The 113350-nt window shown below is 48.9% G+C and overlaps 5 protein-coding genes across 12 annotated transcripts; 3 read left to right on the forward strand and 2 right to left on the reverse strand.

Annotated features, from left to right (window-relative positions):
• The first annotated feature begins 6274 nt into the window (after positions 1–6274).
• DOT1L (DOT1 like histone lysine methyltransferase) lies at positions 6275–81998 on the forward strand. Of its 5 annotated transcripts, none has more exons than XM_048077568.2 (29): positions 6275–6470; positions 22353–22396; positions 24898–24972; positions 27547–27610; positions 29147–29375; positions 32447–32541; positions 35108–35170; positions 43035–43090; positions 45733–45812; positions 47158–47226; positions 49986–50092; positions 50895–50936; positions 52305–52388; positions 53092–53326; positions 53754–53867; positions 55184–55275; positions 58193–58294; positions 58877–59014; positions 59673–59798; positions 60608–61089; positions 61340–61463; positions 62254–62400; positions 63485–63611; positions 65059–65672; positions 66392–66597; positions 67371–67435; positions 67920–68891; positions 70001–70625; positions 72768–81998. In XM_048077568.2, the coding sequence occupies exons 1-28, from the start codon at positions 6390–6392 to the stop codon at positions 70588–70590; spliced, it is 5223 nt and encodes a 1740-aa protein (XP_047933525.2). In that variant the 5' UTR covers positions 6275–6389; the 3' UTR covers positions 70591–70625; positions 72768–81998. The 5 variants fall into 5 exon arrangements, with proteins under 5 accessions (XP_047933525.2, XP_066840119.1, XP_066840121.1 ...); XM_066984018.1 differs by having other exon boundaries at positions 66476–66597; XM_066984020.1 differs by having other exon boundaries at positions 65443–65672.
• On the reverse strand, positions 81314–91011 carry PLEKHJ1 (pleckstrin homology domain containing J1). The gene is made up of 6 exons (XM_066984024.1): positions 90822–91011; positions 88996–89063; positions 87236–87302; positions 85373–85463; positions 85097–85160; positions 81314–84394 (listed from the first exon to the last, which is right to left on the reverse strand). Exons 1-6 carry the CDS (start codon positions 90913–90915, stop codon positions 84329–84331), a joined length of 450 nt encoding a protein of 149 aa, XP_066840125.1. The 5' UTR covers positions 90916–91011; the 3' UTR covers positions 81314–84328.
• Positions 90991–96718, forward strand: SF3A2 (splicing factor 3a subunit 2). Of its 3 annotated transcripts, none has more exons than XM_066984021.1 (9): positions 90991–91078; positions 92141–92311; positions 92805–92876; positions 93201–93247; positions 93704–93813; positions 94462–94511; positions 94861–95001; positions 95507–95575; positions 96236–96718. In XM_066984021.1, the coding sequence occupies exons 2-9, from the start codon at positions 92186–92188 to the stop codon at positions 96566–96568; spliced, it is 948 nt and encodes a 315-aa protein (XP_066840122.1). In that variant the 5' UTR covers positions 90991–91078; positions 92141–92185; the 3' UTR covers positions 96569–96718. The 3 variants fall into 3 exon arrangements, with proteins under 3 accessions (XP_066840122.1, XP_013051801.1, XP_013051802.1); XM_013196347.3 differs by lacking the exon at positions 90991–91078 and adding an exon at positions 91814–92044; XM_013196348.3 differs by lacking the exons at positions 90991–91078; positions 92141–92311 and adding an exon at positions 92385–92540.
• Positions 96719–98966: 2248 nt separating this feature from the next.
• On the forward strand, positions 98967–104346 carry AMH (anti-Mullerian hormone). 2 transcript variants are annotated; one of them, XM_048077745.2, is made up of 5 exons: positions 98967–99713; positions 100292–100470; positions 101427–101550; positions 101658–101841; positions 102036–104346. In XM_048077745.2, the coding sequence occupies exons 1-5, from the start codon at positions 99104–99106 to the stop codon at positions 102949–102951; spliced, it is 2013 nt and encodes a 670-aa protein (XP_047933702.1). In that variant the 5' UTR covers positions 98967–99103; the 3' UTR covers positions 102952–104346. The 2 variants fall into 2 exon arrangements, with proteins under 2 accessions (XP_047933702.1, XP_047933700.1); XM_048077743.2 differs by having other exon boundaries at positions 98968–99713; positions 102033–104346.
• JSRP1 (junctional sarcoplasmic reticulum protein 1) lies at positions 104124–109271 on the reverse strand. The gene is made up of 6 exons (XM_066984022.1): positions 109255–109271; positions 106486–106648; positions 105815–105967; positions 105644–105709; positions 105429–105565; positions 104124–105297 (listed from the first exon to the last, which is right to left on the reverse strand). Exons 2-6 carry the CDS (start codon positions 106580–106582, stop codon positions 104806–104808), a joined length of 945 nt encoding a protein of 314 aa, XP_066840123.1. The 5' UTR covers positions 106583–106648; positions 109255–109271; the 3' UTR covers positions 104124–104805.
• Positions 109272–113350: the final 4079 nt, after the last annotated feature.

The following is a 113350-nucleotide window of genomic DNA, read 5'->3' on the forward strand; positions in this document are numbered from 1 at the left end:
CAGCTCCACGGCCTGGTGCCACCACCGCCGCCCTGCCCTGGGTGGCAGCATGGTGTCACTAACACTCGTGGCTTCTTCTGCAGCCTCTGCTCCACGGGTGATCCGTGCCAGTGCGCTCAGAGGCACCCCAGGTGGCGAGAGCGCCCAGGGGGACGTGGTGCCCGGTGGGGCACCCGCCCGTGTGTGCCGGGGCACCCTTCCCACAGGCAGCCCAGGCCCAGCTTGCCCTGTGCCCGTGTGCCAGGCACCTGCCTGGTGGCTGTATGCGTGGCTGCCCAGACGGTGACATTTCTTGCCGAGGATGGGTCGTGCCGTGGGGATGGAGAGGGAAAAGAAAACGTGGAGCGCTTCCAGCCCACCAGCACCTCCAGAAGGGGTTCCAGCGTTCGTGGAAGGAGAGCGAATGGGAAGGAGACCTGCTCAGCCCTCCGAGTGGCATTATGCCTGGGGAAGGACAGGGGTTTCTGTTTGCTTTTCTCCTTTGTTGTCTGCCTCCAGGTTCTGACTTACAGCTGGCTTTTGTTGGCCCCAGCAGAACGGAGCCCATGGGTTTGGTTTTGTTTTATTCAGAAAGAGCTACAGACGTGAGCCCCTACCCTTGGGTCTCCCAACAAAGACCTCAAGGCACGGCCGGGGCACAGCTGGTAGGACGTGGGGATGGGGAAGGGGCTGTGCACTGGGTGTTCCCAGTGCTGAGAGGGGACCTTGGGGCCTGCTTTTAACACGCTTTTCAGAAATAAGCCAAAAGGACACAACCTCCTCTGCTTTCTCTTGCTTCAGCAGGAGGCTGGGGACAAGCTTGGTGGGAAAGCCCAGCTCAGAGAGACCTGGGCACAGAGCACCATCTCCTCACGCTGACGCCCCAAGGGGTTTTCTGCCTGCTCCAGATGCTGCCAAGAAGCTTAAGTCGGTTCACCCTTAAAAATTTGGGCCAATAATAAATTTTCCACACTCCAAACCACGAAGGGCTTGCAATTACAAGCAGCCTTAACGCGTGTCTCTAACCCTAAGCGTTGCTATCGGTAATATTTAAAGCCTTTAAAATTCCCAGCTCATCGCCACCCCTGGCATCTGCAGCTCTGGGCTCTCTCCTTTAACAAACACCGCCACCTCCCGGGTTTGGCTGTAATTTCGCAGCGGCTTTGCCGGTGAAGGAACCTCCCGGCTGCGGGCAGACGCCGCACCAAGGGGAAGAGCCCAGGCTGGTGTCGCACCGCTGAGGGGGGCACGGCCCTGAGGGCGGTCCCGACGCCCCCCAAGCAGCGCCCCCGGGCCAGGGGAGCCGCTCTGCCCGCCTTAGGGCCGCCGCCGGCCCCGCTCCCCTCAGCCCCGCGGCTCGCCCGGCGCCGCCTCCATTTTGGCCCCGCTCCCTCCCGCGCAGCCGCCCGCAAGATGGCGCCGGCGGCGCGGGAGAGCGACGGGGCTGAGGGGGGCGGCCGGGCTGGGAGCCCCGGGCCGGGCGAGGCGGGCGGCGGGGCCTGGCCGGGGCCACCGCCGCTCCCAGCCGGGGCAGGTCCCAGGCTGGCCAGCGAGAATCGTGCGGTCACCTCAGGGCTCGCAAGAAGCCCCGCGTGCAGGGGGGTCGGTGCGGCCGTGCTTCGTCCTCCCTGTCCACTTGCACGAGTCCCGGCGGTGCCGTGGAGGCCGCGGCGCCGGATTCAAACTCCAGCAGCGCCTAAAAAATGAGGAAATTGGAGCTGCTTTGCCCTGGCAGAGCTCGGCTGGAAAACCCCCGAGTGGGGCTGGGGATGTGGGGCCGTGCCGCTCAGTGTCCCCGCTGCGGGGGGCGTCGGGGCCGTGCGTGCCGGAGCGCCCCAAACCAGTGGCAGCCCCCAGCTTGTGCCTGCTCGCTGCCCTCCGTAGCACGGAAATCCCTTTGGGGCTTCAAACCGAGCCCAGCCACCTTTGGGCTTTCCCCAGCCGGCCCTTATCCGCCTTGCTCCTGGGTGCTGCCGCGCGGTGACTCACTGGCACGTGGGCAGCCGTCGCCCTTTGCCCCACGGCGCCCTCCCACGCGGAGGCGCAGTGCCCACGGGGGTTCGTGGGTGCCGGGGTGAGGTTTCCGTTCTCCCCCTCCTCCCGGCCCCCAGCCCAAGCTGGCAGCGAGCCCGCGATGGAGCAGGATTGCGGAGCTGCTGGGCAGCCGCCAAGGCCTTCCTCCCGGGAGCAGCAGAAAGGGAAAAGCTTGACGTGGTTGCTGCTGCTTGAGGGGACGGGGACGGGGGAGCCTTCGGGGGGGGGGAACACATTTGGAGATGGGGTCGCCGCAGGGAAGGGCAGCTGGGAGGGATGGGCTCTGCGCCGCTGCCCCAGTGCCCTCATGGGACTTGGTGTTTGCTGTGTGGAAAGCTGGAAAGGGATTGTGTCCCATTAGCCACAGTATCACCCCCCCCGTGCTGGGTCCGCCCGGACACCCATGTAAGCCCTGCACACATCGAGCACCTCCTTGGGCCAAGAAGGGCAGAGACAAACTGGATTTTGAGGGGAAGGGGATGGGAGTACCCACATTTCAGCTGGCCCACGGAACAGGGTGGTAGAATTGAAAGTCCTGGGGATGCTCATGACTGCAAAAGGCTTCATCCCACCCAGATGTGCCGCCAGCACCAGCCCAGCTGTGGCACCTTTTGCCTGCCCTGGTCCCCATTGTGCCCACGAGGCACTGATGCTGCTTGTGCATCCACCGAGGAAACTGTTGCCTCATTTTGTTGTTGTGGCAACTGCAGCCGGAGCATCCCCAGTGCGGCTTTGCCCAGGGAGCTGCTGGGACAGATGGGAAGGACAGATGCTGCTCCTTCATGTGGAAGGGAAGTCCTCAGAGCGATGCAGGGTTGACCCTCGGTGATTAAAACAGGGCTTGGAAAATTGCACGTGGCCCATTTTGCAAGGAGGGGAAGGGAAGCTTGGCGCAGCAGGGTTTGCGTTCACGTTGTCCAGCGTCCTGCCTGTTTCACAAGGCTGTTGAAAGGCCAACAGGGGACTGGGATGTGCAATTGCAGCTAGAGTTAAAGAGCTTGACTGCTCTGTGACGCACACTGTGCAACGGGAGCCATTTGCAGAGGCAGGGTTTTATTGGTCCTACTATGAAACGGTGAACAGAGCTCGGCCACGCTCCAGATTTCAGGGGAGAGAAGGAAAACCAGAAGCAGCGTAAGCAGCACCAGGGACTGCATCCAGGGGAGCTGGAGTTACAGACGTGGGTACCTGCAGTAAGGGGATGCTCTCGCAGGGTTGGCATCACAGCAAAAGAACCAAGGCCAGCCCCAGGGCTGAACCCACCGGCATCCTGCCTGTGGGTAAACCACACAGGAATATTTAATCCGATGGGAACAGACTTGCCTGCATTAGCCTGTTGTGTGATCTAACTTGTTATTGTCGACTAAATTGGGTCAATACTCTAGATGAGATGCTGCTGAAAAGCCAAGTTTCTGGATGAGCTGATGTGCGGCAATAGCGGTGAAAACCTCCAGCCTCCCTGAACCCTTGCACCCACCAGCTCCCACCCGCTGTGCACACAAGCACGGATCTGGGGAGGCTCTGGGACTTGATCCCGCAGTCCTGAACTGAGGAACAGTGAAAGCTTGGGAATTAAGTCAGGACATGAGGCTTTGCATGTGTCTCGTGCAGGGCGTGCTCGGTGCATTGCTTGTGCAAGACGTCCTTGGAGCATCGATGCCCTCCCTGTGCGCTCAGTGGCTGCATGGAAACCTCCCTTCCCCACGCCCCAGGGCACGTGCATGCAAGGAGCTGCAGTGTGCTTCCTGGTTCCTCCCCAAGTCCAACCTGTTCTACCTATTGACGAAAAACAAACAAACAAACAAACAAAAAAAACAAACAAACAGGCAGGTCTGGATTGCTCTAGCATGGAGCAAAGAGGTGCACCCACTGGGAGATGCAGCAGGGCCAGCAAAGGCAGGGAGGAGGGAAACAAACACCTCTTCCCTGGCGCATCTGCTTTTGCAGCAGCAAAATCCAGCAGCTTCCCATTTCAGGGCTGAGCCTGCAGGGCTGGAGCAGGCAATGCTGCAGGTCGGCACCTGATGCCTTTGAAGGTCCATAGCTAGCGCCAGTGTTGCAGAAGTTCCCCACTCCTCTCCACCTGCCAGAGGGATGGGCCCACGCTGGCCCCCCTACAGCACCCCTTACCTTGGAGCCTGCTTGGGCCACACAAGGACTTTGGCTGCAAACTGATTAAAGACCGACCTAACGAACTCAAAGAGAATTCTTTAAACGAAGCCTGCTGTGCCTTGGAGAACTCCTGCCATGTCTATTTATTTAAATTTAATGGAATTTTTGTGGTAAGCTAATTAAATATGAATTGATTATTTAAGAAGCAGTCAGAGCAGTTTAAGCACTGCTGACTTGATGATTTTAATGTTTTCTTTAGAAAAACGTCCCTAGTTATGTAGCTTTGTGCACGTACGGACATTTAAGGGGAAGAAGCGGGTGCAAAGAGCGAAGCTTGGAGCCATCCATGGTGGTTTCTGGCTGAGGCAGCTGCTGCAACATGGGGAGCAGAGCATGTCCCGTCCCCGCTGCGCACCGGGCTCCAGAAATGCCCGCGGGCTTCAGCAAAAAGGCAGCGACCTGCCGAGAAACACGGGCATCAAACGCCACACCACAGAGCCTGGCGGGCAATGCCCAGCTGAGGCACACACGGTGGCTCGGCCACCTGGCAGGCACATGGCAGCCCCTGCCTGCCCCACGCTGGACACACCAGGGCCGTGGTGATGCCGGTTGTCGGCCCAAATCGCCGATGTCCCTGTGTCCCGACAGGGGAGTGGGACCCTGGGTGCCTTTGCAGGTGCCCCAGCCGGCGGAGAGCTCTGCTCAGGGTATGGGAACGGCTCTGCCAGGAAACGAGCAGCCTCAGGAGCAGCTTCTCCTCGTTTCCTCTGGACCTTGTGCGTTTTTCTCCATTTATTCACCAATTTTGTGAATGAAGCTCACCTGGCGAGCACGAGCGGCCCTGCCCAGCGTGCTGCACCAAGCAGGGGTGCACAAAGCGGCTCCGCATCCAGCACCCCTGAGCCTCCCTGGCCGCCCGTTGGGATGCACTGGAGGTGAACCGGTGGGGGGACGCAGCCAGGAGATGGACAGCAAAAGCCTCCTGCCACCGGGAGTTTCCCACCCCTCTGGAAGCCTCGGGTGGCCCCAGCGAGGTCCTTTCTGCAGCATTTTGGCAGCTCAGCAGCTCCGTCGGAGCGGACATCGCCTGTCCCCTGCCCCAGCGGACATTGGCAGCCCTGGCACCCTCGCTCACGTGCATTGCGAAGCCTCGTGCAATGTCACCTGTGTGTGATGTGCACGCCTTGCACGGTGACTTCCCGGTGCCATGCAGAGCTCACGCTGTCACCTGCCTGCGGACTTTGCTCCAGCAGCCACACGGCACGCGGGCTGTGCCGTCACGCCCGGTGTGCCAGCCTCGCACGGCCACCTGAGTGCAGTGTGCCAGCCCTGCACGGCCACCCAGCCACGCACCTTCCCGTGAGTGTGCCACGCTGGCCTTGCAGCGTCACCTCTGTGCGACGAGCGGACCTTGCACCCACACAACTGTGCCTTGTACTGCCCCCCCCCCCCCCCGCAGTGCCACCACAGCCTGGCAGTATCACGCCGTGCCAGCCTTGCACTGTCCCCCCCCAGCGTGCCACCGCGTGACGGCGCCGGGCCAGCCTTGCACTGTCACCCTGTGTGCCACTGCAGCTCATCAGTGTCACCCTGTGCCAGCCTGGCACTGTCCCCCCCCCCCCGTACCTCTACAGCTTGGCAGTGTCACCCTGTGCCAGCCTGGCACCGTAACCCCCCCTCCCTCCCCGAGGGCCGCCGCATCCCGGCTGGGTCACCCCGTGCCAGCCCGGCACTGTCCCCCCCCGTCCCGCCGCCCCCCGCGCGTGTCCCCCGGTGCCCCCCTCTGCCCTGCCCCCCCCCCCCCTCCCCCCGCTCGTGCACGCCGCGCGCACCCGCGAAGCCGGGAGGGGAGGGGAGGGGGGGGGCGAGCGGCGCGGGGGCGCGCACGGCGGGGCGGAGCGGGCGGGGGCGCGCGGCGGGGAGGGCAGCTGAGGACAGGGGGAGGGAGCGCGGCCGCCCCCGCCCCCGAGCCTGGCGCGTCGGTGGGGCCCGGCCCGGCCCGGCCCCGGCGCCTCATTGTGCTCCGCTTCACGCCGGCCCAAGATGGCGGCGGCGCCGGAGAGCCCCGCGAGCCGCCGCCGACAATAGAGGGAGGCGAGGGGAGCGGCGCCCCCCCCGCCCTCCTGAGCCCCCCCCCCCCCCCCCCCCTTCCCCGGCCGCCGCCGCCGCCCCTCGCTCCCGCCCCCGGCCGGGCCCGGCCGCCACACCCCGGCCGGCCCCCCTAGCATGGTGCGGGGCCGCCGCCCGCTCCTCCGGCTGCCGACATGGGCGAGAGGCTGGAGCTGCGGCTCAAGTCGCCGGTGGGAGCCGAGCCCGCCGTCTACCCCTGGCCGCTGCCCGTCTACGTGAGTACGGCCCGGCCGCGCACCTGCCCGCGCCCTGTCAGCGCCCGCCGCCCCTCGCCCCTTTCCCCCCTTTCCCCCCTTTCCCCCCGGGTCCCCCCCGGCCCGCAGCGGCCCCGGCCCGGCCCCGGCCCCCGGCTCGGGCGCAGCGCCCCGGGCGACGGGCGAGGGGCGGCCCGGGGGCTGCCGCGGCTCCCCGGGCAGTCAAATTCCCCGTTTGTGCCTATAATTGGCTGCCCGAACTGCAGGGCGGGGAGGAGGAGGGCTGCTTAATGAAAAGTTTTCGCCTTTTGCCCCAGCTCGGCTCGTGGAAGCGGCTAACGGCGGCAGCCGCTCCGAGCGGGGCGAAACCGAGGGGTTTGGGGGGTTTTGGCCCGCGCCGTGAGCTGGGGGGGCCGGGGGGGGCCCGGAGGAGCCCGGCGAGGGGCTTCGCGCCCAGCTTCTCCGCCGCCAGCGCCTGTCCTTGCAGCCCGGCTCGTGCCGAGGCTCCCGGTCGGGTTTGTCAGTTGATGGCAGCTGCGACCCGAACGCTTTCAAATAAAAATGTCACTCGGCCCCGCGTGGCGACGTGAGCGGCGCGGTCTTTCCAACTTGCCCGGCTCTTTCCTGCCCCTTCCGAGGTGCGTGACCTTGATAACAACGTCTCCGTGCCCGGTTAGCGAGCACCTCACGAGAGGCGAAAGGCTGGAGACGGCGTTTTTCTTCTGTCTGTAGCGCTTGTGGCGATCCTTGAACGATTTTCCGCCTCAAGCGTTTGTCTGGGCGTTGAGGACAGTTTTGTAAGAGGAGAAACCCCCGTGCGTGTAGATAGCTCTTCTGCTTGGCCTGCGTGTTGATTATTCCTTGTGTTTCAGGGCTTGCTCTTGTACGTGTGCTGCTTCGCAGGGAGAACATGCTGGGACGCAGAGGCTGGGGCAGCTGATGCCGCCGATACCGCTCGCCTGGCAATCGCAACGTGCTTGTGTGTGAATGATTAGAAATACATGGCTTGTGGCAGGGGAGATGGCTGTGCCTTCCTATCTGCTGCTGCCTTTCGGTGCTGTCGCTGTATCTGTGGTTTCCAAAACATCCTCCATGTATGCTGGCGTGCTATTTTCATCGGCTGCTCCCGGAGCTGGAGCCTCCAGCACGCGCTGGTTAATGCAGCCTTTCCTGTTTGGGCAGCTCTGTCATTCGTGTGTGTGCGCGGGCGCGCGCTCTGCTTAAATTGTCAGAAACTGAAAGCATAATGCTGACCAGTTCGCTCGTCGTGCTGCCAAATATTAACTTGCGGCTCTGGGCTGTCTGATTGAAGTGTAGGTTAAAGATTACATAGGTTAGGGATTAATCTGGAAGGAAGGAACGGTTTTTGGTGTATTTGCAGAACTTGCTACCTTTTTTTAAATTTTTTTTTTAAACACAAATCCTTCAAACCTGCTCCCCCCACCGTGTGAATTTCAGTGCTGTTTTCCGCATGGGAAACAAGGGTTTAGTTAATTTAGGAAAACTTGAGCAGCAGGTTCTGAAGATGGCAGCGTGCATAGATTTTCTTTCCCAGTTAATCAGAAATGCGGGGGGCAGGGTGCTTATCCACATGTGCTATCTGCGTATGTTAAGAAATGCCGCAAAACCCGAACATCCTGCCGTTAAACCGGCCTCTTGGCACTGCAGATTTTTCCACGGTAATTCAGAAGTGGATGGTTCATCTGGAGCCAATCAATGTTCTGTCCTGCAGTTTTGTTGAAAAGATCGTGCTGCATATTACGGGAGTGTACGCTTGCGTGCGTGGGTACGCATGCATACACACACGCACGCTGCTCGCGGCTCTGGCCTTTGCGGCAGCAGATGAACTCTGGAGCTTTGGAAATAAATCCTGGTCTTTGTGCATGGCAGCGTTTGGCCTGCTAACATTGTACTCTGCTGAACTGCAGACTTTCTTTCCCTCGCTGGCTCAGCCTTCAGTTGGCAGCGGGGTATATGTACCGTTGTGGTTTTAGAGCTCGGCTCCATTTGACGTAAGCAGAACATTTCTTAGTTTCACCGCTCTTTCTGCTGCTGGCTTCCTAGGAAGCAAGGTGGGATACCTGGGTACGAGCAGAAGTACCTCCAGTTGTTTTGGTTAGCAGCTTTCTTGCTGCTTCCCGACATGAGGTGCGTTTCCCAAAGAGAGCTGGGGAAAAAGGGGAAGGGGAAGCTCGTGGCCCCCGCTGATTACTTGGGGCGAGGGCGCAGGGGTGGCAGGGATCGTCCTCCCCGACACCAGGGTCTGGGAGGTGGCTGAGACCTGCAGCCTGCCGAGCACCGCGGTGTGATGTAACCCCCCCCATTAAGTAACTTGGCTATTTCTGTGTTCTTACCACATCTGAAAGGAGCGGCATTAGTATTGCTCTGTGTGCAGGGCTAAGGGTCCAGTCCCTCGTATCAACGGGCGCCTGGATTGATAAATGCCTGTTTATTTAAGGACTGCTGCTTATTTCGTGCCTGTTAGGAAAAGTGGGATCTCTTCAGACTGCTGAGCTTGCACAATAGCTCAGCTGACAAACTGGGGCTTGTTGGGATGCTAAAAGAGCCGAGGAGGGTGATGTGAAACACGTATTTCCCTACAAGTCTAATTAGGGCCGTGGGAGGAGAGAGCACTGGCGTTGCAGATACAGCCTCCCACTGGCTTACATACAAAACTGAAAGTATGACTCTTTCCCCCGCCTTCTGCTTTTCTCAAAGGAAAGGCCATGGTTTCCTAATGAATACATGGTGAGCAGTTCTGTCCATAGCACACTGTGATGAGTAAGTTGAATAGTGCATGGTGAGTAATCTCTCCTCATGACTCACAAAATATTTTCTGATGTTGACCTCTGTTTTTTATGAGTGCCCTGCTTAATCAGAGCTGAAGTGAGTTTATTCTTTTGTATGCGGTTTAACTCCTTGACTCCCACATACCTGCCCCATTTGTTGCTTGCTTTAGGTTGTCAAAGACCAGTGATATTGTATTTAAAGAAAAAAAAAAACACAACAAAAAACCCAATAGTTTTGGTAGCATAAGAGATACAGGTCTGGGTAAAAGAAGTTCCTATTTGCCTGGCTGGGTGATTGAGCGGAATTAATGGATCTAGGTGGTCTTAAATAGGCTAATGCTGGCTGAGGGTGGCATTTGTAGGCAGCTTCGAGCATTGATATGCACAACTTGGTACTTACTGCCTAGAGGTAGATCTGATGGATACAAGGGGTGAAATCCCCTTGTCATTCAAAGACTTGCAGATGGTTAGGTTTATTCCAGAGAACTGTCCTTAAACTCATTCATTCTCCTGTATTTGTCTCTGACTTTTACTGTAGTTACAGCTGAGTATTCCTTAGGTTTGAACGGGGAGATTTCCCGTACCGTGGTGGGCTCTGCCTGATCTGTGAGGAGCCTGCAGTTGTCATCTCCTCTGCACAAGCGGCCCTGCTCTCGGACTCAGCCTGTTGTGCATAGGGGAGAAAAAAGGTGTGTTTTTAGAAAAAATCCGGCTTAGTGCCACAATCTGATCTGGCGCAGTCCCGCTCATACTATCCCTGGCACCAGCAAGAGGTTACTTGCTCATGGAGCTGAGCAACAGGAGGCTTGGGAGCTGCTGAAGCTGTTCTGTGTCACCCAAATTGTCGTTAAGCTGCACCCTAACACGGCATACAGGTTTGTGGGTACGAGCAAGCGCTCGCACCGGTAAGAGGGCAGTGTCTCATTGATCTCCTCTCCTCCACGCTGGCGCTGGGCTGGTTCGTGGCGTGGCGCAGGAAGCCCTGGTGCTCTGGTGGGGTGCAGCTGGGTGACGCGGGGGGAGTTGGTGCCCTGGTGGCACTGAGCCTTCGTCCTGATGGCTGCAGATGACTTGTGCCCTGTCCTGCTAAAAACCAGCCTGCAAATCCTTGTGACTCCCAAGTTAGGCATCTGCCTGTCTTGCCTGGCTCTTTTCATCTCCAGGCCTTCCCATTGTTCTCCTTGTGAATAACGTTCCCCAAAAGCTAACCGCTCACCTCCCCGTGCGCTCGCGGGGGACCGTGTTGTGGTGCCTGGGAGCCCCCCTGGTGGCCCAGGCCCCGTCTGCATGCTGGTGTTGCACCCAGGGTGTCTCTGACTGCTTTGGTTCTCAACTCCCAGCCTGGAAATCTTGGGGCCTCGGCTCTGTCCCAGGAGGGGACAGTCCCAGCTGTGCCACCGTCAAAGGCTTATGAGGGTGAGGTGCCTCCACCGTCAGCCCCTGAAGCTTGTGCCTCCACATCCGCAACTGTGAGGATAAGCCTGGCTTGAATAATTCATTGGTTTGTCTGCGTTCCTCCCCTTCGCTGCTGACTTTTGGCTGTAAAGGCACAAAAAATTACCGCCGGCTGCTTCGGTGTCGTCAGCCTCTGGCTGTGGGAGAGGCGTGCGTGTGCCCGATGCTGAGGAGTAACGGGATACAAGCGTGGCGGCGCTGGGTGGTGTTTGCACAGGTGGCGGGGCACATGGTGCTTTTCCTGTGTGGATTTTACCCCTGCTTTCCCACCCTCTCCGCAGCCCCCCGACCTGGCCGGGGAGACAGCTGCTGTCATCCCGTCACCGAAGGAATGTGCTGCGCGCTGAAAGCTCAAGGGCAGCCCAGGACAGTGGAAATCACTGCCCAGCGGGGAGCGCACCTTGAAAATTGCAGATCAACCGTAGAGACAAACAACAAACCTTATTTAAGAATTGAATGCCTGCCTTTTTTTTTTTTTTTTCCCCTCAGTGTGCCGCTCAGCTTGAGTGGCAGTCGTTTTTCTGACGGCTGGCTTTGACTTCTCGGGAGCTGAAGCAGGCGTGGGAGAGGCTGAAGCCGGGAGTGGCGATGGTGCTTGGGCTGGGGGGGCCACGGGAGGGTCCTGGGGGTCCCCTGTCCTCAGCCCCAGCCCCAGACGCTTGCTCTCGCTGCTTCCCTGCCCAGTCCTCCTGTACTCCATCGGGACAAGCCGATGGCGAGCAGTTTCCCCTCGCATCACTTTGTGCTGGAGGCAGGGGGGGGCACAACGGGGCCGTGTCTCGGCGCAGTGCCAGGCCTCGCTGTGAGCTGGAGGGCTGAAAATATCTGGGCTTGGAAAAAAAAAAAAAATTACACACAAAAAAAAATGTTCCAGCGTTTTCCTGGCCGCCCCCTCCGCCCTTGCTCCGTGCCGTGAGTCACGCTGCCTCCCGGCCGGGCCGGGGGCGGCCGTCGGGCTGCCTCTGCCCACGGAGCCTCCCTGCGCCCTGAGTAATCGCCCAGAAATTCGGTGGCGGCGGCAGCAGGGGTTAGGGGATTTTCTCTGATTTCACAGATGCTGTTGATGCAGCTTGTTGGGAAGTGTTTGTGGGGATGACTCATTAATTAAAGAAACTTCTCTAGTGAAGAAAAGGTTTGAAAACTTTAGCAGGCTTCCTATTTCTCAACACCCTCGCGCCCTCCCCAGTCCTCAAAGAATTTGGAGTGGCGGGAGCGAGCGGTAGAAAGCTGGCAAATAATTGACTCAGTCATTTCAAAAGCGCTTGGGTTTCTCAGCTACCCGGCGAATAAGCAGAAGCAAATGACAGAGCTGGCACAGCTGTTTCATTTTTCAGTACTTTGCTCTCGAGAGCCCAGCGGCGTGCCGCGAGGTGGCCTCGCCGGTGGGAGGACCGCAGGCACGCGGGTGTTGCCGAACAGCAGCCGCCTTCTGGGCTCTGCCCCGCCGAGCGCAAGTTGCCAGGAGTGACGCCCGGTACTCGCTTGGTTTTCACTCTGGCTTTTGTTCAAGGCTCTGACCCGTTGGATGCAATACAAAGTCACGAGTTGGGTTAACAAACGCTTTTCTCCTAATTTTGCTGTATGGAAAGTAAAAATCGTTCTCTTGTATCACATCTTGAAACCGCGGGACTCCTTATGTCTCATATAACTCAGTTATCTGAAAGGTAACTGTTGAAAGACCGAGTAGCTGTTAAGGGTGGCGCTTTTCTTCACGGCAGATGAGCGAGGATTCACATCCCTGTCCCGGCCAGGGCTCCAGCTCTGGCGATTCAAACTGATCTGCCTGAAACGCACCCGTCGGTTATGGTCAGACGTGGTACTGAAAGCTTTCAGTGTGCCAAGGGAAATCCATGCCACCACATGCAACTCCAACTCTTGTCCTTCATGGCAGCCTAAATATATATGGAGATGATTATCCTTTCAAGCCTCGGCTATGTGAGTGAATTGTGTTTCTCCTGGGAGTTTAGGCAAAATGTCTTACCTCTTGGTATGCAAGATTTATGGGAAATTTAATCACCCTTCTCCCCAGACATCCATATGTCTACTTCTGTACTCTTCTTTCTTTCTATTTTAGCTCTTTCATACTGCCTCTCTCTCTCCTTTATTTTTCTGGCTGCTTTGAGTTAACCTTTGACTGGCTGATTAAAGCTTTTCACTGTAACGATCAAGACAGGGACCCTCCCCCCCCCCAGTGTATTATCACGGATTGATAATCCTGAAGTACCTCAACATCTTTAAAATAGTGTTGCTTAATTTATTTTCTGCTTCTAACAGGATCCACAGAAGCAAGAGAAGTTCATATTAGGTGTCTGAACGCATTAGGAACGTGATATATTTACTCTTGTAGTGATTATTATAGATAAGACAAAACTTCCTCTGAAGAGGGGATCAAGTAATAAAATTGAATGTGCGATGCTTGCCACGCGCTTCTGTAGATACCACATTCAGTAGGTACTATTTTTAGAGCATAGGAAGAAGGTGAGTATGTTTTACAGCAGGAAATGATGGCTTCACAGATATGAACGGATCTATGAATGACGAAAAAGTTTCTGTGCTGAGTATTTTGGTTTGTTTATCTAACGAGTGAATGAGAGTTTCCGAAAAGTCTTCGCTGAAAGATTTGCTTGGTGCCCTGTGAGAAGTCGAAGGATTTTTATACTGAGGAGCTAAACGAAGCATTGGAAAGTTTATCAGGGGAAAAAAAAAATCAAGAAAACCTCCAGAAAATTCTGAATAAGTTTGTGTATAAAGATAAAAGGAAGGGGAGGGCTAATACTGTTACTTTAGTTGAAAACCTGTCAGATACTTTCGGTGTGAAGGGCAGCTTCCTGAGTTTTTGGCATTACTATGTCATTTACTTCTTAAACCTCAACAACGGTAGTAGCTACTTCTAGAATTCTGAAAGCTTCGGGCTTTAAAACCAGTTTTTTCATTCCTCCTTTGCCGCAGCTGGCATGCCGTGGTGGTGCAGGTGATCCCCTCCGGCTTGCGGGTCCGCGGGCAGCCCCTGGAGCTGGGGGCTGGAGCCACCGCTCGTCGCGCTTGGTCTTCCTGCTTACGTGAAGAAGCAGAAATTTGCAACATGAGATGAAAACACTGCAAAATTGTGGGGTTTAAACTATGTACAAGTCTTTAAAATTGAAGCTTTTGAGAATCGTTGGCACTTGGAAATTCATGTGTGCTGCTCCAAATCTGTACTGGGTGTAGCTTGTGTCATTGATCCACAAGTTGAAGCTTACTGGGGGGAAACCATAACTCTTTGTATTCTTCTTTTGTACCTCCCAATACATCTTTAGAAACTCAGTGGGCTTCAGAAGGAATGCAAGGTTTTATTGCTAACTTAGGTTGCAGTATTCATGCCTGGTAAGTAGGGGTAGAATTCCCGAGCTGTCCCAGATTGGAATACCTTTACGAGATGCGAGGTGGTTGTTCAAGGCGTCTTTGTCCTGCCAGTGGCCTGCAGGATGCTTCTTTTTGGCCTGTCACTTTTCCTCGCAGGAGATGGGGATCAGCTGTGCAAACAGCACGTTGCTGGCCCAGCAGCGAGGCTGTGCCCTGAGCTTCCTCCCAGCCTCCCCCGCCTCCACCGCGGAGGTGGGAGGTCGGCGGGATCGAGGAAGGTGGTAGCAACTTTCCTACTCTTCCTCTTGCTCATCCGAGGAGGGGGCTTGCCTTTGTCACCGGTTGGGGGTCTCCTTCGGTGCCTTGGCTGCCAGTCCCCCTGGGGGGGATGTCAGAAAGGGATGGTTGCTGGTGGGGCGAAGCAGGAGGGTCCCAAAGCCTTGATCCCTCTCCTGGGGCTTCTGTGCCATCTTAATTAAAGGTGACTAATGGGAAAAAATGGGTAGGGAAGCTGTAGTTTTTAAAGATAGTCTTCAAAACAGGGGAAGAGAGTTATTTTCAATCTGTCTTGGAGCTGGAAAAGTTCAGGCACTTAATGCAGCTCTGGGGCTGGGTATTAATTTCTACCAGCAATAACTCTGCTTAGGTTTTACGTGCAGGTTTAAGTTCCTGGCAGTGTGGATGCGTATGGCTGTTTTCTTTTCCGCTCCCCCCAGCTCTCCGGTTACTGCTGGATGGGATCGTTATTTCTTCGTTAACGAGGGCACTGGCCACAGGGAAGCTCAGAACTGGTGCTTCTGCGAGTTGCAGCAGCTCTTGCCGGCTCTGTCCACTTGCTGCTGTGACCAGGCTGCCCTCGCCCTTACAGCGGTGTGTTTGCACGCTGGTGCGGTGAAGTGGCCTGGTTGGAAGGGAGCTCAGTCAAAACACTGAAAAGGTTCATCTTCAGCTTCACCCTTCTCTGACTTTGAGGCGTTGTGTGCTGGCACTGCTGACCCAGAGCGGGAGCTGGCTTTCAAGCAGGTAGTGGCGAGCTGCGTGGGCTTAAGGTGTTTGTGAAATGTTGGCGGGGCCTTCTTTGTTGTTGACTTGAGTGGAAGCCCAGCAGCCTGCTCTGTCCCAGAATAAGCGAACAGATTCCTCGGCACGTACACGTGGTGCTGCTCTGCTGCTGGAAGAGCTGAGGCATCAGCATGCTCCCTCCAGCTGTCGTACTGTGGGAACAGCCTATGACTGCAGTTACCAAAAGGGCAGCAGTATGTGCCAGTGCAAGGTGCCGCTTTACCAAAATAGTTGCGTTCCCTTGTACGCTCCGATATAAATGTCTTGGAATTTTTAACTAATTTATCTTCTTTCATAATAGAGCTGCTCTTGGCAATGTCTGGCTCGTGACGCCTGAAGCCAGCGGGTCATCCTCGTGTAACTGTCCCACGTGGATGTTGCCACAGACGCTTCTGCAGAGCGATTGCATGTTAATATATTTATACAGCCCCTCCTACATGCTATCACGGGAAGGATTCCCTCTTGCATTTGTGCAGTGTCCGTAGCAACAGTTGTAATTGCTATGTCGAAAGGCAAAACGGTTTTATTGTGGTTTAGGTAGCTGCAGTGAAAGTCAAGTGTGAGTGCCTGGTAGCAGCCAGACCCACAGCTGTAAATACTGGATCACCGGTACTTGTGGTTTATAAGGATTACCCAAATGAGTTTGGATTTTCTTATCTAATCCCTTTTTCCTTCGTCAACTTGGTAGTTTCGGTATATACTGGAGCTTGGCCCTTAAGGAGGCCATAATGCACTCCATGGTTTCCGTGGTGTTTTCTGTTTATTATCTAACAAAACTAAACTTATTAACTGCAGCAAACTTGGCTGCTCTCTTGCTGTGTGGGAGATGGGTTTCAAAACGCAGTTGTGGTTGCTCTTGCTTCCCTTGCTGCTTCTCTGAGGCTGGGAGGAGGAGAACGGACACAACCTGTTAGCAGCAGGAGGTATCTTTCTGTACGTACTGATGTATGTGTATACTTGTGAATGTCCTTCAGTTTCCTTGATATAAGGGGACAACAGTAATTGGATGCTTCAGGAAAGACTTCTGATCCTCATATCCCTTGGCAAGAAGATTTGTACTTCAGTTTTTGCTGTGGAAACTGGATGACAGTATCATGCTTTGGGATAATATCTGATAATATAAAAAAACAGTCTACGTATACAATGTGAAATATTGCATTGACCATACTTTCCCTTTTCCTTACTCAAAGTTTAACTGGTGTTTTAGTGTGAAGCAAGACCTAAAAATGCGAAGTGGTTCAAGGCACTGACTGGATTGCAGAGCTTGCTGTTCATAGCAGCTGGAAGTGCTTTGGTTTTGGCTTTTCACAGACTCCTGTAGTCGCTGTCGGCTGTGGATGTGCTGCGGATGTTGAAGCTGTGCTGGTGAGCCTCCGTAGACAGGGCGTAAATAAAGGTAAGCCCTGGAGGAGAAGCACCTTCTGCTGAAGGCACGGCGCTTTTGAGAGTGCGTCTGGGTGCCACGTAGAGCAGGGACACCGCAGCAGCCTGGCCTTCCTCAGCCTTTGTCAGCACCTAAATCCATCCTCCACAGATGGAAGGGAACCAGGGGCCATTAGAGGCGCTTGTCCTGCTAGTCTTCTGCAAGATTGATTGGCTTTTCCTAATCTGTCTTTTTGATCTCTGCTAACCATCTTGTCTCCAGCTGTAACATCCTCTCCTTCAGATTTATGGACCGCTGCTGCTACAGGCACCCAAGCTGTGTTTTAAACCCTGAGGCTAGCAAGACTGACCTCCCGCGTTATGCAGGTTAAATAAGATCGTCTTTGGCTGTAGGTCAGAATTTGGTGATCCAAGTGACTTCTGCTGAGAACATGAGCGGAGTCAGCGTTCGGTAATTGGGAGCCACTGTGACGTGCTTGAAGTGTGGGAAGTAGGACAGGATCTAATCATTAAAAAGTACACGAGTCTTGCTCTCGATGCATTTTTAACCCCTTGTGTCAGGTTTTGGTGTTTGAGTTGTTTGGATTCATCCGGTGGGCAGTGAAAAGCTCATAGGAGATCTCTTCCCCCTGCTTTGCGAATGCTTGACCGCAGCTTGCTTGCACGCTTCTGAAGAGCTGCTTTGGCCACCCAGCCTGTTTTTGGGGAGGAAGTGTGGTCGAGTGAGTCAGACACCGAACCAGTTCTGCAAAGGTGAGAATTGCTTTTGCTGCAGGACAGTTCAGTCTTGGGCAGTCACCGTATGTTCCTATCTGTGAAATGCAGATGAGGAATCTTCAAGCCCTTTGTATGGTGCTTGGAGATCTACTGATAAAAAGGTACAGGCTCTTTTTTTTTTTTTTTTTTTTAATTTCCCTGACACCACACCCAGGATTTCAAACCATTTGTTCTCCTCCCAGATTTGGGCTGTTTGCTGCCTTTAGTGTGTGGCGCTGTGTAGGCTGATCAGATCTCACCAGGCTCCCGTTTCACATGTGGGGAAAATGAAGTGCAGAATAACAGTGCTTACCCCCCCAGGCCCCAGCAGGACAAGCATAGTTTCATATGCAGGACCTAAATATAGAAAAATGTGAAATTGGAAGGGCACTAGGATGTTGTTACTTGCTTCAGGCAATGCCAGCTGCCTGATGTAATTGAACACATTCTGTGTGTTTGGGAAAGAAATGCGTAGTCTTTAAATCTGTTGCTTTAGGTTAGGGATTCGGGTTAGAGCCAGAGTTGTTGCACTGTGAGATAACCAGTCCTCTACAAACACACCTGAGAGTCTGGGTTACTGTACTGGGTTACAGAATTACATCAAAATAACATCTGAGATCTGCTAAGGGATGATGTTCACTTGAAAAATAATGTGACCAAAACAGGCACACCTTGTGCAAGAGTGGGTAGTGCTTTGTGTTCCTTGTGACCTTAGAAGCCTTCATAGGAGTGAGCTTGTGTTCTGGCAAAAATAAATGGTTATTTTCACTCCTGCTTGCTCTTGTGGTGGTTAGCAAAAACTACTTTTTTATGAACAAGTTGGTGCTTCGTAGAACAAAGTTATCTAGAACTGAAATGGGTTTGGCACTGCTTGTGTGATGCATAGTGTGATTGTTCTCTTTGTAGATGTTACATTAATAGCTGTGATAATTACTCAAAACGTATAAGCTGTAGTCATAATGATGAGTTTTTTTAACTGGGGTTAAAAGTGTGTGACTATAGAAAATAGTGGTTACATGAAAATACATACTTGGCAAGAGCTTTTGGACGCTCTTATTTGGCCTTTAAAAACACGTGCAGTGCTTCTCATCTGCAAGATACAAAATGTCTAGTAGCAAGAGGGCTGGCTGACTTCAGCATTGAAGCCTGCAGAAACTTTCCTATGTCATTTTTTTCCTGTGATCAGAGAGCTGAGCCTAAGCTACAGGAAAGAGTCCTCACTAGGAAAAATCAGGATGGGTAACTCTTAGGGAAGAGGTAAACAGAAAGATCAAGCTCTTCAATAAGAATACTAGTAATGAATATATATAATTAAAAAATTGCTCCATGGCCTAATCTCTGGGTGCCAAAGGGCAGACCGGCTCGTGCAGGAGCAGGAATGTGTGCCGGCAGGGTGTCTGGACACCGATGCGTGCCAAGTCGCAGTAGTGGATGTGGTTCTGGCCTCGGCCCTCAGACTCCTGACGTTAAGAGTTGTAGGAATGTGGATGGGGAAATCTGGCCCAGTTGTGCTCCCCGAAACTTTCCTCCGCTGCTTTCTGTACAAAACTGGGTTCTTGCAAGTGATTTTTGAAAAAGCGTCTGCTTTCTTTCCATCATTTTTCCTGTGAAATGTCTTGGCAAAAACTTGAATTTTCTTTGGGAGATCATGTTTCAGTTTTAGATCGAACGTTTAGCTTGAAAATAAGAATGCTGTATTATAAATTTCAGTTAGAGAGAGTTGGCTGTAATAACTACCAGTGTGTGTTTGTTTTTGTTTTTCACTTGTTATGAGTAGCTTCGGGTATTCTCAGTTCCTGTAGTCTGCAACTTTTTTAATGTGCCCAGGCCACATTAAAGCGTGAAAGTCTCCTGTCATGAAACAGCTTCTGCTCGCGTGGCCCAGGAGGTTCTGGGGGCCTCTCGAGCTGCACGAGGAGGCCGGCGGAGGGCTTGGGGCCGAGGCGCAGGATGAACGGGCCTCCTCTTGGCCTCAGCGCCGAGGCGTCCTCCCGTGACCGCCCACAGAGCAGGTAGGCTTCTTGAGGCTCGCCCAGAAGGCTTCTGCACAGTGTTTTCTGTGATTGATGGCCGGTCTGTCTGTAGGAGGCTCTTTACCCAGCGTGTTTCACTGACAGAGCGTTGGGAGAGCAGATACGGTGCGAGGCTGTGCTCTCGCAGGCGACGTTGTGTGAGCGTGGCGCGTCACGCACTGGCAGCGTGCTGGAGGTGTAGCTGGTCGTGGGTCACTGTTGCCTGAAAAGGGAAGGAGGTTGAAAAAAACAAGTTCGTGTCCGAGTTGCACAGGCTTCTGGCTGCCTCCAAACGTGCGGCATTGGCCGCTGGCTGCCGCCTGTCCCTCCCGGTGCCTGCTTCGTTGTCCTCCCGATGGGCTTGTGGAAAGAGCAGCTTAAAACTGCAGCACCGAGCTCGGTTGTGTGTCTGGACTAAAGCAGCCCATTTGCTTGTAAGGGGCTAGGCAGCCACCGATGCTGAGCCCAGGGAGGCTGCAGCTTTGCTCTGGTGAGGTTTCCATTCAGGAGCCCCGCGAGCCGCTGAAGGCTCGGTCAGCGTCACGAACGCAGTCGGGATGAGTGGGGCTGGCTAATGTCTGTCCTTGTTAAATCTTATAACTGTAGCATTGAAACAGAGCTACAAGTGCTCCCTAAAGAAAGAGAAGCTGATTGGTATTTCCTTTAGATCTATTTTTTCCCTCCTTTGCTCCTCTTTTCCGTGGCCTTTTGTGCTTTGAAGAAACACTAGATCATCTTTGATTTCATCTGCAAGACTTGCAAAAGACCTTGGGAGCTTGTCTACCTGGACAAAGCATATTGGAGAGAATAGTAAACGTGGTGAGTGTTGCAACACAAGAAGTTTAGCTGCAGTAAACGTGGAGCTTTTTTGAACTCGGTTGCTGCTAGATAAAGAGACAAACCGAGCTCCGAAAGGCCCCTTCTGGCAGGAGTTTCCACATTGAGGCACGGGGTTGCATGAGTAAAACCACTTGCTTGAATTGGATGGTCTGTAGCTGTCGACACGCATTGTGGTATTTATATATTTTTCACTTTTTAACTCAAGACAAAGGAATCTGTTAAATAAGCAATTTTGGTCATTTGTAGGGGCATTGTCATGAAGACCTATAGGACAAGGGGTTTTTAACTGTGTTCTGCTAGTGCTGAAAGCGCGCAATGCCGTCAGTGAAGAATGTAACCTCTTCAGAGAAAAAGGTTATGCCCCTCGAAGTGTGAATTCACTTTTCCGGTATAATGTGCTTATGTTGATAAACCATATTCTTACTATTCAGGAACACGGCTTACTGGAAGAGCTAGGTCAGCCCAGGGCGTTTACAGCGTGATAATTCTGCGTGTAGTGAAAGGTGAAAATTTATAGGGAATGTTTATGGATGAGCTGGCTGTCTTGGGTTATTTTCGTACTTTGCAGATAACAAATAAAAAGACAGGAGAGCCCTCCTCCTGTGTATGCCTTTTCTTCTTTGTATGTGCACTGAGAATCGGGAGTGGATTCTTGTTCAACCACCTCCCTGTTTCCTAAGCCAAAGCTTACCAGTAGAATTATTTCCTGACGCTCCAAGCTGGTTCCTTGTTTATCGGTGCCGCTGGTTTGGGCTAAATGTCCTGACTGCTCTTGTGTTGGCAGCCTCTCCTTTCTGATAGCGCAACGGGAGCATTTCGTTTTTCTCATGTGACCCCTCGATGAATGGAGTTAATTTTTGCTGTTCTGAAAATCAAAGCTTTTCCTTGTAAAATATTACTTTATACCTTCACCATGACAGACTTAAGAAACGCTTGCCTTGATTTCTGCCCCTCTCGGTCATGAGATTCTTTTTATCTGGATATTTACAGGGATGTATGTGAGTTTCTGGAAAGAGAACTCGTACAGGTCTGGTTGGTCCTGAGCGTATGAACTGGTTACACAAGGGGGAATTCTGTTCCCTCCTGCATATGTGAAAGCTGCGATGCTGATGGGAAAAGCTTCTGTTGAACTTACAGCGTGTGACTTGAAGAAGTAGAAATAATCCCCAGCTTTTGGGTCATCTGTCCGTTAGTGTTTCTTTTCTTCCACTGCCTCCCTCCCCTGCCTCCAGTCCCTTGCTTTCTGTTGCCTGGCCCTGCACTTTGCTGTAGCATTTCCCATGGTAACTCTATAGAAATTACACTTCTGCAGCAGAAGATGAGGAACAAGGAATTTATTTGAGAGCACTAGCTTATGGCCTTTTAACTCTGAAATGCCCTTAGATACTGGGCTCCTAATTAAAAGGTCAAAGCCACTTTAAGAAACAAATGTCTAAATATAACCCAAACTGTGCAGATGGACTCTGTTAACCACATCTTCACTTGATGGATACGACAATATATATAGGAACACCTGTAACTTCCCCAAAATAGACTTTTTTTTTTTGTAGCATGGTGCATATACATGCAGCTACAAGGGCTTTATGGGCGTGTGCTGGGAATGGCTTGTTAAACACGCTTGTGCTCCTGAGTAAACTCCCAAATTAATGTCAACAAACATCTGTGCCTCACAGTCTAGTGTATACTTGTAGTGCGCAAGTTTTAATGTGTTGTGTGGGTGGGTTTTGTTTTTCAGTTGATAAAGAGGTCTGTGTATTCAGGTCTCTCTTCTTTGTGCTGGGAGATTTTTACACTGATACCGCTCCTACTGCTCATTTGATGCTTTATTTTAGAAAGCCATTCTCTTTGCGTTCATCTGACTGTCCATCTGGAGACGTGAGGGTGTACCAGCTACTAGGTCGATGAAATCAGCTGTTCGTTGTGCAGCTTGCAGTCACGTACCTTCTGCGTACCAATAAAATCCTCAGCGGTATCAGATACGCAGTTCCTGATTTCAGGAAATGACAAAGAAAGAAGTAGAATGATAGTTCCTTCATGTAAAGTGTATGCTAGTTCCTAGGGACTTAAAAAAATATTTCCTTAAGCCTTATTTTTTTTCTTAGAGGTCTCATTTTGATTAGTTTAATGGTGTGGGTGTCAGTCAAAGACTCCTTCCTTGGTACACTTGTCTCCTGTATACTGAAGAAGACTGATTCCTGTAATCTTCTGAAGAACAGCACATCTAATGTCTCTTTAAAAACATCTGTTTTTTCCTCTTATTTCAGGACAAACACCACGATGCTGCTCATGAAATTATTGAGACAATTCGGTAAGTGTTCAATGCAGACATTGCTGGAACTCTTTCTTGTGTGTTTCTGTGTGTCGGTGGATGGGCATCTTGGGATATGAAGGAGGGCAGCAGTCAGAACTACATCTTAGCTTTAAATTATTTTCTGAGCTGAATTGATATTTCTGCAACGAAAATCTCTAGCTTTTTCCTGTCAAACTTTAACTTTGTTTTAACTTGCTATGTTCCATTCTCTTGAACAGGATTAAAAATAAATAGCGATACTTAACGTTTGGTGCTGCTTATGGCAAAGACTGCAATGCTTTGAGGAAGCTCTGCTTCAGTAACCAGTGAAGGCAGTTTGTGTTCAACCTTTAGACAAAAGTTAAAACAAACAACAACAACAAAAATCTTTGGCTTGTGTTGAAAGTTGTGGTCCTGCTGAAGAATCAACAGCATAGCCTTTTCCCCACCCTCTCCCTTTTCTCCTTGTTGCTGGAATGGTGCAGCATCCCTTTGGCATTGATGTCCCTGTTAGCATTCCTCTTGACCGCTGGTAGAGTTGGACCAATATCTGGGAAGAATGGGAGGATAAAGGTGAAAGTCAAACACACAGAGTAAGAAGTCCGGGTGTTTCCAAACAGTATTAGGATCAATACAACCTGTGGCTATGATATGGCTTGCTGTTGTTTCAGCAGGATTAGGAAGTGACTTGCTGCAGAGCCACCTTTATTAAACACTGACACAAACACCCCAAACACCTGAGGTCAGTATTATCCACTTCAGATTGTTTAAAAACTGCTCGCGTTAACTGTTTGAGAGCTTTACTGTGCAGACTTTCTGGGTTTGAGGGCTGTTTTCTGCAGCAGGTTTTCACGGCTGGATAGTGCAGGTAGCGACAAAATGCAAAGAGCAGCGTCTCTGAGCCACCTGAGCTTGGAATCTGCCCAGTCCCAGATGGCCCAGGAAGCTGCTCCCAGCGTGAGTGGGAGAGCTAAGTAGCAGTGTTGATAATACCACTTACATAGATTAAATCAAAATATTTTACCACGGGCTGTGGTAGGAGGGAATGTGTAGTGGCTGTGTTGGAGGCTAGAGCTGAGACTTTGTTATTTTTAAAAGAAATCTTCTTCTGACTGCAAAACCTTGGTGCGAGACGCCCTGCCGCTGCTGCTCCCAGTTCACTTGTGCTGAGAAGCTGCTGCTGAAAATGGTTGCCAGTCATCTGAGCTGGTGTTTTCAGTGCTACGCTACCTGAAAGCAAGAGGAAGGTTGTGTTAGAAAGCAGTTTGGTCAAAGAAATGTTTCACAACTTTGTTTCAAACCTGATTGCAGTGAAAGCAGGCTTTCATACTGCCTTTGCCTGCCTTGTGCAAAGTAACCACAATGTGGTTATGTAAGTCTGATGTAGAAGAACGTAAAGAAGTATTTCTCTCTTCAAGATATGGAGGTAAGCAGCTGTTGACTGCCCATTTGCCTAATTTAAGAGGAAAAAACCACAAAGATCGAAGTTATAAAATGTTCAGGGGGATAATAGGTATTCACCAGAAGAGAGTCAGCCATGGTTGTGAAAGTTCTTTTTTACTTGTATATATCTATTTATATAGTAAGAGTGAATCAGCCAGAAGTAACCAGAACAGTTCGAGCTCTTGTCATTTTTCACCGTTTTAAAACTGAAGCATGCATCAAGGTACGTGCAGAAGAAACTCTGCCATTCCTGTTGGAATTCATCCTATGCCTTGCTTGGAGGTTTCTTGATGGTGATGATAGTGCTTTCCTGTTTTGACGTTTGTGGAAGAAAGTGTGCCCAAAGCCTATGCGGCTTTTAAGTTGTCTTTGAAAAGAATTAATCTTCCTGTTTTTCAAGAGTGAGGATCTCCTGTGAGATACCATTGTCAGACGCACTGCAAGAGGGTGCAAGCTTTCCATTAGCAATGGCAACAACATATGGGGCTTTGTTAATTCAGCATGAAAAAGGGGTCTTTTATTAAAATTACTGTTGAAAATCTGTTTCAGGTTGGGTCATCTAAAGTGTAAAAGCAGATTAGAGTGCTACACAGAGGAGAATATCCTTGCAATGAATGGCTGGCAGTGTTGTTCTGGGGTGCTGTAGGAAATGTCTTCTCCACATTCAGCTTTGTCAAGCTTGTTACAGTATCGGTTTTGTTAAAAATCCTTTCAAAATCCTGCACTTCTGCATTACATTTTATGTTAGATTAGCATCATGTATGGCTTTGAGTATTTTTAGATAAATGGAGTACGTTTATCACCTCGTTTTGAAGCTGTGCCACTTCAAGAGCTTCATACTACTGCCAACGTCTATGGGCACCTTACTGTTTATTCAACACAAAGATGAACTATTGCAGCTTTCCAATTAGCATTTTGTGATGTCTGCCTTACTCCTGACGATATCGTGAGCTTTCATGTCTGCTGCAGCATTCTCTTGTAGTACATAGCAATGCCTGTCTAGAATTGAGACAGAGACTGTCTTGCTATACGTAATTGGAAATGTTGTTTTTATTCTATTTCTTTTCTCCTTCCAGGTGGGTCTGTGAAGAAATCCCAGATCTCAAGCTTGCTATGGAAAACTATGTTTTAATTGACTATGACACAAAAAGGTGAGAGGAATACTTTTTCCCACCAGGAGGACAGGCCAGCACGGTTCATAGTGAATCGGTTTGTAACTAGTTATTCTTAGACACTACGAACCAAAGTTTTCTTTTAGAACTGGCTTCAGATTCTGCAGAGTTATTTTGGTAGGAAATGTGTAACAGAAATATTGGCAAAGGCTGTTGGATTAAGGACATAATTGGAAACTCCACACAGCAGAAAGTTGAGCTGTGGTGTGTACGTTGGAATTACTCACTCCAAAACAATGATCGGTATCTGTGCTGTTGGACTGCATCCAGCATTAGGAATCTGAATGGCACTGAGGTTTCTACTTTTGTAGTAACTAAGAATTCCTGTTTAGAAAGTTGCATGCCAGAACTGTCTGTCAGCACTGTGTCCTTCGCCTGCCATGCCTGTGGGAGGTTAACCTTCCCGATCCTCCTCTGCTTAGCATGCAGTGCAAGCAGGATGCTGTTTGGGTGGGGGGATAAATTAAAAGGCAAAGTATTCATACTGCTCTTTTGGGCAGTTAGAAGTAATTTTAGGATGGTTGTGGCTACATGTGAAGGCCTATTCCACAAACAGCTGAAAATGAATGTATAGTACGTGGCATTCACCTTGAGGCTGGGAGAGGCAGACCCTGGCCCTGCATTGTCTCTGGAGAAGACTGAAGTTCTGTGCAGTGACTTTTTTGTTCTGAGACTGGACAAAGAGATGACCCTCAAGCTGTAGCTTGCAAAAACAACCTTAATTACTTTCATGGGAAAGACTGAATTTGTTCAAGTCCACAGCATGGCTAAACTTTTAGAATGAGAATTACAGATGAAAATCTATCCCTTTCTAAGTTATCACTGGCTATTGTCCTGAGCCCCATGCAGGTACTTTTATCATGATCTGCCTAAGGTATGGTTTCCTCCTCTCTGCATTTCGTTTTAACTATTTCATTGCAAGATGTATGAGTTCCTCACTTCTTCCTGGTGAATTCAGAAGGAGAAATCAGGATCCAGCATCCCTCGTCATTAAATCCATTATTTATGCACAGAGACTGCAGTGCTGTAACTTAGAATCATAGAATCACGGAATCATTGAGGATGGAGAAGACCTCTAAGATCATTCAGTCCAACCTTTAACCTAATACTGCCAAGTCCACCACTAAACCACGCTGCTAGGTTCTACATCTCCACGTTTCTTGAAGACCTCCAGGGATGGTGGCTCAACCACTTCCCTGGGCAGCCTGTTCCAGTGCTGCACAACCCTTTCAGTAAAGACATTTCCCCTAATATCCAACCTAAGTCTTCCTTGGTGCGACTTGAGGCCATTTCTCCTTGTCTTACCATTTGGTGCTTGGGAGAAGAGCCCAATCCACACCTTGCCAACTTCTGTGGTTCTGGTGGCCTGGCTGGGCATGTCTAACTGGGTGGTGTCCGTGTTGCCAGCAGCGATACCGAATAAAAGAAACAACCCATCTGTTCCCACACGTCACACCTCGCTTACCTTTCTGCAACTTTTCAAGGAAGTCATAAACTTGTAATTTCAGTAATGGTTTTAATCGATTTCCTTCTCTTAAAAAATTGTCAGGAAAAATTACTTGTAGCAGATGGACTGACAAATGGATGTGAACAGAAAGTGGTGGATGATAGGAATGTGTGGACAGAAACTCATTTCATACTCCTGCTTTGCCTTAACACTGAATTAAAGGTGTGCAGCTGAAAGCTTGAAGTGGAAGTCAGCAGTGCTCCTCAGTGGGGTGCCTTAGCCAGCGCACCGATAACGTGGGGCTCATGAGAGGCTGAAGGGCCACCTCCTTCTCCTGTCCCCTGGTTCCCCCTCTTCTTGATTTGGGGATGGCCATGATTTAAATATCTTGCACTGTAACTCCTTGTATTTTTTCCCCTGTTGCTTTGTGGGCTCTGCTTATGTAATGGCTGATGTTCCTAGCAATAGCTTTTCTTCCCTGAAATGAATTTTTTTAATCCTCTCAGCTTCTGTCATTAATGCATCTGGCTGAACTGACCGTAATCCTGACCAACCCGTGAAGCAATCACTGTGCTTTTCTGATGGGTGTGCTGGTTCTGTCTGTGTTTTCAGCACAAAGTTAATTTCTGCTGGCCCCAGGACTGATTATCATGGAGGGTTGATGGAGCAAAGGAGAACAATTTACAAATGTCTTAAATTTCTGTGCATCTGAGGACATGAAAAGAAAGCAATGGACTATGAGATTAGAAAACTTCCTAATAAATCGTAGTTTAAGTTATTTTCCTGTTCACTAAAGGAACTAATATTATATTAATGTTCAGCTTCGAAAATGTAAGTGCCTTTTTTCTTCCACTACACAACTAGGTTGTATTGTATTGCAGAACTTGTTGCTTATTTATCATGTACTGCTGGTCAACTGGGATTTTTTTAAAGGAAACTATGCAGTGACCTAAAGCTGCGTAAGCAATTACGTGTACTGCAAGAAACAAATCTTAAATAGCCATCTACTTAGTTTCTATAAAGACAGAAAGGCTAAAGGTTGTACCTTCAAACCTGCCTTTTAAAGTTCCCTATTTAACTGACCCCACATTCTTTCTCCCCTGTAGCTTTGAAAGCATGCAGAGGCTTTGTGACAAGTACAACCGAGCCATTGATAGCATTCATCAGTTGGTATGTATTTACCTTTGTTATGCCACGATGTTTATCTAGCTGGTTTGAATTCACATATAGTAAATATCTGAAAGGTGTGACCGGTTTAGGGCTGGATCATGTCTCAGTCTATTTGCATCACTGGTACTTCATCACTTCCATTTTTTGGGGGGGAGTTAATACATCTTTTATTAAACCTTGCTTTCTTGATCACACTAGGGCAGTCAAAGAGCTAGTATTGGAGGGCATTTCTTATCGGAAGAAAAAACGTAGTAACATTTTTCCCCAAACTGTAGATTCATAAACTATCATGTTTTGTGCACACGTTTAGCTCCATTGTTTTGGCACTGTGCAATAGCTGAGTTACCTTTGGTGGTGGTGTGTGTGGGGGAAGGTTTCTGTGTATTTAGCTTGTAGATGTTTCGCAAGGATTTATCATACAGATTTACTTTTGCATGTGGAAATCTGTGGCTTATGGGTACTTAAGTAATCCATATGAACCCTCCTGTGTATTGTGGCAGTGATCCATGGCTTAGGAATTTCCTTGCTTGCCATTCAGTTCAGTTGCTCTGTTCTTCAGGATCACTCCGATGGGGAAAGCTAGAATGTAATCTCTGTTCAGACAAATTTAACAAGGTGTTTTTTTTCCTTACGCCTTTTAAAGGTTGAATTGGAGGAAGTAAAACATGAGTAATGAATTAATGTTAGCATTTTATTTAGTTTTGAAAATAAGGCTGGATTTTTTTCCCTCTCAAGTGTGTTTGTATGAATTACTTGAAACACACAAGGCAGTAAGACTTTTTCTGCCAGGTGTTCCTTCACTTTATGGGCATATAACTCCCTAAAAACTGCTCGTTTGGATTTAGGCTTCTTCATTCGTATGTTGTTTAATTGCTAAAAATTTATTCTTGCCATCTGAATTTCAAATACAGGAATATTTAGGCAGGGTTCTGGAGTTGTCCTTTTTGTTTGTTTTCCCTTATCAAAGTGAAAGGTAAACATTTTTTAAATTAAAAACTTTGTTTAGGAGGGGGGGGGGGTTCTTTATGAAGAAAAAAGAAAGCTTGATTGCCATCTCTTTCCTGCCACTCCCTGTTTGTGTACATATGATCCCTCCCATCCTACAATTCCTGATAGAAAACAAAACTGCTCTTACATTGACAGTACAGTTAACATCAGCGACTGTACTATTCAGTGGTGATCAGTAAGTAAAAAAGGGGTAAACAAACTTGCACTCCTACTCCAGATATGTGCAGAATTAAGCTTTCCATTGTCTGTTGATTTTTACATCCCTTTAATTTTCTCTTTACCACCTATTTCTATCAGGCATATTTTAAATTACCTGTTAGTTGAGGTGAGACAAATAACCAAGCAATCAGGATTGCGTATTTTTTGAGTGTCATTCACCGTTTTGTATTTACAGAGCATATCGGACCAAGTGAGAGACGGGATGGGAGGGAAATTCTCTCATTTCTGTGTTACGCAAATGCAGCCTTGTTCTGGTGATGTTCTGTTGTCCTCACGCTGGGTTCATGTCTTTTTGCTCTCTATGTGTAGTGGAAGGGAACCACCCAACCGATGAAGCTGAACACACGTCCCTCCAACGGGCTTCTCCGTCACATCCTGCAGCAAGTGTATAACCACTCGGTGACTGATCCTGAGAAACTCAACAACTATGAGCCCTTTTCCCCAGAGGTTTATGGAGAAACTTCCTTCGACTTAGTGGCCCAAATGATAGATGAAATTAAAATGACTGAGGATGATTTGTTTGTTGACTTGGGCAGTGGTGAGTGACCAATAACTTAAGGGTTTTTTTCTTCCTCTTTTTGCTCACTGTTGTTTCCTTTCTTAGGAGCAGAGAAAAAAAAAGGCAAAACCTCACATTTGGAAAGTAAACCAGGACTAAGGATTGCATTATAGAATAAGCACCTTTGCTAGTTAATCCCCAGTGATGCTTCTGCTTTTTATGACAGGATTAAGTAGACCAAGCAGACATCCCAGACGTTCTTCCCTGTGGTGAAATGTCAGCCTACAAATGCAATAAACCCTTATTACAGAAAACTCTTGGTGTCTGTTGCTGTTGGTGAATACACTTACAAAGAAGAAACAATATTAAAAACGATGCTTAAAAGATAATACCAGCAGTATCATTTTTAGGGATTCATCCATTTTCTGTGAATTCAGTGTATGCCATTCATATATGAAAACATGATTTCCTAACTTCTCCCATGACAGCATGAGACACTTGGCATGTAATTTGAAAATTAAGCAGTCTTTTTCCCTCTGGTTTACTTTTCAGTGTGTCAAAAAAGACTTTATGGTTAGCTTTAACTGCTGCATTGTGAGACCCCACAAAATCTGAGTAACGTGCAACTGCATCTTGTTGTTTAGGTTAGAGTTTTAAAGGGAGATAGATGTTTTTATCTGGTAAAGAAACCAGATACGACTCAAACACATGTGGAACAGATATACTGAGTAAGGAGATGATGTTCTTCTTATTGTTGCTAAAATCTGGTTTAGAGCAGGAAAGGAGTAATGAGAATTTTCCCTTTTACTGGATAAGTTGTAAAGTTTTAAATGAAATATGTTTTGGTTTTGTTTCTGGTATGATGGAGGGCTTCTGGGGAAAAATATTTTTTAAATGTATTTACTTTGTTAAAAAACAAATCTAATTTATATTTAAACACAAGCAAGCAGGACTACCATCCTCTTCCCCACAACTTAGTTATGTCTCCAGTCAGGGCTATCAGGGAAGGGTCCCCCCAACCCCTTCCTCCCTATGTGGAATTTATGTATTAGATTTCCTGGTTCGATGGCTTATGTTCAGATGAGACATTCAGAAAGGTGTCTGATCTGATAAACTATTTTCCATCTGGAAGAAGAAAAAAGTTGCCATTGTTTGTTCAGGAAGGTTAAAGATGATGATATCTGAAACCTTGCAGTTCTGCTGATCATGTAACAAGATGAAGTGTGTGATCAAGCTCAAATGCTGGATACTTGTACCTAGTACCATCAGAATTGAAGTCAGGTATTTATTGCTAACCTTCTCCCCACTTTAATCTTGGAGGCTGACCAACAGTGTAAAAATTCAAGGTATAGGGAGTCATGTATTAAAGATATGGTTTAAATTCAGAAGTCTTTGAATTCCAATGTTTGGAGCACTGAACAATAGAAAACAGAACATCGTTCCTGAGTTTATACTGAAGGGAGTAAACTTCTGTAAATTGTAAACAATGCAGTATTGAGTGTAGTGTAAATATGAACATTGTCATAGCATATTATTGCTATTAAAAACGTTAATGTCCTTCCAATAGTTATATGCATACAGCAGTGGCTAAACAGCAGGGCTAGACCCCAGGATGCTGTGGCCATTTTTGTTGTCTTTGTGATGCCAGAAACTTGTGGAAGCGGGAGGAATTTATGCAGGTATGCATCATCTTTAGGCAAATGGAAGTCACAATACAGTTAAATTCTTGAGGGGGAAAAAAAAAAGATTAGTAACTTGTTATGCTGTATTGTGATTTCTATCAGTACAGTGTGTTCTTGATCTTCCCTTTAGTCTTTGTCCTCCTTGCTCTTTGGAAATAAGAAACAGGGAAACGTTTATTCCTCCGATCATGTTCTGCCCATACCCTGCAGAAATTTGTACATCCGTATTTGCATGTGTATAAAATCTGCATGTGTATGCAAAATGGGAATTAGGAAGGAAAAAAAAAAGTGAAACAACAAAAAACCCTGTCAGCATTAGAGTTCTCATTGTGCCAGACAGCATTATAGTGGTAATGGTTTAAAGGCAGGAGTTCCACCCCTTCAATTACCAGTGCCGCTTCCTGCCGGCAGCCAATGAAATGGAAAACAGCAATATGTTTTCTGTGCAAATGGGCTATCCTCTTAGATTCACTCTTGTTTCCCATGTGGTCATCCACGGAATGATTAAGTGCACTGGTGAGACAAGAACGCGTTTTGTGTTAGTCATAGGCAAGATGTGATGCGTCAATGTACTATTGATGAATGTTGGATGTTTTCAGAATATTTTAAGTGAGCACTTTAACAAATGGAATGGCGTTGCTCTAGTGTGTGCAAAATGTGGATCTCACTTCTACAGGCAGAAATCTAACTGATTTTTTTCCCTTTTCCCTTTTTAACCTAAGCTGGGGTGGTTGCGTTTCATGGTGAAAGCTAATAACAGTATTGCTAGACAAACATTTTAGTTAGTCTTTAAATTAATAGCTTTGGTTTGTGACCAACAAGTATGTTTTGGGATGAGGTAGGGTTTGTCTAACTGTTCAATTAATTAAATAGTGAAATACAATTAAGAAATCTGTAGATTTGATTAAAAAATTTGTGGACAAAAATTGTAAATCCAGCTATTCATAAGCCTGTGTGAATTTCTAGAAATGAGCCTCTATATTTAATAGAAGTAGCCATCAATGTTTATCAGCATTACTGTAGATGTTGTAGTCTTATGCTATTATAAAAGTGCTAAAGGTACTGAAGAATGTAAATGTCAAAACTGTAATGCCAGTTTTTTTTTTTTTTTTTTTTTCCTATAAGAAAAGTTAAATTGCAGCACACGCTTCCTAGCTAGGATGTAAATTCTTTTTACTAAAAAGTGGGTTCTCAGTATGTAACATGTCTTGTAGGAAAATGGGACTTAATTTCAGTAATGCACATTGGTTTGAGTCTGCTTTAAATTTGAGGAATAGATACTGGGAGCTGAGGCTGTACCCTGAAGCCTTGTCCCATAGAATACCTGCATTTTTTGACTTGGCCTTTGCTCTAAAAGCTCTTATCGTCTCCCTTTGCAGTGGTTTTCTATTGAAACCTGTTCTCAGGTTTGTTTTTTCTCTCCCGCAGGTGTGGGTCAGGTGGTGCTTCAAGTGGCTGCAGCCACAAACTGCAAACATCACTATGGTGTGGAGAAAGCTGATATTCCAGCCAAATATGCTGAGGTGAGTTGTTCGAAGTGAGTTGCAGGTATGTGCCTATGTGAAGGCTACCTCACTGGTTCAGAATTACTGCTAAGTGCTGGGAGCTCACAGGAAGAAAAACAGAGCATCAGTCCTAGATGCTTTTGCTTCTCAGGTCATAAAGACCTGGAGCACAGCGTGCTTGGGCAAAGAGGAGTGGGCATAGTCATTTCCTAGCAGCGCTTGCTGAGTGCACAGGAGGAATATTAGCATGTTCCTGAAGTGATTTCAGGACCAGGAGATGAAGCTGTTTAACAGTGATGGCACAAGACCAATTCACAAGGAAATGCAGTGTAGGCTTCACTGAAACACCTGCAGTCCTCTCTCAGAAATGGCTCTAACACAGGGCTTTCAGAAACCATATCATTAAGCAAATCTGGGAATGAATTGAGTGAACAAATGGTCCTTAAAGTTTTTAAAAGCTATCTTTCTGCTTATGGCAGTGCTGTCCCTTTCTGGTATCCCACAGCTGAAGTTCAGCTTGGTTATTGAACTGTTGTAGGCTAACTGATGAGGCTTGTATTGGATGTGTGGTTAATAACCGCTTCGTAGGCACCCAGATGAAGTCTTACAAGAAGACCGTAATATTTAGTCAGGCAAGCAGTTTTCTTTACACTTCTTTAATTTTGTGCCAATGGGGACACGCAAAGGTAATCAATTCCAAGGCAGACCTGGAAGGCAAATGAGCTACAAGCAAATAATAGAGTTTAGTCATGCCTTACCACAAGAAGTTTATTTTCTTCAGTAGACTCAACAGCAACTTAGCCTTCCATGTTGTTAAAATAAGTTAACTGAGTCTGTACAAGCTAGAAAATTATACCTTATGAAGGAAAAAAAAAATCCTTGATCCTTGTTTTCACTGGTGAGCACAAAAACATATAAACAGAGTGGTGAAGTGGATCAAACAATGATCTAAAAATCCGTTTTGCTTCCCCTGCTGTGACCCAGTGGAAATTTCCAACTGGAGCACTCTGCAGTTCCTCTGCACGAGCCTCTGTTTACTTCTAGAAAGTAACTTGCAAGGCCTGAAGTCCTGTCTGTGTTTAATAGTAAGCTTAGTTTAAAGGTGAGTGTTACAGAGGGAAAGTCAAATTCTTACTTGCACTTATACCCCTTCATATCGCTGTGCAAACATAAGGCCTTAGTGACAGTGGTTAGCAAACAAACAAACAAACCCCACAAATTAAATATTAGTATTAACTAGTGGCTTACCTTCTCTTTCAGAAGTGCACCAGTATTTCATATTTTGCTGGATGAACAAAATGTACAGCATTAATCTTCTGGTTACAGGTTATGACCTGTCAGATTTAACAACTAGAGAACTGATGCCTGCGTGCAGCTAATCTGCCTTGTGCTGTGTCTAGTGGACCAGTCTTCCCAGCTCTGACAAACATTTGTGAAAGAGATTGAATTAAGTTTCTAGTTAAGATTGGCTGTGGCAACACATCTCTGGCTGCTGTGATAATGAATGCAGATGGCTTTGAAAAGCTTCAGCTAAAGAGGAAGTGTCTTATGGGTTTGCTTTAGTGGAGTTTTCATTGAAAAGAAAGTTCATAATAAGTTCATACAGCATACAAAAAATTTTTGTGAGTTGCCCTATTAAGCTTTGGGGTGCTCTTGAAGCAAAGATTTTTAAAACATGTCTGTTACACACACTGGACTGACCTGCTGATGGAGGTCTCCACATCTCTGAGAACTGCTCACTCCTCTTCTTATCTCCTTTCAATGCTACCTCCAAATTTGGGCCCTTCATTTGCGGAGTCAAATTCCTAAAAATACAGGAGGTTTTCTGAGTGTTGCAAGACACTGGAGTGATATTTTCAAATGTGTTGTCTAGGTTTAGCTGGACCCTCACTGCTGCTATAAAGAAGTCACCTGTGCTGCTTTTTGTCAGCTTACACAGTGGGGACAAGATTTTGTACACGTGGAGATGTTTATTTGTAAGGCACCAAGCCATTTTGATGGTGCCAATGGAAAATCAGCGCCAGCTATCTTGCTGGGCAGTGTAGCCATCCATCCTCTGCAACTCTAGTCTGTTTACATGTAGCTGGAAGCACTCCTTGTTGTTCTGGCAAGTGCAGTGCTTCTTCTATTTGCTGGTGCAGTTGCCTTGCGTGCCCCTTCCTGCTTCCTCGTTCACCCCAGCAGACCTCTCTTTATCCCGTTTGCTCCCTTGCTATCTGTGCTTAGACGGATATGCATTCACTGCCTCCTCTGCGTGGGATTACGTGCCACAACACAGTAGCTACTTAAGGTTGTGCCATTTTTGGTGGTGAGCAGTGTCAACTCAGATCGCCTTGCTTAAAATGCATAATGCTGCTGAAAAGGGTGGGGGAAGGAAGAAAATGACAGCTTGGACTTGACACTGTTGCAAATCTTTTTCTTAAGGAAAATGCAATAAATGTCTGTCTGTCTATCCTTTGAGTATTAATGGAAAAAAATGGGGAAGGGGTTAATGAGCACTGTCAGAGCTGCATCTCTGTTCGCTGCAATGAAACAGATAATGAGATGTCCTAATTGGTGGCCTTGTTTTTCCTCCCTCTTCTAGACGATGGACAGAGAGTTCAGAAAGTGGATGAAATGGTATGGGAAAAAACATGCAGAATACACAGTGAGTGAAATTCAACTGAAAAACTTTGTGCTTCATGCTGATGTACAGAATTTACAAAGTCCTCTGCAGCCCTTCACCAGCCAGGCAGCAGTATGAGTCATGTCTGCTCCCTGGCTTTTGTCTTGGTTCTGAGGACGGTGTTCTCTGAGACATCCTCCCAGGGCCCTCTCTTTGTCTCACTTGTCACTTGGTATGGTGTTACTGGGAGTACTTTCAGGGCTTTTCATAAGTTCTTGGAAGATTTATTCTTTCAGAACTTTGTTGCTCATGATGTGAGGCTGCCATGTGTCTTCTTTGTATTAAAACCTTTAACTTTTTTTTCCTCCTCTTTTTTTTCCTTCCTAATGGTGTGGGTCTTCTTCTGGGTAGACTGTTGGAAATGGCATCCCCCTGCTTGGGTTTCTGAAATCTTCTGCAAGGAACAAAAGCTGAAGCTTTGGTTCACAGGCAGGTGAAGGTGTGGTCAGCTGGGACAGGAGATGGAGAGGGTGGCAGGAGGTTGAAATTCTGGATATCAGCAGAAAACTCCATGCCCAACTAACAGGGCAGATGGTTTGTAGCTGGAGATAGGGGGTGAGCTTGTGGTCTTAGGAAGGATGGCAAGTGGTCAGTTTTGACTTGGAAAGGATTGGGACGAGGTGCTCTGAGGGTGGAAATAGAGCAGGAGTAAACTGGTCATCACATCTGTCTATCTTGGGCTGGGGACAAATGCTGGAACAGCTTTCCACTTCCTCTGAATAATACTTAATCATTGTGGATGTGTTTTTCACTCTGGAGTTACACTTTTAAGCTTGTGTAGAACCATACACTGTTTTGTGCCGTTCCTTCCCTTTTTCCTTTTCTCTCCCTGTCATTAAAAAACTGCTCTCTAGCTGATCACTTGCCTGTGAGGACATGTCATACTGCAATAGTAGCCCACTGGGAGTTCTGAAAATACTTGTGTATATGCTTCTCCTGCTGCTTCCCTATGTTCAGGAAAGAGGCTGGATGGATCAGGGCTGTTCCCCCATCGCCCAGAGACGTTGGGGCACTCCTTCCTGCTCAGAAGTTGCTGCTAGCAATGTGTACTGCAGCTGAGGTGCATGCGTGCGTTTGAGAAACAACTTCTCCATTTTCCTTTGTGCAGAGCCATTATTGCTGTGCATTCCGGTAATGGAACGGTTTGAACCACACGACTTTCAGAGCTCCAGCAGAGTGTGATCAAGTGGCAGGTCGTTGATGAGCAAGCCTTTATTTCACAGTCTTCTGTGGCTCTGCTGGGATCCTGAGCCCTTTTTAAAGGGCTTGTCGTGTGATGAAGGATGCTGCAACTCTCCCCTTGGGAAGGAGGCTGGTGAAGGTGACAGTGCCATCTGCCTCAGCGAGCTTTCTTCCAGAAATGCCTTCACTGTGTAGCATGAGCTTCTTCAGAAGGATGCCGGGCTTGCTGTGGGACTAGTTTGTAGCAGGATTGATATCAGGCTGCTAACTCTTTCCTGCTGTGGAAACACAGTGAATGCTTTACTTTTCATGAAGTGGCCATATGGCATTTTTCCATTGTGTCACCCAGCTGGCATTACATGAAAGGAACTGTTACTGAAGATACTCTGCTTATGAGCTGTGTAATTTAAAGAATAGGAGAGGAACTTGGACTAAAATATTGAAAGCATATTGATTGCCTTAGGCAGCAAGCATTTCCATATTGTGCATTCCAAGTGACAGAATCTGGTACTATATGGAAACAAAGCTATTTATTTTTTGCTAGGTTCTTTGGCTCTTATAACTCTTTTCTGAAAAGTGTTTAGAATAAAATTTCTCTTTCCAGAAAAGCAGACTGCATACTCAAGAAAGTGTTGAGTACTTGCAGCACTTTCTGACTTAATGAAATTTGGTTTCCTATCACTTTGTCGTAGTGATGCTTAAAGACAGATTTTGTCAAACATCTCAGGTTTACATTTGTGTTTTCTTGCCAAACTGTATGTTGTTTTTTTTAATCAGTTCTTAGGCAGCATCTTCTATAGGAGACTATTATTAAACAAAGGACAAACTTGTGTCATAATGCAGATAGAAGACAATAGGAGGTATGGAATTAGAAGCCAGGTATCTTGATTTTTCCAGAAAGCAACTTCGTCTGCTAAATGTTTAGTGGTGTCCCAAAATTCCAAATGTAGGAGACAGAATAAACACAGATTGAAATAGTCTGTGATCAGCAACATTTAACTTGTGGATTCTACTCTAGTGTTTTAGGTAGTCATAAATATATATATATATATATAATATATATGTATATATATATATATAGAGAGAGAGAAGAATAAAGCTTGGAGGAGGGAAGCTTGGCAGAAGTTCAATGGGAAGAAGTCTCAGATCCCACCTGCTGCTTTGTCTGAATAATGTGGACGGTGATTTTGACTTCATGCATGTAACAGCTGTCTTGCTGTGAAAGTAAAAATTGTGGTACATAAGGCAGCAATAAATCCTGGACTTGGGCCTGTAGCTTTTTTTTAACAGCCAAAAGGCTAGATTATTTTAGGTTTCTAGTGCAAATAGATCTTTGATTCCTCTCTGAAAAGTGATCTGTTGATTGTCTTAAGTGTTGTCTTCTAACTAACATTGTTTTGGCGAGGCTACGGTTTGTTGCCCTTATCAGATCTATAACCATTGCATTCGCTTCCTCGTCCTCCCTCCTGGAATATGCTTGTTTGGAATTTGAGCTTGGACACATGAATTCTGATGTGCAAGATGCAGTGACGATATTTAAAATAAACCCTGATCGTCTGTCTATATCTCCATTGCATTTTGTCCACAATGGTAAACAGATGGTAGAAAAAAGTCTCTTTTGAGTCTTTCGATGTGCAATATGCAGAGTCATATATATGCAGATCTGTTGAGTTAAATAAATAAATAAATACGTTTTGCATCATCACTTTCAGATGATAATTGCATGTTAAACTTGGCTACTGCCAAAGTGTCCTGAGGCACGTTGGCTCCTGCTGAGCTACAGCTGCTATTAATAGGTTATCACTGCAGCTTTAGTGTGTGAATATCTATCCTGGGCAGGAGGCGTGGGGGAAAGATTGCTCGTCATACATTGACTTGGGAAGTCTCCTGATCTCCAGCTAGTGTAGGTAATCATAGCTCATAATCCTGTTAGTAAATGCACTGAATTTCATTTTAAATGACAGGCTGTTCAGTCTCATGATTCTAACTGGGGAAAAAAAAATCATTAGAGTAACTTTCTGCTAGGATTCTTTATTTCTTCATTCATTGTAAATGTTTCAACTTGCTATAAATATTTGCATCCTGGTGCTATTGTTTAGTTTCAGTTGCTCCTCTGCTTTCCTGATGTCTGATTCCTGATCAGTTAGGAATAATATTCTTTGCTAGTCTCTTCTGTCATATTCGGAGGGAATTTGTCATACTTCCGTGCATTATGCTAGTGTCCCACTTCCAACACATCTCACTGTGTTTCAGCTCCCCTTATCTTCTCGTTTCTTTTCCCATGGTACTGAGAAGTTTCCAAGATTAGCTTCACCCCATTCTTTTCAAGAAAACTGTTGTGTGAAGGAAACCGGAGATTTTTCTAAGGTCATTAGGCCTAGATAATTAGAGAGTCTGTCTTGGGGAATTTGTGCACATGTGCAGTCATCAAATTAAAAAGCAGTAGTGCAATTAAGAGACAGATGGGTTTTCATGGTTTCTAACTGTAAATATCCTCATGTGGATCCAAAATCAGAGCCATCTCCAGGTATCTGGGGCACAATGCTGATTGCTGCGTAGCAGAGAGTGTTCTTCCCAGGGTACCCTTGAAGTAAGTTTTCAATCTGTGTCCCTCAGTGCCCACTGCACTGCTCTGCTGGTTATCAGAGCAGCTCAGGGCAAGCGAAGCTGGTGGTAGCTGCAGTCACACAGTGGACTCGTCCTTCTGCTGAAGACAAGGACTTGCTTCGGTTTTGTTTACTGTGGGTTGTTACAACAGAATGCCTTCCCTTGTTTCACAAGAGCTTGTGTTAGGAGGAGGAGATCATCTACGAGTCTTCAAAATAAGCATCGGAAAACCTGGGTCAGCATTGCTAAAGGCTGGGATTTGGTTAGATTGGTACCTCCGAGACCCTCTGAGAGGAAACCCCAGCAGCTCCTAATGCTGAAGGTTCTCTGTGGTTCAGCCCTGTGGATGAGAGGTAATGTTTGCTGTGCATAAGTGAGTAGAAGCTTGGCATCTGCAAACTTCTCTCTGGTTGAGTTCAGGGTGCCCCGTCCTGCTTGGAAGTCTCTGTTCTGAGCAAAAGCAGAGTGATTTATGCAAGAGTAGCATTGTCTCTTGTTGCCTGATACCAGCTGCTGGTTTCTGGGGATAAGTCACATCACCTGGACTTAAAAAATTCCACTGCTTAGCAGTGTGTTGCAGCTAAGGAGAAGGCAAGATAACTGGTTGTCCCAGATGCTTTTGAATGCCCTATTTCAGCGGGAAACTTGATGTTTTGGTATTTGAAAAGCCCTCCAAACGTCCCCTGTGGCTTTGAAATGATGCCACATTTTGGAGGTTTGGATTCATGCCTCCAGTTATTTTTGAAAAGAACAGGAACCTAAAAATAACCATGTGTACTTTTCCAGGCAGAATTGACTGCTTTTTGTGAGCCAAGTGTTTGCACGGAGGCTGCTGGAATGAGGCGTTCTGTGTGTGAATTTATGGCTTTGTGTAGCCAGTCGGAGCGTTACCGGAGAGACTCCCGGCCTGGTGCTGGGTGAGAACGAAGCCCTCCTCCACGGAAGAAGGGCTTGACCTCCATAAACTGCTGCTCCGCTACACGGGGAACACGAGCCCGCTGGAGCGTGCTTCCTGGCGCGCTGCCCTGCCGCTCGTCTTTGAGTTACGGGAATCAGACACCGTTGAACGTATTTCTGCAGCCTCTGTAGAGCAAATTTACCCATTTGAAAAACCTGAATATAAACCTGTTTTGGCTTCTAAATTTAGAAAGAATGCAGGCTGGCAGCTCTCTGAAGCGGATTTCAGTGAGCTAATTATCCTTTTAGATAAAGCACGTCTCCTGCATTGTCTAATCAGATGAAAATATCTGCATTACAGATGGTCCCTTCCATTCATTATTCACTAAGGAGATTAAGTTTCTCAGAGAGAGGAGGAACATGATGGGGGTGGGGACATTGGTGGGAAGAGATTGAGCGCATCCCTGTTGCTGTCGCTGCTGTGTCGCATGAACGTGCCATCCTGCCTCTACAGGACCGTAATGGACCTGGCCATTCTTCCACCAGCGTAGCGAGTGCTGCGCTTGGTCAGGAGTGAGTTAGCTGGAATTTCCTTGCCAGTTCTTGTTTCACTCTTAAAATTATTGTAAGCCACAGAGTTGAAAGGGATTTTGGGGGGAATTTTTGTTGGATTCCCTATATCAGTTTATACTAAGGGGCTTGGTTTCTTCCTTTTAGGCCATCATTTGTTGATCATTGCCTCCCAAGTACAGTAAGTAAAGAAACTGGTTGTCAGGAGTACTGAGTCAGATAGCTCTTGTACTCTGTTTTGAATGTAGTAGACCACTGACCCAGGAATCACTGTCTTGCTTCCAGAGGGGAAAAATAACCAGTTTTCTCCCAACCACAATTGACCATCTGGTTATTTCTGTACTCAAGTATTTTTTCCTGGTGAGGTTTTTCCCTCAACTGTTGGCTAAGTATGAGCTAGGGTAGCATTACAGTACAAAAATAGATGTGTTTAAACAGGGCTGTGGTTCATTTGAATTTTAACATGGCTGTATTTTGCAAAAGTGAAGGGGCAAAGCAGCTTCCATATGTGTTCTATCAAGTTAAAGTGTGGAGATTTTGGTTACAACTGTTCCCTTCCAAACCACATAGGTGAGAGAAATGTATAGTGTAATTGGATCCAAATAAAGTATTGCAGCCACCTAGGTTAGATTTCAAGACCTTTATATGAAGCTTAGTATTTCAAAATAGTTTCGTGTTACTCTGGTTCTTTGTTCCTTTGCTAGACTGTGGCTTTATAATTGCACCTTGTTATTTCTAAAGTGTTTTTCTTTCTCCTCTTAGTGTGTGAAAATCTTTTGTAGACGTTAGAAACTGACCGTTTCATGGAAGACAGCAATGTAGAAGCTGGCTTGTAAAAAATTGTTAAAAAGTATAGTTACCTCACATGTGGGTTTGCTACTGTCTTGGTTGCTCAACAAGGAAACTATTTACTACAAGAACAGATAAGATTCTAAGACAAAATTATCCATTAAAAGCAATCTAGAGATGGTGTTAATTTACAAGTAGGGCATACAGAGCTCCAGAAGTAACGTTTCAGTATATTAGGTGAGAAAAATAATACTCTTCAGAACTGTTCTGAGATTGCAGTGAGGTTCTGCCTGAGATTTTGAAAATGTCTAGTAGCACTTTTACTGCTTGTAGCAGGTTGGATCTCTGAGTTCAGTCTCCAACACGTGCTTTGCTTTCGCTATAGTGGGGATAGTAGAAAGTGCATTTCCCCCTCAAGCAGGTGTGATGATGCGGGTAGCCAGGTAGTCGTTCTGTTTTCAAAATCTTATTTCAGCCTAGCCGTTGGGTGGAACAGATAATTCTGACTGACTAAAGGGTTATTCTAGCCTGTTGTTTTCAGCTCGTACAGTTTATAAGACCTCAGGCTCTTTGCAGAGTTCTTGATCCCTTCCCCAGAACCCTTGATGTGCACTTCTCTGGCCCTCTGGCGCAGTGCGTAGCAGCAGGGCACTGGGGCTTTTTTCCCCCTCCTTCCCTCTTGAGAAGCAGACCCACTCCTGTTGGCAGTGGCGGCTTTCTCCTTCGCAGTGCGTCTGACAGGTTTGCCTCCGTTTGTCATTGTTTCTGTGGCTCTGAGTCAGATTGCTTTGCTGGGGAGGGAAGACAGCAGGCTCGGGTGCTTCACTGACCTGGGTCCCCTGGCTTAGCTGGCAAGGCTTGGAAGCAGCTCGAGTGAGCCTGCATTGCAGTGCAGGCACTTTTGTGTGAGATGCCAGATCTTATTCCAGTTTAGCGATAAGCGAAATGCTCACTTCTTTCCATACAAAGGAGTATGTGCAGAGAAATGATGCTAAGCAGTCGCTGTCATTGCTTTGATGTTTGTGAGGTTGTGATACAAGCCATCGTCTTACTTGCCCCTCCAAAGTATGTCACAGTCATTAATTATGTAGCTGCATATTACTTTTTCTCTCTCCCTCTTATCTTCTTCCCCCAACCTTCCTTCTGCCTTACTTGTGGCACAGCAGAGTGGCATGGCCCATCAGATTCCTCTCTTGTTTCGAAAGTACAGCCGCAAAAATGTTAACGTGCAGAAAACCCCTGTAGCTGTGGGTATTAACCTGGGACTTGGTGCGGTTCCATCAGCGAGGTACCGTGTACGTCACTGAAGTGATAACGATAGTTCTTTTCAAATACAGCCTTTACATTATCTGATTTCCAACTTGAATGTGTCGGAAGCATTCGAGGTGTATGCTGAGCACCCCGACGAGCCAGGTGCTCGCGTGCCAGTTGCAGCAAGAGCCTGATGCTGGCGTCAGTGTTCCCGGCCTTGGCTTCGGGTCCCCCTTGCTCCCGATCCGTGGGGATCGGAGACGGCGTTGGCTGGCCATTGCTAGCACGGGGTTTAGCTGCCTTCTCCACATGGAGCACAGCGCTTGTGAGGCATCGCTGGTGCCTGGGGACCCTTCCCCAGTGGAGGGTGGAAGCGGAGAGAGGGCCGCAGGGACTTCGTTCCCTGGCGCCTCCGCCGGGCTTCGTGAGGCCTTGCAGCAGTGCCGCTGGGCTAACGCAGTGTGCGTGCTTGGCCAAAAAGGGACGTGTAGCAGAAAGGAACAATGTTAACTCTCGTGTGTGTGGTTTTTGTGTTTCTGTCTTTTTCAAGCTGGAAAGAGGTGACTTCCTCTCAGAAGAATGGAGAGAGAGAATTGCAAACACAAGGTACAGTACAGCAATTGAATGCCGCTTTATGAACTGAATATTTGGGAGTCTGGATAATGGAAATTGGGAGGCTGGCCAGCTTTTTATATAGAATTTCCATAGCAAATACCAAAAGCCTATCTGCCAACTCCTATACTGGCCTCTTTGGATCCTGTTTTCTGACTTGAAGAATGGGTTTAAATGCATGTCCCATGACATTGCATACATGGGTGTATCCAAGATAAATTCTGGTTGTACAAAGAAGAATAGACCCCTGCTTGTTTTGCATGCTCTTCAAGTTTGTGTTAAGAATTCTGGCAAAACACTAGTTATTTTGGCTGTTGGTACACACAGCTAGGTTCACTTTCCATTAAAAAACAACAAAATCCAAGTGTGTCTGTTCCAGCTTAAATTGGGAATTCATTGAACGTGATTGTCTTGAATATTTATTTCTGTGAAGGTATGCGTGGAGAGTTAAACTCATTTTTGCTGGTAAAGAAAAGGGAATTTTTAAAGGCTTTATATTCTTTTCAGCCTTATGGATAAAAAGAAGTCTTGTTTTAACGTGACCTTCCAGGCCATCCTGTTATGTGGGGGTATGGAAGGCAGTTGTCAGCTCTCTGAAAGTCTTCAGGGTTGTGGCAATCTATGGATTGCTTCCAAGACACTGCTTTAAGAGTGCTCCATCAAGAAGGCGTCTGCCAGACTGACTTTTGCATTATTATGTACCTCCATTAAACTTCTGGAGCTGCCTTTTAATTTGTGGACAGACTTTGTCCCAGCCTTGCAGCACAGCGTGGTTTTCCTTTGTTGTTTGCTACTCCAAATGCATGCTCCTCTGGTCTCTGTGCAACTTTCCCTGGAAAAAAATCTTTTTTCCTTTATTTTTAGCTGAAGTGTAGGGAACTGCTGGTAGATGTTTATTTTGCCTGGTATGCAGTTAAATGTATGCACACTGATCCTCAGCCACCTTGCTGTCTGATACAGAAATTCAAAAAGTAGCTTTTTGCTCACAAACGTTAGGTGTTTGTGTTTGTTCCGGGAGTGCCAACTGTTCAGCATCTGCTCTCTGACGAGGCTGCAGACTGTCTGATGCGTTCAGGCCGGAGCCAGCCCATCTTGGTGAGCTGAGGATCGCCCTTCCCGTGAGCCAGTGGCCGGGCTCTGGAGGGAAGGATGCCCAGCTCCGCACTGCTGTGAGTGCTCAGTATTCCTGTAAATAACTGCTTGGGACTCAGCAGTGTGTGCTGAAAAGAGGGCTGAAATCAAGGTGGACTGGGGCCTCCTGTGGTTCTGTCATGTGCATGCACAACATCGTGCCAGAATGAACACTAAGAAATATAACTGGAAAACTTTTTCCCTTCCTTTCCTGGATGTTTTCTAGTCACGTTAATATGCTTGGCTGTTCTGCAAGGCCTCTTTTTTGGCATGTGGTGGGAAGGAGGAGGAAGAAACCCCTGTGAGCCTTGACTTGCCAGGCAGGGTTTCCCAAATTTCCAGGAGCAAGAAATATATGTGTATCGGACATACATATATATATATACACATATATATGAGTATATACTTTTTTTTATCTGCAGTTTTTAATAACTTTGGCTGCTGCTCTTAAGCTCATTGTCCTTGGTGAGCATGTTTCATGTGTGGAGGCACTAAGACGGGAGGGTTTCAAGCAGATCGCTTGCAAATAAATCGATTCTTCATGCTGGAACAATATGCCAGCATGGCCTTCACAGCGTACGCATGCAGGGTGCTCATGGCTTCTGGGGGATGCTGAGGACCCTTACTGCAGGCTGGTAGGGAACAGGTACCAGGGACATTTAGACCAAAGCCAGGCTATGTGGCTCTTAAAAATCAGGTGTTTTTTTCTTTTTTTTTCTTTTTGAATTTGTGATGTGTTCTGCTTCTTTCCCAAATGCTGTTTGTATGATTCTACCTACGTGCAGGTGTCTGTGTTTCCATGTGAGTGATGTTTTCAGGAAGACACTCACACACACACAAATTGGATTTCTTAACTCAGACACAAAGGTGCAACTCTTCTGTTGGGGGTTAGGGTGAAGTGCTGAGTTTAGGGCAGGGAAATTTGCGCTGGGAGATGTAAACCTCCCCTTTGCTTTATGGGAGAATTTAGAGCTAGAAGAGGAGCTGTGATGTTTTAGCGTGATATTTTAAATGCATATGAGTAAGTAATAAGATGAAATGTGTATCTGTTGTGCTGGAGGATCGTTTTCTATGTGTGGTGAGTGTGCTGGTAGTTGTGTTGATGTTTGCTCTCACCATGGGAGAGGAGTGAAAATATTTTGCACATTGTTTCTCTGTTGAAACTTGCTGATGTAATTAATAAGATTGTGGTGCAAAAGCCAGCTGTATGCTGAGAGGAACTGTCAGAGCAGGCTGCCTTTACATTTTTTAAAATGTAACTATTTGGGCAGTATCTGTGGATGCTGAGGATTAGGTACTGTTTTGTGTAATGATGCCAGGAGAAAACACTTTGTTAGATGGAAGTAGCTGTATAGTCAGGGACATGCAGTGTTTTTTGGTTTCACAAGTGCCTGTAAATGCTGTAAGTGCCAGTGGCTTATAGCAGGCGGTGAGAGATAGCTGTGCATGTATGCTTGGATGCCATGTGCCTGTTCCTGTTTATTAACTACACCATTGTCTTGCAGTGTTATTTTTGTGAATAATTTTGCCTTTGGTCCTGAGGTGGATCACCAACTGAAGGAGCGATTTGCGAACATGAAGGAAGGTAACAAATCGAACTTCAAACCTTTTTCCCTTGGTTTCCTGCTGCTGTGGGAGCTGGTGGCAGTAACAGCTTAGTTACGGCTGTTGGGAGCCAGGTTGGTGGTTTCCTTCTGTGCCGTACGGATGAACGTCTGCACCGTGATGGTGATCTTTTGGGCTTTTTATGTTCTGTCTTCATATGAACCACCAATCTGTGTGATTCCCTGGAGATAGCTCTGCACATGAAGACCTTTCGCAGTGCTCTGTGTGGCAGGAGGAGCGACTGGTCCTTGCTCATCTGTTGTGGGGACCAGCAAAGCTCCTGGCTGTGGGGCTCCTGTGTTCAGACACTTGGCATCGGTGGTGGGGAAGAGGACACCCAACCATGGAGACTGCAAAGCCACAAGGGCTTGGCTTTGTGCATCCAGTTTCCATAATTGCGTACAGAATTCAATTACTGGATTCTCCTATTTAAAATTGTCACACTTAGTACTGGGTATTAACTAATTAGTATTAAAATGGGGACACTGTCACTGGTGATGTCTTGTGTGCTTCTTGAGAAGTTGCCTTGCAGGCACCAGTGACCGGGGATGTCCAGTAACGCCACTGCAGCCCTTAAGTTGCCTGAGGTAGTTTAGTGTCTTTTTCTTTCCTCTTAACCACTTGGATGAGTAACAAATGTATTTGGTTATGGCAGAAGTTACAAAAATAAATATTTCTTCAAAAAAAAAAAAAGGGTGGAATGAACAAAGAAGCTGTGGCTTCCCATAGGACAGCTTTGTGCGGAAGTAAATAATGTGACTTTTGGGCTCTGATGCAAACCATAAAACCCCGAAACCTAATGTCTTATTTAACTTTAGTGGCTTTTAAATTTTTGTTAAGTAGTAGTGGCTTGGGAGAAGTGGCAAGGCGGGGAATGTTCAAGATCTCGTTGCAAAACTTAGAAACCCGAGTCCTCTTCCTCGTTCTGTTTCAGAACATGCTCAGCCTGGTGCATTTGACTGAAAAAAATAAATAATAAAAGTGTTCAGTCTTAGGTTTTACAGACCATAACTGGAATAAGATAACATTGTTCCTAACTGAACTTTCTGTAGATTGCCACTGAGAAACAATGTGTTCCTTTTTTTAAAATGTTTTTAAGATCTATCACTTTTAAGTGACGTTGCTACCTAGCAGGACTATCATATTGACTTCTCTGGATGCTGTCAGTATGAGCTTTAAGTAGCATTTTTTTTTGGTAATGATACACTAGTGATAGTTTTAGTAGAGCTGGTCTTTAGGACTCTATACTAAGTTATATTTAAAAACTGGTCATTTTTAAAAAAACAGTAGAAACTGACTTTGATTTTTTTTTTTTCTTTTTCTAGGTGGGAGAATTGTGTCCTCAAAACCTTTTGCACCTCTAAATTTTAGAATTAACAGTCGAAACTTGAGCGGTAGGAATGCCCTTTTTATTATTGTTCACTACAATTATGCCGTATTCGTTACCTGAACATGGGGGTTTTTGTTGCTTTTTAAAGAGTTAAGTAGAAAAATGCTGTAAATTATCATAGTACATGTGCCAAAGCGAAATGTCTTTTAAGAAGAGCTCTATTTTATGAGGTTCATCCTGATAGCTTTAGGTGTCTCTAATGTTGGTGTTTCCCCTCTTCCTGGGCTTTCATAGTTGTCTTTTATAGCTGAAGAGAAATAAGGTGTTTCGAGGGTGTGATTCATTTCTTCATTAATACAAGGAGCTACAGTGACTAGCTTGCATGCAAGTTCCTTGTATTATAGCTGTCTAAATTTGGACAGGTAAATCCCACCAGTTGTGATTTAAAAGGCTTAGATGCTGAAGTGCTCAACTTTGGAATGCCTCGTCCTCTGCGCTGTGAACTGGTCAAACAGACCCATCCCATAAACGCCCAGTTGCTGTGTCTGTTTTGCTGCCAACAGAGTTTGTTTTTCCTTTCCTTCTGAACATAGTAGACGTGATATTTGCCAATGTTATCCTTTGCAAGTATGTGAACTGCAATTTAATGAGGTTTTGAGATTACTAACACTCTGTATTGTTGGTTTTGCTTCTGACCTTTTTTCAGTTTTTACTGTTGAAAGCTTTGCAAGCAGTAGAATGATCCAAGCTGGGTTTTACGTGCATTTACTGTGTCCAGAGCACAACATTCCCTAGATTTCAAAAACACTTTACTCCCCTCCTTGTACAAACACGGCCAGTAACATACGGAGTTACAACTCTGAAGTTCTCTTTTCTGTTTTTGGCCTGATGCTTATGGTAAACTGCTTTTCAAGAACAGTAATTTGAAGACTGTCATTAAGGCATTTGACTGAAATAGTGCCATTGTGAGTTATTTTTACTGAGCTTGAGTTGTGAATGTCCTGAGCATTGGGCACCCAAAACTGCCATTTTCTTCCTGTTCGATAACCTTTTCTGTGCAATCTGGTTGTTTGGAACCTTACTAACCGTTTGATCCTTGCTTGCCAATCTTTTGTAGACATGTACATGAAAATAAAACACAGCAGAGGTGTGCTGCTGGAGGTCCTCAAACCTCCAGAGAGCTGAGATCCATCTGCCATTTTGCTAATAAGGCAAAGAGCACCTAAGCGAAGCCTGTTGCCTCTTTTATAGCGCACTAGAACTAGATGAAATAGGAGAAGGTACTTTGGTGGTTTCCCTTAGGAGACCTGCCTATGTAAATAAATTTTTTTTCTTTGGCTTCTCAAGCCTTTTCTTTTCTGGCTTCCGACCATCTTATCTCCCTCTTTTCTAGGTTTGGCAGACTGCAGTTATTAAAAAAGTAGTGAGGAGGCTAAGTGGCCAATGGACTTTTCCCCACCCTAATAAACAGCCTGACTATGACTGTCAGTTGGGCCAGCTCCTTACTCTGTTTCAACCTTTGTGAATGCTGAAGTTTTATATACTGTTATTTAATGCTTGATGTGGACGTTGATACTAAAATTATATAGAAAGAGCTAAATAAGGTTTGGGTGTGTCAGATTGCTTAGCAAAAGAATAGGTAATAGCTTCTGCTAATAGGAAGCTCTTACAAGGATTCAAATAAGAGGTCCCGAAAAGAAATTACCATTGTCTGTTACAAACAATGGGGGAAAATCATGGAAATCAGTTTTAGATCCTAATCCCATTCTGTGACTGTACTGTATTTGGGAAATACCAATATCAAATGAATGTGCGTGGGCTGCTCTAGGCCTGGGGCTTGTTCCAGTCTTAATGGATTGTTGTAAATGATGCTTCCAGGGAAATGTCATCCACTTAGAGCTTGTGGCATAAAATGTGCATATCCGTCACATGCAGAGAAGGTGATTGACTCTGCTGTGCTACCTTTGTGCTGCTGCCTTAGAAGGCTTTTTGTAATACTTTAATTCAGCTTGTCTTTTTTTCTTGTGCCTGAGTGTCTGTCTCATGTTTTGATCTAAAATATGAATAATTAAATAAATTTAAGCATATAGTGGAAATGATAACCCTTCAGAAAGGAGTCAACCTTTTTTCTCAATATACCAATTTTGTCTTAGTAGTACCATCTGGAAAAAGAAATGGAAATGTGGGAAGAGTTGGACAAACCAAAGCAAGTATTAGAATGTGGTTAAAATAGCGACTGAAGTTGCTGAATCCTAAACCTTGCTTTTTGACTCCTCTGGGTAATTTTCCCTTTAATTGGAAGTGTGCCATAATTTCTTCTACAGTCATGCCACTTCTTTAGTGTTCAGTGGTTGTGGAAATACTTAGGCACATCCCATACCTATTAATTCTAGGGAACAAAACAAATACAGGCAAGAAAGCAAATATAAAACATATTTGTCTTCAATCCAAATTTAGTGCAGTTACAGTTTACATGGGCTGGATCTAACAACATTCTGTAACTGGTCCTATCTAATTAAATCCTGCCTGTTACAACAGATGAAAATAGACATGGGAACGTCGTGTTGGTTAAAAAGTTGCACTAGCACATCATTTTACTCTAGAATGGCTATCCCTGAGCAAATAAAAGCTAGATCAGCAAGAGAACAAGGAACTGCTTTTTAAACTCACTGCAGCGCTCTTTTAGGCCATTGCTGTCTGTATGTGGAGCTTAGCGTTTTGTTGTGAGCATGCTTTTACCGTTGCATGGCTACTTTCAGCTGAATAGAACTAAGTGGCAAACAGAGCAAGCTCAGGCTCCCTAACTTGGCTTTCTTCCTTTAGATATTGGCACTATAATGAGAGTTGTGGAGCTATCACCACTGAAAGGGTCTGTGTCATGGACCGGGAAACCAGTTTCTTACTACCTGCATACTATTGACCGAACCATAGTGAGTATAACTACTGACCAGTTGATCTCTGGCTGCTTCACCCACTCTGGAATCAGCATGGAAACTTCAGGCAGTACTATGGCAGTCTGTTAGTCTGAAGGTGTATAAATTTACAACTATAATTCCTTCTCGTGTTCCAGGATAGCAGCTGTGCATAGTGGTGGTCTTGTACTATAGCTTACACATTAAGTGAAGCCTCTGGGGGTCTTTAATTCATTGTTTTCCTTTGTGGTGTACAGACTGCCGTAGTAATAATTCTCAATTTTAATTGATCTTTCAGTTGATGTAGAACCAGCCAAAGCTCAGTAACAATGCTGATGCATTCGCTGTTTGTTTTTATCTTTTCAGTTATAGAAAACAAAAACAATCCTGTAGAAACAAACTTTTGTGGAAAAATACTTTATTCCTATGCTGATTTTTTTTTTGCAATATGATACAGTATTTTTTCTCAGTCTGCTTTAGTTCAATAGTGCTTTTGTTAAAGAATATACTAGAGTGCAGATAAATATTTTAGTGGAGTACAGGAGCGAAGTAGCTTCATTGAAAATAGCCTTCTGCTGAGTGGAGATATATTACACAAAGCTTTAAACCAAAGACAGGCTGTGGTGGAGACGATAAAACCTTGTTGAGGCTTGGATTATGTCCTGCTACAAAACGTGTTTGTCTCTAAAAAGAATGAATATAAATGGTTTCTTGATGTAGCTTATCAGAAGAAAAATAATTTCTGCATTTGTCTTAAATTATTTTATTCTTATGTATTTTTCTGTCATGACTTACAGAATGACTATCTTTGTATTTGCAGCTTGAAAACTATTTTTCTAGTCTCAAAAATCCAAAACTCAGGGTAAGTTTCAGATACTTTTTGTATAAAATTCAAAATAATGGGGCAGCCAATCTGAGGATCTTAGTCACTTGTTAAATGTGCAGAATTCATAGCAAATTGAGTTTTCTTGATACATAAGGAACATGTGCATGGAGCTAATTGAAGCGAAGCATCATATGCCATCAAGCACTAATACAATAATGTTTAAGAGCTTTGAAATAGGTAATTAATGGGCCAACCTCATGGTGTTTTTCCCTTGCCTTGGAGACTTTTAAAGAGCTATTTGTTCATTAAAGAACTGAAGTTTAAGAGGGAAAGGGTAATTTGAATCTGTCCTGGCGTTCAGCTGCATGAAAATGAAGCTGAAGAGCACTCTGAGCTTCAACTTCTGGGACTTGCTGTTTGAGATGTGAAATATGTTGTCAGTTGCTGCAATCTGTGCTATCACATGTGGAATTAAAATGCCAGATGATTTTTGAGACTGGGCTTTATCCATGTGAAATAACCAATGGTGCTGGTATTCCCAGTAATGGAGAGAAGCAAGGACATGCAATTTAAAACTTCAGGAGAAGATTAGTCTTAAAACTGACTTGCTTAGTAGGTGTTGAAAACAGACCAGTGGTACCTTAAATACAGAATGGCATCCATGTACTTTTGAACTACCCTGCTTTAAATGGTGAGGCTGTTTAAATCTGCCATTTATGCAGTCTGGTTGATAAATTTCTCAAATTGAAGAGGTGTTGGGGTTGTCTGAATTTTTGTGTAAGTTTAACCTCACCTGGAAGGTACAAGAAAGGCTTTTAGTGAGCTGTTTGAAATATCCTGGCCTTGGTGGCTTGTAGAAAATGAAACTTCAAAGTTGCTTTTATGCTGTATTCCACGGACTTGGTTAAAGTTGAATTAGATGATGATTAATGGCTTTGCCATTGAAAAACTTATATGACTTGAAAAGTGATACATGAAATATTGGGGGTATAGGTAAAGATATAGTAATATTTAAAATTTGTGTTATTAAAAAAAGGAACTTGAAACACTAGTGTATGATCTTGGGGGGTAGACTTGGGAGGTGGGGCAGAATAAGGAAAGAGGTTGGGGCTTAGTATCCTTTCCTTTGTGGCCACATGTTTGAAACACGTTATAGTAGGTAATGCAATGCAAAAGGATGACTTGCACTTACCTTCCTTTTCCCACTGACTGTAGCCTGGAGCAGGGTGAGCGTTTTTCCCCAGCTGGTAACAAAGTTGATGTCTTTCTTTTTTTAAATTTGGCTTTGTATGATATGAGTACTTACACCTAGCTCTCTTAGAAGATCAAATCAGGAAACGCAGGGATCTGTATTAGTGCAAAATAGAAGAACAAAATTTTTAATTGTGTAAAATGTTTGTTCAGGAGGAACAAGAGGCAGCTAGACGTCGTCAGCAACGAGAAAATAAGAGCAACACAACTACTCCAACGAAGGTTCAAGAAAACAAGGTGACTGTCCAGCATTTTTGTAGAGTAAATGTGTTTTCTCTTGAGCTTTAAATGAATTCATAATCTGTCAGGAAAAGCCTGATTCTGTGGGAAGACTGTGTTTGTTCCGAGTATATAAACTGGTATCGCTGTTGCTGTGGACAAAAATATGATTGAGTGACACTTGGGAATTGCACCAATAATTCTGGAAAAAAAGTATTGCAAGATGAATAGAAGAGTTGGTTGACCACCCTCGCACTGGCTTGCAGAGCTTTCCCTGAGTCATAAGCCCTTGAATGGAATTCAGAGAGTGCTGAGTCTCTTGCAAAGACTTACTTCCTTTCTCCTTCAGTTGCATGACACTATTAGAGATGCAGCAACTGTTCATGCACAAAAATATAAAGCATTGAATGTACTTGGACTTTTTAATTAAATTTAGTTGAAGAATATAGTCAATAGAGAAGGTATAATCAGCTTTTCTTAGACAACAGTTAGACTTCTTTCTCTGTAATGAGTAGGTCCAGAAAGGAATTAGCACAACTTGGGTGCTGGGGACAACTATAATCCCAAGCAAGTCTATTTCATTGGCAAGTTATTTAACTGCAGTGCATTGGTTTACTTTAATAACTTTGTTTAATAGTTTTATAAGTGCATGCTTAAAGTGAAGGCTGTGTATGTAGGTAGAAAAGACTAAAGGGCTTTTGGCTTTTAAAAAATCTCTTAGGATTCTGGTGCTGAAGAAGAAAAAGCTGGGGCAAATTCTGTTAAAAAGCCATCTCCCTCTAAAGCACGGAAGAAGAAGCTAAGTAAAAAAGGAAGGAAAATGGCAGGCAGGAAACGAGGACGTCCCAAGAAAATGAACACTGCAAATACAGAGCGCAAGACTAAGAAGAACCAAACCGCACTAGAACTCCTGCATGCTCAAACTGTTTCACAGACATCTTCATCCTCTCCTCAGGGTGAGTTCAAAGCAGGCGTTAAGAGAAGCCCTTCCCTGCCATGTGAGCATAGATAAGGATCTGAGGCTCTGAATGAATGCACAGAGGTCATTCTTCCTTTAGTGCTGGGTTTCGTTTGGTTTTGTGCTGTAACTTCTTCCTTACCACCAAAGCAAAGTGCTCCTGGAGGGGGGTGGTGTGCCTCTGTGAGGGGATGGTGATTGAAACTGTCTGTAGGTATTTGACCAGGAGCTGGAGCTGTGCTGTGGTTGACAGCTTGTCTCTGTGGCTGCTCTTCCAAAGATGCCCGTCCAAACACAAGTTGTTGCAGTGTGTTTCTCTAGCGAAGTTACTGGATCTCTCATTGTAAATGACATGCCTTTGAATAGTAAAGCCTTCTGTGCCCTTGCCAGAAACAATGAAAGGTTATCTTTTTGTCTCTCTTCAGATGCATACAAGTCACCTCATAGTCCATATTACCAACTACCTCCTAAAGTGCAACGGCATTCATCTAACCAGCTACTGGTGACACCTACCCCACCTGCACTACAGAAGCTGCTAGGTATGGCTGTAATATCGTCACAGTGTTCGAGATGGGGATTTTTCCTTTGACATTTCTAAGCATATGCTAAACTGAGAGGCTGTTAATAGACAGCCATGGTGGAAAGCTGAATATTGAACAGGACAGGGGGCCAACTTGCTGCAGAAGTTGTCTTGGTCTGTGTTTGTTCTTGATGTTATTTAGCTCTCATTTGGCACAAATAGAAAGAAATGGATTTAGCAGGAATCCAAAATAACTTTAAATGGAAATGGCTAGTCAGAAATAACTTCATTTTAAATGAAACCATTCTTTTATTCTTAAGTGATACAGTCTTGGACAACAACACTCCATTTTCCCTGTGAAACTCACAGCAAAGTCAAACAGTAATGAGATTCTGTCTGAGTTTGTTCTTGGGTCACAAAGGTGGTGTGATTGGAAAATATTTTCTATATACAAGAGCTGATTTAAAGAAAACCATGGGTGTCGTTCCCCCTTGATCCTTTCTACTGTAATATTTCCTTCTGTTGTACAGACCTAAGGCACCTGTGATGTCCTTAACTTCTGCTCTCTTCCTGTAGTGTGTTATGGTTGTGAGTGACTTCCTATTGTAGAGAAAAGAGAGAAAAGGAGTGAGTTGGGTGTTTCCTGGGGAGCAGTGGGGGGAATGACACTTGTCTGGAGGAAACCTTGCTGCAACAGTCTGTGTAATGTCTGTTGCATGTTTTGGTTGCCTGCGATTGCAGCAGACTGGACTTAGTCATGTGGTTGGCTTCATGACGAAAGGACCCCAGGAGGGTTGGGGAGAGAGAAGGTGTTGCATAATAAGAGTAAAAGGAGTGTGAGGATGAGGAGCAAGTAATCCCTGGAGAGAGAACGAACGTGGGCATGGAGCTCGTCATCTCTGTGGGGGCAGGAGGAATACAGCAAGCCCCGTCTTAGGATGCTGGGAGAACGAGTGCTGTGAGCTCAGTGCCCCTTTCAGCTGTTACAGCTAGTCTTGTATTGCTTTTACTGACAGTGCATTATAAACTGTTCAACTCCTCTTTCATCGTGCAAGCGCAGCATTAGCACCTGTCATCTTCCTCATTTTAGAGTGCAGCGTCATGACTTTCACTGGATTACCTATTAAAGGTAGCTAATGGATCCAAGAGTTCAGCTTGCACCAGAAGACAGTTTTTCAGCATGGTTTAAATTGATCCTTAATAGTTTGGTCTGCCTGAGAATCCAAACAAAAAGGAAGTGAGAGCAAGGGTGGGAGGTCAAGGGAGCAAGCAGCCTTAAATAGGAGCATTGCACTTTCTCTCACTTGAAATATCATCTCCTTGTTTCTTTCGCAGACTCTTTTAAGATCCAGTACATGCAGTTCATGGCATACATGAAAACTCCTCAGTATAAAGCAAGTCTGCAACAGTTACTGGAGCAGGAAAAGGTAGGTGTCTTTTGTTGTTCCTAAACAAAATTGCCAGCCCACCAGATACCTTAGCTGTGGGGGGAAAAAAAAGGCAGAGATTGGAATTGTGTACACTTGAACACCAGTACTGCACCAGGCCAATTATAGAGACTATACCAAAGTAATAATTAGACTGAATGACTGTATGTGGGGATTTTATTGCTAACTTGGTCAGTCTTTACGTGCTTGAATTTCCTATCTGCAGACTGGGAAAATGTACCCTCTCTCTTCCCTATGGTGCCCCCCACTTGAGAGGGCTCACTTCAGTGTTTTTGTTTTTTCTTCTATTTTGACATGAAGCTGTGTGCATAAATGCAGGAAGCTGGTGTCTTGAACCCTGTCCTTTTCTCCTATTTGGGATTGGCAGCTGCTTTTCTTTAAATATCTCGTGGGTCACAGGAACAAGAGGTGGTGGTCAACTTTTCCAGCAGTATGCACTGTCTGAATACGTTCCTGCCCTCTCCTTAGATGAGCTTTCCTGCGTGGATGCATCCTGTGATTTACCAGTAGAACTGCTCCGAGATAATTCAATTGTGCTTAATCTAGCTAAAGGTTGTAGCAGCTCTGTATAAGGGCTACCTTAAAAAAAAAAAAAAAAAAAGAGGGGGGGAGGGGGGAAAAACTACAAACTAATTATCTGGAGTTAAATTTTCTTGTTTTTGACAGCTTTGTCTTTTCCCACTATAGGAAAGCCTAAAACAAAATCTGAATACTCTAGCATCAAGATGGTTCATTAAACTTGCAACAAATTGAAGTATGGGATTAATAAATAAATCTGTCGTATAAATGACTTAAGGATGCTTCAGTCCATTTATCAGTGTTGATAGTCTTAATATGCTAAGATTACATGGGTGGACAAAGTGTAAATTTACGAAAATGTGAGTTGTAGTACATGGAAAGGCAAAGAAAATACGGCAGCTGTGAAGTGTGTGGTGTTTTTCTTTGCTGTGGAGCCATCTCTCCAGCAGAGGGAGGAGATTTACTGCCTAAACACCTTTTCTTCTTGTATTGCCTTACCTCAGTTTTAATTGCTTTATAAATTAGTCACGATGAAAGAGACTATGCTTGCTACTTGTGTGGAGGAACATTTCCCCATAGAGCTCAACTATAACCTTTAACATCAGGCCAATTCCTGCTTTTGGTAGCTCCCATGGAAGATTTCCTTGCCTGTGAGGGTTTTCTGAAAGTGCCAGCATAAAGCTGATTTATTTTGTGGGATTTTCCATAATGGGAACTCTCTTTCCAGATGAGAAAGTTTAACTTGTTCTACCTCATTCATTACTGAGAATGGGCTGATGCTGGTGTGCTGTTCATGCAGCCTTTTTTTCTTATTTTCATAGCCATTTATTTTCATAGTCAAACAGCACTTTGAATTTCCTTTTTTTTTCCTGAAGTAACATATTTTTTACTTCTGTGCTTGTTGTCAGAAAAGTCAGCATAAATTTGACTTAGCTTCTTGCACAGAAAATAGAATGAGGAATGATGGTGCACAAATTTTGTGCTGTATGCTGGAAGCATAACTTGAGCGTGGAAAAGCAATCACCTCATATTGGTGTCTGACAGCTGTTTCATACCTTGACATTGAAATGGGAAATTCAGTGTGAAAAGATTTTTCTTTAGTGGAGTGTTATACTGAGCAAGGCTAGTTAAACTGCACAAAAGCAGAAGCAGAACTTTTCTGGATGAGGTGCTGTTGTATATGCTATTTAATAACTCCCTCTAATGTGAGGTGTTTTTTTTAAGTACAATAAAAACATTTTGATAATGCAGTCTTAAAATAAACAAGATGCTGTGAGCTGCTAGTTCACTTCGAGTACCCTTAGGTGGAGCTGTCAGCTCCTCCACCGCTTGTAAAGGATGAATGAAATGGCTGGTGTTGAAAGCATAAACCACTTTTTCAGCATCACCTGTGGCAGGCAGTTTAGCTTTGCAGTGACTCAACTGTTTTCCCAAGTCATTGGTGTGAATGGCAATATGAGCTGTGCGCCAGGGCCACTGTGTTTTTCGCATGTACTGGACCTGCCAGCACTGCAGCTTCACTTCATTAATGGACTGCTTGGAAGATCAACGCATTTATTTTGCCCTTGTCCTCAGCTTTCTCTGGGGCGACAGCTCAGTTTCTGCATGATTCCTGTTTGATTTCAGCAGCAAAAGTTGGAGAAAAGTGTAATCTCCAGAACTCTTTATTCTCCCTTCACTCATCTTCCAGTTTGGAACTGAAAAACTGAGACTCCTCAGCCAGTCCAGTTCTTGCACGTTGCCGCCTGCATGGTGCGTGACCGTGAAATGAGTAAGCAAGTATCTAGTTAAGGAATGTAATGGGCAGGAAATGTTCTGCCAGTGGAAGGGTTGGGTGGCCTGCCGAAGTAATTTTGGCATTAGAAGTACAAGTGGTTTGGCTTATTTATGACTTTCCTCCCACGGCCCCCACAGTGTATTTTCAATTACTGAGAGTCTTCCATGAGACATGGGTATTGTGTAGGAAAATTCTCAATTGGGGCTCTGGAGATTCAGATTCTGTTCCCATTTTAGTAACAGATATCGTACAGATGATCTTTTCCAGTTCCATTTCTGCTCTGTACGATGTAATTATTACTACTTCTTTACAATGTACTAGGAGGATAAGAATGATTTTAAGACTGTCCAGATTATATCTTACCATATAGCAGAAGAAACTACCCCAAAGCTCTTTTCAACCTACTGAGCTTCACCAAAGTGTTGAATACTAATAAATACAGTCTCATAGAAGTCTGAGACAGAGCTGGATTTTTTTCATAGGTTTCTACTCTGAGCACAGTCACACCCAACTTGCTGTACAAACTAGATGTAAACATCTTACCAAGAGGGATTGTGCTGCAGTTGATGCTGAGTATATATTGTCTCTTCCGTCTTCCAGGAGAAGAATGCACAGCTACTGGGGACAGCACAGCAGTTATTCACCCACTGCCAGGCACAGAAAGAGGAAATCAAACGTCTTTTTCAACAGAAACTTGATGAGGTAGCAACCTTGGTCTGGTAGAAGTGTGTGCTTGTTCGTCATCTGCAAGCAAATGCTTTTGATTAAAAATGAGCACGTCTAGAGTAGTCTCAAAGTGGTCTCCTTTTTGCACTAGATCATGTTAAATCACATGGAATCTTCCAATATTTGATTAGGTTTGATTTTCGTTGTTAAAATTGTTGTGTGATACTGTATCCAAGGGAAGGGGGTGACAGATCACAGCACTGTGGTATTTTAGTAAAGGATACACCCACAGCTAGTTGAACAAACTCTGTATTACAAATACAAGTTTGGAAGCATAGAAGGAAACATGGTAGCTCTACAAAAATAGAGTTGTTCTGGCTGGCAAGAAACTAAATGCCAGTTTTAGAGTTAAATTGCTGGAACAGCAGCTCCAAATAAGGTACTTCTGTCCTTTTTCCCTATCCCCTAGTGATGACGAAGTGCTTTGGAGAATGCTGAGGGGCTTCCTGGAAGCTGCAGAAGTTCTGCAGTCTTACTTTTGAATGTGACAGTTGTCTGGAATTAGTGTGTCAAGACCTTACTGAATGATCTCTTTCCCTTTCACCCTGCATGTTGTAGTTGGGCGTTAAGGCTCTGACATACAATGACCTGATTCAGGCTCAGAAGGAAATCTCTGCTCACAATCAGCAACTGAAAGAACAGACGAAACAGCTGGAGAAGGATAACAGCGAACTCAGGAACCAGAGCTTACAGCTGGTGCGTACAGTGCTTGTATTTGAGTAGCAGAGTGTTGCTCCCATCCGTGTAAGGATCATGAGCTGAGGGCTGCCCCCCCTCTCTAGGTATCTTAATGAATACTAATAATAAGAAAAAAAAACACCCTCCAGCTGCTATAGCTTCTCTGTAACCGAGAAGAATGACTGGAAAAGAACGCAGGTGGTACTTCTTCTTGGAAACCTTTTTTTTTTTTCTACTCGTAACCAGATGCTGAGGTAGCAGTTTGCTGGCCTCATTTGTGTCCCTTAAACAGTTGCACAGCTGTATGTGGGCTTGTCACTTTATCTGGATCTCTGGCAAAAAAAAAAGTGTGTACAGCACTTGCTTTGTAGTACCCATAACTCTTATGTTTTTCATCTCAGTAACTCAAACTGTAAAGTTAGGCAAGGGAATGGAAGTTGTTAGGCTGGGTGCTAACAGTGTATTAAGAAGGAGCCAGGCCACCTCCTCCCCCATTAGACAGGGACTACAGGACCCTTTTGCGGTGGTATTTTGCTTAAGCTGAGAGGAGTTTTCAACAGGATAAGAGGTTGCTTGCAGATATCCAGACGAAAGGTCCATGCCTTTCACCTTGTACCTTGAGTGGCGTGAAAAGTTGAAAGTTGTCTTTTGATCTGTTTATCTCATGTCTTTGCAGCTTAAAGCACGCTGTGAAGAACTGAAGCTGGATTGGTCAACATTGTCACTGGAGAACTTGCTGAAAGAGAAGCAGGCGCTGAAGAATCAGATTTCTGAGAAACAAAAGCACTGTTTGGAACTGCAGGTACAGAGCAAGAAACAACTCAGAGTCACCAACGCAGGGTAGCTCCTGGACAAGGGGCCATTTCAGAATACTTGACTAAATAGGATACTAAGGGATAAGCTGGGTGGTTGTTTTTTCTGGAGATCAATCCTTTTGTTGGGGGAGGGGAGTGTCTGTTAGTAAGCTTGAAGAATAAGAATGTAGATGACTTTTAAACAAAGCAGGTGCTATGACCTGATTCCCTGGTAATGCTGTGGAAGAAGGAATCATGATTTATCATTAAACGTTATTTAAAAAGCATGACTGGCTTTAAAAAAAAGTCTTGCTTGTTAACATAATATGTGGCTTCATGGTAATGTCTTCTGTGTGCTCTGAAGTCTCAATTCAGGAATCATATCCCACAGAATGACACCACAGTGAAAGAAATGAAACTCCTGTGACCTGAAGAACTTTTCCTTCCTTGTGAAGTTAGTTTTAAAGCTAATCCAGCCTTTTTGCTGGATGCCTAGGCAGGGAGTGACCTTTTCCCTCAATGACTGACAATATTGAGTTACTCCGTATTCTCTGTAGACATTGAGGATATTTTACATTTTATTCCAAAATGTAAAAGGTGTTTTCTAAGCGTGTGAGCCATTCCCCTTCTCTGTACCTTTTGGTCTCAAACTTGTAATAGCACATTGAAATTTGTTCCTCAAATTGCGGGTCACTTGTTTTGCATTATTACCAGAAATGGGGTCACTTGTTCTGATAAGTATATCGAGGCAAAACTCCATGATGTGATAGAATTGTTAAGTGTGGTCTTTAATCATTGTCCTCCTCTTCATTTAAAGATCAGCATTGTGGAACTTGAGAAAAGTCAAAGACAGCAGGAGCTAATGCAGCTGAAATCATACACGCCGTCTGATGAGTCACTGTCAGTACAGCACCGCAATAAAAACCATTTGAGCCGTGATCCTGAGGCTGATCACGGCAGGTTCCAACTGGAGCTTGAATGCTCTAAATTTCCGATGCCCCACATGAATGGCATGAGCCCTGAACTGTCCATGAATGGCCATGCTACTCCCTATGAAATCCATAACACTTTTAGCAGGCCGTCCTCCAAGCAGAACACCCCTCAGTACACGACTTCTCACCTGGACCAAGAAATAGTACCTTGTACCCCAAACCACAGCAGCAGACAGAAGGCAGACAAGATGACGAGCTTGTCCTTACCTGACTATACCAGGTTTTCCCCAGCTAAAATAGCACTAAGGAGACACTTGAATCAAGACCATGCAGTCAATGGAAAAGCAACAACTAATGAGATACAGAGGTGAGAGTGATCATTTCCTAGGTTGGGAATGGAGGGGTTTGTTTATTTTAATACGTGTTTTATTTGTATTGTGGAAAAATATTTTTAAAAGTGGAGTTTTATGTACTTAAAAGTTTTCTCTCAGCAAAACCTGCAGTGCTAGCTGATCAGGTAAACAAGGTGGTATGGTACCTGGAGTTTGGTATGGGAATTCCTGGCAAAACAAAAGTACTTAGATTTGTATTCTAATGATCTTACATCTCTGTTGTAGAGCTGACCACGTCAAAGAGAATGGCCTTACGTATCCAAGCCCTGGTATTTCAAATGGCATAAAGCTGAGTCCTCAGGAAACTCGGCCCTCTTCCCCAGCGGCCTTACCAATTGCAGGCGAGAAGGTAAAAGATTTGCTTTTGCTTGAATTCAGAGACTTTACACCTTGTAGAACAAAAAGAGTTGGCCAGACTAGGAGAAGCAGACGTGCTTGGTCAGCTTGGCATGGAAAATAATATAAATTACAGTAGGTGTGGTGCAATAAAAAAGAGGAACTGGCTAGAGGAAGAGAGAATACGGTGCTCATGAAAGGCATGCTTACCTTTTGAGTCACTGGTTTGCATGTGAACTGTGCCAGTAATGCAGTAGGACTTCTTTTTGATCTGGTGTGAGTGTACTTTGACTTGAAAACTAGACTGTCTTTTGTATTAAAAAAAATGAAGTTGTCCACATTGGTCCTGCCATGAATCCTATTGGTGCTCATTTCAGAGCAAGCAGGTGCCCTCCCACGGGAGGTTACCATGGAAAAATTTCTGGCTACTCCATCTTCTGTGTACAGAGGACCTCAAGATACAAATTCTGTTAGATGAGTGTTTTTCACGGAGTTGTAACAAAGACACTAGGAAACGAGCTCACCTCAGACGTCCTTTTCCTTATGCTTAGGGGCAGTAGTAGCTTTAATTTATGTATTTCTGTGCTGTTGGATGTTGCTGTCCCAGTAGACTGACGTTGGTAACAAAGCTGCTCCATGCATGCCTTGTCTTTGCTATATAGTTGTCACTCTTAATCATGTAATTCTGAACAGGGGGGAATAAAAAAGGACAAAATCTAAGTGAGCAAGTTACCGTTAGTTTAGGATGTCTTTTCAGTAATAGCTTGCAGTTGAGAACGTTACTTTCTCTTTTGCATTTGCAGGGTTTAAGAGAGAGAACCTCTGTGAGTAATGGAGAAACTATCACCAGCCTACCTATCAGTATTCCTCTCAGCACAGTGCAGCCCAATAAACTCCCTGTTAGTATCCCTCTGGCCAGCGTAGTCCTACCTAGCCGTGTTGAGAAGGTGGTGAGTAAGGGATCATCAATGCTTTCCATGCCTAACTAAAATCACATTGGGCAGTAATGGGGTGCTGTGCACCAGAATCCATAGTGGGCTGCTAACCTTGAATGTCTAGTGCTTCGGGGGAGGCTGCTGTTGGGATGCATCCTCTTGTCTCTTAGTCGTGCTCTAGATTTTTGCTCCTGTGTCTGTGGTGGTGTTTCAGCCAGGAAGGAAAATAAAGTGCATGCCTCGAGAGGTCATAGTGTGAATGTTTGGCTTGGTGGAAAAGGTGCAGCATCTGAGAGTTTATGGCACTGGGAGCCAAGGATCCCATATGTCAACTTGTTCTTAGCCCTTGCTCTGTTGCATTACCCTGGGCGACAAATTCTGTCTCAGCTTGGTCATTGATAAATTGTTGATCTTTGTGTCCTAACTGTGTGGGATGAACCTGAACAGTACCTTTAGGTTGTAATTGCCACTGTGAGAGTGACTGCTCTGTAGCTGACTTCTCAGGTATTTAGTACAGAACCTTTGGGGCCATCTCTTTGAAATCCTGATAAACTCTTGCTACTTTCAGTGGCAGAGGAGTTTCAAAATGACTGGTCCAGTTTCTCACAAACGTTTGTAATTGTTTATTCAGCCTATCATTTCACAACCGTTGTGCCTGCTTTCAGGAAAATACCACTCTCAGACATTGTACCAGAGAACATAGTCTAATGTGTTTCATGTTCAGTTCGGGGTAGTTCGGAGCTTTGTGTATATAGGCTTGGGGACGTGATACAACCATTTGTTTTCTTTCTGCCTGTAAAACAGTGGGCTGAGGCATTTGTTCTCTGATCACAGTGCAGTTCTGCATCTAAACCTTCTGGAACAATGAGTCCGTTCTCTAATTGGATGGTATCAAGTGCGTGCTAGATACTATCACAGTGTAATCACTACTCAGTTTTGTCCCCTATGGTGATCTATGTTTTTTGAAAACGAGATAAATCTAAGACATTTAGGAAGTAGAACCACTAATTTCTAATCTACTAATGCATGTGAATTTTGTTCTAACTAGTGACTTTTGAGTATACTTCTTGTACTAATATGCCTCTTTCTGTCCCCACAGAGAAGCACACCTAGCCCAGTTCATCAGAGCAGAGACTCATCAACACTTGAAAAGCAGATTGGTGCTAGTTCTCATAATGGTGTAAGCAATGCTGCTGGAAACAAGCCACTGGCTTTGGCTACCTCAGGTAACAAACAGCCTCATCTATGTGAAGGTGTGCTGTCTCATCTCGACAGCACCCGCAAATGCACGCGTCTGAGTGTTTTCTGAGCGCTTCTCAGGTCATTCAGAACAGTAGAGTGCTAGGTAAATGTATGTTTTGTAATGAGAGCAAAGAATCAGAGGTGGTGATGTTCTGAGACTGTCAAAACTGTGCCTACAGCTTGGATACATTTTAGTACAGAGTATTAGTTTGACGTGTTTTTATCTGAACTGCAGCACCTTGCAGTTTAAGTAAGTAGTTGGTTTTGTAAACTCTTCTAAGTGGATTAAGAGATTCCTATCTCTACAGTGTTGCAAACCAGCAAAATGTTTTCCATACTATGAACTGATCTGGCTTTAAAAATTCTATTTTGCAGGATGGTGGAGTTTTTTTAATAGCAGAATTAATTTATTTAAGCAAGTCACATTGGTGTCTCATGAGCATTTGTAAAGGCACAAGTATCTGGGTAGGAAGAAATGTCAATAAGGGAGAGGGTAGGGGTACCCTTAAGTACAGTCATTGCTTCTGAACTCACTCATCTGTTGAAATTGTGGCTTTTAGCTGTTCAGAATATGGAAATGTCGTGGACCGAGAAAAGTAGGTTCTGGTATACAGAAGCTGTTCTACAGCTGATCCCTCCTCAGAGTGCATTTGTTCTTAATGTTTATCACCTTGAGGGGCTTCTGTTGTTTCTAGCATCTGTTTTGCAAAGAAGGGCTTGGCTGCAATTTTCTATAAAACCAAATAAATGTTAAAAAAAAAAAAAATTAAAAAAAAAAAGTAAAACAATACTGTGTTCCCTTCTACCCCTTTCATTTAGGCAGCCCAGAGGCAAGACCTTACTAGAGCACTAAACCCATTTATGATATGCCATGACAAATACTTAATCCCCTTTCCAAGCTTCTTCCCACGTGGCATTCTTCTGCCACAATTTCTTTGAAGATCCCCTGTCACTTCCTAAGCCACAGCCTTTTGTCTAATTTTGAGTAGGAGGTGGGCTGTATAGATGACAGTCCCTTCTTTTTTTGAGGAAGAAATGGACTGAAATTGCTGATCTTATTTCCTTGATGATAGGAAGGAGTTGAGAGTAGAGGAGCCCTGATTTCAGGAGGTGTAGAAATTCAAAAGAAACTTTCACGAGTTCCATTTAAATACCGTATAGAGCACAGGATATCTCAATATAACACATGAATTTTCCTGAACTGGGAAAAGAATAATGAAAATAATTAACACCTACCTGGAACCATCAGCACACAGAGCCATCTTCTCAACTGCACAAAGTAAAAAGCAGCTGCGCAGTTTCCCATGTAGTACACGGCTGCTGGCTGATCGAACACGGGTAGAGCTGAATCTACTCCCAGCCATCCCAGAAATCTAGCACTGTGAACTATCACTCAGCAGAAGCAATGATGTATACTTTCCCTTTCAACAGGTTTTTCTTACTCTTCTGGCTCCGTGGCAGTCAATGGAAATCTTACAAACAGCCCAGCCCATCTTAACCATAGTGTTGATCAGGCAGCTCTGGACGACTCTGGGAGTCTGTTTAACTCAGTAGGGTCTCGGAGTTCCACTCCACAACATCCTTTGCTAATGATGCAGTCAAGGAACTCTGGGCAAAACTCCCCTGCTCACCAGCACTCAACAAGCCCCAGGTTAAATGGCACCTCCCAGAGCCTGGTAGGGGTATTGCAATATGCAGATGCTCAGAAGATGTTTGCCGAAGGAACAAAGGGGGATCTTCAGTCTGATGCAGCGTTTTCAGATCCTGAGAACGAGGCCAAGAGAAGAATCATCTTTACAATCTCTCCTAATACAGGACATGTAAAACAATCCCCTTCCAACAAGCACAGTCCTCTGCCCGCGAGCGCTCGGCTGGACTGCGGCCAAGCACACGCGCAGGATGGGAAGAAGCGAGGCCGGCGGAAGAGATCCTCTACTGGGAATCTCAGCGGGAACTCCGGGGTCTCCCCTAAACGTAAATCCTTACCCACTATGTCTGGACTCTTTACTCAACCATCAGGTTCACCGCTCAATATCAACTCCATGGTAAGGGCAAAAATGAAGAGCTCAAGCAAAAGAGAAGGGCCTGGGAAATCTCTTTGAATTAGAAATAAGCTTCTACTGCTTTATTATTTGGCATACCCTCAGGTTGTCACAGTGCCAGTAGCTAGAACTGGAGTGTAGACCCCTTGTGGAAATGGCCCATCTGGGAGGCAAGAGAATTGCTGAAAGCTCGTGAACTGTTTTAGAATAGGTAGAACACCTCAGAGTTTTTTCTGTCAGAGCATTAAAAATTAAAAACAATTTATTCTCTTTTGACAAAGAGCTTGTTTTTGCAGTGAAGTTGATTTTTTTTTTTTAGTCTGTAGATTAAATATTTTGAATATAGTTTAAGCTAAGATTGACTAAATAGCTTGAGTGCCAGAAGCATATGGCATTCTCACGTTAATAAGCCAGCTATACAAGTTGTGTTCATGTGATCCTGCAGTGGTAGTTTGAAAAGAAATGTGATTGTCCCATGTCTTCATTTCTGTGTTTAAACATAAAATCAAATAATGATAATATTTTTCCAAGTTACATTAAAGCTTTCATCCAGGGCGCTCTAGTGCAAGATGCTGGAGTATAACAATGGCAGCGCTAAACAAGCAGCTGTTGGCGTATCCTAAAGCTGAGCAAGTTAAGCCTGCTCTTGATATCCTTAACAAGATGCCTTTTTTCTAAAGGGATACTCTCATCCATAACTGCTTTCTTTCCTTCTTGCCCAGGTCAATAACATTAACCAGCCTTTAGAAATAACAGCCATTTCCTCTCCTGAAAACTCCCTGAAGAACTCTCCTGTTCCTTACCAGGACAATGACCAGCCCCCAGTATTGAAAAAGGAAAAGCCCCTCATTCAGACCAACGGCGTTCATTACTCTCCCCTAACGTCAGATGAAGAGCAGGGATCTGAAGATGAGCACAATAGCACCAGGTGAATATGCAGGCATAGGTTTCTGGATGAGATTTCTCAGGAAGCCGATAAAGGTGCAATAAACAGGAGAGGTGTGTTAAGCTGTCTTTGTTCCCTTTGCTTGGAGACTGATTCCATTATGCCAAGCCTCTTGTGAGACTGAAATTGTGAATAGGGAAGGTTTTTCGGCAGCAGCACTTGAATGTGGGAATCTGTTCTTCTTGCTGTGTTTGCAAGGCTGACAGAGCCTGGCCTCTGAAAGAATTATCGTAGAAACTATTTCTTTTTACTGTGTTGCTTGTAGGAGTACTGAGGCCAAGTGTGTAATTTTTAACTAAGAATCCGTCTTCCTCTCACTCCCAGTTTCAGCTTGATTCAAAATTTTTCGCTTCCTACCCCAAACTGATAATGCGTTACTCTGAAAATGGAGTACTTGCCACACTTTGCTGGCCTGTGAGGTGCAATGATTCTGTTCTTGCTCGAGGTGCTGGAAAAACAACCACTGTAGAAATGGGAGCAACAGCCAACGTCTTGTTGTGAAAGAGCGACAATGAAGTTCTCTGAACATGCACTAATCTTGGCAAAGAGCACAAATTCTGTAATAGCTTCTAGTTAGTGCTTGGTGGATTATTCTAGTGCTTTTAAATCCCTTTAGTAACATGCAGTTTTCTAGGTGACTTGGCTTTATATACTTTAGTCCACTGTTAAGAAATGAACCTGAGGGAGATATTTAAGGGTAAATGTGCAACAAAAAGATTGCAGTGAGTGCTATAACCTTTTTATTTTCCCACTAGAATTGAGAGGAAAATTGCAACAATATCATTGGAAAGCAAATCTCCACAGAAGACTGTTGAAAATGGTAAGTGTAGGGAATGTTAATTAGTTGTTTTAATGGTTGGGCTTGGGAATGGGTGGCTGCCACTGACTGACATTGTTATCAATAGCAGGCCTTTCTGTGCTGTTGAGCAGAGTGCAGTTCTGCCAGGGCTTTGCATCATAGTAATTAAGACAGGTGGCTGATAATTACAGATCTTGGGTCAGTCTTTTTGGTAGTCATGGGTCACGAAAGATTTGACCGGTTGTTTTTCACTAAGTCAGGGTTTGGGGAGGGATCTGTAGTGCAAAGGCTGAGGAAAGAGAAAATCAGCATTCTCAAACTTTTTTCAAAGCATTAAGCTAAATTTGAAGGGTTTTTAGGTGACTTGTCAAGTATTTCTGCCTTTGGATCAGAAAGAATTAAAGACTGATTAAAAATATGGGTGTTGAAGGAAAAAACAAAACTGTTCTTACTGAGCAGATTCAGTGAAAGCTGCTTTTTGATATTTATAAACCTTTCTTTCTAGGTGGCAGCTTATCTGGGAGGAAACAAGCACAAACCAACGAGAACATGAACAGCAGTAAATGGAAATCTACTTTTTCACCAATATCTGACATCAACCTGACCAAAACTACAGACAGTCCCTTGCAGTCGGTTTCATCCCTGAGCCAGAATTCGTTGTTTGCCTTCAGGCCGTCCTCTGAGGACAGCCTAGCCATTGACGCCAAGATCACAGCACATGCGAGGAAAAGCATTGCCATGCCCTCGTCTGGGGCAGATGGGCTCAGCCCTAGTACAAACTCCACCAACGGATTCGCGTACAATGGTGGACTGTCAACTGACATTGGTTTACACAGCTTTATTGATGGTGCTTCTCTTCCGCACAAGGCTTCAGACGTGACGACTTCCAACTGCTCCCTGGGTTTTCAGTCGCAGCGAAGCAAAGATGTGGGGATATCAGAAACAAATCCATTTTTGAACAAGAGGCAACTTGAAGGCCTCAGTGGCACGAAAGGAGAAGACTTAAATCGGTCAGGGGTCAAAAGCAAAGAGATGAGCGAAATAAGCATTCGTACTGGGGGTTCTTCGGAAAAAAACTCTTTGCAGCATAACGGAAAGGTCGGCAAAGGAAGGGACCGAGATGTGGAGTTTAAAAACGGCCACAACCTTTTCATTTCTGCTGCTGTTTCGTCTGGTGGCCTTCTGAATGGTAAAAGCCTTTCTACTGCTGTTTCTTCAGCAGGCAACCCAGCATCTTCTGTGCAGACGCACCATCCTTTCCTAAACACTTTGACCACTGGATCACAGTTCCCCCTTGGCCCCATGGCCTTGCAAGCAAACCTCAACTCGGTGACAAATTCCTCAGTATTGCAGTCCTTATTTAACTCGATGCCAGCTGCTGCCAGTCTGGTCCACGTGTCATCAGCTGCAACCAGACTGACTAATTCTCACACTATGGGGAACTTCTCTCCTGGGGTTACAGGTGGAACAGTTGGAGGTAGGCAGAACTCTTTCTCTGGTATAAGACAGGGCCTAAAGGAAAGTCTGACACTGCCTCTCCAGGGGTGAGACCCTTTCACTTCTGCAGGATGTGGAGCAAATCTCTCCCACATAACCCCTCTCTCTTCTCTCTCGGAAATGCTAGGATGAGTTCATTTCCCCACAGTGAAATCCCATGAGCTTTGTCTACTAGATGATCTTGTTGTATCACCTTAATGAAAGAATACACCCAGACTTTGTGATTTCATAATGTATGCTTGTTCAGATGTTGCTGTATTGGAACCAACTTAGGTCCACCTGCAGGTAAAAGATTTAACTGGTTGTGTTACCAAGCTAAGGATCTCTAACTTGTCAACTTGAGTGAAGGTTGAGATTAGGCCTTGAATGGATTTAGTATGATCCAGGAAGAGCAAAACATCACTGTCTCTTCAGAGGAAATGGTGTTGGGAATTGCGTAGCATTCTGGCTCTTGAACGGACATGAAGAGCATTTCTTTGCCAGGAAGGGCAATGCCATATGCAGCTTGCACTTCTGGGATTCTGCACAGGCTTGGCTTCTGTGGTCCAAACTGGAGACAAGCTGGCAGGACTAGAAGATAGTCTGAACCTGCCATTACTAAATGTCAAAGGCAGTTTTTCTTACCTGTCCAAAATCATTCAGGCACCATGTCGGGAAATCCTAACTCTCACATCTCTCAGCATGTAGATTTGCTGGAAATGCAGTCTCCCCTCTGCTGCCCTGTAAGTGGGAAAGCAGGAGGGTGGGGAGGGAAGAGCAGCAGTTTGAGTCTTCAGATAAACAACTCTAGAGACCACGTAATCTCATCAAAAGTCTGCCTGTGCGATATAGAACTGACAGTTCTTGGGTCTGACCGTTTGTCCTCGTGGCATTTAGAGGTTGGCAGTAGGAAAGGTAAGTGAAACCTTTTGTACCTCCTGGCCTGCACCATTATCTCTCATTGCTTGCTGCCTTCTCATGCTGCATATTTTTGTATGGGGCCATAACTACTATAATTTTGCTTTTTTTTTGTTTTTTTTTGTTTCTCTTGTCACTTGCGACTGTACAAAGCCCATCTGTTGAAGCTGAGTTTTTCTCTCCTGTTTGCAGGTATTTTTAACCATGCGGTGCCTTCTGCCTCCTCTCCTCATCAATTTGGAGCCAGTTTCAGCAGCAGTGCTGTCTCTAGCAGCACAGTGCTAAGCTTAAACCCTCTGCAGGCTGTTGCCAGCACGTCATCCTCATCCTTCCCACCCCCCTCCTCTAATTTAGTAACATCTAGTGAGAATAGATCTGCTCAGCACCTCAACAGAGCGCCAGTGCAATCTGTTTTCCATTCCCCCCCGCCCCCTCCTAACGTTTCCTTGCCCCCACCTCCTCCATTACTTGCTTCTAACCCTGAGCCTGCGCTTCTGCAGAACCTACCATCTCTCCCACCTGGCGATGCTTTTTTGCCATCCTCTTCTGCTGCTTCTGTCCAATCTGCTAATGCTTCTTTGTCTATTAAGCTAGCCTCTCTCCAGCACAAAACCTCCCGCCCCTCCTTTACAGTCCATCACCCGCCTCTGCCCCGCTTGGCGCTGGCACAGTCCGCGCCCATGATCACGCAGTCCAACGCAGCTGGCACGTCCGCTATGTGGGTTACACTTGGCATGCAGTCTCCTTATGCTTCGCACCTTTCTGGGGTTAAGCCACGATAAAGAGCTTGCTTAGCTAACAGTTCTTATTTTGTAAGGTAAGGCTAGAGGAAAAAAACAAAACCAAAACAATCAGGAGTTTTGTGCAAGATGCTGAATGATGCTTCTTCCTTTTCAGAGATAGGGTGGGGATGGGCTCTGTGAAACAAACCTCTAAAATGTGGGAAGCAAATAATGTCACGGCAGAGGGTGAAGAGGCTTAATGCTCTCTGTTCTGGGAGTCAGGATTTCTCGACAAGGAGTGCTCACAGTGGTAACTCTGGTCTGTCTCATCTGACATTAGGATTATGTTCAGGTTGGGATCATTTCTTGAAAATGTTTACTTCTGAAGATCAGTTATCAGGAGGAAGTCCTATTTTTAAGTAAGGTTTTTATACAGTTGTTGGCAGTGGTTGTTGCCTACTTTGATTCCCCCTTGTCCTCTTCTTGCCTTCCAACACAGACTGTTGCTTCTTCCACAAGTCCATGTTCGCATAGCATTAGGATGCGTGATGCTGCTGCTTTGTGACTCTGGCAACGTGGTGGTCTTGTTTTCATTGTCAGTCAATAACAGCTGCTCTCAGTCATAAAGTTAAAAAATCTCCAGGTTACAAGCTGCAGCTTTGTCTTGGAGTGCAAATGCACTGGTCTTGCACTGCAGTCAATGTGCCCCCTGCATCACTGGAAAACACAATCACAGGTAGCAAAGCATTATAATCTGAATTAGAATAAACCAAGAAGGCCTTGTTATCTGCACACTGCAGCATTATTGGACTTGACTGCTAGGGCTAACAGTAACAGTCTCCATCAGATGCTGTATTTATGCTCATTTGGCAATCACTGACTTTCTGGGTAGACATGAATGCGATGATAGGGAACATGCAGGGTTCACTGCGGTCCATGCTTCATAAGGGCTGGGGCTGCAGAAGAGAGGAGGGTCTCTGGAGACTGTGTGCGTTTTTACTGAAGCAGTATTTAAATGCCTTTAGAGCAACTCCAGGATAAAGTGTACCACCACAGAGTTGGGTACTGTTGTTATGAAAATACTCTGTGGCATCGTGATGTAACAGCTCGTGACTGCAAAGTTAAATCAGTATGTTAGGGCCCAGAGCTTGCTCCATGCTTTTCTTGTAGGTCTTTGATGTTGTTGCTGTTCACTGATACCAAAGCTACATAAAATCTATGGTTGGATACTCTTTGCTGCTTATAAAACATATGCCTCAATTACGGTATCCCTGAGAGATTCTTTTGACTGTGCATTGTTTATAGTGTCTTCATCACGTAATTGCTTCACAGACACGAACTTAGTCTCGTTAGGCTTTTGTGAGGCAGGTAAGTATCCCCTATACGACAAGTGAGGGCGAGGAGGAGTTCAGTGATGTCCCTGTGTGCCTGCAGGGTGACAGGATGATGGGGTCACAGGGTGGGCTTGGAAGACCCTGGTTAGAAACAAGCTCGGGGCCAAGGCCGAGGAGGATTAGATGTGGGGCTTTGTACACCTGAGCGACTCGGGAGAGCGGTGTGGAAGTCTGCTGAAGCAGATGCCTTGCCTGGAGTGGGGGTCATGCTGGGCTGGACTCCATGCCATCGTATGTGATGGGTCCTGCCGCAGCAAGTCTCGGAGCAAAATAGGCAAGGCACAAAAGTGAAGTTCAGCGCAAGGCAGCTGGATGTCTAAAACTGGACTGCGGAGCAGAGGGGCAGAAGTAATGCTCCTAGGAAATGGTTTGTGAGACAAATGTATCTTAGTTGGGGTCCTGCTCCGGGTGACATAGGTGAAATATTTGAGCGTTTTCATTGACCTTAATCTGAACACGTGTGCTCGAAGTCTTTGCAGAACTGAGGCTGAAATCTGGAACGGGACTAAAATAATCTGCTTTGTTTCTCCTAACATTTCTCCCCCAAGGTAGCAACAAATACAAAGTGGATTAGTGTGTGCTAAAAAAGGTGAACTCCCGAGGGGGAGAACAAACGCTTTTTTTCCTCACTCATTGAGGTCAGTCACACAAGGACAGAGTTCAACATGGTTGAATGTTGGAAGCGTTTTGTCTGTCTGATTGTGGTTGGGTCGAGACAAGAATTGTGCCTTCTTCACTGGCTGACGAGGTCTCGGAGCAGTGTAGAAATGATTGACGCATCTAACACACTGTAGATTTTGTCACTTATTTAGATGAGTCTCTTCCTCTCCTCCTGTTGTGCAGGTAACTAGGATTTCTACCTCAACCCAATGTGACCTATGCAAGGACAACGTGGACCAACTTCACTCGGCTTCCACTGAAAGGTGCTCACCTGGCCTGTGCAGGGGTTTCTACTCTCTTACTACTGGACAAAACAAAAACCTAAAAAGACCTAAACAACAGAGAAAATATTTACTGTGAATCTGAGTAAAAAAGAAAAAAGGAAGAAAAAAAAAAAAGGCAAAAGAAATGCCTAAGGCTCCAGTTTGTATTGTTGATAGTTTAGGTAAAGTATTTATCTTTTTTTAAAGCGAAAACAGTTTTGACTTATTTTATTCCACCTAGAGTCATAAATATAACTTACGATTAAATTCTCTGAATACTTAAGGACTGGCACACCAGCAGAGATGTAAAGAGCCTCCTCTCGGTGCTATTTCATCCGTCAGAACTGTGCCTCTAGTTTGAATCCTTGGTGCTGAATTTGGAGGGTTGACCAATGCCAAACCCAGTTCTCAGAAAGGTCTGCATTTTATTTATTCAACTTACTCTGTTCATATACCAAAATCCACTTGGTTTACAGCAGTGTGAGCTACAGAGAAACGGCAGTCTTTGATCTGGTGTTTTGCTCTCATGTGAACTGAGCCAGGTGCTCTGTTAACTGGGTGGTTTTTAATTGTGTTCATTACAAACGAGAACTCACTACTCCCCTCTGGAGTGGCAGCTAGATCACCTGGGGCAGCCCAGGTGAGCTCAGCCAAGGCAGGCACAGTTTGAACAGAAGAAATTCAAGTCCTGCCCCATTCAAACTACTTCACTGGGCCATTTGCAGTTGCTGGTGGCACTCAAGTCACTGTGAATTTTGGTAGCTAGTCTGGTAACTTGTTTTGGGATGTCATTGGCATATGAACAGGGTGCATAATCACTGGTATTGGTCAGGCCCTTTTTAATAACATTGGGAAGACTGAACATAGTGCTTCTGTACTGGTGCAGGTAGCAGATTATCTCAGCTTGTTGTTTTTGTTCCAAGTACAATGTATTTTGTTAGTAGAGTTTTGATACTTGATTCAGAAATGGCTTAGATGTGTACATTTACTGACTAAGTGCATTTTGCTTTTGTATTTCTTTGCTTTAAGTAGATCTAAATGGTAGTTCACAAAAACACCACAATCTAGCTTACCGTGCTGCCACACTATCAAACTGGTGCATTTAATTGTATTGTGACTTGGTGTTCTGTGTACAGAAAGTGCCGCTCCGAGCAGCGGTTGTATTTTATAGAGATGTGATGAAAATTTATAAATTTCATATACTTTATTTCATTTATTTTTAGACTGTACAGTGCACAGTGAACTTGTAAAAACTTATTTATTCAAGTGCACAAAATGAGGAGAAATATAATCCATTATATAGACATCACCCTGGTCTGTAGTTCAGACTGGACCAAGCACCAATAAAGGAAACTACAGTAACAGAAGGGGAATTGCAACAGCAAAATGACTAGAAGAAAAACACGTTTAGGCATTGGGAAACACCTGCCCAGGTGCCCTGGGGACAGCATTGATTGCTCTGCTTGAGAGGCACTCTCTACCCTTAAATCCATTCTAGGTCCCTGGTGCTCCTTAACGAGTCTCCAGCCTCCAGCAATTGGGCATTTGCCTTAGACTTGAGCCTGCCTCAGCAGGCACCTGACGGAGGGTCCCGGGGTCACAAAAAGCTGGGCTGGGTGCATTGCCTTCCAACTCCTGCCTCTGCGTGTGAAGGAGGTGAGGTAGCTCGGCCCTTGCGTGCTCTCCTGCTGTCTGATCTGTGAATGCCGTGCTGGCCATGCTCAAGGGAGTGGTGGGAAGAGGTGACCGAGCAGCTCCTGCCCTCTGCAGATTTCAGTTTGACCCTTTTCTCTGTACCTCATCCCTGGCAATCTTAGTAGAGATTTAGTTCTTAGCGTGGTTATTTTGTTGTTTCCTATGTGTGTCTTTCATAGGCAGCCTTTGTGCACAGAAACTGTTGAGCTGATTTTGTTGTCTTACTCATTGGAAAGGGAAGGGATCGGTAGCCCTGGAAATGAGGGGTGTTTTGGAACTGTTTTCTGCTTTGCATGTGGGAGGACTTGACAGTGGTGCGCCCTGCTGCGTTATTAGCTGCAAGATGAGAACCTGGAAAAGGGCAAGAAAGCTCAGAGGGCGATGGCTGAGAAACATCCAGTAGCTTCTAGTAGAAGCTGTACAGAGTTAATGTCCTGGAATCCAGGAAGACAATGTAACCCAGATGTTTTGCAGCTGGGAGTTGGGCAGCTCCAGCTTCATCCAGATCTGTGGCTAACTGAAAGTTGCAGAGCTGCCTTAGCATCCTCCCGGCAAACAGCAAGGTGCTCCGGTCTTGGAAGGTGGGTTGTGCACGAGCAATTGCTGGAGGGGCAGTAGCCTTAATTACCTCCCCCCCCAATTTTTATCCCAGATGTGAGAGATGAGGAAATACAAGAAGAAGGTTTTAATCCATCTGCTTTTCGTCAGATCCTTTTCCAAAAATGGACCAAACCAGTGTTCCTTAGGCCTCTTATCCCCCCCACCTTCATCTCAAACCAGCGAAGACATCCAGCAAGAGAACTCATTCTGTACAGGGAGGCTTCACATCAGTTCATACCTGAGATGCTCGCAGGACGCTGGCAGAGATGCCTACTTGGAGAAGGAGCTGGCTCACGGTGGTCTGCCCACCCCGGTGTACTTTTTAACCCTGGACAGCTGCTTGGTGCACGCGTCGCCCAGCTGGCTCCTGACACTCTCCTGCAGCCGAAGAGGGTTGGCCGGGTGCTTGCTGCAGGAATGATGTGCTTTGCGTTCACAGCGTTTCAGAAATCAGTGCCTGGGAGCAACCAGAGCAAAGTCTGGGCACAGAGTTTGTCATCTGCTCTCCCGTGCATGTTGGGGAAAACCAAAATCCCCCTTTCCATCAGTGTTGCTCCCCGTAGCGGGTTGCCCTTGGGTCTGTGTGCGATGCGCTGGGTGCTCTGGCTCTGGATGGCCCGCTGTGCTCTGTGGCAGGGCTCGTTCGCAAGCACTCTTTGGAAATCAGCAGCGTGAGCCTGCTCGCTCCCATCACCTGGGAAAGATGAAACCAGAGGGGCACAGCTCGCCCTGGCCAGACCCAGGCACAAAGGCTGGACGGCCGAGCATCCACTGCAGCCTCCAGGGGCCTGTGGAGGCCAGGCCTTCATCTGCATCTGGGTCATCTCGGTGCTGGTGTTCTCCGTGACCTGACACTTCCATCTCAGCAGCCCATGCTGCAGGAGCCCAGAGCTGCCCTGGCCTTGCCAGCATCTTCCACCTGCGCCTGGTGCTGCTGGCACCGTCACCTCGTCACGCGCTGCATGGTTGTAGTGAGTTTCCCTCGTGTCCCAGTCTGGTCTAAGTCTTCGTCATAATCCCTGCTAGGGCGTGCTTCCAGGAGAGTGCTGGATAAGCTACGGCGTGTTTGAAGCAGTGCAAGACAATGGAGGTTTTGGGCTGATGCCTTAATGCTGCTTTATTTGGGAGAAGTCACCAAGGTTGCTACGGGATTTGTTGTCTTTTTCCCCACTCCCTGATCTTTTGCTGCTTGGCCATAACCTTGAGCAAGTTCAGATTGTTTCTCTTCTGTCTGCAAAACGGGGAGAGCATTTACCTGCGTGCAGGACTGCTGGAGGAATAGCTCTTTGAGATGTTGGGATCTGATCCATATGGCTACGAGAATGAGACCCTCGTGACCCTGATGTATGAGTGCTGTGCCAGAGACTTGAAACCTGTTTTCAATAATCGGAGATACTTTTGAGTCATCAAAGCCAAGCAGCCAGTTCCAGAAAGGAATTCCTTCTGTGTTACCACTTCCTGCCCAGGTCCAGCCGTTTTATGGCTGTCACAAATGTTCCTTCTCCTCCACGCCGCTGCTGCCAGCGAGGGACTCATCAGGAAGTCAAAATACATCTTGCAGCACATAATGTTGCCAAAAAAAAAAAAAAAAGAAAAAGAAATATCCTGAGCTTTGTGCTGAGCGAAACCTGTGCCCTGCTGCTGAATGTCAGGCTTGGAGAACGACCCTCACGCGCTCTTCCTTTGGTGATTTGTTACCTCTGGCTCCTGCTTGCCGGTTCCAGCCCACTGAGACCCACCGTGCTGTGAGGCTGGGGGGGCTCCACGAGCATTAAACCTAAACTCAAGTCTTTGCTGCACATTTAGTCACCAAGCAACAATTCTTCCATTAGCCAGGGGTGTGTGGGGCACCCGCTGTCAGATTTCTCAGCTTTTCCTGTAGCTGACGGAAAAGGTGGGAAAACATTGCTGGAGGATGTGGAGCCTTGGGTTGCTGGAACCAAGCTTGTGGGCAGGATCACGGGGGAGTCGAGCTGTCCCTGCATCGCCTCTTGTTTGGGTGCAGACAGGGCCGTTCCGTTAGCAAGGTGTGGATCGGTCTGGCCAACCGTAATGATGGGATTTAGCTCCTCTTAGTTCAGGTCGCAAATGCAGTGGGGGAGAGGTGAAGGGAAACGTGCCTTTAGGGGAAGCTGCCAACACCAGGGAGCACATCGTGTCCTGGATGCTCATTACACTCAGAGGCAGATGTTAGAGCAGTGTCTCCAGCTGGTTTCTTCGATAGCAGGAACTCGGGGCTCCTTGGCCAGACAAACTCAAATCTTTTCTTGTGCTTCCGTCTCGTATCCTTCTTCCTAGTGGCCAGAGCTGCCTTGTCTCGTAGCACGCGGTTTGTGCTCACTGCTGTTGGCTGGGCTTGGCTGAGCTCTGAGCGTGGGCTCGGCCCTGGGTCCTGCCTGTGGCTGGAGGGGGGCAGGCGTGGTGCGGAGGAAGGCGAGTGTGTGGGGTCTGCCAGCGCAGCTCCGGGTGCTCAGGTGCCGCGGGCAGCTCGCGGCGCCTGGTTGTGAGGGTCTCGGTGAGGCGCTGCTGTGAATCGGGAGCTTGCAGACCCCCAGGACTTGTTGCTGCTCAGCCCAAACTTCACCCAACTCAAAGTGTTGAGTAGCTTTTCTTTTTCTTTCTTACTATTCTCTAATCAAACTTGAGCGAGTGATTTTCATTTGAAATCTGCTGCGCAGATGACTTTTAGGCTCTTCCCTTGCATCTCTGGCTCAAATGCTTCAAACAGGAGCGTTGCTTTGGGGCTGCACGGGGTGGCTACGTGGCTGGGTCTGTGCTCGGCCCCTGCCTGCGTTTGTCCTGCTGGGGGGCAAGCTTCTCCTTCTGGGGGTGGCGTTTGCTGCTGTAACTGCAGACATCTGACCAGAGGCCTCTGGGGCGGTCGCTTTGCCGCAGAAAGCAAATAGGAGGGGAGCGAGCTGGGTGCGATCCAGATCTGCCTCGCTGGCTGTTACTGCAGTGCTGATAAATGCCAGAAGCAGCGGGGCTGCACCAGCGTTTGTGAGATGCTGCTGTGCCCAACGGTGGCGTTGCTCCTGGCAGAGCTCAGGGCCCGTCTCTCGTCCCAACCTGTCCTAGCAGCCTTCCTGCAGAGGAACCTGGGATCTGGGCTTCCCCCTGTGGGAGGTCTCGTACTCCAGAGTAACGAGGCCATGGCAGGGCCGTGGGGCTGCCTCTGGGGGCCTGAGTGGTTTGATTCTTGCTGGGATTGTGTATTTAGAAGGCAGCATCTGCTCCCCAACCTGTTATTTTTCCACTGGGAACGGTGCCCTTGTGTGACAGCAGGGCAGGGAGAGTGTCAGTGGATGTGGGACTGGCATCCACCCCTGGACAGGCGTAGCTTCATCCATGTGTTTGCTTTTTTTGTGTTTGTTTGTTTTGTGGGATGTGGAGTCGCTGTGATCAGTTTGAGGGCCAGCACAAGCTTCCATCTTGTCGAGTTGGCGCAGGGGGCCCACCTCTTTGTGACTCCCGTGGCTACGTCCACAGGCCTGGCCCGGCAGTGCTGGGACCCTCGAGCAGCTCCCGCAGCAGGGGCTTGCTGCCGCGAGTCCTTCCCAAACGCGCCATAGCTGTGGGCAGCTGTGGAATTGGCTCCTCATGGCTCAGAGGCCTTGCACCCTAGAGTTGCCACAGTCGAGGTTTTGCCACGTTGCTGGAGGAGGAGGCTGCCAGCCCTGCAGCTCGGCCCCGAGCTGCCCGCCTGCTTTGGGCTCCCCCATGGCCTGCGTTGGTCCCGATCCCCTCCGAGCACCAGCGGGGACGCGCCAGGGCCGCCGGTGCTGATCCTTAGGGCTTGGTAGTTTGTCCCAGTGCTGATGCAAGGTTGATTGTGACCCGTTTGCTTTTTGTGTTGGTATCAGTCCTTTTAATACAGGGTATGGAAACCTAAAGATTCTTGACAAATATTTTTTCTCAGAAGGAGTTGTCCCAATCCACCAGGTGGTTTTGTTGAGAAGTTCTGCTTTTATTGTTTTGCCTGAGCCAAATGCATTAGGAGGACTGAGCTTTGGGAGCTCCCAATGGTGATTTCTTCAGTTAAGAAATGGACGTTGTACAGTGGACTGCAAACCAACAATAATGTGTTTCAAAATCACAGTGTTTGGGGAGAAGAAACTAGACAGTGTTTTTGTGAACTATCTTTGCAGCACTGAGGAAAAATCACAAGAATTGGATTTTTTTGAAGCACAGATGTCTTGTAAGTGTACGAGGATTTGAAGTTTTATGGCTGTTAAGGTTTTTCCTCCTTTATTTGCTCCAACATTTCCATAGCTTGCATATCAGGTTTTCACTGAAAGATGGATTACCAGTTTTTAAAACTTTATTGTGCCATATTTTATTTATCCTTATGCATTATAAATATATAAATACCTATTTAGACTGAATATCACAGTAAAAGATGCTATTATTGTGAACTTCAGGGTTTAAACCCAAGGTAAAAAATTGGAAATACTCCTCCAGTGTATTTGCTGTTTGTGGTAATCTTTCTGCAGATGTTTCTTAAGTTCTTACAGTTCAAAAATGAAATAACTTCCTAAAATTCAAGGTTTTACAGTACTAACCCTGAAGTTCTCAAGTTTGTGATTTATTATTTTTTAAGGTACATCTGGTTGCTTTTTCTGGTGCGGTCAAATCATTCTTTAGAAAGGTCTTGTTTCTGGAGTTAATGAGGGAAAAAGGTGGAATGGGTCGATCCATCCTGCTAGGCTTTTTTAACCTATTAATCTTTTAAGCGATCAATCTCAAATTAAAAAACGATTTCTTAGGTCTCTGTTCTACTTAAACTTTTTAGGAGTGGGAGCCTGCCCTCGCTGAGTGGGACTTTGATGGGGAAAGCAGTAGATTATGAGGTTGCTGTTGCTCAGGAATTGATTAGTAAACTTTTAACTACTAATAAAAATCCATTTTTCAATGGATTTTTTTAAAAAACCCATTTTCTTAGAACAGTGATATGGGATGTTTCCTAGTGAATAGGAACTAGTTTATATAATTTAGCCTATTAAACTGAATTATTTAAAATTCAAACTTCCCCTAATTTATCTTTTTTTTTTTTATACCAGTAAGTTGTCCTGTCATTCCTTTCATTCTTCCATAGAACTAGTGTGAATTCTTCTGGTGTGTATATATGTATGTATAATATATATATTTCCATCCTGCCTTTCTAATTCTCCACAATGTAAGAGTTAGTTTTTTCTCCCCTCCCTTCACTTAATTAATTTCTTGTGTCTTTACCTTGATTTGTAATTGAAACAATGCTTTGAAGTTTTGTCTTTATATTAAAGTGTATGTATTTTAATACACCGTACTGTTGTGGAGTTTCACTGCTTCAGCAGGGCAGATGTGAGCAGGGGATGGCAGTCGGTGCTTGTCAGTGGAAGGGAAGCACCGTGTCCTGGGCTGCGGCTCTGGGCAGGGCAGTCAGACCCCTGCTCCTCCCGAACTGAGCAACACACTCAGCTCTGTTGAAGCCGAGGACAGTTAAGCTCTCAGGATTTAACATACTGGTAACATTCCTAGTAGCAAAACCATCGTAGTGAAATTCCCATTTCATCCTTTCATCCGGTTATTTCACTAACGTAACGGAACTGAAATTAGGTTGGCAACAGCTTTTAAACTTTGGAAGTGACGGCCATAAAACTGGCTGAGCTAATTTTCTGTAGGATTTTTAACATAAGATGAAGACCCTGATTCCCCTAACACAGTCTGTGCAATATGGACACCGTTTAAATGGAATGGTCTAGATGAGTTTCTAGATGTTGAAAAGGGGTTGCAGCAGTGGTCTGAGCAAGCTCATCTTTTTTGTATGTTTGTCTCTGAAGCTACTGCAGAGGGGCTGGCTCTGTTAGCAGAAGGCATGTAAAAAGCATGTTGTGGAGACATTAGCAGCTGGCCTGGGACCAGGCACCCTCACTGCCAACCAGCAATACCGCACCGTTCCTGGGGATGGGCCTGCAGGCACCGTCATCCTGCTGATCTTTCATCCAGGATCGCTGCTGCTGCTGCTGCCGCCGCCTCCTCCAGCTCAGCAGTGACGGTGCCGGGGCTCTGAGCCCCTGTTCCTGCGGGAGAGCCCTGCGCCTGCAGGCAGGCTGCGCAGAAAGCCCGGGAGCTCGCCGTAGCCACCTGCCCTAGCATGGGCTCGGGTTCCTTGCCACAGCTCTTACTACCACAATGATTAAAACAAGTTTTTATTGGAAATGTTCATTGTACAACAGATAAACAGCTTCAGTACACTGTCAAAGAGCCTGTACCCAATGAACAGTGGACCAGGCCCCTGGAATACAAAAAGCATAGTGAACAGATTATGAAAAATGAACAGTTGTCTATAAATCAAGAGCAGCGGATGCAGATCTCTAAAGTGTCTAGAAGTACCATCTTCCCTTACTCCTGACATCTAACCCAGTGTCCTAGCACTACTCTAACCGTTGATCTAGCTAATTAAGTTACGGGGCCTGTGCAAGCCCTCGCAGCTCTTCACAGCATTTGTCTTACATTCACTTAGGAAATGTCATTGTTGCCTCTTAAATAAGGGTTGGGATAATCACTTGCGCACCCAACTGTTCCCCAGAACATCTAAATAAAATGCCCATTTTTATGTACAGTGAAGATGGTGGGTGTCAGATCTACCTTCTGCAAGGGGCATGGAGAAGAAACTAGTGATAGTCTTGGAAGGCACACGGTAGAGAAATGTTAGCTACTGAGGGTGGCAGGCAGGAACAGTGAACCTCACCGTAGCACTGGAATTGTTTGCTGTAAATGACTGAATGTTGGCAGAATTCCCAGCTTTTGTTTATAGGAGCGCTGACTTTGCATATCGAAGCGTTCACTAATGCTGAACCTGGGGGGGGGGGGGGGGCGGGAAATAAGCTCGGAAACCTCTCCTGCCTGCAGCCTGGGTCACTGCTGGTGACCTGAGGCTGAAGCCGGAGAGCTGTGGTACCTCCTCTGCTCTGCTCAGCCAGAGCTGCAGAGGGGACGCCAGGCTGCAGTGCAGCTCCAGCGCACCCACTGCAGCGCGTACAGTGGCCTGTAGCGAGCAACCAGCTGGACGAGTCTTTGCTATCACAGTAAGTAAGGCTGCTGCGTACCCCACCAGTGTGCCCCTGTGCTGAGGTAAAGCAGAGTAGGCTCATGAGGATGAAAATGCACGTCAAAGTCATCTGAGGACACTAATTCCCTAAAGCAGAAGCTTGTTCCTGCTCTTAATCCCTCGCTGCTGCTTCCATGAGAGTTACCATCTGTCTTCAAACCTGCCCTATTTTTCGCTTCCACCCTGTCATGCCCTCAGCTTACTGAGCAGGACAGCTGCCCCCTGCATATTTTTGGTAATTGCTGGAGCTAGCACCTGGAACCAGTGCAGGGAAAGGGGATATCTGGGAAGGGAAAAACCTTGGGCTTGAGGTTAAAAATAAAGCATCAGTGACATCTGTCGCTCTCCTGGTACCCAGCAGCTTGAGGTAAAGAGGGAAGGCCAGGCCACTAAAGCTTTTAGTATTGGCTCTTGTTTCTGCATTAATTCCCAAAGAGACCCAAACCTTCTTACCAAACCCCACTCAGAGCACAGGCTGCTCTATCTCCACCTCATTTACCACATACTGTTTAATTGCAGAGAACTTTCCTGCTAGCCAGGTGGAAAAAAAGCCAAAACCTGCACATCCCTTGTGCTTCTGCTGTGCTAACAGAAACCTCTTCCTGCATTCACCTGCCCCAGGGGTGAGTGAAGTTCCTTCTGTCATCAGCCATCTGAAAACGCTTGCTGGGACTTTCCACGGGGCCTTTCCTTGCCGCACTGTCCAGTGGAGCTGCTGCAGCAGCCACATCTTAGTGTGGAGTGTGAAGAAAGAGAGAGGTCTCGGAGCTCTGGGCATGTGTGGTGAGTGCCTTCTGTCCTCCACCTCTGGCTGTGGTTTTCCTTTTTGCAGTGTGCTGGCTGCAGGTGCAGAGCCACGAGGAGAGATGTTCTTTACTGCTTATCCCTTCATTACAGGAGTCCCTGCAGCAGCAGCCCTTGCTCCCTGGCAGCTTGCTGTGGCCTTGGCAGGTGCAGTTGTTCACATCTTTCCCTTTGGCAGCTCACAAAGGGGTGAAAAGCTGCAGCAGAGGGTCAGGGAATGGTGTGCTGATGCACAGCTGTCCTACGCTCCCTGGGCTTACCTTCTACATACCCTGAAGCTCAAACATGCAGCCAAAGTGCACATAGCAGTTTCTGTCTTTACAAATCTCTCCAGCTGCCCTTCCTCTTTGGGAAGCTGAGAAATGGCACAGCTTAGCCCAGCCCCCAGTACTGCAGAGGGAGGCAGGATCATAACAGATATTTCTCAGCCCTGTTTTTGCTCCCTTGTGCTTTACAGCTTCATTCTCCACTTCATTTGTGAGAGCACGCTAATTGTCTGTACCATGGGCTTCATCAATCCTCTAGGAATTAGCACCACCTGGCTGGAGAAAGGACAAAAAGAAACCAACCCCAAGAGGCAGGTGCTAGTGCCTGCAGACACTGCTGCCTTGACACAGAGGGGTGGATGCCCCTTCCCCATCAGCTGTTGCTGTGCCTGGGCTGCTCCCTGTGTACATGGAAGGCTTCCCCCTCCTTGCTGAACTGAAATGGCTTTGCAGCAAGCAGAAGGATAGCAGGGTTAACCCTGCAAGCACAGAAATGCAATCAGCTGGAGCATCCTGTTACGGTAAAGGGATGAACAACTGATGGCTGCTTTGGAGACACTGGGAAGATCCTGAGCCAGAAAAGCTGAGTAGCTCCCCGCAGGAGAGGGACAGGGAGGAGGCTAGAGAGGGCTCAGAGCCTGCTCCAGAAGCTCTTGGTGAGAGAGACGTGAGCCCTTGCTGGAGGAAGGCAAGTGCTCGAGCTCTCCGTTCAGTCCCTGCCCCCTCTGCTCCTGCTTGGAGCCAGGGTGGTTTTACTTCCAGCGCTGCAGCAGCAGCCAGCCCAAGGTCACAGTCCGCACTGAGCAGTTAGACTCTGCCTGCCTGCATGGCTGGGGCAGAGCAGGAGAGGTGGGATTGTGCAATGAATTATCTTTAAAAAAATCATAAAAAAAATATTTGGCTAATAAATTAAAAAGTCAGTTGGTCACCACTATAGGGAAGGGTTGCTGTTCCTCCTGGGGGAGCTCGGGTTTGACTCTCCAGCGAGAGCCTGTGGCCAGAGCCAGTTCAGCCCAAGCGTGGGGTTTATTGCTTGCGCGTTGCCAGCTGGAAACGGGCTTCCTCAGAGATCCCGTACTGCTCCAGGGGGTCCTGCAGCAAGAGCACAGGAAGGCAGCAGTCAGACACACACAAGGTGGGAGGCGAGCAGGACCCTCCTTTTGCCAGCCCGCAGTCTGGCAGGCAGCAGGGCTGGGTGGCAATTCCAGGTACGTGCTGGATTTACCCCAGTCCCACCCATGGCTGCTGGCTGTAAGCAGAAAGTCACAGTCCATGGGGAGGATGCAGCAGATAACCAAGGTTCGTGGGCTGTATTCAGTCTGCTCTGGCACAGGAGCACATGGGTGAGTCACAGCTACCTCTGTTACCTCCAGAAGGGATGCTCCAGGTATCCTGGTAGAGGTGCGAGCAGTGTCTCAACCCACGGACACTCTTGATTTTGCCAGGGCTGCTCCTCCGGAACCGGGGGAGTCAGAGTTAGCCCAGGCCCGGCCTGTCTGGCTGCAGACCCCAGGCTGCTCTGTGCTGCTCGTAACGCACTGCGCTCAGGAACAGCCTCACACATGCACCCCAGCTGCACGCAGGCTGCTTGGCAGAGGAAGACTCTCGGGTGACTGGGTCTGACTGCCTGCTGAGCCCGCAGCTTCAGGAGCTGACTTAATATGGTCCTGTCATACATGCTGCAGCCACCAGCCTTGCGTAGGACAGCTGGCACCAAGGCCAGGGATCACCAAACCCTGCTCCAGTCCAAATGCGGAGGGTCACCACCTGAAAAGCCAACCCCAAGGGACTCACCTTCCCTGTCATTTTCTGGATCTCATTCCGGTAGAAAATCAAGCTTCTCCTCATGAACTCATAGCTGTAAGAAAGGAACAGACCATGCAACGGGTTGAGCAGAAAAGGATCTGGGGAAGTTTCGGGTGCTATTTAGAGCTGAAAGGAAGCTTGCCTGGGAGGAGAGAACTGCTTTCCGCCCTGGGTTCACCACAAACTAGTCCCAGAAAACAAACAGCACAGGGCTGCAGCGTACATACAGCACAGTGCAGACCTTGCTCTAGTGCCTCAGCCTACCTGGCTCGCTTGAGTGCCTCAATCCACTCCTGACACTGCTCTTCGCTGTCACATTCAAAGCAGTATTTCCTCTCTGGCTCCTCAATGAAACCTGCCATGGATAAGAAAAGACATAAGTATGGTCCTGGCAGAGCTGCCTGCGCTCCACTGTCTCCCTCCCCAGCAACCACCAGACTCTGCCAGGCTGCAGTAAGTACCTTTGTTCAACAAAGATGATCTGTGAACAGGCTGGTAAGCCAGGCCTCTGTCCCCTCTTATCTTACCCTGGATGGTTTGGGATCACATTCTTTCCCTGTTTGCTAAGAGCAATGGCCCAGCCAAGCTTGCCTCTACACACTTGAAATCCAGCTCGGGAAGCAGGCTGCTGTTAGAAAGGCACTGGGAAAAGCACACAAGGTGCTAAGGCTACTCCTCAACTGCCCTAGTCCCTCCACTGCTGGGCTCCTTATACCTAAACACCTTTCCCCATATGATTATGCTAAGGCAGCATGGGAGTGATGGTGGCCCAGAGGTGCCTCATACAGCTCAGAAGCCCTTCGCATTGCTCTTGACTGAAAGAGGTGCTTCCAAAAGCAACACGAGCTCTGGAGGCACTTCTCTGCTGCACTTCTCAGGTGGCCAAGAACAGCTGCCTACAGCGAACGTCAGCTTAGAGCAGCCAAAGACTTCAGAGAGGAAAAAGCAACTTCTCAGAGTGACAGCTCAGACTGGACAAATATGACCAGACTCAGGACTAAAACACCCTGAGTCCTTGCAAGCAGTCACCGGAGATTTAGTAATCAAAGTGGAAAATGGCCCGGAGGAAGTGATTTTGATATATGTAGAGGGCAGCCATCTGAGGAATCAAATCGCACTCAGAGAAGGTACTGACCTGTCTTTGCTCGAGGCTTTTGGGAATTTGGTACTGTGCACAGTGGAAAGCAATTCCCTGTGCAACTCCAATTCTTCACCAAGACAGAATCAGGACATCTAATTAATTACATTGTCCCCAGAGCTCTGCTCTTTAGTACACAGTTCACAGAGATCTAGGCTGCTGCTGAGAAATAACTGGGTCAGGCTGCATCAAACCCCTCAGGGCTGCTGTACGGGGACACAACCTGATACCAAGTGCCATCAGTTTCAACACCTTTCTCAGGAATCATCAGTCACCAGGGCTCCTGACAAACTTAAAGCCCCAGAAATTCAGAGTGGGACGCTCACTGGTACGCTCAGGCTGCTTGGGCGCCAGCACACCGTCTCTCCCAGCTGAATGAGGAGGCGAGACTCCGCACAGAAAAGCAGCTGTGCCTGACAGCCAGGCCAAAAGATATGGGGATGGCCTTGGAGAAACATCCTGTTATTTTTGCCACATACCTCTTTCACAATGATTAGTTGTTGGATGAAAGGCTGCTTATAAAGGACGACACACCGCAAGCCAGCTGGAGCCGCAGCTATCGCCACAAGGACAAACAGCGTGGCGGGAGGACTGGCGCTAGATTAGCCCGACAGATGGTTTATCTGAGGCTCACTTTTTTGATAAAATGCAATAGCACAGAAGCAGCAATCTGTCAGTACCAAGCCTTCCTAGAGAGGGATTTCTACAAGCACTAAGCCACGGTCAGTCTGTTTTTACCGCTTCTCTCCTCACATGCAGCTGTGCAAATCACACAGGCGATTTCAGCCAGCAGTGGAACGCCGCGGTCCTGGAGCACGGCAGCTCCGCAGAAACAACTGGCAGCTGAGGAGGAGAGGGGCTGAGGAACACTAAGCCTGGTGTCACCAGAGAAAGAGGCAAAAGCAGGAACAAAGCAGCCAAGCATCTCCTTTTTCAAAGCACGGCTTGCCATAAGGGGGCCACGAAGGGAGCGCGTGCGTAGAACTCACTGATCGAGAAGACGTTCTCCTCTTCTTTGGTGATCCTGCAGTGCTCCAGCAGCAGAGCTCCAATGGGCTGGAAAAGACCCAGAGAGGGGGTTCAACACATGCTGCCTGTCAGCACCGCGGCGTTCTGAATCCGGAGTTCTCTCAGTGTTTTTTAAGTGAGCTTTGTAAGCTGATGGTACTTTTAAGGTAATTCAGGCTAACTGAATGAACGTTCAGTGTTCTTTCTGTGTCTGCTGACACGCTTCGCTGGACCAGTCTTCCCCATAGCACTCTGTGCACGTTAGACAGAGGTTAAAGATTTCTACTTGCTAAGGTTCACTCTGGGCTTTGGTATTCATTTCTGTTTTTCATTTAGCATCCAAAGACACCGATTAAGTTTACTTCCTTGCACAATAAATCAAGCAAAGACGAAATATTTATGATGACACAGGGAAAGGCTAACGTTTCGCTTTGTAAGGGCAGGCTCACAGCTTTGCAGGAGGTTAAGAACAGTGTGTCGATGAACTAGAACAGCTCAGGGTAAACAGACAAATGGGAAGTACGGTTTGCTAGCTAGTGCACACTGAGCAAGGACACGAGAACCAACGGGTGATACAAGCCATAAACAAAAGCAACCCACAAGTGAATTCTTTTGTCCAAACTAAAGGAAATACGAGAGGCAAATAAGGCAGCAACCAAGACACTCAAAAGTCTGTTTTAGTATGTATTTCTGGCACAACAGCTTTATACTTGCACCCACCACAGACCTGCGGAACTATTTTTGCTGTGTTTGGTAACATCTCCCTCGCACTGAAACACACGAGTGCTTACAAGCAACAACCCTCAGGACAGCGAGCAGCCGAGCACTGCGGGGCGGCACCCTCGGGGTCTCACCACGCGAACAGGGAGTCACAGCTGAATCTCTGCGGGACAGCAACTGCTCAGCTTTTGACCCTACCCAGAGAACTGCGATTGCAGCTCCAGCTAAGTAACGAAGAGCGACTGCAATTCAGTAGAAAAGAGTGTTTCTTAAAAGAGGAGCTTTTCAGGGTGAAATATTCATTGTGGCCTAGGTCTAAAAACGTCACTAAAAGCTTTCCACTACCTTGTGTCAGCAGGCACTCGGCACCTTTCTTTCTTCGCACCCATTCTAGTGATTACTTTCAGATTGATTTTCCAATGAGAGAATCTTTAGCAACACTTACCGAGGGATTCATTAAAAACGACTGGATCTCAGCAGTGGCAAAGCCAGAAACAGAACCTAAGCCCATCCCTCTTGTTCTCTTTTTCTTGACCTAACCAAGGCCTCTGCATGTCAGAAATAACAACACCAACAGAATATAGCCACGACGGTTTCCCATTAAGAGCGAGCATCGCTTGCAAGAAAAATTCCTGGTGTAGCAAATAAATAATGCTAGTTCTTTTCCCAGGAGAGCAATATAAGCCTCACAGTTCCACATGATAAAGCGCAGGCCTACAAATAAACATTACAGAGTCCATCTTTGGCAGTCGAGGGGCAATGGTTACGTTTGAAAGACTCGTTCCAAGCTCCCACGTGAGCCATCTGGGTGTGGTGTAGCTGGCAGCGCTCCTTCTCACCCCTAAGAGCTTTCACTGTGTCGCTGGGATAGGAAGCGAGGGTGCCACGTCCCGGTTTTGGCAGCCTGCTGCCGTACCGTTTCACAAAGCGCATGCCATCAGCTCACAGAAAAAGAAAGAGAGAGGGGGTGTGTATGTGTGTGTGTGTGTGTGTGTGTGTGTGAAGAAAAGGGGCTCCGTACCTCCGCTTCATCTGTCCGGAAGTAGAAGAGAAAGTTGACAACGAGCTTCACGAGGCGTTTCTTTAACACTGCAAAGGGAAAAAAAGAGCGTTGAGGCGGCGAGCCCGCGGCACGGGGCAGAGGGAAGCACCTGTGACCTCTGCAACGTGCCGGTTCCCCACACTGAAGGGGAAGCTCCCTTGGGGTTTGGACTCCTGCTGCGTTTTACCAGGCACGCCTGGGGGGGCAGAAGAAGGGGGGCATGCACCTCCCTGCTGCCCTCACACCTAACCCCCCCCCCAAACCCTCCCTCTGCTCCTGCCTGCAGCCAGCGTCCTTCTCCTGTCCCCTCCTCTTGTCCCTGTCCCCAGCTTCACCCCAGCCCCAGCACCTCCCCTCCCGCTTCCCACTCCTCCCAGTCTGCTCCCAGTCCTGCCTCCCAGTCCCCCCAGTCCTGCCCACCCCATGCTCCCAGTCCTGCCCTAATCCTATCCCAGCTCCCAAATCCTGCTCCTGCCGTACCACCAGTCCTGCTGCCAGCACCCCCAGTTCTGCCGGTCCAGGTCTCCCAGTGCCCCGCTTCTCATCCCCAGTACCACCCAGTCCTGCCCGAGACCTACCTCAGGACCCTGCTTCAGCCTCCCCAGCCCTACCCGTTCAGTCCCAGCTTCCCCACTCTGCTCCCCCCCCGACTCCTACCCCAGGCCCCCCCATCCAGCACCCCCAACCCTATCCCAACACCCCCAGTGCCACCCCCCACTCTCACCCCAGCACCTCCAGTACCACCCCTAGCCCCATCCCAGCACCCCCAATCCCATCCCAGCCCTACCAATGCCCCCCCAGCCCCATCCCAGCACCCCAGTACCAACCTCAGCCCCATCCCAGCACCTCCAGTGCCACCCCCAGTCTCACTCCAGCCCCCCAACCCCACCTCCCAGTACAATCCTAGTATCCCCAGCCCCCTCCCAGCATCCCCAGCCCCACCCAATGCCCCCAGCACCCTCAGTGTCACCTCCCAGTCCCACCCCAGCGACCCCAGCCCCATCACCAGTGGTCCCCCAGAACCCCCAGCCCCATCCCAATAGCCCCAGTCCCACCACCAGTGGCCCCCTCAAAACCCTCCAGCCCAATCCCAGCACCCCCAGTCCCATCCCAGTACCCCCAGCATCCCCAGCCCCACCAAATGCCCCCCAGCACCACCTCCCAGTCCCACCCCAGCGCCCCCTGCCCCATCCCAGTGCCCCCCCTGAATCCCTCAGCCCCATCCCAGTGGCCCCAGTCCCACCACCAGTACCCCCAGCATCCCCAGAACTCCCCAGCCCCATCCCAGCCCCACCTAATGCCCCCCAGCACCCCCAGTGCCCCCTCCTAGTCCCATCCCAGTACCCCCCAGCCCCATCCCAGTACCCCCAGCCTCACCTAATGCCCCCCAGCACCCCCAGTGCCCCCTCCCAGTCCCATCCCAGTACCCCCCAGCCCCATCCCAGTACCCCCAGCCCCACCTAATGCCCCCAGCACCCCCAGTGCCCCCTCCCAGTCCCATCCCAGTACCCCCAGCCCCACCTAACGCCCCCCAGCACTACCCCAGTGCTCCTCAGCCCCATCCCAGCGCCCCCAGTCCCACCACCAGTGGCCCCCCCAGAACCCCCACCCCCATCCCAGTACCCCCAGCAACCCCAACCCCATCCCAGCCTCACCTAATGCCCCCCAGCACCCCCAGTACCCCCTCCCAGTCCCATTCCAGTACCCCCCAGCCCCATCCCAGTACCCCCAGCCCCCCCACGCCCCCTCCCAGCCCCCCCAGCCCCGCCTCAGCTCCCCCCCCAGGGCGCGCCGCGGCCCCTCACCGCTGCCCTTCTTGGGCACCCGCATCAGGACCTCGGCCGCCTTCTCGGCGGGCTGCCGGGCCAGGCTCAGCAGCTCCCGCTCGTTGTAGCGCATGGCGAGGGCCCGCGGGCCCCGGCCGCGCCCGGACCCGCACCCGGACCCGGACCCGGAAGCGCCGCGCCGGAAGCCGGAAGTCGTGGGGCGGAGGGAGGGAGGGAGGGGGAGGGGGCAGCGCGCGTGCGCGGCGCGGGAGCGGGGAGCGGGGCTGCGCGCGCCGGTACGGGGGGGGGCGGGGGGGGGGGGGGGGGCTGTGTGTGGGGGGGGGGGCTGTGTGAGGGGATGGGGGGGGCGGGGGGGCTCTGAGCCTCGCTGGGGGTGTCTGGGGGGGCTGCGGGCGTGGGTGAGGGGACGGGGGGCTTCTGGGGGGGGCTCTGAGCCTCGCTGGGGGTGTCTGGGGGTGGGTGAGGGGATTGGGGGAGTTCAGGGGACTCTGAGGGGATTGGGGGGGGTTGGGGGGGCTCTGAGCCTCGCTGAGGGGATGGGGGCAGCTTGTGGGCTTCGCTGGGGGGTGTCTGTGGGGGTTGTGAGCACGGGTGAGGGGACAGGGGGCTTCTGGGGGGGCTCTGAGCCTCGCTGGGGGTGGGTGAGGGGATTGGGGGAGTTTGGGGGGGGCTCTGAGGGGGTGGGGGGGTTGGGGGGCCCTGAGCCTTGCTGAGGGGATTGGGGGGGGGGGGTTGTGGGCTTCGCTGGGGGGTGTCTTTGGGTTTGTGAGCACGGGTGAGGAGAGAGGGGGTGTTTGGGGGGCTCAGAGACTTACCAGGGGGTGTCTTTGGGGGCTGTGGGCATGGCTGGGGAAATTGGGGGTGTTTGGGGGGCGCTGAACATCACTGAGGGGACGGGGGATGGCCGGGGGGGCTGTGAGCATTGCTGAGGGGCTGGGAGAGCTTTGGCACTGGGGGGGCTCTGAGCCTCGCGTGGGGGGGGTGACCCTGGGTGAGGAAATGGGGGGTGCTGGGGGTGAACTTCTGAGGGGGGGCACTGAGCCTCGGTGGGCTCAGCGGAGCATTTTGGGGAGGAATTCATTGATCCTTCCAGAGCTGAGGAGACTTTGGGGGGGAGTCTCTGGGGGCTTGTCCAGGTTTTGGGTGGTTTTGCAGCTGCTCAGCCCGGTGGGTTGGCGGCGCAAGGCCTGCGCAGCCTGAGGCTGTGTCACCCGGCCTGGTGGCTGCGGGGAGCGCCGCTAGTATGTGTCCTGGGGCCTCGCTGATGGGTCTTGGGACGGAGCCCAGCTTAGGGGAAGCGTGAGTTGTCACTCACTTGGCTTTCTTTCTATTTCCAGACCCTTTCTTTCTCCTGAAGTAGCTGAAGCACAAAAGTCCCCATCATGGATTTCCAGCACCGTCCTGGAGGTAAAACTGGAAGCGGAGGCGTCGCCTCTGCCTCAGAAAGCAACCGAGACCGCAGGGAGAGGCTTCGGCAGCTGGCTTTGGAAACTATTGACATCAACAAGGTGAGCCTTGGCCTCTGTGTGCTCGGGAAAAGCAGGACGTGCTGTGCCAGCCCCGCAAGCTGCCTGTGGATCAGTTCAGGGCTTTGCTTCAGTGAAGGCTTGGAGGGCAAGAGGTTCGGTGGGGAGCTGTGGATTGGAGCAAATACTTCTGTTTCTGTTAACGTGGGATTTAAACAAGAAACATTTGTGGAAGGGCTAACCAGAGAGAAGCCAGCACTCACATATTCAGGTAGCTGTTGTCACGTTATTTCAGTCTGCTCCGGACTGGTTCGTATTTTGTTGTTTCTTGACTGCGGTTGGGTGTGCTGTTACCAATGAACAAAACTGCTGTTGTCTCTCTCTGTTTTCATAGTCCTAAAGTAGTGGTGTGCTAATAATTTAAACCTGTGAACTCAGTTCTTCCAGTGCAGCAGAAGTTCTGTTTTACATATTTTATTATTCTGTTGTTCTGGCATGTATCTTGCTTGTAACTTTTTAATAATTCTCTTCCTAGGACCCCTATTTTATGAAAAATCACTTGGGTTCTTATGAATGCAAGCTTTGTCTGACTCTACACAACAATGAGGTGAGTTGAACAGCTGCCTGTCTTGATCTCCACAGCAACAGATATTTTAGAATAATACTGGCTTCAAGTGCTAGAACTTGGGATGTGCTTGATGACTGATTGCTGAAGAGTTGATGGGTGGGTAGTGGCTTGTGTGTGTTCAGCATGACAGTTTCTGACAGTTCAGTAGTTGTGAGCAATCTGCAATTTTTGAGTAAGATTCCTCAATGCTAAGGATTAAAATATCCTTGTCAACGTGAAATGTAGCTTCTCATCCATGTCAAGTATCTTTTGGTTCAGGAGCAGTCCTGTCTTCATTTAACTTTCTTCTGTCTTTTTTTTTAGGGAAGCTACTTAGCACATACCCAGGGGAAGAAGCATCAGACCAATTTGTAAGTTAATTCCCGTTGTAGCTTTGTTCTCCATTACCTAGGCACATTGAAATCATGATTGTGAACACCTGTAAATCTTGAACTCAGTAGCATGTTGGGCTTGAATATTCTTTGACTGTTTGTTTCCTAGTGAAGAGCTCTGGTTTAGATGACTAGTTTGTGGAGTTCTTTCCCTTTTTTACTTCAAGAAGTTGTCTCAACTCCATCTGGAGATGGGCACAAAGGTCATCCTAGGGGTGGTTAAGATAATTGAGATGACAGCTTTTGGTCAGGGGAAGGCATAGATAAAACTGACCTGCAGTGGTGCACATGGAAGAGGAACAGCAGTTTCACCAGTATGCTTTCTGTAAAGTACTAAAATATTCCGTGGCATGGGATTCACACTGCTTTTCTAGCCTATCCTTCAGAAACAAGTGCTACTAACCTTTTAATTTTCCAAATTTCAAATGAATCCAGGGCCCGTCGAGCTGCCAAGGAAGCTAAGGAAGCTCCTGCCCAGCCTGCACCAGAAAAAGTCAAAGTGGAAGTGAAGAAATTTGTGAAAATTGGACGACCGGGTTATAAAGGTACATCAGTGATGCCTGTCACAGCAGATACCTAATGCCTGCTGGAGCTTACTTGAAGTGCCGTGCTATGGATATGAATTATTAACTAGTCTTTTTAGTAGATCTGTCCATAAATAAGATATGGGCTTATCTCATGATGTCCTTTATTGTTTAAATTACCCATGGAACATCTCTTTATTGCTGACAGTCGAGTGAGAGCCATTTTAATAATAGATTGGTATGTCTCAGTCTTCAGCTATTATAATACTTGTGCAGGAAATGAAGGCACTGCTTCAGTCTCTGTTCTCCATTCGTTGTGCTGCGCCATCTTTCACTAATGCTCACAAGTCACTCATTGGATGTATAGCTCAGGTCTTTTCTCTGAACTCCCCATTGTTTTGTTTTGGCCTTCAGTGTGAAACTCGGCTGCTTTATCTCCCAGCTTTGTCTGCAGTGCACAATGTGTCAGTGTCTTTGCCCCACAGCAACTGAATTTCAGTAGAGACACACAGTAACTTTGCTTAAAGACATTGTGGCATTTTATTTGATAAATGGGAAACAAAATCTCGTAATATTTGTTGTTTGGAGCTTTGTGTCTTTCCTAGGGCAGAAGTAATATTGTTCTGACCCTTTTCTGTTACGTGCTGAGCTTTCTTATTTTCTTTACAGTCACCAAACAGAGAGATCCGGAAACAGGCCAGCAAAGCCTGCTCTTCCAGGTAAGGTCACTGCTAAATTCTTCGTCTCTTGGTTGCCCAAATAAAACACTGGTAAATGAGCAGTTCTTCGCAGGACAATAAAAAAAAAAATAAATAAAAAATCTTTATCTTGCTAGTCTTCTGCTGATGATTGTGTCAAGTAAATGGAAGAATCCATGATCATAGTTGTCAAGCTGTTTCTTTTGGTAGCGCTAAGTTGGGTGGGTGTTTGTTTGTTTGTTTTTATGTTTTTTGTTTGTTTGTTTTGGAGCTTCTCTCTAGACTTCTTTTATAGTTGAGGATTTTGTTCTGTGTGATGGGGTAGTGAAAAGGGAATATTCTCCTAAATGCTGCAATAACATCCCAACAGATTGATTATCCGGAGATTGCAGAAAGCATCATGCCTCGCCATCGGTTCATGTCCGCATATGAACAAAGGATTGAGCCTCCTGATAGACGCTGGCAGTACCTTCTGATGGCAGCGGAGCCCTACGAAACCATAGCTTTCAAGGTAAGATTTGGGATTGACTGATTATAGTTCCCTTCCCACATTTTCCAAGACATTAATTCCCGGTGATTGTCGTTATAGACTTGTACTGTTCTGGCCTTTGGGGGGGTTAATGGAGTGGAAAGGAGGGTCAAGAAGACATGGCTGGAAGTTGTTAAACTCTGCTGAGAATTAGTGGAGGACTCTGGCATGAAAACTCGGTTCTGTGTTGAGCTCTGGGGAGCCGTTGAATTCTTGGTGTCTGGCACAGAAAGGAGCCTTCTGGGCTTCGCTTCTCATCCTTTGTGCAGATGTTAAGGGAGGGTTTTTTGCCAGCATACTTGTCCTTGACCGATAGGGAAGTAACTTAATTCTTTCCTGCCCCCATCTCTATCTAATAACATCCGAGACGAGCGCATCTCACAAGGCCTGGAATAACTGTGCTTATCTTGCACGCTCTAAAGCTAAAAAGGGCCACTGAGCTAATCTGGTGGTGCTAATAATAGCTCCTTATTCTTTTTTGTTGCAGGTGCCAAGCAGAGAAATCGACAAAGCAGAAGGAAAGTTTTGGACGCACTGGAACAGGGAAACCAAACAGGTAGCTGGAGCATTGCAGCATCTTTCTTGAGGGTTGAAGAGGGAGCAGGAGGGCTGAGCAGCCTGTGGGGACAGGCAGTGCAGGGAGAGCACGCATCAGTTATGTCCACTTTGGCTTTGATGCTAAAATCTTCACTCCTTCAGTGCAACTGTGCGGTGACTCCTCCTGACAGAAGGATCTTCCTGTGTTCTTTGTGAAAGTTTAATCAGAGAGGCAGAATGTTCTGAATGAAACTTGCTGTCCGCAGCAGCAGAACAGTGCCTAAATACACAACACTGCGTCCTCCATGTGGGCTGCTCAGCGCAGGCTTCCCACGCAGTTGTCTGCGATGAGCTGGTGGTATGGATGTGCTCACTAGCTGCTGTGGGGCAGGACAGGGGACGAGTGCACGCTGGGGCATCCTGACCCCGTCACATAAAGCTGAGCACTCGCAACAAGTTCCGTAGGAGTTCAAATACCGGGCAGGTTTGCTGCAAGTCCATGAACGTTGAGTAGAAAGCCAGCCGTGATCGGGACGGTTACAGTTCAGGAGAGAACTGCGCTTTGCTCCTGGAGGCCGTGAGCGTGGACAGAGCAGCCGTTGTGTGATGGCGCAGTGTTGTCTTGAGGATTAATTGTTCCCTTCTCTTTGCTTTTCTCCCTCTCCCTTCCCCTTCCCAGTTCTTCCTTCAATTCCACTTCAAAATGGAGAAGCCCCCAGCTCCTCCGAACCTCCCTCCAGGCCCTCCGACCGTGAAGCGGCCACCTCCGCCTCCGCTGATGAACGGCTTGCCCCCACGGCCACCTCTGCCGGACTCCATGCCACCTCCTCCTCCGGGAGGCATGACTCTGCCTCCTATGCCTCCCTCTGGACCGGTGCCACCACCTCCAGTGCCACCTCAGTTGCCACCAGCACCCGGTGTACCTCCCCCTGCTCCTCTGCCCCCCATGATGAGACCTCCTCTCCCCACGGAGGGGCCAGGCACTATCCCGCCTCCACCTCCCTCCAACTGAAGCCCCTCTGGGACTTGGTCCCACTGGACTCCTCTGCCTCATCCCTTTTTATATGCAGGTTACAACTGATTCAGATAAACTTTTGTTTTGTATGCCTGTGATTTTGAGTAAATCCTGTAGGTTCATTAAAGTATTTTCAATTTTCCTTTCTCTATTTCTTCCCGTGTATTGGTTAAAAATGTTGCTGTGTGTTCAGTTTCTTTAGCCCTTAAATGTATAAAATGTTCCCAGTCTGGTTATATTTTGGAAGTTATCCAAAGAGGAGACAAAGGGCTGGAAATCTCTAGGCACCTCGCCTTCAGTCAGCTACTTCTGACTGAAGTAGTTGCATCGACCTCAGCTCAGCTGTGCTAGCTTAACACATTTCCCCACCATAGACTGCTTGATGTGTATCTCATAAATTACCGCCAGTTAATCAGTTGCTATTCAACTGAAGTCCTTTATGAAGCAGTTCATTTGGTGATTGGGAGACTTGTCATAGACACACTTAAAGGATTTTATTACTGCGTTGCCAGTAATCCCATTGGTGGGCAGAATGGAGGGCCAGCAGAATTTTCTACACGCAGTTTTCTGTCTTCCTGCCGAATTGCAGTTACAAGAGGAAGAGCGTTGCTGATGCTGAGTCCAGAAACCTCATTTCTCCTCCCGGCACTGGAGCACTGTACAGTAGCTCAGGTGTTGCCAGCTAGAAGCACGGAAATATTTCTCCTAAGGAAATCAGTTCGGACTGCTTGTCAGGAGTCCTTGAGAAGCCCTAGACAAGGTTCCATTGATGATTTAAAAAAAGACAATCATCCTTCCCCGAAGCGCAGCTGCCTAGCTCCTGCTTGTTAGGCTGTCTGTGCCAAATGGGGGTTCACAAACAAAGCATTGGTGCTCTTGTCTTTGACAGTGGTAAAGGATCTCTGGGAATGTTTAGTCAGAAGAAATTACCAAAACTGCAGTTATATTAAGTCCAGGTTCGTTACTGTAATTCACTAAATGCTGTCTGTATCATTGTGAAGCACCTGCTGTCATTAAATAGTTTTTTATTGTGCATGTCCTCCCACTAGCAGATTAGTTTTGGCAAGCTTTTAGTTTCTCTGTGGTTTTGTTTATATTACATGTTTCCTTCAAACAATCATTTGGTTCAGATTAAAAAACAGAAAATGCTCTAAGCTTTCTCCTCTCTGTCCTTTGCAGGATTCCCTTCCCCTGACGGGCGTTCCAGCGAGTGGGTGATCGCAGGGCCTCGGTGGGTGCAGGGAAGGAGCGCCAGGCTCGGGTTGGCTCTGTGTTGGCGCCTGTCTCTTTCCACGGGCTGCCTGGGGAGGCTGAGCTTGTGTCCCGCTCCGGCCGCGTGCCCGATGGGTGGAAGGAGGCCGAGTCTTCGCCTCTTCTGCTGGCCGGACGCAGATCTTGCCGTGTGCCCTGCAGACGTGAGAGCCAGGCAGAGTGCGTCCAGCTCCCACCTGCTTTATTGCAGCGCCGGGAGCACTTTTTCTCAATCTGAGCTGGCCCAGTGCCTGGGATGACTTGTGTGAGCCTTCTCTCTGCCAGGTTCCTCTGCTCCCGTAGAAGAGAGGTCTGTGCTCACGAGGCCTTTGGTCTGTTGCCCTTTGTCCCTGTCTGGCTCGGGCGTGCAGTTTGGTCAGGGTCAGCCCACTCATGATGTGCTGGAGCCATATCCCAAGCTCCAAACTGCAGAAGTCCTGGGAGCCCAGAGAAAGGTCTGACTGTGCGTTGGGAACGTTTTGCAGGTACATTGAGACCAAGGAGATAACCTCTGGCAGGGCGGGGGTTTATCTGGAGTGTGTTAGGTAGGTGGTATTAGTAATTACAAGTGAGCACTGGTATCTAACAGAAGAAGTCTTTACAACACAGGCATTGTGAGACTTTCCAAGACCTCATCTATTAAAGCCTGAAGTATTAAAATTCATCAGGCTGCTGCTGCACCCTGTGAGATTCTCCCTCACACATCCTGGGAGCTTTGAGATGCAGCCCAGAGCTCGGATGTGTTAAGAGCCTCTGTAAGGCGGCCTCTACACCACGGTGCACAGGGTGCCAGCCGAGGGGGAGGCTTTCCAGCAAAGAGGGAGCTTTCTATACATTTACTTAGTTTCTGCCCATTATCTGTCTTTATCCCCCTCCTCCAAGTCTAGCCAATTCTTGCCTCCTGGTGTTTCGCTGCCAACGGGAATAGTATGTGCCAGTCCCCATGCAGATTCAAGTCTAGACTTCCACCCTCCTTTAAAAAACATCTGAAGTCAAGGACGTGCATCCCTACAAGTAGGAGAAACAGCTTTAATTTTTTTTTTTTAATTTCAATACTGGATGCAAACCCAAAAATAGAACAGAAAAGTTTCTTTGAAACATCCCTCCCTCCTTTCCAGCATGACAGTGTTTGAGTTTCTCAAGGGAGGTGTGTTGTGCATTGTCAACTCAAGGCCACCGGTTTTTAAAAGGGAGATGCCGTCCTCCCCTTCCGCGCAAATGTTTTGGGAGATGCGTTTGAGCAGCTCAAACAACGGCATTTGGCGTAGCTGAAGCGGGAACATGAAGCCTGCTCTTGGGGTCCTTTTGCCGTGCCTGGCCCTGTTGCTCCCCTCCACAGCGCTGCCGAGAAAAGGGAGCCCAGGGGAAAGGGTCTCCCCTGCTGGCACGCTGGAGCTGAGCCTCTCGGAGGAGCTGGGACTTGAAGCAGAAGAGAGAAGAAGAGAAAATGCAAGCGTGCAGGCCAGAGCGGGACCCAGCTCATTGGCGAGATCGAAGAGGACCGCTGCTACTCGCCTCCTCTCCAAGACGGAGCCAGGAGCAGGGTGCCTGCAGGCGATGCCTGCGGATGGGGGCATCGGCTGGGCTGGCTCCAGCCTCCACCCCTGGCCTCTGGGGGGGCTGGAGGGCCCGGTGTGCAGGATGAAGATGGACCAGGACCAGGATGGGGTCCCGCCAAGTCACCTGGAAGTTGTGGGTGTTCTCACCCACTACGAAAGCGGCTTCATCAAGCTGCTGAGGCAGCACGCCGGCTGGGACCGGAGCGGTCTTGCAACCTTCGGGCTGTGCCCGGTGGGGGACGTGGGCGCTGCGCTCCGGCCCCTGCAGCGCATCCAGCAGCACCTGGCGGAGCCGGGGCAGGACCGGTTCCTCGTCTTGCACCTGGAGGAAGGTAGGTGCCAAACCCGGGCTGGGACAGTGCTCAGGCAAATGCTACTTCTGGGCCTAAGTCGGAGATGCCGATGGAGAATTAGATTTGCAGGGTTGAATACACCTTAAAATTAGTTAAGCAGTAAATTTCTGTATTCTATTTAAGAAGCTGTATCTTTCATAGAGATGACAGCTTGTATGCGACGGTGAGTCCTCACCTGTGACTAATGCCCCAGTGCCACAGCATTGGCGGTTGCTGTAATGCTCGTGGTCATTTTGGCTATAGGAGTGTTTCTCTCTTTCTGTCTTGATCGTTGGGATTCAGACCCAGTACCAATTCTGTCTGCCGGGGAAAAGAGAAGAGACAGACAAGTAGACCTGAGTGGTCCTCGGAGGGTCCACAGCAAGGGGGCCTTGCTGCTCTCAGTCATCTAAAGCACAAGCGATTCGCAGCATCCTTCCACCCACTCTGCTCCTGCTCCTGGTGCTCCGAGTGCCCTGCAGGAGCAGTGCCCGGCCCCAAAGCCCCTTCCTCGCCCCGCTCCCGAGTGCACTGCGTGCCTGCCGGGCGTTTCACCCCCTTTTTGTTTTCCTTTGCAGTGAAGTGGGATGCCCAGGCGAGGCTGTGGTTTAAGCTGGCTTTCCAGGCGGAGGTGGGGCGGTCGCTGGGTGAGCTGCGGTTTGCCCTGCTGCTCTTCTACCCGGGCAGCCGAGCGGGGAGAGGCGCCGGGAGCCACGAGGAGCTGCTGGCTGCGGGCACAGGGCTGGTGCAGGAGCAGGTGGGTGGCCGCGCCGAGCCCCACGGGGGCTGGTGCCAGCAGGGAAGGTGGGAGAGGGGGTGTCTTGGCTCTGCTGGCCCAGCGCCTTCCCCATCCCTTCCCCGCACTTTCCCCATCCCCTCCCAGTGCTTTCCCCATTCCTTCCCAGCACATTTTCCATCCCATCTCACCTCACCATCTGCCACCCCCTTCCCTTCCCTTCCCTTCCCTTCCCTTCCCTTCCCTTCCCTTCCCTTCCCTTCCCTTCCCTTCCCTTCCCTTCCCTTCCCTTCCCTTCCCTTCCCTTCCCTTCCCTTCCCTTCCCTTCCCTTCCCTTCCCTTCCCTTCCCTTCCCTTCCCTTCCCTTCCCTTCCCTTCCCTTCCCTTCCCTTCCCTTCCCTTCCCTTCCCTTCCCTTCCCTTCCCTTCCCTTCCCTTCCCTTCCCTTCCCTTCCCTTCCCTTCCCTTCCCTTCCCTTCCCTTCCCTTCCCTTCCCTTCCCTTCCCTTCCCTTCCCTTCCCTTCCCTTCCCTTCCCTTCCCTTCCCTTCCCTTCCCTTCCCTTCCCTTCCCTTCCCTTCCCTTCCCTTCCCTTCCCTTCCCTTCCCTTCCCTTCCCCACCCTCCTGCTGGGGCTGGCGGGGCCGAGCCGTGCCTGAAGATGGTGCTGTTACCCTGTCCCCAAGCTGCTGGCAGGGACAAAGGGACAGCACCTTGGGGTGCACGGCGGCCCCCCATGCACGGCTCCCTCCCCTCCCAGCACTCTCCAGCCTGGCTGGTTTTAGGGCCAGCAAATCCTCTGGTGTCAGGCGGGCCCACCCCGCGCTGCTCCCCCGGATGCTCTCTGGGCCGCCTTAGTCCATACCTTGGCCCCGGGTGTCCAGAAAGCAGGGATCATAACAGGGGCTCGTGTTAGTGCCGCCCCCCCAGGATGCCTCCCCCAGGTTCTCAGGGGCTCCTGTGCCTTCTGCCTCCCTGCAGAGCCTCTGCCTCGCCAGGGACACCCAGTACCTGGTCCTTGGAGCCTCGGTAGCATCCGTGACCCGCACCAGCGAGGAGCTCAGCTTCCAGGCGTCCCTGGCCATCAGGCATCACGGCGATGGAGGTGGGGACTGTGGCAGCAGGGGACAGCGGTGCTGATGGCCCCTGTGCCTTGGCCGGGCACTGGGGACCTGGCTGCAGCACTGTCCCCATCACACCTCCCCCCTACAGGTGCCCTCCTGCCCCCCACGGAGACCCAGCAGCTCCTCTTTGGCTCGGATGACAAATGCTTCACCAGGATGACCCCCGTGCTGCTCCTGCTGGCGAAGTCACGGCGGGGGCACGATGCTTCGGCCCCTTCCTCCTACCTCTCTGCCGACGGGGTGGTGGACGTGGCTCCCTACCCACAGCTCAGGTCTGTGCCTTTCATCATTGCCACGGAAAAACATGGGGGGGGGGGGAAGGGGAAAAGCCCCTCTGTCCCACCCGTGGGGATCATGGCTGGGAAAATGTGGGGCACACCTGGGTGGGGTGGAGGTGCTGTGGCCCAGCCCATCACCCCCAAGGGTGCAAGGGGCCCCCGTGACCCTCCCTATGCTCTCTTAGCAGCCCACCCCAGCCTGAGACCGTGGAACTGCTGCCCTCCACCGCCCCCAGCCAGGCCAACGCCTCGTCCCTGGCCCCCGGGGACAGCGGGCAGTTCCTGGGCATGCTGACCCGCTTCATCCGCCGGGTGCTGAGCCCCTCCAGCGAGCCGCCCACCCAGCCCAGCTCCCACCACTGGCTGGACTTCCAGATGATGGAGATGCTCCCTCACCAGCTGCTCAACCTGTCCGAGACGGCGGCGCTGGAGCGGCTGGTGCAGTCGGAGGAGCCCTCGGTGCTGCTTTTCCCCCAGGAGGGCAGCGCTGGGCTGGAGCAGCATTTCGGGGACTGGCAGCCGGAGGGGACCGTGCTGCAGCTGCTGATGGGCAAGCTGCAGGCGGTGATCCAGGAGCTGAGGGACATCCCGGCGTTCCAAGCCAACACGGGGCTTTTCCAGCACCTCCTGAGCTTCTGCTACTACCCGCCAGGGCCAGGCACGGGCAGCGCGGGCGAGCGGCTGCCCGGCTCCGGGAAGCTGCACGCGCTGCTGCTGCTGAAGGCGCTGCAGACGGTGCGGGCGCACTGGCAGGAGCGGAGGAAAGTCCTGCGGCAAAACCGCAGCGCCCGGCACCAGGCCCACTGCCGGCTGCAGGAGCTGACCATCGACCTGCACGACCGCAAGTTCATCGTCATGCCCACCGTGTACGTGGCCAACAACTGCGAGGGTCCCTGCAAGCTGCCCCTCTCCACCCGCGTCCCCAGCTACTACTCGCACACGGTGCTGCTGCTGGGCATGCAGGAGCGGGGCTCACCCCTGCAGCGCGCTCCCTGCTGTGTGCCCGTCCGCTATTCGGACCAGCTCATCATCAGCGTGTCCAGCCAGGGGCTGGAGGTGCGCAAGTTCCCCAACATGGTGGCAGAGGAGTGCGGCTGTCGGTAGAGGCTCCTGCCCACGGCCCTGGAGCACCCTCGCGGCTTTGCTTCTCGTCGAGACGTGAGCACTCCTCCGCACGTCTTTTCCCCTTGGTTTGCCTTGCTAGTGTTGTTCTGGTTCTGGGTTTGCAGCCGTGCTGCTCCTTGGAGGGCTGCTGGCCTCCTGGTGCTTCCCTGCTCCATCTGTGGAGGCTGGGGTTGTCCGAGGTGCCCGGAGGCTCGGACTGCGGTCTGGTTCTGACCCTCAGCGGGGTTTGGGCTGGGTATGGGACATGGAGGGCATCACAGGCAGGACAAGCCTGGTCCAGTTGGGGCCGCATCTATTTATCCACTGCTGCCGTGGCTGCTGCCCCTCAGCCTCCCTGCAGCCTCCCCTGGCTGTTCTGAGCCAGCCCATGCCCACCACTGACCCGCATCCCTCCCTGTGCTCTCAGGGGCAAAACAAGCAGCAATACCCACCAGCTTCAGCTCTGCCTTTCCCCGGGGACCCATCTCCAGATGTGGCAACAGCCACAGCGTGGGGGTCCCTGCCGGGTGACCCCAGCATCATGCCCCTGCTGTCACAGCTGCCTGGGGCATGGCAGAGGGAGGGGAAAGCTCTGGGGTGGGGATGATCCCATTACACGTCCTGCCCTTAGTGGGTGCAAACCACAGCTGCCCCTTGGCAGCGCGTCCCCTCCCCTGCGGCTGCCCAGGCACCTGCCACATGCCCTTGCTGGTGGTGGCGCATGGAGTCCGGCCCCCCCCGGGTCATCTTGCAGCTGAGACCGGTGCCCTGTGGGATGCACTGGGGGGCTGCTGTGGGGCCCGAGCCCCGCAAAAAGCAGTGCTGGGGCTCACTCCCACCGTAGGGGATGGCTCTGGTCTGCAGTGTCCCCGCACCAACCAGGGGCTGGTGGGTGCCTCCTGGCACCAGTGGGGACCTGGGTGAGCCCCTGACAGCTGGGACAGGGGGCCCAGCCCCAGGGCTGTTTTTTCTCCCTCTCCTTTTGAAAAAACACAAGCATATCCAGGACTGTGATTTTTTTCTTTTTTAACATTCAATTTAATACCTTATTAAAAATGAAAATAGTTTATTTTAACCTCTATTGGTTTAGCAAATACTCAAACCCACTGTGGTTTGGGGGCTGTGAACATCTCCTGTAGTTGCTACAGCGCTGCATAATATTGCACTTGTACTTTGTTCCTAAAAGCGACTCTGGGAAGGCAGGTTCAAGGGGAGCCCCGGCGATGGCGCTGCCAGTGGGGTTTCGCTCCGGGCAAGCTTCGCGCCTCCGTGCAGCGGGGCCGGGTGTCCGTTCCCTGTTGTCCCTCCAAGGCTGGCAGCAGCCTGGCTTCTTTAACCCAGAACGCACTTCTCTCTTTGATTTGCTTTCAATAAAACCAGTAACTGAATTCAAGAGCTAAGTGGTCTGGAGACACCCTCTGTTCGCTGGGATCGCTGTGCCGGCTGCCCTGTGCCCACGCCGCAGGTGCCGCAGTTGCAGCGCGGAGCACGGGCAAGCTGCAGGAGCGCTGTCTGCTGGGGATGGAGCGAGGGCATGAAGCCCAGGTGGAGGGGAGCTCGTTTCCCTTCTCCTTTTCGGGTTGCCTTTGTGCAGCTCATCCAAGGGGGCCCAAAGTTCTCACAAAGGCTCGTGCTTGGCCGGATGGCATGGGCGGGTGGCACAGCAGGACCCCGATGTCCCCAAACCATGCTCTGACCGCACCAGCCCCCCGGCTCCTCTCCAGCCACAGCAGGGCTGTGACCGCAGGGGCTCCGCAGACAGACAGAGTCCGTGCATCCGCAGCCCTTGCCAGGGGGTGGTGGCAGGATCGGGTCCCCCTGGGGCAGCGCCACCGAGCCCCTCTTGTCCCAGCCTCAGTCGCGCCGCCTGCCCTCCCGGGGCCTGGCCGTGCCATCCTTCCCCGCTTGCTCCCAGGGCTTCTTGCCCCTCTGCTCGCCCCGTGGCTGCCGCCAGTCTCGTCGGGAGCCCTCCTGGCGCTCGGCCCTGCTGGGGCGGCTCTTGCCTCCGTCCCTCCGGGGCTCGTCCCGCTCCCGCCGGCTCTCCTTCCCCTCCCGGCCCCGCTTCTTGTGCGTCTGCTGCTCCGGCTCCTTGGGTGCCCTGGGGGCTCTGATGGGCTTGTCCTCAGCGGTCCTGTCCTTGGGGCGCGGATCCTGCCGGCCGCTCCTCTCTGCCGGGGCTGCGCGGCTGTCCTTGGCCTTCTCCTCCTTCTCCGGGACTCGGGGCTTTTCCCGTCCCTTCCTCACCTCCACCTTGGCTGGCAGCTCCTCAGGTTCCTCTGCGGGCTCTTCCTCCTCATCCTTCGGCTCTGAGCGGCCAAACCACTTCTTGAAGATCCAGGGCTCGGCCTGGGGGACGGAGGTGTCACACAGCCCAGCCCTCGTGCCTGGACCCCTCCTCAGCCCTCCCACAAGTGCTCCTCCACACCGGAGGAGAATCCCACCCCAGGGATGCTGTTGCCCCCGCCTCAGCCCCATACCAGGTTGCTGTCAGCATCGTTGTTGTCGTCATCATCACCGTCGTCATCGCTGTCGTCGTCCTCCAGCATGCTGCTTTCAGGCTGGACGGGCTGGGGAGCCTCCACTTCTGGGGCCTCCTCCTTGGTGACGGTGACCTCTGGGGATGGAGAGGGATGAGCCGGCGTGCGAGGCCCCCGGCACCCGCCCCGCCGTGCCCGCCCAGCTCTGAACCCACCGGGGACGGGAGGTGCTGGAGGCTCCTGCCTGCTGCTGCTGACACCGTCCCTGGAGCACGGCGGCGCTGGAGGAGAGGAGGGAAGAGGGCAGGAGGATGGAGGTGATGAAGCTGGGGTTTGGCCACCCTGGCGCTGGGGGACCCTGCACCTGGGCCCGGTCCCCAGCTCACCTTGGAGCACCTGGAAGCTGACGCTGAGCAGGGCGACGATGGAGGCCACCAGGATGCACTTGTTGAGGGTGAGCCCTTCCCAGATGAGCGGCTCCTCCGCGGGGTCCAGGCTGTGGGGCTCCACCTTCGTCTTCACAGGGAGGCTCTTGGGGACTGGGGAGCCCAAAGGGAACCGGGGTTACTGGGGGTGTAGGGAGGCACCAAAGGGCTCCATGCTGGGGCAAAAGGGCCCATAGTCCCCCCCCAGCCCTGCCCTGCCCCAGACAACACTGGCGGAGGTCACACTGTAGAAGGGAAGTGGGGGAAGAGGGTCTTGGGGTGTCAGCCAGAGATGTTTGGACTGCAACAGCTTTGCAGCACCCCAGGGCTCCAGCACGGATGAGCCCTCTGTGTGCTCCTGGTTCTGCTGCTCTCCCCCTGGCCACAGATCCCAGAAGGACAGGGAGCAGGGGTGGGATGTGGCAGGTGGAGGGGAAGCCCCATGCCATGCTGTGCCATGCCATGCTGTGCCACCCCACCCCACCCCACCCCACCGCATCCCATCCCAAACAATTCCCAGGGGTTTTGGCGAGCAGATCTGGTCCCATCACCGCCCTGTGGCCAGACAGTGCAGGGGATGCAGGACAGGGTGGCCGTTTTGGGGCAGATGAGGCTTTTCCATGCACACCTACCTGCAGGCACCGCGGCGCTGCCTTTCGCTCCCACCTTCTCCGCACGCTTCTTCTCCGCTGCTCTCTTGTCCGCGCTGAGCGGCGCCGGCTCGGGCATGCTCGGCTCGGGAGCGTCCGGATCCTGCTCAGGGACACCCGGCCGGGTCCCCACCTCCTCTAGGCCCTGCGCAGAGGGGAGAGACCGTGGGTGTGCGAGCATCACGGCGCAGCATGGCCGGGTGGGACGGGGGCTCGGCTGCACGCCCCCTCCCAGATAAGGGGCACTGGATGCAGGGGGGATGCCAGGGTGGGCAGACGGAGCCTGGTCCCCTGCGGCTTCGCAGCTGGCAGGCAGAGCCCTGCTGTTTAACAGGGCTGGGCAGCTGCTGCTTCAGGCACTGACCAGGCTCGTCACCGGCTCCTCCAGGAACTACTCCCCAGTGCCTGTGTTTGTATCAGAAAGCACTCTGGATTTTTTTTTTTTTTTTTTATCTGCTAAGATTGATGCAGCCACTAGCTGGCTCCGTGCTGCAGGCGGGCGCTGGGGTGCGGCTCCTGTGTTGGGTTGCCTTTGAGCAAGCCCAGCCCTGGGTCTCCCCGCTCGTGGGAGCAGCCAGGACGGGGCCCCGCTGCGGGCACATTGCAGGGGGCTCTGGGCTCGGTCCTGGGGCAGGGTTTGGTGGCCCGGCTGCCTCCTGGCCTGCGTCAGCGGCGCTGGATTCATGCCACGAGTGAGAGCTACCCGCTGGCACAGCTCAGTGACAGCAACAGCTGAACGAGCCGGGCTGTGGCCCCCCGGGACAGATGTGGGGTGAAACCCACAGAGCCCCCCCCAGACCCTGCTCCTGGCTAAATGCTGCGGTGGGAGGGAGCCCTCTGCCCCTGACCTGGAAACCTCACCCGGGGCTGCACCTGAGCATGGCTGAAACCAAAGGCACCGGGGCAGGATGCGGCCCCCTGCCCACCACCGCCACCAGTCCCCTGCTCCGCCAACACAAAACCGGATCCCCTGCAGGGAGACACGCTCCTGTGTCAGGCAGGTTGGTTTGTACCGTGCCGCGGGTCATAGACCCCAGCCCTAACTGGGCACAGGGTCCAGGCTCCTCATCCCCGGGTCGGGGGCTGTTTTCACACCTCCACTGGTGCAGGGGAGAACAAAGTCATGCCTGTGCTGTCCTCCTTTCCCCTCCACTCCCCAGGACCCACCCCCCAGGACCCCTCATGAGCCCCTGTCCCAGCTCTTTCCTGGAAAGGAAGGGTCCAAACACTTGCCCAAACCCATTGGGTTGCAAGGTAGAAGCCACGCGTGCTTGGGGCCCAACCCAGCCCTGCAGCGAGGTTAAGCACTGAAATCCCCACAGCCTCTATCACCAGCTCATGCAAGAAGGACGTGAGACACCGCATCCCCTGCCCCGATGACAGACCCATCGGCGCCAGCACACTCACATGGGAATCTCCTGCTCTCCCCGCCGCTGTTCACCAGCACCTGGCAGAGACAAGCAGAGCGCAGCCTGTTAGGGGTGGGGGGGGGGGGACGTGTGGGGTGCTGCGGAGCGGAGCAAGCCCAGGTTTGGCACCCCAGAACCGTGCGGTGTTTCCCATGGTCACGGCACGGCCACTGCCTGTCCTGCAGTTTCAGAAGACGGGCAGAAGCCACCGGCACCACGGCAGCAGCACGAGAGACTGCAGTGTAAGAGCGGGGTGAAAACGGTGCCCAGGGGATGGGGTCTGGGGCTGCTGAGGCCCCAGGTGTCACCTTTCCGCATGTCCCGGGCAAGCTGAAGCTGAGGGGGGACGGTGACCTCCCTGCCACAGCACACATGGGGACGAACAGCCCAGGGTGCACAAGAACACCCTGAAAACACCCTCCCAAGGCCATGGGCTCAGCTCTCCCAGCATCTGTGAGCTCAGCACCTGCTCGACTGGGATCTGCACATCCCATCTGCACAAGCCCTCACCAGGAGGAGGAATTTCTGCCCCATCTGAGCCAGATTTAGTTTATTTTTCCCCAGTGGAACAATGAATGCTGAGAAAAAAATACCAATTCCCAGGCTGCAATCCAAAACACGACATTGGAAGCAAAAAAAAACAACTACAAGGAAACCTTTTGGCTGGGGAACAATGGCCTGAAAGAGCTTCGCATTCAACACGAAACAAACCAAGTCTTTGGTTTTCATTTTAGCTACCCCAGCAATGACAACCTGGTCCTATCTCCCCTGGGATGTGGAGCAGCTACCACAAGGACTCGGATTTTGGGGGTCCCTCCCCACCCTCCTGGCTGTCCTGGCTTCTCCATGGCGAGGTGACAGCCGGGTCCTCGGGGTGGCGGGACGGGCTGCTCACCCACGGGAGCAGCTTTCGTGGGTGTTTCCCTGTCGGGCCAGCTCCACGGCCAATGCACCAAGCACACACGGCTGCCAAGCACGGCCGCATGGCAGGGACGGGCACCGAGGCAAGGGCCGGCCACCCACGGCAGGGACGGACACAAAAGCACGCAGCCTTGGCCGCTAATGAAAACCAGCTCCGTTTTGCTGTCTCTGGGACTTTTCCTGAACCAGCCCAGGTTGCAGGAGCCTGAGGCTGCCTCCGCTGCTGACTCACATCAAAGAAACTGCCAGAAATAGCCCCTTGCCTGCCCTCCCTTCTCTGTGCACGCTCGCATGGCCGCATCGGGACAGGCCCCATGGCCCCTGGCGTGCCAATTGCTGCTGCAGCACCACGTTCCCCGGTCTGTGCCACGAACTGCCCCCCAGTTCGATTAAAAGGGTGAAAATCGACACAAAGCCGTACCTTAGGCTCAAGCGCGGCCGCCTCGCCTCCAGCCTGCGGGCTGGCGCGGACTGGCCAGGGTAATATACAGCAACAGCTGCCGGCCACGCCGAGCAAAATAGCACCCAATCACCGGGAGCTGCAGCACCCGAGCTCCCACCCCACAAAAGGCAGCGCGGCACCAGGCTGCCCCCGAAATTGGGGCTGCTGCGGGGGTGCAGCCCCACGGGGTGGCCAGGATGTGGCTCCGCTCTCTGCGAGCATCCTGGCAGTGGGGCGGTGAGGGGATGAAGTATTTCTGGTTTTGGGGAGTTGGAGAGGAAAGGCAGCCTCTGGGGTTGTGTTTCTGCAGGCAGGTGCAGCCTCGGGGAGGAGCCTGTCCTGTCCCCGGCCAGGTGGCACAGCCTAGCACGTCCCGGCCATGTCCTGCTTCGGGGACATCTCTTACGGAGAGGCGTTAGGTCTGACAACCTGAAGCAGTGACACATCGCTTTTGCAGCTCTGACATTTGCCTTCAGCGCAGGTTTGATATTTCATCCATTGCAGGATCCAAGGGAGGGATAAAGCAGGCACTGGCGTCCTAGAGGGGACTTTGCTTTCCTACAGGGCCGCGGGCAGTGGGAGCTAAAGGCAGCTGATCACCAAAAATGGCCACTCACTGCCCCTGGGCTCTGCAGCCAGTTTCAAGCAGTGCTGTCTGTTTCCTATTATCAGCATTAAAAACAAGTTACAGAGCATTTTTTCCCCCTAACATCACTTCAGCTTGACGCAGCCCTATTTTCCTGACACCTCGATGATGGATGGCACCAGCTGGCCTGTGTCCAAGCTTGGAGGGCTCCCAGGGTTTTCACAAACAGATCCCAGGGCATTGGGATGCGGAGGGAACCTGCACAGCACCAGGGCCTCACAGCCCAGCACAAAGGCTCACCTTCCTCATCCTCCAGCAGGGAACCTCCTAAGCCCTGAGCAGGACCCCAGGCATCCTCCTGCTCAACCGCACCCCGCGGGCTGCCCGAGCCCCTTGCGCCCTTGGCCAGCAGGACACCAGACCGCAGTCCCGCTTTAGGACCACGCAGCAAAGGAGCTCGAGAGCAGCCGTCTGCTTTCCAGGGCAGGGATTTCCCCTCTTTGGCAGAGGCAGGACTGAGCATGCAGTGAACCCTGCTGCGGTATAAATAACATGCTGCAGAAGCTGAGCCCAGATGGAGGAAGAGCTGGAGCTGTAAACAAAGCCCTCCTCGCTGCGCCAGGGCTGCAGGCTCGCGTGCCAAGGGTATTTTTCTCAGTTTTATTCCCACTCCAGTAAGGTCAGGGCAGTTAGCTGGCAAGGCACGCTTGCTTTATAGGGACATAATGAAAGCAGAACATCATCAACAGGCCAAATAAAAATCCCTTGTGCTCCCAGTTAACCCCGTTTCATGTCGTGCTTTCAGGTCCGGCAGCTTGCTCGCATCTCCTGCCGGAGAGCTCATGCCCCCTGGGAAGGCAAGGGGCTGAGTGTGCAGGGATTACACACAGAGCCCAAGCAAAGCTTCTTCCCACTTGTTCTCATGTGGGGCCATGGGATGCGAACTCCCCTGTGCTTCTGCGGACCTCTCAGCATTTCCTGAGGTGGGAAGGGACCAGGAGCGATTTTGCCCCTGCGTGTTTGGCTCTGAGCAGTTCTCTGCTGAGCTGCAAAGCCTCCATCTCCACTGCAGGAGCTAACCCATGCAGATGGAGGAAGGAGACTCCCAGAGGCAAAATCTTTCCTAATCCCTTGGCCTCTCCCAAATCTCGGCCTCTCTCTTGTCCTGAGACTGAAGAAAGTGTCTCTCCCATGTGGCTTCAGGGCTGGCACCCAAGCGCCAGGGTTCGTGGTCCATCAGGACCCAACTGTGCTGCAGCATCCCTGTACTTCTATGGCAACACTCCCTTATCCTCCCACTGGGACATAATCTTCTTTCTCCCCATCTTTAATAACTTTCAGTTAAAAGGCAGTTGTAAAGATGTGGAGTTAGTCACTGCTTATTTTCAGTGCAGGTTCGTTCTGCTGGTGGATTTTCCTGCCCTCCACACAGCTCAGCTGCTCTCCCAAGCCCTGGCTGCTGCAGCATCCCCAGCCTGGCCCTGTCTCCTGCACCCACACAGGGGAGGAGATGCTCCAGCCGGGCACAAGCTGGGTTCCCCGCTGCCCCACACTGTAGCCTGGGCATGCTGCAGGTCCTTCCCCCACTGGCTGCATGCTGGATTTCATCCCTGGCTGCACCAGACCCATCTGACTGGATTCCCACAGCCTGGCAATCTGTAATGTTCCTCCAGCCCTCGGAGCACGCAGCCTCCAGCCCCTCACACAGGCAGGGTTGGGCTCTTGACCTGGGTTTAAGGACAGGAATTTCAACCGTGTCTGCTAAGCCGGTGCTCAGCCTGGTCCGTGAGTCCAGCCAGCTCTACGCCAGCATCGCCCCAGCACCATCCCCGTGTGCAGCCGCGGTGCGGGGTGATGCCAGGGGGTGTTGCGCAGCCACCGGCACCAAACAAACTGCAGGAGACGCACATGGTGCTCAGGCCAGGTGTTGCATGGGCTCGCCACAGGTGCTTGGCATCTTGGAGCTCTCCACCTTTCCGTTAGATGTGGCTGGGCTCAGAAGTGGTCGGAGCGGTGCTGGCAGATGGAGGGAAGGATCACAGAAGCACAGTTTCTTGGGGAAATCAGGTGAAAGAGCATCCTGATCCCTCACACCATCAAAAACCTACAGGCACAGGTGTCCCCATGGCAACCTGGCTACATCCCAGTGCTGACAACAACATGCTGTTGACCTAAAATTCCTCTTTCGGTTGGATGCAGCACGCATCAGCTCTTGCCATCCTGAAGGCTTGTGCAACGTCTGTGAGCTGAAACCCAGCCACTGCCGCCCAGCCCTGAGGTAGCAGCGCAGCAGCGTCAGCCATGGAAATTATTCCTCCGGGTGATTGCGGGAACCACAGACCTTTCCGAGCACTGTCGTTATTAAGGAGCACTCTGGAAGTTACAGGAAGCGAAGAGACATTTTCTCTCTGCCAGCTGTGCTTCTCCTGTCAAATCACCGCTCTCTCATCATAGAAGATTTGAGATCCATTGCGCTGAGCAACCTCCTTGTGCTGGTGCAGTTAATTGAAAGCCTAGAGCATTTGGGAAGCTGGATGTTCCTGTGGCTTTGTGCCATCAGGCATTACCGTGGGGTTGGGTAACGCTTCCTGACATGGAGGGATCCAGCGAGAAATGGAGCATCCTTTACCCATGGCTGGTACCTGAATGGGCTCCTCCATCCTGGTGATGCCCTCCCTGGTTGCTTGTGGGTCACAGGCTGTGGCTGCTTGGCTGACAGCTGACAGAACGTCCTGAAAGGACCTGGAGCTGCCCCCTAGTTTTGGTGTTGCAGTGATTTGGCCAGCCAAGGCCCTGTCTGTTCTCTTGGGGCGAGGCTTTGCTGATGTCGGGGAACGGGACGGGGAGAGGACAGAGTGCTGTGGGATGAGCGCTGCCCCGGGCCAGCCCCTGCTTTGCAAAGTCACAGCTTGCAGCATCTCTGAGGCCTCCTCTTACCCACATCTTCTGGCTGTGGGCGAGCCTGGTGGGGCAGCGAGCCAGAAACTGAGGGGGCTTCGTGTGGAGGTGGCCAGGACACATCATGCGGGGTCTTGCAGCACGATGCTGCAGGCTGAGCACCGGCTGAACTACCTGTGAGCATGCGGGTCCAGCCAAGGACAGCAAAGGTGACCACATCAGCCAGAGAAACCCTCTCCATGGCATGTCTGTCCTTCCAGCACCGAGTTACAGCCAGCCCCTCACCCAGAGACAAAGTGGTGCTGTGCGGTGGCCGGCAGCAGCAGCCTGGGTGCTTTCCGGTCCCAGTCCTGGTGGTGACGGCTGGATCGTGCTGGGGACAGACCCTGCTGGCAGCGAGGTGTCACGGGTTGCCTTCCCCTGCTTTGTCCACCGGGATAGGAGGGAAGAGCCCGGCCGCTGGCTGGCCCGGCAGAACGGGGACGGTCGCTGGGGCCAGCGCTCACCCTGCTGCTGGTGGTGTGCTCTCAAACGAACCGAGTTCGCTCGGTCTCTGCTCTGAGCCGAAGGACAGGCAGTGCCCACAGCGAC

This window comes from Anser cygnoides, chromosome 27 (assembly GCF_040182565.1).
Source record: "Anser cygnoides isolate HZ-2024a breed goose chromosome 27, Taihu_goose_T2T_genome, whole genome shotgun sequence".
Lineage (NCBI taxonomy): Eukaryota > Metazoa > Chordata > Aves > Anseriformes > Anatidae > Anser > Anser cygnoides.

Excerpts from the sequence above, each read along its gene's own strand:
- DOT1L (XM_048077568.2), top strand. The coding sequence starts at position 6,390 with ATGGGCGAGAGGCTGGAGCTGCGGCTCAAGTCGCCGGTGGGAGCCGAG. Across the intron at positions 50,937-52,304 it reads TCAAAAATCCAAAACTCAGG|GAGGAACAAGAGGCAGCTAG; the intron begins GTAAGTTTCAGA and ends ATGTTTGTTCAG. Across the intron at positions 62,401-63,484 it reads CTAGCCGTGTTGAGAAGGTG|AGAAGCACACCTAGCCCAGT; the intron begins GTGAGTAAGGGA and ends CTGTCCCCACAG.
- PLEKHJ1 (XM_066984024.1), bottom strand. The coding sequence starts at position 90,915 with ATGCGCTACAACGAGCGGGAGCTGCTGAGCCTGGCCCGGCAGCCCGCC. Across the intron at positions 87,303-88,995 it reads TCCGGACAGATGAAGCGGAG|CCCATTGGAGCTCTGCTGCT; the intron begins GTACGGAGCCCC and ends GGTCTTTTCCAG. Across the intron at positions 85,464-87,235 it reads GGAGAACGTCTTCTCGATCA|GTTTCATTGAGGAGCCAGAG; the intron begins GTGAGTTCTACG and ends TATCCATGGCAG.
- SF3A2 (XM_066984021.1), top strand. The coding sequence starts at position 92,186 with ATGGATTTCCAGCACCGTCCTGGAGGTAAAACTGGAAGCGGAGGCGTC. Across the intron at positions 92,877-93,200 it reads TGACTCTACACAACAATGAG|GGAAGCTACTTAGCACATAC; the intron begins GTGAGTTGAACA and ends CTTTTTTTTTAG. Across the intron at positions 94,512-94,860 it reads AGCAAAGCCTGCTCTTCCAG|ATTGATTATCCGGAGATTGC; the intron begins GTAAGGTCACTG and ends ACATCCCAACAG.
- AMH (XM_048077743.2), top strand. The coding sequence starts at position 99,104 with ATGAAGCCTGCTCTTGGGGTCCTTTTGCCGTGCCTGGCCCTGTTGCTC. Across the intron at positions 100,471-101,426 it reads CAGGGCTGGTGCAGGAGCAG|AGCCTCTGCCTCGCCAGGGA; the intron begins GTGGGTGGCCGC and ends GCCTCCCTGCAG. Across the intron at positions 101,551-101,657 it reads CAGGCATCACGGCGATGGAG|GTGCCCTCCTGCCCCCCACG; the intron begins GTGGGGACTGTG and ends TCCCCCCTACAG.
- JSRP1 (XM_066984022.1), bottom strand. The coding sequence starts at position 106,582 with ATGCCCGAGCCGGCGCCGCTCAGCGCGGACAAGAGAGCAGCGGAGAAG. Across the intron at positions 105,566-105,643 it reads TCCAGCACCTCCCGTCCCCG|AGGTCACCGTCACCAAGGAG; the intron begins GTGGGTTCAGAG and ends CTCCATCCCCAG. Across the intron at positions 105,298-105,428 it reads ACGATGCTGACAGCAACCTG|GCCGAGCCCTGGATCTTCAA; the intron begins GTATGGGGCTGA and ends TCCGTCCCCCAG.